This window comes from Equus caballus, chromosome 2, assembly GCF_041296265.1.
Source record: "Equus caballus isolate H_3958 breed thoroughbred chromosome 2, TB-T2T, whole genome shotgun sequence".
Lineage (NCBI taxonomy): Eukaryota > Metazoa > Chordata > Mammalia > Perissodactyla > Equidae > Equus > Equus caballus.
Window position 1 is genome coordinate 20,931,152 of NC_091685.1, and position 121,896 is coordinate 21,053,047.

General features: G+C 49.4%; 4 protein-coding genes and 1 long non-coding RNA gene across 20 annotated transcripts; 4 read left to right on the forward strand and 1 right to left on the reverse strand.

Moving 5' to 3' along the window:
* Positions 1 to 59,682: 59,682 nt before the first annotated feature.
* CSF3R (colony stimulating factor 3 receptor) lies at positions 59,683 to 73,699 on the forward strand. Of its 11 annotated transcripts, none has more exons than XM_023633322.2 (18): positions 60,047 to 60,177; positions 61,315 to 61,456; positions 62,139 to 62,287; positions 63,303 to 63,386; positions 65,415 to 65,711; positions 66,656 to 66,779; positions 66,937 to 67,124; positions 67,902 to 68,071; positions 68,195 to 68,348; positions 68,446 to 68,525; positions 68,962 to 69,175; positions 70,144 to 70,332; positions 70,725 to 70,826; positions 71,444 to 71,590; positions 71,701 to 71,841; positions 72,083 to 72,176; positions 72,423 to 72,504; positions 72,923 to 73,699. In XM_023633322.2, exons 4-18 carry the CDS (start codon positions 63,323 to 63,325, stop codon positions 73,400 to 73,402), a joined length of 2,526 nt encoding a protein of 841 aa, XP_023489090.2. In that variant the 5' UTR covers positions 60,047 to 60,177; positions 61,315 to 61,456; positions 62,139 to 62,287; positions 63,303 to 63,322; the 3' UTR covers positions 73,403 to 73,699. The 11 variants fall into 11 exon arrangements, with proteins under 11 accessions (XP_001499077.4, XP_014592865.1, XP_070105238.1 ...); XM_023633324.2 differs by having other exon boundaries at positions 60,120 to 60,177; positions 61,403 to 61,456; XM_001499027.5 differs by lacking the exon at positions 62,139 to 62,287 and having other exon boundaries at positions 59,683 to 60,177; positions 61,403 to 61,456.
* Positions 73,700 to 74,751: 1,052 nt separating this feature from the next.
* MRPS15 (mitochondrial ribosomal protein S15) lies at positions 74,752 to 81,636 on the forward strand. The gene is made up of 8 exons (XM_001503613.6): positions 74,752 to 75,575; positions 75,833 to 75,877; positions 77,013 to 77,088; positions 77,913 to 77,961; positions 78,448 to 78,532; positions 79,708 to 79,766; positions 81,047 to 81,238; positions 81,487 to 81,636. Exons 1-8 carry the CDS (start codon positions 75,440 to 75,442, stop codon positions 81,619 to 81,621), a joined length of 777 nt encoding a protein of 258 aa, XP_001503663.1. The 5' UTR covers positions 74,752 to 75,439; the 3' UTR covers positions 81,622 to 81,636.
* A 2,842-nt stretch (positions 81,637 to 84,478) lies between these two features.
* OSCP1 (organic solute carrier partner 1) lies at positions 84,479 to 109,926 on the forward strand. Of its 2 annotated transcripts, XM_023633387.2 has the most exons (11): positions 84,966 to 85,329; positions 90,406 to 90,435; positions 93,864 to 94,018; positions 97,069 to 97,236; positions 97,774 to 97,854; positions 105,342 to 105,445; positions 105,894 to 106,022; positions 106,552 to 106,621; positions 108,178 to 108,317; positions 109,276 to 109,339; positions 109,578 to 109,926. In XM_023633387.2, the coding sequence occupies exons 1-11, from the start codon at positions 85,218 to 85,220 to the stop codon at positions 109,692 to 109,694; spliced, it is 1,170 nt and encodes a 389-aa protein (XP_023489155.1). In that variant the 5' UTR covers positions 84,966 to 85,217; the 3' UTR covers positions 109,695 to 109,926. The 2 variants fall into 2 exon arrangements, with proteins under 2 accessions (XP_001503674.2, XP_023489155.1); XM_001503624.6 differs by lacking the exon at positions 90,406 to 90,435 and having other exon boundaries at positions 84,479 to 85,329.
* LOC102150623 (uncharacterized) lies at positions 89,493 to 113,315 on the reverse strand. 3 transcript variants are annotated; one of them, XR_011431793.1, is made up of 8 exons: positions 112,791 to 113,301; positions 112,356 to 112,488; positions 104,809 to 104,938; positions 94,783 to 94,874; positions 93,741 to 93,865; positions 92,749 to 93,004; positions 91,057 to 91,139; positions 89,493 to 90,521 (listed from the first exon to the last, which is right to left on the reverse strand). It is a non-coding gene; the product is annotated as an uncharacterized lncRNA (long non-coding RNA). The 3 variants fall into 3 exon arrangements; XR_011431794.1 differs by lacking the exons at positions 93,741 to 93,865; positions 94,783 to 94,874 and having other exon boundaries at positions 92,749 to 92,882; XR_011431792.1 differs by lacking the exons at positions 89,493 to 90,521; positions 91,057 to 91,139; positions 92,749 to 93,004; ... (1 more) ...; positions 94,783 to 94,874; positions 104,809 to 104,938 and adding an exon at positions 108,321 to 109,080 and having other exon boundaries at positions 112,791 to 113,315.
* Positions 113,316 to 119,064: 5,749 nt separating this feature from the next.
* On the forward strand, positions 119,065 to 121,640 carry LSM10 (LSM10, U7 small nuclear RNA associated). 3 transcript variants are annotated; one of them, XM_005607199.4, is made up of 3 exons: positions 119,079 to 119,370; positions 119,969 to 120,138; positions 120,826 to 121,640. In XM_005607199.4, exons 2-3 carry the CDS (start codon positions 119,970 to 119,972, stop codon positions 121,218 to 121,220), a joined length of 564 nt encoding a protein of 187 aa, XP_005607256.1. In that variant the 5' UTR covers positions 119,079 to 119,370; position 119,969; the 3' UTR covers positions 121,221 to 121,640. The 3 variants fall into 3 exon arrangements, with proteins under 3 accessions (XP_001499097.1, XP_005607256.1, XP_070105260.1); XM_001499047.7 differs by lacking the exon at positions 119,969 to 120,138 and having other exon boundaries at positions 119,065 to 119,370; XM_070249159.1 differs by lacking the exon at positions 119,969 to 120,138 and having other exon boundaries at positions 119,120 to 119,253.
* Positions 121,641 to 121,896: the final 256 nt, after the last annotated feature.

Here is a 121,896-nt window from a genome sequence, read left to right on the forward strand (position 1 = left end):
GGTGACATTTGAGCTGAGACCCAATGGGGAGGTAGAACAGGCAATATCTAGGGGAAGAGCATTCCAGGCAATGGAAAGAGGAAGCCTGCCCTGAAGCTGGGGCATCCTTGGCATGTTCCATTAACAGCAAGAAGGCCTGTGTGGCCAGAATGGAGTGAGCAAGGATGAGAAGGGAGAAGATGAAGCGACAGAGATGGTGGAGGCCATAACAGATAGGGTCCTGTGCACCATGATAAGGACCTTGGCCTTTGTTCTAAGCTGGGTTATGAAGTCACTGGAGGGTTTTGAACAATCCTGATGGGGCTAACATCTGTAAGGACTCAGTATTGCTGAACGAAAAATAGACTGTAAGAGGATAAGGAATGAAAGCAGTCAGTTTGGAGTTAGGAGACTACGGTAAGATTCCAGAGGAGTAATGATGCTGGCTTTAATCAGTAGTTGGGGGTAATGAGAAGGTCTCAGATTTGAGATACACTTTGGAGGTCAAGCCCAAAGAGGTTGCTGAGGTGCTGATATAGGATGTGAGGGAAAGAGGATGAGGCCAAAGTTTTTGCCTGAACATCTGAGTAAATATTTCCCGGGATGGGGAAGACAGGAAGAAGAGATTTGACAGGGGGAGAATCAAGAGTTCCATTTTGGACACGGTGAGTTTGAGGTGCTAGCCATGACTATTCCATATTAGATAAGGGAGTATGGAGTTCAGGAGTGAACGTGGGAGTTATCAGTACATAGATGGTGTTTAAACTGTCAAGAGACTTCTGCTTCCATCCAAGATGAAGGAACAGAGACCAAATTTACCATCCCATCTGAAACACAAAAATAAACCATACAAAATATATGAAACAATGGTTTTCAAGACACTGGACATCATACAACAAAGGACAGCATCCCTGAGAGACAGGAGACAAATCGTCTTAGCTTACTGCACTGAGACAGTTTCCAGGCTGCAGCAGAAAAAGTAGGAGTGGAGGTGGAGCCTGGAAAACACCCTGAGTTGAGGAGATGCAGTTGAGAGTCCACAGAAACCAAGACAACTAGAATTTTCAGGACAGAATACTTGAGAGGAGAGACCTAGAGAGAGAGAACCCTAGAGATCTGCAGAGAGTCCCCCTCAAGTATTTATCAGACTACTGATCAGCATGTGTGCATGAGGAAAATAAGCAAGGCCAAGCCAAGAACAATCCAAAGGGATTAGAGGGAACAGTGCCCAGCACTCATACAGGGTCTGGATTAATGTCTGTTCTCACCAAGACCAGCAAGCCTCATAATTCATGCAGCACTGAGTAAAGTATGCAGCAGAGTCTTGCCTCAGTAGTGAGTAATAATTATCCCTAGCATGAATGCTACTCTGGTCCCACCTAAAATATCTTAAAAGCAAACCCCAAAAGGATCAAAATCTTCCTGCAAATAAATTGCATTCCAGAACAGAGCTTGGAATATTTATAGAAATACAAAAATAACCAGAAACACAAAAACACCTAATGTGTGTGTGATTGGAGTACACAAAGAGATGCAAGATACCCAAAAGGTAAAAATCACAATTTCTGGCATCTAATCAAAGATTACTAGACATACCAAGAAGCAGGAAAATATCATCCTTAATGAAGAGAAAAATTGATCCATTGGGGTCCGGCCCCATGGCCAAGTGGTTAAGTTCACACACTCTGCTTTGGCAGCCCAGGATTTCATCAGTTTGGATCCTGGGCGCCAAATGGCGCCACTCATCAAGCCATGCTGAGGTGGCGTCCCATATAGCAGAACCAGAAGGATCTACAACTAGAATATACAACTGTGTACTGGGGCTTTAGGGAGAAGAAAAAAAAAAAGAAGAAGACTGGCAACAGCTGTTAGCTCAGGTGCCAATCTTTAAAAAAAAAGTTAAAATGGCAAATTTTAAAAAAAACATTGATCAGTCGAAACTGACCCAGAACTCACACAGATGTTAGAGTTATCAGACAAGGACATTAAAATCATTATTATAACTGTATTCCATATATTCAAATAGTTAAATGGAGGCATTTAAGATATAAAAAAGACCCAAATCAAACTTATAGAGATGAAAGCTACAATCTGAAGTGAAAAATACACTGGATGGAATTAATGGCAGATTAGACATTTAAGAAGAAAAGATTAGTGAGCTTGAAGACATAGCAATAGAAACTACTCAAAATGAAACACAAAGAGAAAAACAGAATTTTTTAAAAGGGGGCATCAATGATCCGTGGGCCAACTTTAAGCAGCCTAATATATGTGTAACTGGAGTGCCCAAAGGAAGTCAGGCAGGGGGGCAGCAGTTAATCTGTAATTCCAAACCCAGCAAAAATACCTTTCACAACAAAGACAAAATAAAGAGTACTTCAGACATAGAAAAGTTTAAAGAATTCATCAACAACAGACTTTCACTATAAGAAAAGCTAAAGGAAGTCCTTCAGTCAGAAGAAAAAGGATACCAGATAGAAATATGGATTCAAGGAAGGAAAAACACCAGAATTGGTACTAGACAAGTAAATATATGAATTTTGTTATTTAAACCACTTTTTAAAAAGTTAACTATGTAAATAAAAACAATAACAATGTATATTGTGGGGCTTATAACATATATATAAGTAAAATGTATGACAGCAATAGAATAATGGCTGAGAGATGGGAAATGGAAGTACACTATTGTAAGAGTCCTATACTATACATGAAGTGGTACAATAGCATTTGACAGCAGACTGTTATAAGTTAAAGATATATACTATAAACCCTGAAATAATGACTAAAATAAGAGAACTAAAAGTTGTAGCTAACAAACCAACAATACAGATAAATTGGAATCATAAAAAAATACTCGGTCCAAAAGAAGACAGAAATATACAAAAAAGAAAACAAATAACAGATGGATGGCACAAATATAAACAGTTATAATATAAACATTTAAAATATAATATAAAATATAACATAAACATTTAAAATATAAACAAATATAAACATTTGTGCCATCAAATATAAACACACCTCAAATATAAAACACAAATATAAACAAATATAAAACATTTAATAACCAGATGATAGGCTTAAGCCTAACCATATCAACAATCACATTAAATGTAAATGATACAAACACATCAATTAAAAGGCAGAGATTGTCAGACTGGATAAAAAAGCAGGAACCAACTATATGCTGTCTCAAAAAAGACACATTAAATATAAACAAATAGATTAAAAGTAAAAGAATACAAAAAAGTATGCCATGATAACACTAATGAAAAGAAAGCTGGAATAGTTATATTTATATAAGACAAAGTAGATATCAGGTCAAAAGGTATTACCAGGGATAAAGAGGTTTATTTCACAACTATAAAGGGGTTAATTAATACAGAAGACATAACAATCCAAAATGTCTGTGCAAAATACGTGATGCAAAAACAGATAGAACCACAAGGAGAAATAGACAAATCCACAATTATAGTTGGAGATTTCAGTACTCTTCTCTCAATATTTGATAGAATGAGTAAACAGAAAATCAATAAGGATATAGGAGACTTGAGCAACAGTATAGGGCAACTTAAGCTAATTGACACTTACAGAACACTCCACTCGCCGTCAGAAGATACATTATTTCCAAGTATGCATGGAATGTTTTAACAGATAAGGCCACGAAACAAGTCTGAACAAGTACAAAAGGATTTAAGTCTTACAAAGAATGTGCTCTGACCACAACGGAGTGAAATTAGAAATCAATAACAGAAAGGTATGAGGAAAATCACCAAATCCTTTGAAACTAAACAAGACACTTTTAATAACCCATGGGTCAAAGAAGAAATCAAAAGGAAAATTATAAAGTATGTTGAACTGAATGCAGATAAAAACACAACGCAAGATAAAAACACAAAATTAGTGGAATGCCACTATAAAAGTACTTAAGAGGAAATTTATAGCACTAAATGCCAATAGCAGAAAAGAAGACAGCTCTCAAATCATTGACTTCAGCTTCCACCTTAAGAAACTGCAGGGGGGGAGGGCAAGACTGGGTGAAGGAAGCCAAAAGGTACAAACTTTCAGCTATAAAATAAATAAGTCCTGGGGATGTAATATACAGCATGGTCACTGTAGTTAATAACACTGTATTGCATATTTGAAAGTTGCTAAGAGAGTAAATCTTAAAAGTTCTCATCACGAGAAAAAAATTATAACTATGTGTAATTAACTAGACTTATTATGGTGATCATTTTTCAAAATATAGAAATATCTAGTCATTATGTTGTACACCTGAAAATACTATAATGTCATATGTCAATTACACCTCAATTTAAAAAACATTTTAAGGGGGACCGGCCCCATGGTGGAGTGGTTGAGTTTGTGTGCTCCACTACGGTAACCCAGGGTTTCGCTGGTTTGGATCCTGGGCGTGGACATGGCATCTCTCATCAGGCCACGCTGAGGCGGCATCCCACATAGCTCAACCAGAGGCGCTCACAACTAGAATATACAACTGTGTACTGGGGGGCTTTGGGGAAAATAATTTAAAAAAAGATAAAGATTGGCAACAGTTGTTAGCTCAGGTGCCAATCTTTAAAAAAACAATTTTAAATAGTAGAAAAGCAAATTGAACCCAAAGTAAGTAGAAAAAAAGGAAATAAAAGAGCAGAAATCAATGAAATAGAAAACAGAAAAATAATCAGTAAAGCCAAAAAACGGTTCTTCAACGAGGTCAATAAAATTGATGAACCTCTAGCTGGACCCATTAGGAAAAAAGGGAGAAGGCACAAATTATCAATATCAGGAAAGAGAAATGATATCACTACAGATTCTACAGATATTAAAAGGAATAAGGGAATATCATGAGCAGCTTTCTGCAAATAAGTCTGACAGCTTAGATGAAATAGACAAATTCCTTGAAACACAAACTACCAAAGCTTACTCAAAAATAAATAGATAACCTGAATGGCCCTTTATCTATTAAATACATTGAATTTAGTTAAAAACCTTCCAACAAAAAAAACTATAGGACCAGATGATTTTAATGGAGAGTTCTAGCAAACAAGGAAGCCATAACAGCAATTCCACAAAAACTCTTCCAGAAAATTAAAGGGGAAAGAACACTTTCCAACTCATTCTATGACGCCAGCACTGCTCTGATAACACAGCCAAACAAAGCCATTTTGAGAACAGAAAATCGCAAATATCCCTCATGAACCTAGATGCAAAATTATAAACAAAATTTTAGCAAATTGAATCTGACAATATATAAAATGGATAATGTATCAGGACCAAGTGAGGTTTATCCCAGGAACACAAAGTTGGTTTAAGATTCAAAAATAAACCAACGTAATTCATCATATTAACAGAAAGTATTCATGTCCCATTGCCGCTATAACAAATTACAACAATCTTCGTGGCTTAAAACAACACAAACTTACTGACTCACCATTCTGGAGGTCAGAAGTCCACAGGGGTTCCACTAGGCTAAAATCCAGGTGACAGCAGGATTGCATTTATTCTGGAGGCTCCAGGGGAGAAAACTCTTCCTTGCCTTTTCTGGCTTCTGGAGGCTGCCTGCATTCCTGGGCTCATGGCCCCTTCCTTCATCTTCAAAGTCTGCAGCAGCACAACATCTCTCTCTCTCTCTCTCTCTCTCTCTCTCTCTCTCTCTCTCTCTCTCAGTCTCTCTCTCTCTCCCCCCCACCCCTCTCTCTCTCTCTCTCTCAGTCTCTCCCTTCTGTTTCTGTCATCGCATTTCCTTCTCTGATTCTATCATCTTTTAAAGACTCTTGTGATTACATTGGCCCATCTGGGTAATCTAGTATAATCTTAAATTATTCATGTCTGCAAAGTCTTTTTTGTCATGTAAGGTAACATATGCACAGGGTTCAAGGATTAGGACAAGGACATCTTTGGGGAGGCATTATTTCGCCTACCACACAGACTGAAAAACAAAAAACATCTAATCATATCAATAAATGCAGAAAAAGAATTTGATATAATCCAATATTCATTTATAATTTTTTTAAAACTGAGAAAATCAAGAACAGAAGGAAATTTCTTCAGCCACACAAAAGGCAATTACAAAAAATCTATACCTACAATTACAATTAATGGTTAAAGGCTGAATACTTTCTGCTTAAGATTGGGAACAAGGTAGGTGTGTCAACTCTCACCACTTCAAATGAGCATTGTACTAGAGATTCTAACCAGTGCAATAGAAGAAGAAAAAGAAAGAAAAGCATTCAGATGGGAAAGGAAGAGGTAAAATTGCCTTTTTTTTTTTTTTTTGAGGAAGATTAGCCCTGAGCTAACTACTGCCAATCCTCCTCCTTTTGCTGAGGAAGCCTGGCCCTGAGCTAACATCCATGCCCATCTTCCTCTACTTTATACGTGGGACGCCTGCCACAGCATGGCTTTTGTCAAGCGGTGCCACGTCCACACCCAGGATCCAAACTGGCAAACCTCGGGCCACTGAGAAGCGGAATGTGCGAACTTAACCGCTGCGCCACCAGGCCAACCCCAACATAAAATTGTCTTTATTCACAGATGACATGACCATCTATATAGAAAATCCAATGGAATCTGCAAAAAAGGCTACTAGAACTATTATGTGAGTTTAGCAAGGTTACAAGATAAAAGAAATATATACAAAAATCAATTATATTTTTACATACTAGCAACGAACTATTGGAAACTGAAATTCAAAAATCAATACCACTTACAATAGCATTTAAAAATTAGTAAATACTTAGGGATAAATCTGACAAAAGATGTATAATACCCATACCATGGAAATACAAATTATTGCTGACAGAAATCCAAGAGAGCCTAAATATATAGCTATACCTTGTTTACGGGTTTGAGGGCTCAATACCGTTAAGATGGCAATTCTCTTCAAAAGGATCTATAGATTCAACATAATTACACTCCCAGAAGTTTTTGTAGAACTTGAAAAACTATTCCAAAATTTATACGGAAAATGCAAAGAATCTAGAATAATAAAAAACAATTTTGAAAAAGAAGAACAAGTTGGAGGACTAACATTACCTAATTTCAAGACTGAGTGTAAAGCTACAGTAATTAAGACAGCATGGTAGTGGAGAAAAGATAAATATGTAGACCAACAGAACAGAACAGAGTCCATATATTCATATACAGAGACATGTCCCTCGCGAACATAAATGTAAATATATATATGTGATTTTCAACAAATGTTTAAAGTCAATTCAGTAGAGAAAGTCTAGTCTTTTCAGCAAAAAAGTCTAGTCTTTTCCATATCTACATGCAAAATAAAACGAACTTTGATCCACACCTCACACCATATACAAAAATTCATTCAAAATGTATCATAGTCTTAAACGTAAAACCTAAAACTATAAAACTTCTAGAGCATAAGATAGGAAAAAAAATCTTTGTGACCTTGAGTTAGGCAAAGATTTCTTGCTTACAACACCAAAACACAATCTAAGAAAGGAATAATTGCCGAATTGAAGTTCATAAATAATCAAAACTTTGTCCATTTGAGAGACACTTTTAAGAGAATTAAAAAAGAAACCACAGACTGGGAAAAAAAGCTTGCTAAGCATATATCTGACAGAAGACTCATATCCAGAACATATAAAGAACTCCCAAAACTCAATAATAAAAATCAAACAATCCAATTAGGAAATGGGCAAAATATTTGAACAGACACTTCACTAAAGAAGATATAGAGACAGCAAATAAGTGCATAAAAGATGTTCAATATCATCATTCATGCAAGAACTACAAACTAGAATCACCATGAGATAATACCATACACCTATTAGAACAGCTAAAATTTGAAAGAACAATTATATCGTGTGTTGTTAAGAATGTGGAGCAGCTAGAACTCATATACTGCTGGTTGGAAGGTAAAATGGTACAAACACATTTGAAAACAGTTTGACCGTCGTATATTAAAAAGTTTAACATATACCTATCATGTAGTCCAGCCATTCATCTCCTAGGTATTTACTCACGAGAAAAGAAAACATATGTCCGTACGAAGACCTGTACACAAATACTCATAGCAGATTTATTTAGAACAGCCAAAACTTGGAAATAGCCCAAATGTCCATCAATGGGTGAATGGATCAATAAACTGTGGTATGCCGTGCAATAGACTACGATCCAGAAATAAAAAGGAATGAACTAAGGATACAGGAAACAACACGGATGAATCTCAAAATAGTTATGAGAAAGAAGCCAGGCCAAAAAAAGAGTACATACCGAATGATACTATTTACATAAAATTCTAGGAAACTCAACTTACCTCTACGGACGGGAAGCAGACCAGCGGTTGCCTGGGGATGCGGTGGGCAGGTAGGTGTGGGAAGGAGGAATTACAAACGAGCAGGAGGAAACTTGGGAGGTGACGGATATGTTCCCTATCTTGATCGTGGCAATGGCTACAACGATGTAAATGTGTGCCAAAACTTATCTAACTGGACGTTTTATGTGTCATTTATTGTTTATCAATTATATCTCAATCAAAAAAAATTATTGCAAGAAAAATAGAGTTGTGGGGAGAGGAAGGACTCCTAGGGATTGAGGGCACCAGCTGTCCAGGTGTTTTTTTTTTTTTTTTTAAGATGGAATTCACCACTCCATGTTTCTTAATGAGTTTCTATAAGGATGAAGCATCACTTGGTCCAGCCTCCTGCACCAGAAAAGCGTGTACCCAAACCCCCAAAAGAGAAGAGTCTGATGTCTGTCTCCCTAACAGTCAGAGGGTTGGCAAGGGCAGGACTCACCAGAGACTGAGAAGGGGCGGCTAGTGAGGTGGCGGGAGACCCTGGGTGGGTGGAGCCTGGAAGCTGAGCACAGTCTTTCAAGGAGAAGAGGAGACAGTGATTGACTCTCAAATGCCCGCGAGGACTGAGAACTGACTGCTGAATTGGCAACGCAGAGGGCCCCGGTAACCTTGACAAAGCTGTCTCAGTGGACTGGTGGGGGCTGGGGGCTGGGGTGGGCTCAAGAGAGAGTGGGAGGAAGGAAGTTGGTGGTGGTGAGCATGGACGATGCTTTTCAGAGGTTCTGCTGTGAAGGGGAGAAAATGCTCATGGCGGTGTCTTTCACGGGATCTTTTATTTTACGGCAGAATTAATCACCCCTTGTCTGTTTAATGACGGAAATGAACGAGTCGTAATGCAGCTCTGAGGGTGAGCCCCCTGCCCCCAGGAAAACCCTGGTGGAAGGTCAGACCAGCAGGTCTCGGAAAATAGCACCAAGGCCCCACTTCTGGGGCTGGAGTGATCGCCTGGGGCTTGCGCCACACTCAGCGACAAACTATTGGGAGCCCTAGGAATGTTCAATATTTCCCTGCCTAGAAGAGCCCCAGGCCCCCAGCCACTGCTTAGGGGCCGCTGTGCCCCACCCCAGCCTCAGCCCGCTCTCTGCCCTCTGCTGAAACAACAGATCCTTCTTTAGGAACTTGCCTCCTAGGGGCAGCGGGATCCCAGGGGAGGCGGCTGATGCAGAGAAAAGAACTCCAGCTGCAGAGCCAATAGTCCTGGGCTCAAGTATTCGCTCCATTCTCCCTATAGGACCCTGGGCAAGTCCCATGAGCACCCCCCAGCCTCCGTTTCCTCTTCCGTAAAACGGGGGGGTAACCCCATCCTCCCAGCATGGTGGTGAGGATGACAGGAGATACATGCGCTGCTCCAGGCACAGAGGGCGGCCCAAGGGACGTGGCTTGTCCTTTCCCTCCAGCCTGCTTCCTGAGCTTCCTGGGGCAGAGGGCTCTCCACTCCTCCTAGCTTACTCCCATCTTGGGTCTCCATTTGGCCCCAGGGGTCTCCAGTTCCTCCCCTGCTTCTGCCCTGATGTGACAGTGTCCCATGGCTGCGGCCAGCAAACGCATGCTGCCAAGGTTGAGCCTGATGGAGGAAGTCTCCCAGCTACCCAGGGTCCCCAGGACCCTGTGAGGGCGGGTGGGAGGTGGAGGAGCCCCATCCCAGGGGATGTTTAGCAAAGTAGTTAAGACTGTAGTTCAGGACCCTAGTTGGAATCTCGACTGCCCACTTACTAGCTGTGAGACCCCCACTAAGTCACTTCACCTCCCTGAGCCTCAGTTCCTGTTCTGTAAAATAGCATCTGCTTTAGAGTTGGCAGGAGGATTAAATGAGAGAACGCATGAATGGGCTTCACCCAGCCCCTGGCCAGTGAGGAGAAGGGTACCTAGGGGCCATTGTAGCTGTTATTTGCTCCCACCAAGCTCACCGAGAGGCTGGTGTCCCCACCCACCTGCAGTCTGAGTTTCCTGTGAGCCTGGGTTCAGAGAGCAGGGAGGGGCAGGGTCTGATGACACTCCCTTGCCTAACACAGTCACACCCCACCCCTCAGCTCGGTCAGAGGCTTCACAATAATAGACATCCCCTACTCCTGCTAATCCCCTCTCTAGTGTCTGGGGTGTCTCCGAGATCTCCAGCCCAGTTTCTGCTTCTCTCCCAGCCAGGCCCCTCCCACCTTGGCCCTGCTGTTCCTGGCTTGGGAGCAGGGTGGGACCCAACAGAGGAGCAGACTCCACCTGTCTCCCTCATGTAGTGTAGTCTAGCAACTGAGCGGAAACTCAAGCCCAACTGCCTGGCTCTGCCTCCTCCAGGCTCTGTGACTTTAGGCAGGTTACTTGACCTCTCTGGGCCTCAGTTTCATAATCTATGAAACAGGGCTAAGAATGATATTCCCTCATAGGATTATTGTGTAGATTAAATTAGTTAACAAATATAAAGTGCTTACAGTGGTGCCTGGCCCCACTGAGCGCAATATAAGTAATTACTATAATTGTTATCATTGCACACAGTAGGTCTCAGGGCGTGCTTATTGAATGAATGGATAGATGGATGGATTAATAATGAACCAACCAAGCTTTAAGCTTCCTTAGTTCACTGACAACTGAGATTGATGGCTACGGGTTTTGAGCACCTAGCAGGTACCAGGTGCTTCGTAACCCGTAATCTACCTGAACCCTCACAACAACCCAATGAAGCGAGTATTTTTACGCCTGTTTCACAGAAAAGGAAATCACAACTCTTAGAGGTTAACATGTCCAGGATCACACAGTGATTCTTTTCCTTCCTCTTCAATTTTTAATTATACGTGAGACAAAATCACTGAAGAAAAAATTTTCAATAGAGAGAAGCAAAATAAAAGCAATAAAGATAAAGCCGCTTGAGATTCCACATCTAGGATGGTCCATTGCTAAGTGTTTGCAGACTCATGTAGATTTCCTCATGCAAACATATATATATATTTTTTTTTAACAAAGATGGGCTCGCATTATGCATACCCTGCGCTACAATAGAGTGTGGCTTTCTTTCTGTGTCAATAAATCCACGCCACTGGCAGCAGCTAGTATTCTATTGTAGAAGCGAATCACAATTTATTTACCCAATTTGCTGCTGTGGAATATTTAGGCTGATCCAATTTCTCACCATTTGATGTGATGAATATCCTCCTTATCCATACAACTTTCTGAACTTGTCCAATTATTTCCTTAGGATAAATTTCCAGAAGTGAAATTTCTGAGTCAAAACAATACACTTATTTAGGGCTTTTCATATATACATACTGCCAGGTTATCTCCCAGAAAGGTTATACCAATTTACACTCCCACTCGTGGGAAATGAGATATGGGCCACTGCTATTGAAGATATATGAAATAGATCAGAAGTGGTGCATTAGTCAGGAAAAGCTAAGTCAAGCTGCAGTAACAAATTAACTCAAATCTCAGTGGCATAATGCAACAAAGATTTCTCTCTGGCCCGCATTGCAGGCTCAAGCTGGGTCAGCAGAAGGAGCGTCGCTGCCTCACACAGTGAAATTCAGGGACCCAGGCTGATGGAGAGAGACCCCCGCCATCTTATAGCTGCACCACTTGGAACACTGGACCTCCAAGGTTGGCCCAGAATTGGAAGAGTGAGCACCCAGGTTCTTAAACACGTGGCTCAGAAGTGACACCCATCGCCTCCACTCATACCTCACTGGCCAGAACTGTCATGTGACCCCATCTATCTGCAGGGAGGCTGGAAAGTGGAGTCTTCCGTGTGTCCAGAAGGAGGGGCCGACCCGACTGCACCAACGCTAGTAATGTCTGCTACAGGAAGGAACGGGTAAACGTCGCAGAGGGTTCCCTTTGGCAAGAGAAATCAGAACTGAATCCTCTTGCGACTTGCACTGGGCCCCGTTTCACTCTCTGTGGTGTGGTTTTTCTTATAACTGTTTTGTCTCGGTGCAACGAAGACAAAGGGGAGGGCAGGCAGTGGGCTGGTGACAGCTCCCCTCTTCCCTGCAAAGCAGCCCCCTCCGGCTTGTCCTGGGCTCCTCACCAGAGCCACGTGGACCCCGGGGAGGCTGCACCAGGTCCTCTCTTCCTACAAAGGCTGTGAGAGGCGCAGGAGCGGCTGCTTCGCAGCCCCCTCGGCTGGCCCCTGACTTGTCGGTAATAGAGAACAGCTTGGGGGAGCCCACCCCAAGTCAGGAAGCAGGAAATTGGGGAACAAAAGTGGTAAAAATGAAGGTTCGGGAGTGAGACTGCCCGGGTTTGTGAGCCCGCTGAGCCACTTACTGTCTGTGACCTTGAAAAAGTTACTTTACATCTCTGGGCCTCTGTTTCTCTCTCTCAATGGGGATGATTAAGAGCAGCTACCTCCAAGGGCTGCCACGAAGCTTAAAGAAGTCAATATTCCTTCCTTCAACCGACAACCATACAGCAGACACCCCTATAGACGCTGGGGACACAGAGGCGACCCAAACAAAGCCCCTTCCCCCGAAGGAGTTTATCTTCTCTTAAGGAGACGGGCAACAAATAAACGAACAACAGAGAGCACACAGATTTTCAGGGGGTAATAAGTGAAAAAAAAGAAATTAAGCAGGGGAAAGGAGAGAGAGAGTCATGGGAAGTGCTACTTTATCCAGAGTAGATACCTCTAGAAAGTGACATTTGAGCAGAGATCTAAATGAAGCAAAGAGAGAGCCATGTGGATATCAGGGCAGAAATGTTCAGACAGCAGGGGAGATAAGCACAAAGACCCTGAGGCAGGAGCAGGCCGGCAAAGAGGCCAGCATGGCTGGAGCAAGTGAGCAAGAAGCATGCCGGGAGATTCAAACAGAGGTGCCTATGGCCATGATAAGGACTTTGGATTTCACAGTGGGTGAGATGGGAAGCCACGCAAGGGTTTCGTGTGGTGTTTAAAACACCATACAGCCAGGGCCAGCTCTGGTGGCCTAGTGGTTAGGTTCGGCATGCTCCGCTTCAACGGTCCAGATTCAGTTCCCAGGCATGGACCTGCACCACTTGTCTGTCAGTGGCCATGTTGTGGAGGTGGCTCACATACAAAAAGAAGAAGATTGGCAGTGGATGTTAGCGAAGGGGAAATCTTCCTCAGCAAGAAAAAAAAATCCAACACCATACATCCAGATGACACCAAATGCCTGGTACACGAGTGCTCAGCAGATGTGTGCCATGATGCCAATGACCATGGTGATGACCATGATGATGATAATGATGGTGACCAAGGAAATGTGGAATTCAGGTCAGGTGCTGAGTCTGTACATACCATAGAGATGGAGACAGGAATCTAGGAAGACACAAACAGATGAGTGTTTCCATGAAATCAACCAATCGCTCTCCTTCCCATCCTACCCCCACCCCCATACTGTCCTCCCGCCTAATCTCACTCCCCTGAAGGAAACCTCAGGATGGAAGGGAAATAGTTCTCTCCCAGGCATTAAAAGCTATATGCAACAGGGAATCGAATAGGGTGGAGAGCAGAGGCAGGCTCGGTCAACCCAGACATCGGGCAAGATGGAAACTGCTGGCAAGGCCGGATGCCAGTCTCCCTTTGCCTCAGGTAGAGGATTAGAGGTGGGGGCGACGGAAGAGGAGGAAGAAGAGGAACAGGAGGCTGTAGGGACAGAGAGGGAGGGTAGGGGTGAGCCTGGGCTGGGAGAGGGAGTCCAAGGGCCCAGGAGGCTGGCATTCTCCAGCCACTTAGAGAGCACCCAGGCCAGATGGGGGCCAAGGCTGTGTGACCTTGCCCAAGGTCATCCAAGTGATCTGAGCAGTCTCCTCCCCACCCCCACCCCAGCTGTAGGCATGGATTAGGCAAGGCAGGGGGCGGGGCATTTCCTAATGTCTGCTCCCCCACAACACCCAGGAGGAGATCTGACTTGGTGTGTTCCCTTCAGGGCTGGGGAGGGTCTGTTCCCTAATTAGGGTTCCTGCCCCTCCCCTCCTCTTGGCTCTCTGTGATCTGGACGTGCGCACGCACACACACACACACCCCAGAAGCCCACACAAGCCTTACACAAGAGAGACAAGAGAGTCTGCTAGTGAAAAGCGAAGCCTCTGAAGCCAGACCACCTAGGTTCAAACCCCAACCCTGCCACTTACTGCTGTGTGATCTTGAGCTAGTGGCTTCTCCTCTCTGAGCCTCAGCTTCCTCATCATGGGTTGTTGTGAGGATTAAATGAGTTAATCTGAATAGCAGTACCTGGAACAGTACCCAGCACATACCAGTAAGCGTGAGTGGCTATTCTTGTAGATATCCACACGGGCTCTCGCAGAGGAGCAAAAATCTAACCGTCACCCGCCCGTGTGCACTCTCACAGGTCCACAGACTTGCACAAACACACGGACACAAGCGCCAGCAAAACCCAGTGCACCTGCACATCCCCAATGCAAGAAGGCAAAGGGGAGGCGTTCTTCCTGGGCCTGGCAGCAACTGCCCCCTGTCAGCCTGAGGAGACCCAGCCCACAGGGCAAACTCTCCTACTGGCCAGTCCCCAAGCACCATTGCCCGAGTCCCCACCCTCACTCCGGGGTCTGACCACCCAGCTTCCCTTCTGGGACAGAGTGGCTCCAACCCAGCCCCCACCCACAGGTGAAGGGGCAAGGGTGGGGTCTCTCTCAGGCAACCCCTGGGGCCTCTATTCCAGCATTGGGGACCTGGATCAAACTCTCTTCCAGTCCTCCATCCTTCCCACAGCATGAGATTTGTCTTCTCAGATCTCCTCTGTAACCCTGTCACTATCTGCTCAGAAACCTCCACGGGCTACCCAAAGAGTGGGGCACAAGGCAAAATCTTTAACCTGGTGTTCAAGGCCCTTCAGATCTGATCCCGAACTGCCTGGCCAGCGCCCGTGTCTTCACGGCCAGTGTAGCCTCAACACCCTCCACAGTTCCCCACTTCGGTTCTCTCTGCCTGGAGTCACTCGTCACATCCCCTCCCACCCCGACCTGATCAACCCCTTAAGGTCGGGCTCAAAGTCTTCTCCCTCCATGGAGCCTTCTGTAAACAATGCAGTCAGAAGTCACCTTCAGATTCTTAACCTCTGCACCCCGCAGCCCGGCCTCTGGGCTCCGCCTGCCCGGGCGCATCACTGACTCCTCTGCGGTCCACTGCCTGTCATGAGTCTGTGAGTCTATGAGGACAGGGACCTGGTTCTCTTCGCCCCAGGAAGCCCAGCTGGCATCAGGGACAAGGTATAGAATCATCCTAGTAAATAGCTCCGAGAGAAAGAAAAGAAGGGAAGAGGGAGAAAAACCGCTCTAGACACAGTCAGACCTGTGTCTTAGGCTCCGGGAATAACAACGGACATTTATTGGGAACTTACCAGCCAGGAGCTGTTCCAGCTATCAGTCCTACGAAGAAGGTGCTGTTATTCTCCCAGTTACACAGAGAAGGAAACTGAGGCACAGAGAGGTTGACTTGTCTGAAATCACACAGCTGGGCAGAGACAGAGACAGAGCTCAAACTCAGGAAATTTGATGAGAGCCTGTGCCTTCCTCCTCGCTCTCAACTGCCTCTTGAAAGGCAGATTTCTTTTAAAAAATTAAAGAACGGAGAACTCTCCGCCCCTTGGGCAGCGGATCAGTTCACTGGGAAGCCACTCCAGGCTAGGCTGGTCTCCCAGAGGGATGCACCACCAGGGACTGGTGAGTGAGGGGCCAGGACACGGAGGTGGAGATGATAAAGGGGCTGTGGCACCACACCAGGGCCGGGAAGGCAGCTGTGCTCCGGACTGGTGTGTCCATTCTCCCCAAAAGGGTAAAAGCCGCTCCACCTCTGTCCAGCTCACAGCCGCTCTATCAGCCAATTGACAATTGGGCAGACAGGGCAGAACAAACGCAGCCAGGAGCAAGGAGAGGTGGGAGCACAGACAGGAGGTGAGTGCGGCTGGAAAACAGCTGCTGTCCCCAGGCCAGATGAATCGCGTCCCAGGGTGCATGTGGGCTCGAGTGTACTGTCAGCAATGGGAGGACTCGAGCCTCGAACAGGCAGTGGCGTCCACGTGTGGGACAGCAGGTGCAATTCCAGCTCTCTCAGAGGGACATGGATTCCAGAAACTTCAGGCCGGGGGCTCACAGTGCTCAGCTCCATCAGCATCATCAAGGCCCCTGCACATCTGCCGCCTCATGTGGACGCAGACCTTGCATAGGCCCGGAGCGTGCTGGGGTTGTAGGCGAGGAGAGATCACGGGGCGTGACAGGGACCCAGAGGCCGTGCTGATGGCCCTGGAGGCCATCAACCAGGACAAAGCAAATCCAAACAAGGACACGGCCAAGGCTCTGGCCCATACCCAGGGCTCAGCTTCAGAAGCTTTCGAGATAGAGAGCTGGTCCGGTGAAATAGCCTCCTCCACCATCTGGCTGGGAGTAGGGGAGGGTCCCTCCCAACGTCGCGGTACCAGAACTCAGCTCAGAATTCCTGAATGAAGCGAGCCAGCTGCCACCCCATCCTCCGAGCTCAGGGCTAGAGGTGGGACTTCTGAGTTGATAAGAGAAGAGTAGAGAATAAATAAGCAGTATTACTTGTGTTCCCACGGAGCCCTGTGGGAGCCTGGAAGAGAGCGAAGTTAATCCTGCAAAGCGCTCTCCTACTCCAGGGTGGATTATCAAAGCACTAGGCTGTGAGGACTCAGAGCAGGTGTGATCACATCTCGCCCGGCGACCCCCATTTGCTATCTCGGAGCGACCCAGCCGTCAGGGAAGGCTACAGACTCCGGGTGTATAGACTGCAGATGGCCGTTTACACAAAACCCCACGCTCTCCTGTGGGAACCACACACACGATGCAGAGGTGGTGGGGAAAGGAGACCTTGGATGACCGTCTGACTAGTGAAGTGGCCTCTGCGTGGGACAGGCTGTGTGGGTCAGCACATGGCCATGGCTTGGATATAGACCGAGAAGATTCCATCTCCAGGGGAGGGGGAAAAGCTGCCAAGAACAGCCACGCAGGTGGGCAGCGGTCTGAGAATCACTGTTGGCTGCAATGGCCACGTCCCAGGTGGGATCACCAGCAGGGGCCTCACAGAAGGCCTAGTGGGCCACGTTATCTAGCGTAAGGGGTTGAATTGTGGCCCCCAAAAGATATATCCACCCAGATCCCCAGAATGTGGCCTTATTTGAAATAAGGGTCTTTGCAGGTGTAATTAAGGTAAGGATCTCAAAATGAGACCATCCTGGGCTAGGTGGCCCTAAATCCAACGGCAAGCATCCTCAGAAGAGACAGAAAGGAGAAAGCAGAGGACGCAGAGAGAAGAAGCCCACATAGAGACGGAGGCAGGGGTGGGAGCCAGCAGGCCCGAACCAAGGAACACCAGGCGTGCTGGCGCCCACGGGGGGCAAATAAGAGCCACAGACGGACGCCCCTCAGAGGCTCCAGAGGGAGCCAACCTTGTGAGACCCGGATTTTGGAGCTCTGGCCTCCAGGACTGTGGGAGAATAAGTTTCTGTCATTGGAAGCCACCAAGTTTATGGTCATTTGTAGCAACAGACCTAAGAAACATTTGGTGACCATCTCAGTTATCTAGGGCTGCATAACAAACTCCCCCAAACTCAGCGGTTTAAAACAACAACAGTGTATTATTTCTGGGACTCTGTGGGCCAGGAATTCAGGCAGGAATGAGCTGATGGTTTTTCTGCTCTGAATGGGTCCAGCCGACAAGTAGATCAGGCTGGAACGGCCACGATCTCACTCACACGTCTGGGGCCTCTGTGCAGCTCCATGGGGCCCCTCTCTGTCTCCATGCGGCTAGCTGGGGCTTCCTCCCAAGAAGGTGGTCTCGGGTAGTCAGACTTCTTACCCAGCAGCCAGCTTCCGAAAGGGAATGTGATAAGTAACAGAAGTGGAAGTTGGAGATCTCCTGGACATTCAGCCTTGGAAGTTACACAGGGTCGCGTCTGCTGTTGGTAAAGTCTATCTGAAACTCAAGAGGGAAGAAAATATGCTCCAACCCTCAGTGGGAGGAGTGGCAAAGAATGGGTGGTATGGCCGTCTTTAACCTGCCATAGAGATCAAACACTTGATGAGACCACATTCTGAGCCTGGGGTGGTGGTTCCAAACCTCAGTCGGGGCAGGAAACACATGGCTCATTCAAAGGGCTCCAAGAGACAGTTCAAGAGAGACTGGACTCTTTGCAGGGGTGCGTGCAGGGTTAACGGTTAAACGGGCTGCCACCCAACAGAGGCCTCCCATTATCCGGACCCAGCTAGAAGCCAGAGGAGGCGGGCAGATGATGCCCTCCATCCATAGTGGTTCTGTGTCCCAGGGCACAGAGGAGGGGGGAGGGTGGGAGGCAGGGTGGGGAATGGGCAAACACCAGCAGGAAGGAGAGAATTCGTGTTTGCAGAGCACTCCTGTGCTCGCCCTACTGTGCTCCCAGCGCTCTCTGTTTGTTGTCACTGCCTCCTGAGCTTTCCTGGGCTGGAGACGGAGGCAGGGCAGGGGCGGGGAGGCCTGGGCTGGACCAGGCTGGGGCTGAGGGGTGAAGGAGCATAGGGCTTCTGTCCAGGCTAAGAGGGCTGGCCAGGACTGAGGGTGGGGACACTCCTGACCCTGACGCCCAGAGGAGGCTGGGACCCCTGCAGCTGGGTGCCCTCACCCCCACCCCTCTGATGGGCCACCTGGTCCTAGGACTCAGGATGGGACACTCCCCCCACACACTCCATCCCAGGCTCCCTCCCTCCCCTGGCCAGGCCCCACCCTCACCACCCTAAGGAAGTTCCCCGCTGACACCTCCTAATTCCCCGATGATTAACTTCCAGCAGATTAGAACCAGGACAGCTATTTAATTAACACGCATGTCTGCGATTACTCAGGACTCATTAAGACTCCATGATTGACTTGTTAACGTGCAGGAATTCAATTATTTGCCTGGCACTGAATTCCTGGCCAAGGCATGGGGAGGGGGTGGGCAGTGCCCGAGAGCCCCAGTCTGAGGGAGGAGACACGGTTTGATCCCAGGGAAGCTGCGATCTGAGCAGAAAGTCATCCTTGTCCCCCAACGCCCCAGGCCGAGGGTGAAGACACAGCCTCTACTTTGAGCATCTCCAAGTGTGAGAGGCAAGATGCATTTCTTACCCCAAGGAGCTTCCTGAGGGGGAAGACCCAACTCATGTCCCCGGGAGCCCCCACCTGGGGAGGCATAGCCTCTCTCTTTGGTACCCCCATTCTGAGAGGGACAAGACAGCCGTCAGAGGGGGCAGCCTCGCCCCTGTTCTGGGGGCCTCAGTGGAGGGGAAAGAAACACCCCCATCATTAGAGGCCCCCGTCTGAAGGGGGAGATATAGCCCAGGCCATGGGGAGTCTGTCTGAGGGAGGACACGTGGTCCCTTCCCAGGAGAGCCCCTGACCCATGAGGAAGACGGGCACAAGGCCAGCGTCTCCACAGGAGGGACCTGGAAACCCAGAAACCTGGAAACCCACAGCATCACAGGGCCAGGGAGGGGCATGCCGGGAATCACCCTCCCCCAGGAGGGGCCAGGAACCAGCATTTCCTTAGAGACTGATGGGGAAGGGGGAGGGGACAGAGAGCCAGTCCCTCGTTCCCTTGCTCCAGGCCTGGTGGCCCCATCCACACACTGAGAGCCTCAATGCTGGGACCAAGATGGTTGACCTCTACAGCCCCAGCACCGCCCTGCGCAGCCTAGGACCTGAACTGTAGCTTTGGAGAAGGACTAATTGAGGAAACTGAGGAGAGAGAGGAGGGCCCAGGTAAGGAAGTCCGACAAATAAGGTTGGATGCCCACAACAGTGATGATAGCAAACTGCCTGAGTGCCTCCTTGACACTGAGCGTTTTTCATCTGTCATCTCAGTTAGTCTCCCCACTTTACAGATGTGGAGACTGAAGTCCAGAGAGGTTATGTAACTTGTCCAAGGTTACACAGCAGTAACCAGGGGAAGCTGGCTGAAATTCGAGTGGTCTTAATCATTGCCCTTTACTACACTGCACCCAAGCCTCTTCAGGCCTGGTGGCCCTGCAGGATGGCCAGCTCACACGTACTCCTGCAGCTCCTGTGGATGAAAGCTCTCTCCACAGAATTGCATTAAGGAAATTCACAAGGGCAGGGTGTGGGTCACCCAAGGAAGGCAGCCCCCTCTGGAGCCCAGTGAAGGGGAGAGTGCGTGAAGGAGCCTGGACCACCCTGCCAAGGAGGCCCATAGGAGGGTGGCACTGCAGGGGGGGAAACTCAGGGCCAATCCCTGGAAAATCTCCACAGTGCATTATTCTGCTGGCATGATAACACTGGGAACAGAGGGGGAAACCGAGTGGGTGGACTCTGGAGACCCACAGACCTGGGCTCTGGGCATGGCTCTGCCTCCCATAAGCTGTGTGGCCTCAGGCAAGTTATTTCACCTCTCTGAGACTGTTTCTTTACCTTTAAATCGCAGGTGGTAATAGTACCTTCTTTATAAGGTTCTTTGGGGGAGTAAACAACATAACGTATGTCAAGAGTCCATAACCACGCCTGGCAGGTGGAGAGTGACCGGGCGGTCATGGTCACTTGTTAACATTTCAGGAAAAGTGAAGTCACCAGGAGCTAACAATGGTTCACTCTAAAAAGTTACGTCCTGCTAACTAAGCTCCACGTGGAACAGCATTTCTGAGAGGAAGAGTGGAAGAGCACTAAAGATACTTCAGGAGCACATCTGACGCTCTCCTAGAGAGCCTCAGTGATGCTGTGAGAGACGGGCCGGGTAAAACACTGTCGCATATCAACCAAAGCCGTGCTGAGTGCTGATTAAATGGATGGGGGCCATGTCACTGGAGAACGTCGTGGCAAACACATCTGAAGATGACAAGACATCATAAAGCAGGAAGGGCCAACAGCAGGACGTCAAATGACTCGAGGTCCAGAACAGCACATCCAGGCCAAGACGACGGGTGCCCTTTGAAAACTGGTGGTTCCACCAGTATGACAGGGTGCTGTTTAGCAAACAAAGCAGTAAACAGAAATAAGAGACGGGGAGAAAAAATGTGTGTGTGTGTGTGTGTGTGTGCATGTGTGTGTGTGTTTTGTGTATTCTTATATATCTTAAAATACCCTTTAATGAGCCAGCCCGGATGGCGTAGCGGTTAAAGTTCAGCGCTTCCGTTTTGGCAGCCCGGGTTTGCTTGCCAGTCACAGAACCACACCACCCGTCTGTCAGTTGCCATGCTGCAGTGGTGGCTTACACAGAAGAACTAGAAGGACCTAGAACTAGAATACACAACTACATACTGGGGTTTTGGGGAGGGAAAAAAAAATTAAAAAGGAAGAAGATTGGCAACAGATGTTAGCTCAGGGCAAATCTTTCCCTGCAAAAAAGAAAAATAAAACACCCTTTAAAATCCTTTAAAATAGCCTTGCAATATCTCAAAGGATCTTAAAATGGGGCCAGCCCTGTGGTGCAGCAGTTAAGTCCAGGGCACTCCACTTTGGCAGCTCAGGTTCACGGGTTCAGATCCTGGGTGCAGACCTACACCACTCGTCAGTCATATTGAGGCGGCAACCCACAGACAAAATAGAGGAAGATTGGCACAGATGTTAGCTCAGGGTGAATCTTCCTCACCAAAAAAAAAAAAAATCTTAAAATAGCCTGATCTATCTTCAAATATCTCTGGAGACATACGTCAGAAATTAATAACTTTTCTTTAGCCTGTGGGGAGGAAGGCAAATGCCAGAGGACAGGGGTGTGGGAGGGTCATTTTTCTCTGAATAATACCCTTTTCTAATTTTTAATTTTGAAGCCTGTGAATATATTGCCTGTTCAAAAATTAAATTAAAGAATGTTAACACTGGTTATCTCTGCTTGCTGGGGTGATGGGTGGTTTTACTTTCTTCTTCATATCTTCCTGTATTGTCTGAGTTTTTTTAATGACCGTGTATTACATTTTTAAATCAAGAAAAATAATAGAGCTATTAATATTTTCTTTAAAAGTCTGCTTCCCTGGCAGAGGCTGAGGATCTGGCTGGGCCACAATTCATGTGACAAAAGAAATATTGGAGGCTTGCCATCCAAGGGAAACCATTTAGAAGTGGGAGCGGGCTTGCTGTGTGGCCACAGAAGGCAGAAGGAGGAAGCTGGGGCAGAATGACATACTGCTGCTGAGGGCAGCAGCCAGAAAGAACTTTCTAGCAAGGTTACCGTGGGAGGAAATGAGCTCCCCATGACTGGAGGTATGCAAAAAAAGAAAACCTGAAGTGCTCATCAAGAGGTTACAGAGAGAATTCCTGCTCAGCAGCGGAGGTGGAGAGTCTAGGAGCTATGGGGTTCAAGCTCAGATGTCAAGGGTACCATGGTCTAAGCCCATTGGTGCTGAGCAGGAAGCCCACCTCAGAGGTCGGGGCCTTGCCCACAGGCCCTGCCTGGACCTGCCATTCATTACAGACACAGCCTCATCTGTAATGCAGCAAATGGAAAACTCTTAATAATAGTTAGCGATAAATGATCATAAGAACAGCTCATTTTATTGAGCACTTACTATGTGCCAGGCACTACCCTAAGCACTTGTGTAGAATAACTGATTTCATTTTCAGCACAACCCTGGGAGGTGGCTACAGTTATTATCCCTGTTTACAGAGGAGGAAATGGAAGCAGGGCTGGGCCAAGATGTTGTCTGCAGAGAACACTATGCTGGAGAATTTCTCTCTCCCGGTGTTATGGGATGAATTGTGTCCCCCCCAAATTTATGTCTTTTTAAACCCCCATGCCTCAGGGGCTGGCCCCGTGGCCGAGTGGTTAAGTTCGCGCGCTCTGCTGCAGGCGGCCCAGTGTTTCGTTAGTTCGAATCCTGGGCGCGGACATGGCACTGCTCATCAGACCACGCTGAGGCAGCGTCCCACATGCCACAACTAGAAGAACCCACAACGAAGAATACACAACTATGTACCGGGGGGCTTTGGGGAGAAAAAGGAAAAAATAAAATCTTAAAAAAAAAAAAAAAAAAAAACCCATGCCTCAGAATTGTGACCATATATGAAGATAGTGTCTTTAGAGTGGCAGTTAAGGTAAAACGAGGTCAGGGCCAGCCCTGGTGGCCTAGTGGTTAAGTTCAGTGAGCTCTACTTTGGCAGCCCGGATTCAGCTCCCAGGTGCGGATCTACACCACTCGTCTGTCAGTGGCCATGCTGTGGTGACGGCTCACACACAAAAAGAGGAAGAGTAGTTCAGGGGTTATCTTCCTCAGCAAAAAAAAAAAAGTAAAATGAGGTCATATAGGTGGGCCCTAAGCCAACGTGACTGGTGTCCTTATAAGAAGAGGAGATTAGGGGACAGACACACACACAGGGAAGACCATGTAAAGACACAAGAAGATGGCCATGTAGAAATCAACCCTGCCGACACCTTGATCTCAGACTTCCAGCCTCTAAAACTGTGAGAAAACAAATTTCTGTTGTTGAAGCCCCCAGTCTGTAGTCCCTTGTTATGGCAGCAGCCCCAGCAAATGAATACACCAGTTAGTTATAAGCAGACATCCAGGGAATAGCACGTTGTTTAGTCTCTGTCAGTTGTAGGGCTGTGTGTGCCTGTGCTGGTGAGCAGGTGTGAGCGAGTGTGCAGATGCAACAGGGCCAGCGCCAGAATGCGTGTGTGTGCATACACCGTTGTGGGGTCTGCAGGTGAACAGGCACTGATTTGGGGAGACGTGCACAAGTGCACGTGTGAAACCACAGATACGGCTCTGTGGGCGGGCATGCAGGTACACCCGGGGGTGGAATTGTCTGCACACAGGTGTGTGTTCATTCAGCCCAGCCTGGAACAGACTCAGTGCACACACACTCACGTATGTACACCCACGACGACCTCCCCTCCTCATGCCCGGAATGTCTTGATTGGTAAAACATTTCTGTACCGCCCCTCAAGCCAACCCAGTGGGGCAGCCAGGACCGGGTAGAAATGGAAACCGAACTCACAGAACGCAATCCCCAGCCAGGGTTTTTGTCTACATTCTGCTCTTTCACACACAGACCTGGACATGCACAGGCACCATCACACACAGACACACACATGGGTGTCATCACATACCCACACACAGGTGTCCATCACAACACACACTCAGTGTCCACCACATACACACACACACACACACAGTGGTGTCCATCCATACACACATACAATGTCCATCACACACACACGGGTGTCCATCACATACACACACATACGTGGGTATCCATCACACGTGCGTATGCATGCAGATCCCCAAATATAATATAATAATAGTTAATATTTTGCTCAACAATAGACTCAGCACCTTATATGCGTAATCTCACTTCATACTCACAAAAAGCTTGTAAAGTAAATGCCATTCTTACCTTACAGACAAGAAAACTGAGGCATGGAGTGGCTGAGTTATCTGAAGTCACCGCTGGGAAGCAGAAGGGCCAAACCCTGTGTTTTCAACCCCTCTGCTCCACGCCTCCCTGCGTGCACCTTGTTCCATCTTTCCTTCACTCTGTGGAGGTACATAATTATTCATCATACAATGGTCTAATATTAAAATGAAATTAGCAGCGACCTAGGCGTGGGCAGACACTTTCAAACTGTGGCTCCCTCCCTCATTCTCTTCCCGGGAAAGCCAGAGTGGTTTGAAATGATCATACATCTGCATAATGTCTGCCCTTTGTTCTTTTTCTTCCCAAGAAAATTGGCCAAAATACACACTTCTGTTACACCTGGAAGCCTCCAAACCGGGGTCTAACTATGGCCACCGGCAAACAAGGGTACCCGTGGGAAAGGTAGAAATGTCAGTTCTACTGTGGGATGCACAGTCTAGAATTCGGGAATTTTCAAGTTTGGCTGAAGGCACCAAGGGGTCAATTGATGGCCTATTTGGAAGACTGAACTTTAGTCTAAGAGCCTCCTGGATGAAGAGCAAAAGTCAGAGACGCAAATTGTCTCTCCTGCCGAGGCCAGGACGCCGGATGGAGATGGAGATGAAATTGGCAGAAGGCAGCGTGGAAGTTATTGTCCCTTCCGGGCTTAGAAAGCCTGTGCCAAAACCTTTCTCTCTGAATCAGGCTGGACGCAAGACTTTGCTAACCCTCACCCTATGGAATATGCTACCTGTTGATAAAACCTCTAGAACATTCTGCCAGCCGGGCAATCTCAGTCTTAATTTTTGTCCCACCACACACAACGCTGGAAGCCACAGCTATGGGAGGATGGATCCTGGTATCAAAACACACTCACGAAGTGAGTATTTACTGAGCAGCTATCATGTGCTAGGAGCTGAGGATGTTGCTGTGAAGAAGCCACGGTCCAGGGCCTGCTTCGGAGCAGAGATGGGCTCTGCCCCACGCAGCAGTCTCCCCCAGCTAGTGGAGAGAGTAGGACACAAGGCAAGAGCTTCCTCCTGTGTGAGGGGTCTTGACACACAGCCTGGAATGCCCTGGGCACAGAGAGAGAGAGACGCAGGAACATTCCTAGAAAGGGCAGTGGAAACCCCCATGAAGTCCCCGACAGAGGACTGAGAGGACTCAGCCTGAGGGAAAAGGAAATCTCCCTGTCTTCTTTTGTGGCCCTTCTCCTCTCTCTCTCTCTCTCTCCCTCTCTCTCTCTCTCTCTCTCTCTCTCTCACACACACACACACACACACACACACACACACACACACAACCCACCTCTGGCTCTAAGGACAGAAAACCACACCAAAAAGATAAAGAGGAGAAACAAAGGAACAAAGGTCCCCACGCAGCTTTCAGACCCAGAGACGACCCTGACCCTCACTGCCGGCCAACAGACGGCTCCCCCACGGGCGCTCACCACAGGCCAGACACTGAGCGAGGGCTTCGCGGGGCCTGTCTCATCGGGCCTCACCATGTCCCCGATGCATGGCCACTGCAGCCTGCGCTGGTGTTTGGGGGTGAATCTTAACAAGGCCCCGCCTTGGGCTAGTGGATTAGAACCAGGTGCTGCTGGGGAGAGCCCACGGCTTAGAGCACAGAAGGCATCTTTGTGGTATAAAAACGGCATCCTGTCCAGGCTTTGTGGAAGCTGTTACTCCCTCCACCCCACCCCCGAGGGATGAGGAGGAAGTGGGGCCTGAGGTCATAGCTGGTCAGTTAGCAGATGTGGGATTTGAACCCAGGTCTTCAAAGCCAAGGCTTGCACCAACTTTGGTCTTCAGCTTCCAAATGTGCAAGGGTGCCTGTCACACACAACGAGATATGCACGCACAACCTGCAAGCTGGAGGGCATCTGGGACACTTGACACTCTCTTGGGGGATCTCCGAATCTCAGGGGAAACGTCCCCACCCCATGGGAGCCCCTGTCAGAGAGGGAAGCAGAGCTGTGCCATCTGGAGCTCCAGCCTGAGGGGACAGATCTGGCGGACTGGACACAGGCCTGTCCTGGGGTTCTCCATCCTGCAGAGTGATGGGACAAACATGGAACGGGGAAGCGCTGCCAGACCAGCTCTGCCCTTCACCCCGCCAATAGGCCACGGCAGTGGGGTCCCGAGGCTCGATGCTCGCAGGCTGGGGGTCGGGAGGGGCGCCGTCAGCAGCCCGGGACTCTCGGAGGGAGAGCCAGGCGGAGGCAGGAGCCGGGAACAGGCTGTCACTCAGCCGTCGCAGCTCCCCTGGGAACGTTTTACAACTTCACCTATTCTGCGTCGCCTGCTTGACGGAGCATCCAAAGCAATTCCAGGACTATATTTCATTGTCACATTTATTTGCAAGGGGTGTCAGTCAGGCCCCGGAAGTCGGCTGCCCTGCTGCTCCCAGCTCTTTGTTATACACACACAGGCACACACTCGCTGAAACCCACATTCAGGTACACCTCCAGACACACAGAGGACAGCCAGAAACGCACAATCACCCACACGTCATGGACACACAAACTTGGGGTCCATGAATCAGCACCACCATGTTGCACAAAACCAGGGGCACCATTTGTAACATTGTTACTCTGATATATGGTCATCTATGTGCACACAGCAAAGCACGTAGATTCAGTGTCCTTTGTGCACACAGGTGCACAAATATGGACACACACACACTCAGACACCCGGAGAGCCAGAGTCCTCAGGCCAACGGCACTACAGGCGGGCCCTTCCCAGGCAGGCTGGCAGGAGACCCCCCCACGCTCCGAGCCTTCTGGGGCCCCCAAGATCAAATGACACGGAGGGGAGAGGAGCGACGAGCTCTCCGAAGTCCCATCTACCTACGCCATGAGTTTCTGGAGCTGAGAAGGCCCTGCGACAGCCCCCCACCCCACCCTCCACAGACACACAGACACACATATGCAGCAAGAACCCCTTCAGCTGCCGAGTTGAAGCTCAACCATTTGCACTAATTGTCACACTTCTTGGGAAAGGGGTTTAATTAACTCTCCGCAGGCGCTCGGAGGGGAGCCAGGGCCCCGGGCAGGCTTGTTGAGGCGGGGCCTCCCTCTCCTCCCTCATGTGGCTGTTCAGGTGCTGGGGAAGGGTCTCCAGTGAGGGAGTCGAGGGCGTCACATGTCTGGACCCCGGATATATACTGACACCTATCATACGCATTCTGATATATGCATGCCTGTGCACAGACATACTGGGAATCATGCCCACATACACGTGACCCCACGCTTCAAAACGATCGATAGGTAGATAGGTAGATAGATAGATAATAAATGGATGGATGGAAGGATAGAGTATGGATGAAAAGATAGACAACAGGTGGATGGATAGATGGATGGACGGATGGATGGATGGATGGATAAATAGACAGATGAATAGACAGATAATAGATGCATGGATGGGTAAATAGTGACAAATAAATAGATAATGGTTGGTGGCTGGATGGGTGGGCAGGGGCAGGGGAAAGAGAGAGAGAGCGATGTGAGTGGGTAGGTGGGTGGCAAATAGATGGATGAATGAACAAATATAGTTACATACAATCAAGGACACAGGAACACACACAGCCAGGTACTACACACAGTCCTACACAGGGACACACATTCTAACCTCTCACATACTCATTCACTTTCACGTTCTCACTTCCTCTCTTCTTCCCAGCGAAGGAGGCGTTATAGCTTAGTGGTTGAGAAGGGAACTCTGGAGTTCAACTACTTGGAGTTGAATGGTTCTGCCATTTTCTAGCTGCGTGAACTTGGAGACGTTCTTCAAGCTCTCCATGCCTCCACTTCCTCATCTATGAGATGGAGACAATGGCACCTAGCACACACGGTTGGTGTGAGGAGTAAAGATGATGAAAAGTCCTTAGAAAACACGGCAAGTGCTTGGAAGAGTACCTGGTACATAGTAACGGCTCAATATGCTCTAGCTGCTATCGCCGAGGCAGGTATTTCTCCTACAGGGAACAATCTGGAGGTTCCAGAACTATCCAGAACAGGCCCTTGTCCCCAGAGAAGGAAGTTGAGGGCCTGTGGCTCCACCTGTCCTCCCCTCCCCAGCCTCCCAGCCACACACACCGAGGAGACCAGGTCCTGGACCGGAGCCCCGAGGGCAGGCAGGGGATTCCCTGGGGATCTTGTGAGCAGAGAAGCCATGTGTGCAAAGACGGGCTGAGCCCAGCACCGAGCGATCAGCCAGGGAGAACCCACTTCCAGGGCCCCCGAGCCCCTAGCCCCAAACAATGATATACATTTTAAATTTTCTCAAAGATTACATTTTTTTTCCTCCAGACGTTCATCTTGTGCTTTTTGACCAGGATAAACTGAAAAATAATAGAATCCAGATGGGAAGGTGATAGTCATTCGTCCTGCACAGATTGTGCTTCCAGCACCAGCCCCTACCCCTACCCCTGGGGAACGGCTGGGGAGCGAGTGGTCAGGCCCGAGCAGGATGGGGGATCAGGCAGAGGCACCTTGCAGCCCCCTGGGACACCGCAGACCCCGCTAGCCTCCTCACAGTCTGGTGGCACGGAAAGAGCCAGGGTGGGGAGCTGGGAGGACGCTGTGTGACCTTAACTCACTCCCCTCTTAGAGACTCATTTTACTCATCTGCAAAATGGGGTCATAATTCCTCAGCTGTCTACCCAAAGACAGGATGGAGATTTCAATGAGCTCGCATGGGAGGGCTTCGAGAGATGTGGCCCCCACCACACAGGCAGCATCTGTACCCTGAGTGGCCCTGGCTTCCCCACCCACAGGCCCTGGCTCTGGGCCTCAGGGCTGGGTCTAACACATGGGCCTCCTCATCCCCTCTGCAATGCCTCCCTGACTGTACTACCTCCCATCCCCGGACCCTCAGGCCCATCGGATGGCTTGCCACAGCTCCAGCACCCTGTCTAGCTTAGAAAGACTGCCTCTTGTTCCGAAAGACCCTCAAAGAAGGCAAAAACCACAGACTCCCATTCACCATGTTAGTGCCCACTCCTTGGGGAAGTCCTTCCAGTGTCTAACTCAAATCCACTTTGCTGCAACATACTTGCTTACTCTAACTATGGTCCTAATAGGATCAAAGCCTGGTTGACCAAGGTCTACCATTTCCTGCCAAACAAAATCTTTCTTTTCCAATGTTCCTTTCACGGAGAGAAGGCTGACTGAGGAATAAAAAGGACACTGGCACTTGGAGTTCAAGTACCAGCTCTGCCACTTACTGGCTGTGTGACCTTGGACGACTTACCTAACTTCTCTGAGCCCCTTTCTGCCTAGGGCTCAGAATCGTGCCGTGCCTGCCTCCAAGGCTGCTGTGAGAAGATGAGGAAGCCCTGGGTAAACTGAGATAACCCCTGCAGACTTGAAGGATGCCCAGTCCCACAGCCCCGTCCCCTCCTCCCCGACACCCCAGCTCCAGCCTCCCTGCCAAGGGTGAGACTTTATCTCCCCAGAGCAGGAGGGAGGTGATTTGAAGGAGAGGAGAGGAGTGGCTCACTCTCCGCCCAGAGTCATCGGTGGTAATCCGCAGCCGGGCCTATCGCCTCACTCCCAGCTGTGGGGAAGCTGCGGCCTCATCATCCGTCATTAACCGGCTCTTCTGGCGGCTCAATTGTAGAACATGATTTTAATAACCCTGGCAGGAGGGGATCATTTTTCTTTTGTCACTTAACTCCGATTCTGTTGGAGAGAGACAGAGACACAAAAAGAGAGAAAGACTAGCCGACAGAGCTGCAGAGACAGGCAGAGTAAAGGGAGAATCAGGGACAGAGAGTTGGGGAAGGAGAGGCATCCAGAAGCTGAGAAGGGGCAATGGGAGAGGCAGAGCGAGGGAGAAGCAGGGGTAGGAAGCAGCAGCATGAGAGCCCGGCGAGGGTCGACAGCCTTTGCGCCCCGCGGTTCCCTCTGTTGCTCCCTCGTCCTGACCCCCAACCCCCACACCAACCGACAGCAGTTGTGCAGCTGTCAGGGTTAGACACCCCTGACCAGGCAGCCCGCTTTCTGGGGCTGTTCCTTCCCGGCCAGCTTAGGGCCTCGCCGGTGGTCCAAATGCGCCAGGGTTGGGGTGGAGGAGGATGAAAGGAGGTCCTGGGTCTGGGGCCTTTGTCTAAGAGCAGTAATTCTTCTGGACGTGAATACTCCAGTCCAGCGCAGGGGTTAAGAACACAGGTCTGAGTCAGACAGACGCCAGGCTGCGGGCCCGGCTCTGCCACATGCCAGCGGAATGGCCGTGCCGTCCTCCCATGACCTTGCTGTTCTCATCTGTACAACGGGGATCCCCTTCACACAGTTGTGTGATGAGTACAGGAGACGATATGTGTGCCACACTCGGCACAGTGCACAGCACGTGGGAACAGGTGGGAAACGAACACTTAGGCCGCGGAGAACACGGCCGAGCAGTGGAGAGGCCTCTCGGGGTGGCAAGGAGCCAGGGCAAGGGGCGTGCCGTGAACGCGCGTTCAGACTTCTCAAGGCCCGGCTCTGCCAGCCCCGGCAGACATCCCACCCCACCAGAAACCACCGGCAGAGGCAGGAGGGGAGCCACAAAGGGGCCCTGGCGGGATGGCAGGCTCCACGCGAGCCTCCAGCGCTGCAGCCCAGCCCCCAGCACCCGCAGAGCAGAACTGCCGCGCCAGGACCTGCGGTGGGCAAAGCTGGGGACACAACGCCACCTGCTGGCCATCGAGGAATGATACAACGGACCTGCTGGAGAGGACAGGCTGGGGCTTCTCAGCTCCCAGGAGCACCAACCTTGGGGGCCTGACCAGAAAGAGATTGGGTCTCTGGGTCCTTCTCCCCGCCACAGGGCCCACCCACATCTCCCGGGCAAGCCCAGAAGAAGGTGGTGACTTGGTCACAGCTCTCCAAGTCGGGATTTACAGCAAGGGCAGCTCCATCATCTGAATGGCACTTTCCCTCCAGGCCCCAGGATCTGGACACTGGGAAAGGACACCTTCAGTCCAGCTCTGCAAGACTGCTGTGGACTGGGGGCCTCGGAGAAGAGGGCATCCAGTCCCCAACCTGGGCGAGCCACAGTCCCATCGGGGTGGAGGTGCCGAAGGCAGACCCTCAGTGGGGTGGGGGGTTGTGAGGCTGAGAACACACAGCAGCCTGGGCTGTGGGGGGGCACGGGGTGCAGCGTGAGTTCTGGAAGTCAGAGGAACCCCTTCATCACTGTCCTTAACTCAGTGAGACTCAGTTCCTCCAAGGGCCAGGCCCGTGGATGGGGTTACTCCCAGCTCCATCCAGTGACCACAAGTGCCGTCCCCTCTCTGGGCGTCTGTGTTTCCCCACCTGTGAAATGGGACGAAGAGGGGGAACCCAGGTCTGTGTCCTGAGCCCAGGACTCGCAGCCTAACGGTGCCACCTCTGATTTCTGCTTTCTTCTGTCCAGGAGGAAGCCGTGCTATTCTGAGACCTGCTGGAAATTCCTCTTTCCCAGGAATGGCAGGCGAGCCCAGCAGCGAGCTCAGAACCTGGGCAGGAAGACGGGGCACTGGTGTCCATCGGGCCAGGGCTTGAGCAGGGGCGAGAGGAGCTGACCAGCATATCCTCAGGCCGGGAAGCAAAGGCTCTCAGCCTACAGACCAGCGGGACTGCTCTCTGTGACCGAGGAGCCCAGGTCAGGGTGTCCCAGGACCCTGGAGAGACTTGAGTGGGAGGCCTCACCCTTGTCAGACTTGGGCCCCAGAGCTCCAAGGACTCCTCACCTGGTACTTCACCTGGTATGGGGCTCCTCTGGGCACTGCCAGCCCCCCAGCTCCAGGGTTCTGGAAGCCTGGAAGAGGGCAGGAGGGAGTCTGCACGGCCCCACTGACCTCCCACGAGCCTGCTCATCCCCTGCCTCTCCCGGAAGCCTTCTCTGAGCCAGGGTGTGGTTTGTAACGTGAGGACTTGCCTTCAATAAGCCCCCATGAGGTGCTGGCGCCCGCATCACACTTGGCAGCCAGGATCATTGTTAATTTCTCCTCCCATTGGAGAGAAAATGTGTCCCATGTCATGTTTCCCTGGTCATATCCAGTGAACGTTCAAGTCCTCTTGATTCTCCCTCCTTGAAATCCTTCAAGTCCCTGCTTTTCTGGTCCCCCCATGGCCTGGGCCACCTACAACAGCCCCTGTGTGGTGTCCCCCGCCTCCGTCCACACCACTACAATGAGCGGTACCTTCCAACCAATGTGCCCCTCTCCATCCACCAAGAACAGCTCCGGGAGCTCCTCTGCCACCTCTCCCAGGCCAACCTGGAGGACCCCAGGGCAGCAGAATGATTGTCCCCTTGCCTGGGAGCAGAGCACCCCAACACGGCACCTAACACAGTCCTGGGGTTGGTTCTGGGGTCCCAGGCATTGGCAGGATGCCACAGCAGCCCAAGAGCAGTGCCCTTCGACCAAACCACTGTCGGGAGGCAGGCAGGCTTCCAGCATTAGGATCCAGCCCCCAGACCCAAATCTCTCCACCAGCTCCTCCTTCAGTGTCCCCCTGTGTCAGTCTCAATCTGTTGTCCCTCAGTCTGGGGGCCTTCCTTGCTCTCCCCTACTCTGCGCACCAAGGGGCTGACCCCTGTAGGCTGCATGTCCCAGGCCCCTAGGACAATAAGAGGCTTTAGCTGGAGCTGAGGGTGGCGGGAAGGGAGAAGCCAGGGTATTTCTCAGCCACTCTCCCGCCTCAGGTGGCGTTCCTGACAACTGCAGCATCTCCTTCCATGGCTCCAGCCCGAGCCTGGCAGGCCCACCATGGGGCCGACCCAGCCCCTGATTCCAGGAACATTCCAGGAACTCTGCTCCCCTTGTCTCTCCTTCCTAAGAGTCGTAACAGCTTCCAGCTGTTCATAGTCTCTGGGTTTGCCTCCCTGTCCCCTGATTGGCTTCTCAGCCCCTCCTATTAGCCATGTAGCCAATTCCCTGCATTAAATTCCCTCTATTTAAATACTCTTAACCTCTCTTGTTCATCTGTAAAATAGGGATGCTGCTGGTAGCTGCCTCACTGATTCTTATAAGGACTAAATGAGTTAATACATGTAAAATGCTTAGTTAGACTAGTGATGGGCATGTAGCAAGCCGTGTATGAACACTACATGAATTAAAAACACTGCCAATTGGTTCCACTGTCTTTGTTCAAGTTGAGATGTCCTCCACGTATGCATCCAGATTCCATTAACCCCCCAGTTGACATGTGTCCCCTCCCCGCAACTAAAACCCACATGGCCCAGACTCCCTTGCAGCTAGGTCTGGCATGTCCTTATTCCCTGGCTCTAAAGTGCTGTGTGGCAGCTTCTGGGACCTTAACTTAAAAGAAAGCTGGAGTTTAGATCCCATCCTCCAACCTGTTTCCTAAAACAGGAGCTGCCGTCTTGGACCATGAGGACAAGAGCCACACTCTGGGGATGGGAAGCACTAGGCTAGCCCGTCCCGAGCCTCGGACTTCTACATGACAGAGAAAAAAGCCTCTCTCTTGTTTCAGTCCCCAAACAAACAAATACGCTTTCCCAGTTGCCATGTAGATGGAGATAGTGGCCTTGGACTTTGGCATTCCAGCTGGAGAAGCATTTCTCAAGTCAAAAATCTTTAAAAATCTCCCAGGTCAAGTCCATTCTGGTAGGGAACACACACGCTGACAGATGCCTCGCTCACATCACTGAGGCCACTGAGGGTGCCTTCTGATCCCCACCCGGGAGTTCAAGCCCAGACAATGCAGACAATAGGTCAATCCCAACCAGGGGATTTTGACTCTCAGACAAGAAATGTAAGTACATTGTCTTCTGAGGCTCAGTGCCTGGAGGGATCTCCAGGTAGGTTCCTCGTGTGGGCTTCTTCCATTAGAAGTCAGGTTTCCTATTCGTTCTTGACATCCTCTGCCATCTTGGGCCAGAAAAACTGAGCCCCACTAGCTAGAGTTCTGTCCCTCTTCAGGAGGTCAAAGCCATCCTGCAGGGCTTGTAAGGTCAAAGGGCAGAATTTGGGGGCAGCCAGGTCTTTCCCGATTGTTCCCACTGCCCTTGGCAGCTTCTCCCTGATGAGTTTTTCTACCCCAGTCTCCACGATAACATGGAGGAGCCTTTGGGGAGCGTGCTGATCCTTCCAGCCAGGCCCTGTTCCTCCCTTCCATTCCCACTGTCAGCTGGGGGCTTGATCAGCCCCCTCCTCCTTCCTCTCCTCAGAAGGAAGGTGGAGAAGGGGCTCTGGCACCATGAAGTGAGCAACTGCTGTCCCTCACTGCCTCCTAAACTCTCACTCTTTCAAGAGTCCCATTCACCATGGGGATCACTTCAGCGGCCGTGGACACATCCAGCAGACAAAATGTTCTCATTGCCGAACATGTTTTGACATATTTGAGAGCCCAGAACTTGCTGGACTTAGAACTGACCTTGGTCCCAGGCTGCCCATCCTTTGAGTGGGCCCGTCACCTCTCTGTGTGAGACCTTGCCCACCCCTCATTCCAGCCTTCACCTGAGCAGAACCCACACTCACTGCATTTGTCACATCTCTGCTCCTTAAGCTCTTTGGCCTCCCTAGAGGACACCCCTGCAGTCCTCCCTGGGCTCTCATAACCCTAAGGGTATCAGCACCCACTTGGCAGGGTGGTTGTGGGGGAGGTTCCCCTGGACCCATCACTGGCCCCAGACTTAGCGCACCTGAGCCAGGTGAGAGGCTGGATGCCTCGATGACAGGCTGGACCCATCCAAACTACCAAGAACACGCCGATCTTGCTGCAACCGCTTCTCCTGCCCATCAGCATCCCCAGCAGAGACTCAGCCACGGCTCTCCATCCTCCTCCCCTCCTGCAAGCTAGAAGACTGGGGCAGAGAATGCGGATGGCACTGTGCACGCTGTGCTGGTGGTGGAGAATCGACTGGTTAGGATCAGGGCTGGGAGAGGGTAGAGACGGTTCAAAACCCCAACTAGCACCAGGAGAGCTGGTGCAGTTTGTGGCAGGGTGTACCAGAAGTTAGTGACTCAGGTGGCTTTATGGGAGGTGTGTCAGGCTATTGGCCCAGCCAGGACTCTGCTTAATAGGAAGCCCTGGGAAGCGAACTACAAGCCCTTCCCGTCAATGCAGTCCTGTTAGAAAAGGGGTCTCATTTCCGGCAGGGAGAGAAAGTTTGGTTGGGTTAATTCCGCGTTGGCCCAATGGGTAGACGGCAGTACCAAGATGAACACTCAGAGAAATCATTCTACTTTCCCTCCTAATACTGAGACACTTCGGGGGGAGAGTTGAGGCTATTTTCTCTTTCCCCTTAAGTTTCAGTCTGTTGCTTGTCTTTGAATTTTGCTTATGGTGTCATTTGTCTTATAGGAGATTTTTATTGTTATGAGGTCAAACCTGACAATGTTTTCTCTTATAGCTTCTTTTTTTTTTTTCAAGATTTTATTATTCCTTTTTCTCCCCAAAGCCCCCCAGTACATAGTTGTACATTCTAGTTGCAGGTCCTTCTGGTTGTGCTGTGTGGGACACCACCTCAGCCTGGCCTGATGAGTGGTGCCATGTCCAAGCCCAGGATCCGAACCTGCGAAACCCTGGGCCGCGGAAGGGGAGCACACAAACTTAACCACTCAGCCATGGGGCCAGCCCCTCCTTTATAGCTTCTGAGTGGTGTGTTTTGCTTAGTCTTGTGTGCCTTCTCTGTCCAAAGGGGGAATTTCTCAAGAATCGTCACTCCAGGACCAGAAGAGTCACTTGAGCCCTGTCTGGGCCAGACAGGTTACCAAGGTACTACGGGGAGAGCTACCCTGGAACATTCTGGAAGCTGATGGAAGGCCTGAGTGGCCCAGCAACGGTGCTTTAGTGATAATAGCAAAATAATCATGCATGTCTTTTCAAAAAGCTTTTTATTTGGAAAATTCCAAACAGAAGGGTAGCAGAGGGCTCTGAGCTCTTATGTAACCCCGCTGCCACATTTCCCTGGGCAGGTCCTGGGACTGAAGCCCTCTCTTATTACGTACCCTTGCCCACATCCACCTTCATACCCTTTCCACAGTGTAGTGGTGTTACCGCACAGAATTGGGGCTCTCTGCCCAGTGCACACAAACAAGCCAATTAATTATGGCATCAGCCTCTGGGGGAGAAATCAGCTTTTTTTCTGCAAGATCGGTCTGCAGGAAGGCAGGGGGCGTGTGCCCTCAGACCTATCTCCCCAATTCAGGATTTCGGGCGAAATTTAAGAGGTTGGGGAGAACCGGCTGGCACACGGAAACGCTGGTGGGACAGGTTCTGATCGGTGGGCTTCAAGCATTTAGGGTAAGGTTTTAAACATTTATGACAGGATGGGGAAGGAATTTAAACACTGGATCTTCCTGAAGGAGGGACCCCTCGCTTCTGATAAGAGTCCAACTTTCAAGTTCCAGTTGTGTCTGGTCCTTGGGTTCCGTGGGAGGGAGGATCTTTGGTCCCGAGGTCGTTTCAGGTCACGATTTCTCCTCTTGCGCATGCCCTGGCTACATGACTTTGCAGATCTTCTGAAAGGCAATCCTTAATCACGCTGTTGATGAGAAATGGGGTCAGTCGAAGTGGTCCTGGAGGGCCTGCGGTTACAGCGGCTCACGCCGGCCTTTCTGCTCAGATCCACTCTGACCCTCAGCTCTTTTTCTTCTCCTCTTGTATCCAGCCCTGGAGCTCCCAATCTCTGCCCCCCAGCAAGGACCTCTCTGATTGTTTTGTTCCCCACATGTCATCTGTTGGAAAAATTCTGCCTCCTAAGCACCAGGGTTGGCCCCACAGGGACTCCTGACCCTATGCTGGATTTCTCAAAGTCCCCATGCTGCCAATCACAGCAGTGGCTGGTGCTGGTTTCCTGAGCCCCATCCAGCCATCAGACCATGAAGAGCTTTGCAGCAATGGAGAGCCATTGAAGGTTTGGGGCGTGGTAGTGAACACCTGCTGTCCCAGTGCTGCTGGGACATTGGCTTAGGGTAGGGCTGGGTGCTGTTGAAGCAGAAGCAAAAGGATGTGGGCCCTACCGTCTCTATCAGCCCTCAACTCTACCTCCCCAACACCGGTTGTGATATTGTGATTTATGAGAAATATATATTTAGTCATTCAGATGACCAGAATGTACTTCTCACATACATTTGGCCTTCCTCCACGGTTCTTAGCTCACAGCTCCCATTGGAATTTCCTGAGCGATACAAGCAATGGGAACCTCTTTTGTTATATTTAGTCTCTTGTCTCAGTTCCTGGAATGGCCTCAGAGCTGTAGAGGTGAAACGGGTGACCTTTCACCTTATTTATAACAAGCCCCTTTCCACCACAACCTGGTTTATGCTAGTGAGGTGACTTTTGGAAAGCACTTAAAGATGGGGGTGGTTGCCAGGAGAACCAACCATGTGATTAGAGGGCTGGAGTCTTCAGCCAGACTCCTGACCTCTGGGGATGGGAGAAGGGCTGGAGATCGAGTTCCATCGCCAATGGCCAAGGATTTAATCAACCATGCATATGTCACGAAATCTCTACAAAAACCGAGAAGGATGAAGTTGGGAGAGCCTCCAGGCTGGTGAACACGTGGAGATTTGGGGAGAGTGGTGCTAAAAGAGAGCAAGGAAGCTTCACCCCCTTTCCCCATATCTTGCCCTACGCATCTCTTCCAACTGGCTGTTATATCCTTTTATAAGGAATTATAAAAGGATATACAGGAAGCACAATGCTTCTGTGAGCAGCTCTGGCAAATTAACCGAACCTGAGGAGGGGTCATTGGGACCTGCAATCTATAGCTCGTGGGTCAGAAGAGCAATTGACAACCTGGGCTTGCAATTGGCATCTGAAGTTTGGGGACGGGCAGTCTTGTGGGATGGAGCCCTTAACTTGTGGGATCTGATGCTGTCTCCGGGTACAGGGTGTCAGAATGGAGGTGCTCGTTGGTGTGCGAACCCTCCCTGACATCTTCCCCCGTTGGAATGGGGTCCCAGAACCTTCCTACCAGTATCCTTCGAACTGACAGCTCCTGGGCTTCACCATCCTCCATCTCTGTGCTCAGCCAGGTCTGCAGGGCACCTGCTCTGTGCTGCACACACAGGGGAGAGGGGAAAACAAGCCAGCAGGCCCCATCACCAAAGCCTCGCTGTTCCCTCTGAGCCTGGCATGGACCACTCCCCTCAGCTCTACGCCCCCATGTCCTCTCCCACCTCCGCAGTCACCTCCCCCGGAAGGCTTCCTCGAGAGAGCCAGCTCTGCTCAGCTGCCTTCTCTCCCACAAATCTCCAGGACTCTTAAGGACTTGCCTATGGCACCTGGTGTTTGTTCCTCCTGTGACTGAGTGTCTGGGTCACCCAGTGAGATCACCCACTGGTTGCTCTCAAGGGCGACAACTATCTTCTACCTTCTTACATACCTGCTCCCCCAAGTCCAGCCCCTCCACCCTCACCTCCACGTATCTCGGCCACACTGCCGAAGAAGCCATGGGTGCAGCCACAGGAGCGCCCAAGACCAGACCCAGGACAAGGGGGAAGCCGTGACTCTGGGTGGGTCTTCCAGCAGTAGGAGCCCCCGAAAGAGAGAGGCCCAGCGGGAGTCCCGGGAGGGCTAAAGGGCACAGCCAGCAGGTACAGCTCACTCTAAGCGCCCACCCTCCCCTCCGCCCCGTCTAGCAGGAGCGCCGGACCTCTCTCCTCCCTCTCCTCTGCCCCTCCTCCCCTACCCAGAGGTCAGCACTGTAGCCTCTGATTCCTCTCTCTTACAGGCCTGGAAACAGCCCTTGCCCAGGTCCCCTACTCCTCATCAAAGCTTTTTCTCAGCCCTTATCCGCCCAGGCTTCTCTTCAGAATTCTATGCACCTCTTTCACAGAGGTAACACTGAGCCCAGCGAGGGCCCCAACTCACCGCAGGGCCCCTGGTTCGTTAGCTGAGGAGCTGGGCTCCACTGGAGACTTGCACACCCCCAGCCAAGCACTTTATCCATCAATGGGACGATGTGACCACCCCCTTTTCCTCCAGATTCTCTCCTCCCTCGCCTTCGGGAGGTCAGACCTCCATCGGTTCCTCCTCTTCCCCGGCTGCTCCTACGCTGTCTTTCTCATGGACTTCGCCTTCTCCCATTTTTTAACCAAGGAGCTTGCCAAGGGAGCATGTATCCATTCTCCGCTCTTCTCTCTCTCGAAGATTTCATCCTCTGCCTCCCCTGCAGCTCTTACCTCTGGACAGAGGGTCCCCAAAGCCCGTCTCCAGCCCTTTACTCTCCCTGACCCTGGGTCCTTCCCAAGGTCATCTCTTCCTGACCTTGGGGTTGTTAGTACTGACCAACCCCAGCTTGTGTCTGAGCTCAGTCCTCCCCTGGGGCTCAGACATGTCTGAGGAGACCCAAGGCGGGAGGGCAGGCGGGCAGCCGCCCCTGGAGACTTGCAAGGAGCAGAAGGAGCCTGTGCTGGGGTTGGGGGGCATCTCAGGAGGGTCACGCTGAGTCTGCCACTCCCTGGGTCCATCCCCAGCACTCAAGTTGGAGCTGAGAGGGGCTGCAAGAGTTAATGGAGCAACTTGCACTGGGATTTCTGTGATACGCAGGGCAGAAGCAGCCTAGCTTCAGTACCCATGCAACAAAGTGTGACCCAGACTGGGGACAAGGGCCATGCTCCCGACTTCTCCAAGGAACTCAGTATAACTTTAATAGCTTGAAGTCTGCAGGAACCTGATGCCGCTGCAGCTTTGGGTAGTGTCCAGAGGAAGCACCGACAGTGCGGTGGGCATAGGTGCCCCCATGCAGGGCCCTGGCAGCTGTGACATGGTGAGGCAGCCTCAGGCAACCTCCCAGACAGTGGATATCAAGGGGGCAGGAAGCAGGAGCAGGAGCCGAAGAACACAGTGGGTACCATAAGGTCACCCAAGCTGGATGGCTCTTTCGTGAACACCAGGCCCCCTGGAGCCTCCCCGAAATAACTGGACAAGACCTTCAGGTTCTGGAAATCCTGGTGTAACAGATGGGGAAAGAAGCAGGCCAAGGGCAGGTCGTGACTGTCAATGCGATCCCACTGGTACCTTTCCCAGGCTGGTGAAGCTTTGGGGAAACTCTACACAAAGTGCCAACATCACGACGCCCTTATCACTGAATCCTTCTCTCTGGTTCTTGTCTCATCATCCAGCCACCCAGACTCAAATGCTCAGTGCTACCTTCAAAAAGCTCACATGTGTTGAACATTTACTCCATGGCAGATCCCATACTTAGTAGTTTACAGGAATTATGTCCATTAATCCTCATGGTGACCTTTTAAAGTAGAGATGATGAAGACCCCAATTTACAGCTAAGGAAATTCAGAAAAGTTGTGTGATACACAGAGAGCCCTGAGTGAGTGACAGGCATTTGCATAGAGGCAGTGTGGCTCCAGAGCCCCAGCTCATCACAGCATCCTTCATGGTTTTATGGATGGCCAATTCTTCCCTCGCTCCCCCACATCCTCTTGTTGTTGTTATTGCTGCTGCTACTGCTGCTGTCATAGTTTTGAAAGTAATGTGTGCTTCATCTTTTTCCCAAAAGGATATATGATGGCTTTACAACAAAAAAAGATTAATTCATTCAACAGATTCATATTGCTCAAGAAAAAAAATAGCAGTCTTAATGGTTGCCATAGTTGCTGTGACTGATCCTGAAATTTGACTTTGAGCTTCCTGGTAGCCAAGGCAAAAAGTGAAACACTACATTCTGACAGTCTTATTATCAGAAAGGAGGAAGCAGATCAGTTCCTTCACAGGGGCAAATATTTCCAGGAACCAATTCTGAAAGAGGCTTCTTATGTGGGGCCTCATGTCAGGAACATGGTGTGACAAAATAAAAAAAGAAGTCTTCTAAACAATTTGATGGCAGGGGCAAATGGAAGGCTTTCAGTATAAGCACAGGGGACATCATGCAATTGTGGAAACAACAGACTCAGGAACTCCAGTGTGTGGATTGCCTATAGGCTTAGAGCTCAGAAAAGCTAGAGTTCTGCCCATGCGTCTCAGTTCTTGCTGGGCTTTGTCTTCTGAGCACAGAAAGCTGTAGTTGGTTTTCTGACAAGTCCCAGTGGACTGTGGGGTGGGGGTGCGGCACAGCCCCAAGCTATGGAAACCAGAGATGATCCAGGAAGGGTAGTCCTCTTCTGAAAGTTGAGACCATGCACACATTCACTTATCAGATATTTCTTGTGTCCCTTTTGTGCTAGGTTTTGCAGTAGGTGGAATAGGAACCAGTGAAATAAATACACATGTTTCCTAAGCTCGAGGAATTCAAGCATTAACAGGAAAACCTCCTTTTTTTTGAGCACCTACTATGTGTCAAGCACTGAGCTGAGTACTCTACATATAGGATCTTATTTAATATCTCTAGCAAACCTATACAATAAGTTTACTATTGCCAACCACAGCACAGGACCAGACAGAAACTGAACCCCACATTTTGGGCCCCACAATGGGACACGCCCAACAAGGAGGCCAGAGACCCATCAGCCTCTCTGTGTCCAATAGCCCTCGTCTGGTTGAAGGAGCTTTCTTATCTAGAGTCCTGGTGGGAAACTCCACGTCAACAACATCAGATGATGTCCTCATGTATAAATATGTTCCTGATCAACAAATCATTTCAGGCAAGAGAAATTTCAGGGCGGGAAAAAGGGCCTCTGTTCAATTCAACAAATGTGTATGGAGTCACTTCTCCAGGCCAGGACTAGTGCCAGGGTGGAGCCCCCAACAGTGAGAAACCACCCCTGACCTCAAGGAGCCCCCCAGTCTAGTGGAGAAGCAAATGTATAAAAGGTAACTTTCAACATGATTTGATGACTGCTAAGAGTGAGATAAGCCCAGGGAAGGCTTCCTCGAGGAGACGAGTCTTATAGGATGAATAAGACTTATCCAGGCAGAAAAAAATAGGGGTGGGGGAGACAGTTGAAAAAGAATTTCAGGCCGTAGGAAGAGCTCGGGCAAAGGCAAGGAAATAGACAAATAACACGGAATGGGACTCAGAGGGAGCAAGTAGGAGCCACAAAGAAGTTAGGAATTGAGGCTCCTAGTTTGAGGCTAGGAGCCATGGGGATGAGACTGGAAAGACCAGCAGGGGCCAGGCGTTGAGGAGCCTGGACTTTATTTTGAGGGCACTGGGATTGCTGGCAGGTTGGAACCAGGAATGTGACGTGATTGCATTTGTGCTTTGGGAACTTCTCTCAAGCATCAGTATGGAGGATGGTTTAATATCCTGGAGACAGGAAGAAGACACAGTCACAAGAGACTAGGGAGTTGCACACAGTGGAGGACTCGGTCAGGCAACGTTGTGGACACCAGGCCCTCTCACTACAAATCAACCAGATCCTTGAAAGAAAGAGCCTTTTAAAGCATTGCTGGGCGTGCAGGAATAAGGGACTACGCCAAGCCCACTATCACAATCAGCAGAGAGATTGAAAAAACTGAGAGTTGACATCTGGATGGGATGGGAGCTGTAAGAAAACAAAGGAGTGAGGGTAAATTCTACCGTCAGGAGACAAGAGTGGGCTAGAAGCAAGATGGGGGCCATCACCTTAACATTAACCCAGGACCCTCAACAGAGGCTAAAGCGATCCCAGGTCAGTGGTGTCCCTTGACCCCTGACAAGAGCAAATGAATCTTCTCTGGAGGAGACAGCATCCCCAACTTAGGCACTCAGGATTCCCAAAGAATATACATAGGAACCCACAATTTTTTTAAAAAATCAAACACACAAGGAGGTGACAGGGAGCAGAAACAACAAACAATAGATTTAGATCCCTAAGGATGTCAAAAATTGTAATTGTTATAATTAAAATATATGAAATAACTATGATTGAAATTTTCTTGAAAAGATGAAATCGTAAGAGTGATCAAGTAACAAGACAATAAAAAGTGAGCAGTCAGATCTGGGAAAGAACAAAATAGAACTTCGAGAAATGAAAGCAATAACCGAAACTGAAAACTCAACAAATGGGTTAAACAGCATTTGGACACAACTGAAGAAACACAGAGTGAGCTAAAAGATAGATCAGAAGAAAATACACAGATTGCAGCACAGAGACAAGTAGATGGAAAATACGAAAGAGAAGTGAAAAGCCATGGTGGACAGAAAGAGAACAGAGGGAGAAAGAGGGAGAGGAAATATCTGAAGAGATAATGGCTGAGAATTTTCCAGAACTGATGACAGGCATGACTCCACAGATACTGACAGCATAACATATATCTAACAAGATAAATAAAAAGAAATCCACATCTGGTCATAGTGTGGTGAAACTATGTAACATCTTAAAAGCAGCAACAGAGAAAAGACATACCACACACAAAGAAAAGATGTTTAGATGACAATACACCCTCAAAAGCAACCATGGAAGACAGAAGACAGAGGATATCTTCAAAGCAGTGGGAGAAGATAACTGTCAACCTAGAACTGTGAACTTAGCAAAACTATCTTTCAAGACTGAGGGTGAAATGGAGATATTTTTTTCAGATAAACAAAAAGAGTTTGCCATTGTGAGATAATAGAAAATATACATAGATTGGTCTCTGCCATAAATTCCTAACTGATAAGGGCACTAGGAGCATTTTTGTTCTAATATTTGGTCTTTGACCCTGGTTCCTGACACAAAGCACTAAATTCCTTATAATTTCCTGGGTGATAGTCTTTTGATCTAGTGAGGTGACTCTGGGTGGGCTTCTGGATGGTTTCTGGATGGGGCTGGTCACCAGAAATACCAAGCCATGATTAGAAGCTTGGAATTTTCAGCCCTGCTCCCGATTCTCTTGAGAAGGGAGAAGGGCTGAAAATGGAGCTAATGGTTGATCAAGCTTACATGATGAAGCCTCCATAAACTCCCAGAAGTGTGGGATTTGGAGAGCTTCCCAGTTGGAAAACACATTCACATACCGGGAGGGTGACACCCCCCACCTCCACGGGGACAGAAGCTCCTGTGCTCAGGACTCTCCCAGAACTCACCCTGTATATCTCTTCATCTGGTTGTTCACATGTGTCCTTTATTATATCCTTTAATAAACTGGTAAATGTAAGTTTAGTGTTTCCCTGAGTTCTGTCAGCCACTCTAGAAACTTAACTGAACCCAACGAGGGGGTCACGGGAACCTCCAATTTGTAGCCAAGTCACACAGAAGTTGTGGGTAACCTGGGGACCCACTACTTGCGATTGGCACCTGAAGTGGGGTGGGAGCAGAGCCCTAACCTGTGGGATCTGACACTGTCTCCAGGTAGATAGTGTTTGAATTGAGTTAAATTCTAGAACTCCAAGCTGGTGACGTGGAGAATTGCCTGGTGTGGGGAAAACCTCCACACATTTGGTGACAGATGTGTCAAAAGTGAAGAGTTTTCTGTGAGTAGGAAAGAAAGACACAGGAAGAGCTAAAAACTGGACTTTTCCATATATAGGAGGAAAAGCTTGATAGTTTTTCTTACTGTCTTCAATAACTCTTTACTAAAGGAACCTCGGAAGGGTGTGCTATAAGGAAAAGGGAAATTATCCCAGAAGTAAGGTCAGGTATGCAAGAAAGAATGATGAGCAAATAAATTGATAAACACTTAGATAATTCTACACAAACATATAAAATTATAACAACACGTGGGAACAGAAAGAACTAAAATACTGCACAAAAATGGTATGTAAATCTGCAGTAGATCAAAGTTAAGGGGTTCAAAGTTCATTGCTTTATTTGGGAAGGGGTTTTAAGATACTAATAACCTTAGGCTTCATTAGGTATGCAGAATAGAATTTCTAAAACAACCACTAGAAATACAGAAGTAGAGTATCACAATCAATGAAAGAGATAAGAAAACGTAGAATAAGAAAATAAACTCAATAAATCCAAAGTGGGGAGAAGCAAGAAAGAAAGGGGAGAAAGTATAAAGGAAAAAATGGGATGTTAGAAAATAAAAGTAAGTCAAAAGATATCAGTAATCACAATAAACTTAAAAGGACTAAATTTAAAAGACACAGTGTTAGATTGGCTTTTTTTAATGCAGCTCTTTGCTGTTTACAGTGGCACATCTAAAATATAAGGAATTAGGTTGAAAGACTATACAAATACTAATTAAAAGGAAGCTGGGACAGTTACACTAAAACCAGAAGAAAAAAACAGACTTTAAGATGAAAAGCATTACTAGGGATAGGAAAGGTCGGTCCATAAAGATTAAAAGTTCACTTTTCCTGGAGGCACAGCAATTCTAAGTCTGCATGGACCTCATAGCTGCAAAAATTGATAGCACTGCAGGGGAAAATAGAAAAACCCCACTATCTTGGGGGTAGATTTGAATACTCATCTCTCCATTATTGGTAGGACCAGCAGACCGAAAATTAGTCAAGAGGATTCGTACAATATAACAAGCTAAGTTTAATGGAAGTGTATGGAACTTCGCATCCAAGGATTAGAGACAAGACTTCTCAAGCACACATTTTTTTAAATTACGGCCGTGTGTTGCTTAATGATGAGGGTACGTTCTGAGAAATGTATCATTAGGCAATTTCATTGTTGTGTGAACATCATAGAGTATACTTACACAAACCTAGATGGTACAGGCTCCTACAGACCTAGGCTATATGATACTAATCTTATGGCACCTCTGCCATATATGTGGTCCATCATTGACTGAAATTATGCGGTGCGTGACTGTTTTAGTGGGCCACATACTAGGTATAAAGCACGTCTCAATTCCAAAGAACCATCGTCACACAGATCGTGTTCTCTGACTACAGTGCTTTAAAATTAGAACTCGGTAAGAAATAGATCCATTTTAAATTCCCATACTTTGGGAAATTTTAAAGTTTTCTTCTGAGTAATCTGTAAGTCAAAGAAGAAATCATAATGGAAATTTGACAACACAGAACAGAATGATAATGAAAATAGTGCCTGTCAAACTGTGAGATAGAGCCAAAGTAGTATTTCTAGTAAAATGGAGAGCCTTGAAAGTTTCTGTTAGAAAAGATGAAAAGCCAAAAAATTAATGAGCTAAGCACCCAATATAAGAAGCTATAAAAAGAACCATAAAATAAACCCAAAGAAAACAAAAGAAAGCAATAATAAATCTGAGAAATTAATTAAATCAAAGGAAAGAGGCAATAAAAAGATCAACAAAGTCAAAAATTGGTTTCTTGAAAAGACTAATAAAAAGACAAATCTCTGGTGAGATTGATCAAAGTACAAAAGAGAGAAGTCACCAAATTTTGTATTAAAAATTGTTTTAAGTGGGGGCCAGCCTGGTGCATAGTGGCTAAGTTCATGAGCTCTGCTTCAGCAGCCCAGGGTTCACAGGTTTGGATCCCAGGTGCAGACCTACACACTGCTCATCAAGCCATGCTGTGGGAGCATCCCACATGTAAAATAGAGGGAGATTGGCACAGATGTTAGCTCAGCAACAATCCTCTTCAAGCAAAAAAAGGAGGACTGGACAGATGTTAGCTCAGAGCCAATCTTCCTAACCAAAAGAAAAAAAATTGTTTTAAGGAAAATATATACAGAAGAGATTAGAAAGACAGAAAGTGAACACTATGAACAATTCTATGTCAAGGAACAGAGCATTCCAACTTATATCAACTCTTACAGAGAATGGAAAAAGAGCACTTCCCAGCCCATTCCATGAGGACAGTATAACCTTGATTCCAAAATCTAACAATGAGAGTATGAGAAAAGAAAATTATAGGACAATTTCGCTCAAGGATATTGACACAAAAAATCCTAAACGATGTAATAACAACCTGAATCCAGCAGTGTATAAAAATGATAATATATTATAGCCAAGTTGGGTTTATCCCAGAATGGCAAAGATGTTTTAATATTATAAATATATATATATATATATATATATATATATATATATGTTATTTATCACATTAACCAATTAATCGAGAAAAAACATTATCCTTTCAATAGACGCAGAAGCATTTGATACCCTTATTCATGATTTTTTTAAAACTCTTAACAAACTAGAACTAGAAGGGGAATTTCTTAAACAAGAAAAGTTATTTACCCAAAACCTTTAGGAAACTTTATTCTTAATGGGAAACATTAGCATTTCCTTTAAAACAATGAACCAGACAAAGGGCTCACTACCACTGCTTCTCTTCAAAGCCACACTGGTAGTCCCAGCCAGTGCAATAAGACAAGAAAATAAAATAAAAACATACAAAGATCAGAAGAGAAGAAATGAGCATCATTCACAGATTAAACGTTTATTTACATAGAAAACCCAAAAATCTACAAATAAAGTCTTAGAATAAGAGACAACAAAGTTGCTAGATTTTTAAAACGATGTACGAGGGAAGAAGAAAGATGTCTTTTCCTATAGGGGAAAAAAATCAATTGTATTTAGGAGATGTAATTTTAAAATATATATCACTTACAATTGCAACAAAAACATAACCAGGAATATATCTAACAAAAGATGTGTAAGACCTGGATGGAAAGAATCATAAATCTTAAAGACAGTAAATAAAATCTCTTCAAAATCCTCCATGTATAGGGAAAATCAGTAGTTAAAGATGTCAATTTCTTCTAAATTGATCAATAAAATCAATGTAACTCCAATCCAAATTACAACAGAATTTTTGTGGATCTAGACAAACTAATTCTAAAATAACTTAGAAGAGCAAAGCTCAAGAATAGACACTACTGGCAAAGAAAAATAAGGTGAGGGGACTTGCTCTGCCCAATATCAAGACTTATAAAGGTAAAGTAATTGACATAGTATGGTATTGGCACAGGGATGGTCAAATAGACCAACGGAACAGAATGGAGAGCCTTCAAACAAACCATGAATATACAGAAATTTGACGTATGACCTAGAAGAAATATTGCAGATCACTAGGGAAAGGAAGAGCTATTCACTAAGTGAATACCTGGATATCCACACAGAAAAAAATGAAATTGGATCCTTTCCCCAAACTATAAATGATAGCAATCCCAGGTGGATTAAAGCCTTTAATATGAAAGGCAAAACTTTTAAATTCATAGAAGGAAATACAGGAGAATATCTTTCTGACCTGAGAACAGGACAGGCTTTCTTCAACAAGATAAAAAGCACCTAGCTTAAAAGAAAATATTCATAAATTCGATTACATTAAAATTAAAAATTTTTATCCATCAAGACATCACAAAGACAATGAAAAGACAAGCCACCAACTGGGAGAAGTTATTTTCAACATACACAACTGACAGCCCAGTGAAAATATGAGCAAAAGACATGAACAGACCAATCAACATATGAAAAGAAGATCAATCTCATTAATCACCAGTCAATGCAAAGTAAGACATCACGAGCTCCAATTTTACACCACACTGGCAAAAATAGAGAAGTCTAACACTACCAATGGTTGGAAAGGATCTGAATCAACAGGAACTGTTACCCTCAGCTGGAGGGAATGTAAATTAGTGCAAGCATTTTGGAAAAGAAGATGTGTCATTTGTAAGTTTCACCATTTCCATATCCTACTTGCCCCCAAATTCGTCTTCTAAAGAAAGTCATGAACTTATGCATCAGGAAAGATGTATAAGAATGATCCTAGTAGCAAAAAAAAAAAAAGGGGAACTATTGCAACATCTATTAGTAAGAAACGGATAAAACTAATTTTGGGCATAGCTACACAATGAACTATACAGAGATAAAAATGAATAAGCTTCTATCACTAATAGCAATGTGACAGAAATATAATGTTGAATGAAGAGAGTCAAGTCGCAGAAGATTGCATTCAGTATGATAGCATTTTTATAAAGTACAAAAACAAGCAAACCGAGTAATACATTGCTTACAGACACACACATAAGTGATAACTAGATTTTTAAATAGAAAGGGAATAAAAAACACAAAACTCGAGATAGTTGTTCCCTCTGGGGGCTGAGGAGACGGGGAGGTACAATAGGAAGGAGTTTACTGATGGAGGAAAAGATATGGGTGATGTTCTAGATGTTTTCCAGTAGGGTAACCATTAGCCCCATGCGGCTATCTTGATTTATATTTCAATTAATTAAAATTAAATAAAATTTTACAATTCTGTTTCTCAGTCATGCTAGCCCACTTTCAAGTTCTCAATAGCCACATGAGGCCAGGGGCTGTGCTGTTGGACAGCACAGATTTATAGACCATTTCCATTATCACAGAAAGTTCTATTGGACAGCTCTGTTCTAGAACAGAGGTTGGCAACCTTCTTGGTAGAGGGCCAGAGGGTAAACTTTTTGGCTGTGTGGAACCTAAGGTCTCTGTCACAGCTGCTCAACTCTGCTGCTGTAGCTCGAAAGCAGCCACAGACAGTATGTAAACGAAGGGCTATGACCGTCTTCCAACAAATCCTTACTTACCGAAACAGGCAGTGGGCCGGCTTTGACCTACAAGCCATAGTTGGTTGACCCCTGTTCTAGATCCTAAGTTGGGTGATTGGTTGAGAGATGATCATTTTATTATTGTGCTTCATAATTTTCAAGCACTTTTATATATTAAATGCTACATAGTACATTTTAAAATATATATCTAGGGACAATTGATGAAATCTGAATAAGATTTGTAGATTAGATGGTATTATGGTAGCAATGTTAATTTCCTGATTTTTATCATTGTTCTGTGGTCATGCAAGAAAATGTCCTTGTTTTTAGGAAATATGCAATGGAAGTACTTATGGGTAATGGAAGATCATATGTGCAACTTACTCTCAAACGGTTCAGAAAAAAAAGTATATGTATATGTATGTATATGCATATGCATACACACACACACACACACACACACACACACACAGACTGTATTAGTTTTCTAGTGCTGCCATAAGAAAATACTACAGATTTGGTGGCTTAAACAACAGAAGCTTATTTTCTCATAGTTCTGGAGGCGAGAAGTCTAAGATCAACGTGTTGGCACGTGTCCTGAGGCCTCTGCCCTTGGCTGACAGATGGCCGCCTTCTCCCTGTGTCCTTACATGCCCTTTTCACTAGATGTGCACATCCCTGGGGTCCCTTCCTCTTATTATAAGGACACCAGTCACATTGGATTAGGGCCCTATATTAATGGCCTCGTATTAACTTAATCACCTCTTTAAAGACCTTACCTCCAAATACAGTCACATTCTGCTGGGGATTAGGACTTATCTGAATTATGAGAGGACACAATTCAGTCCATAACATATAGATAGATGGATGATAGATAGATAGACAGATAATATAGATAGATGATGAAGGAAAGAATGGAAGGAAGGAAGAGACTGAGAGAGAGAGAAAGAGAGAGAGAAAAGGAAAGAAAGAAAGGAGGAAGGAAGGGAGGGAGGGAGAGAGAGAAAGAAAGAGAGAAAAAAGAAAGAAAAAGAAAGAAGAAACAAAGCAAGAGAAAGAAAGAAAAGAAAGAGAAAGGAAGAAAGAAAATCTGATAAAATGTTGAAGATTTGGGTGAAAGGAACACAGAAGTTTTCTGCACTATTCTTGCAACTTTTCTACAAATTTTTAATGATCTCAAAATTAAGAGCTTAAAAACACTACATACACAATTATATATACATAATAAGGCTAAAAATTGCAATTACAATTTTACAATGGCCTATATATGTTATTCTTCAATAAAAAGTTTATTTTAGGGGCTGGCCCCGTGGCCGAGTGGTTAAGTTCGCGCGCTCCGCTGCAGGCGGCCCAGTGTTTCGTTGGTTCGAATCCTGGGCGCAGACATGGCACTGCTCATCAAACCACGCTGAGGCAGCGTCCCACATGCCACAACTAGAAAGATCCACAAGGAAGAATATACAACTATGTACCAGGGGGCTTTGGGGAGAAAAAGGAAAAAAATTTTAAAATCTTAAAAAAAAAAAGTTTATTTTAAAAAATCCATTAAGTTAAAAGGAAGAGGAGGTGGACACTGGCAAATTCAGCAGCCCGGCTGAGTAAGGAGCCGACAGGGAAGAACCTATGAAAAATCTGGAGAGAGATGCTCCTACCGAGAGACGTAGTGGAAGCCAGAGCAGACTGGGCAGTGAAGAAGCGGAAATAGCACAATGCTGACAACTCTTTACGGTAATTGGGCTGTGAATGGGAAGATAAAGACAGGGCAGTACCGAAAAGGAAATTACGTTGAAGGAATGGATGGAATTGGACCATGATGAAATACTGCTGGCAGAGCCCTGGAGCTGGAAAAGCCCAGAAGCAGGATGGTACAAACATAGCGGTTATGCACACAGAATCTGGAGTCACGCTGCTGGGTTCAGAACCAGATCTTGTCTCTGCCACTTGCCAGCTCTCTCAGTTTTCCCGTCTTTGGCATGGGGTAATGTGACAATAGACCCTCCCTTACAAAGCAGCCAGAAGCATTAAGTAAACGAATGCCAAGAGCTTAAAACAGTGCACGGCCTCAGGAAGCACTCAGTAGAGAAGGTTATGATAGGTATTATCAGTACAAAAGCAGAGGGAGAAATTATGGTGAAGGTCGCTGCAAAGTGGAGGAACTTGGAAGAGCGGTGGAGGGAAAAGTTGGCCTTGGACAGTGGGAGGGACGCCTCATCCTTGGACAAGGCCAGGATAAGCATGTTTGCGGAGCAGAAAGTCAGGAGTAGTCTCTCTTACTGGCCTGATTTGGTAACGGGAACTCTTAAGAAGGGTCCTCAAGTGTCTCAAAGGCACTGAAGGGAGAGCTTGGGGACAAAGGACAAGAACCGAGTTTGAGGGATGGTTTGAGGGCCCAGGAGAAATTGAAGACAAGACCAGGTTCCCATCTCATCTTCCATGAGGGTCTACACAGGCCCCACGCAAGGCCAGGGTGGGGTTGGAGGGGGAGACAGCTGATGACAGGCCATGAAGATCCATGAGGCTCTTCTGGTCAGGGAGTGGGGAGGACAGGACTGAAAAAGTACCAAGGGCATAGGTAATCATCAATGAGTCAATGTTGGGAGGAGAAGGAAGGGAAGGGAGGCGAGGAAGAGGCTGACAGATGAGGAATGCAGGAACTGGGGCCTGGAGGCCTCTCTGAGCCCAGAGAGCAGGAGCAGTGGGGGTGAGGGGGTGAGAGCTAGATGGATAGAGCCTGTAGTCAAAGAAGGAGGTGCTGGAGTGTAAGGCCTTAGAGGCTGAGCAGTTCCAGATGATGGTAAGTTCTACGGTGTGACCATAGTATTGGTGGCTAAAGTGGAAAAGCCCCTAGAGATGACTGGTCAAGGAACCAAACAACCAGGGTGCAGGTGCATCATCCATGTGGCTGATACGGACCCTACAGATGGTGAGAGGATGGGAGTAGAGAGGAAGACTACGAGGCAGGCACCCAAGTCAAGAGAAGGAGGCCGAGTAACTGGAGGCCAGTAGGAAAGGAGTGATGGGGAGGCAGAGGGTGACACAGCTGCATGGGCAAGGGCTTCAAATAAGGACCCAGGAGACACATCTGGATGCAGCACTGGGATCAAGAGGAAATCCAACCTGGTTTCCGGCTCCTGTCCCACTGGAGCTTGGGAGAAGGAGCTGCTTCCATTCATAAGGGCTGCCGGGGGGTGGGGGGGCGCCCTTAGGGATTGGAGGCAATCAGAGGTTTGTGAAGAGCTTGAGAGTATGGGAAGTTTGCTTGACAAAGACAATACAACCCGGTTCTTTACTCACACACTATCCTCGAGCCCAAGTGCAGGGCCTGGTTGGTAGTAAGTGCTCAGAAATATTTGCTGGATTGATGAGTAGGTGGGTGGATGGGTGAGGGCATGGATGGCAGGTGGATGAATGAATGGGGAGGTGTGATGCATAGACAGGTGGATGGATGGATGAGTGGGCGGATAGATGACTGAGTGGGTCGATAGATGGATGGGTGAGTGAGAGGATGAATGCAAAGAAGAGTGAGAGGGTGCGGCATGGGGGTGGGTGAATAGATAAATGAACAATTGAATCAACTGCACATTCCAGGAAACACAGGAGATGGGCCTGGGAGGTCCAAGAGGTGATAGAGATAATGTGTCAGGCCTTGGCCCAGCAGTCTACACCACTCGTAAGAACAGCCATAACCACAAGGAGGTTGCAAAAGCCACCATCCCTCTGCTCCGTGGGCACGCCAGCCTGAAGACTTATCTGTAGGCAGAAGCCCCCGTCTGTGGCCCCTGGGTAGGACCAAGGAAGCACACTAGCTACCTCCGGGGACCCCTCTTCTCTCTCAGGATCCAGGCTGGGAACCCCAGGAAGCAGGGGAGAATGCAGACCCCCGTTCTCTTCACAGACGTTACAGATCTGTGTTCACCTCTCTCTCGCCTTAAACAGGTTATTTGACTTCTCCTGGCCAATCTTCCTGGCAAGGTTTTTAGGAGAAATGCCCCTGTCTTCTCCCTTCCGCTGTGCACCCCTGTGCAGTGGGGACGCGAAGCGGCTGCCTGGATCCAGCTCTCTCACCCAAGGAAGCCCACGGTTAAGATGGAAGTTGGGGGGCCGTCCTTGTGGCCGAGTGGTTAAGTTCGCACACTCCACTGCAGCGGCCCAGGGTTTTGCTGGTTCGAATCCTGGGTGCGGACGTGGCACCGCTCATGAGGCCATGCTGAGGAGGCATCCCACATGCCACAACTAGAAGGACCCACAACTAAAAATACACAACTATGTACCAGAGATGTATGGGGAGAAAAAGGAAAAATAAAATCTTTAAAAAAAAAAAAAAAGATGGAAGTTGGCCTGGCCTGGGGACTCTCTCCTTTATCTAGCTGCCCACTACCCTGTCTGCCAGCCACAGGGTTGCAGAAAGGATAGGTTTCCTCCAAGCCAAGATAAGCATCTGAGCTTTGCCTCCCCTCAGCCCCTGATTCCCACCCCCAGGACTGTATCCCTCCCCCGCCACACCATGGAGAGCAGAGATAAGGCCCTCCTGGCCAGCAGACCACAAGCAGAGGATGGGGGATCTTCCCTTTTGCCCACCCAAAGCTAGAATTCTGCTTCCTTCCCTAAAGGCGGGCCCCACGGGAGCATCTGGGCAGCTGTCCCAGCCTCTTTGCCGCTTGGGGCCCTGCGTTTTCCCCTCCAGCATTCAGCGTTGATTGCATCTGAATTGATTCATTTCTCATTTGGGGACACCAATCCCAGGCAGAAGATCCTGCCAATCTGAGCACCAGGGAAGCAGGAGAGTACAGGGGTGGCTGCCACTGGGTGAGAGAGACTTCTCCAGGCCCCTTGGCAGGTAACCTGATGGCCACTCAGGACCTCTTGGGCCTGAAGACCCAGATCCAACATCCAAATTGTTCAGCATCCTTTCACCGACACCTCCTCCACGCCAGGCCCCATGCTGGGTACTGTGGTCACAGATCCAATCCGTGCCTTCACAGAGCACCTGGGAGCCCAGGTGAGCAACACCTAACCCAGCCCAGGAAATCTGGGGAGGCTTCAAAGAGGAGGTGACATTTCAGCTGGGTTTTAAAGGATGAAAGGGATTGATTTCTTCAGACACAGAAATAAAGAGAGGAGCAATCCAAGCAGAGGGAACCGTGTGGGAAAGGCCTGGAGGCATGAAAAAGCAGCGTAAAATCGGACAGTGATGGTAAATGGAATGGCTGGGGTGTCAGGCCCATGAAGGCGAAGAGGAGGTTGGGAAAAGGAGTGTGGGGAGAGAGGCTCCAGTGTCTGGGAAGATTAGGTGCAGGTTTTAAAGGGCCTCAAAGGCCACGAGGAAGACTTGGAACTTTATCCCATGAGCAGCGAGGAACCAGTGGCTGGCTCCCCATTGGACAGCGACATGCTAGGACCTGTGCTTTGGAAGATGCCCTCCAGCCAAGGATCACAAGAGTGGCAGCTCAGAAACGAAGGCAGGGAGGCCAGGAGGAGGCCACTGCGCTCATCCCGAAGAACAACGATGGGGGCCTGACGCCTGCAACGGCCAGGAGGTGGGAGATGTGGGGCGTAAGGGGTAGGGGGGTGGTTCAGGCCGAATCCAGGTGTCTGGACGCCAGTCACCAGGACAGAGAACTGGGTTTTCAGGAGAAAACATGGGGGAGCTCAGTTAGGGGCGTGTTTAGTTTGGGTCTCTGTGGAGTGTCAAGATCCACAGATCTTGGGATCTGAGAAGGGAGAAGGGGATCTGAGAGGCAGGACTGTGAGGAGCCGGCCAAGGTCGTGCAGCGTCAATGTCATCTCTGGGCCCGGAATGCAGGCCTGCCCCCACCCCCACCATCCCCAGGCCTGTGCTCCCTCCTCCCACCCCTCCTGTGGCCTCCATGCACGCTTTTCCCATTCCAGCCTCCCTGCCTTTGCTCTTGCTGTTCTCCTGCACAGAATACTCTCCCCTCCTCTGTACAAACCCCCTCTATCCTGCAAGTTCCAGCTGGAGCCCCAGCTCAACCCAGGGGCTGGAGCAAAGATCCAGGGTCCGAGGTGGGCGGGGTCCGAAAGAGAGGTGGCAAGTGTGGCAGAAAGCAGAGACTTGACTTAGGGCCCAGCTCTGCTGAGAGCTGGCTGGGTGACATGGGGAAGGTCACTTTCCCTCTCTGGGCCTCGGTTTCCTGTCCTTTCAGAGGTGAATAAGGAAAGGTCCTTGCTCTCAGGGGGCTCCCAGCCTAGGAAGGGCCATAAGGTATGTGAGAGGCATATCAAATGCCTCGACTACGGAAATGAGGAAAAAGTGGATGGAGAAAGACTTAGCGGCATTTTCTCTGAGCCTTGAGGATGGGTAAAATTTCAAAAGTAGAGATGGAGGTGGGAGGGGGCTCCCCAGACAGACAGCACGGCCAGAGCAAAGGCCTGGCGGCAGAAAGCTCGGGGTGTGTCCGAGGAAGGATGAGTGTCCAGATTCTGGTTTCTCTCTGAGTCAACAGCTCAGGGGCTTTTTGTAAGCGGGCGGCTCAAAGCATCCAGTAAACACCTGTTTGCACAATCGAGGTCACACACAGGGACGTGTTTGCACAATGACCTGTTTGCACAATCTCAGCCGACTGCTGGATTCCAGCGAAACCAGCCCCCAGGGGACAGCACAACCTCCACTTCCGGACACTCCCCCTGCCCGGGGCCCCCCCGGAACAGCTGGCTCCTTGACCCGCCCAGCAGCCCCACACATCACGCATCACACGCGGTAACAGAAACCAAAACGATCCGACCCCCAGGAGGGCTGCCGAGAAGGGGCTCCCTCCCTGGGGCTCCCTGACTGGGGTTTCCAGCCCCTGTCTGATGGAGGAGGGGGCGAGGGGCAGGCAAGCTGGAGGAGGAAGTTTCCACAAAGCTGACACTGCGTGTCAGTGAAGGTGATGACTCCACATCTGCCTCGTGTTTTTAGCTCACCAGAGTAAACACTTATTGAGCACTTACTGTATGCCTGACTCTGGGCATTATTTCATCAAATTCTCTCAAGAATCCCATGGAACAGATATAATTATCCCCATTTTAAAGATGATGAAACTGAGGCTCAGAGAGGTTAAACAACTTGCCCAGGGTCACACAGCTAGTAAGTGGCAAACCCAAGCAGTCTGACTCCTGAGCCCCTGCTCTTTACCTCTCTACCCTCTAATGCCTCTCCCCAAAGGAAAGACAGTTCTTCCTTAAATCTAACTTTCATTTCAGCTGCTGCAGCTCCATTTCCTCGTGCAGGTCCTCGGTGGAGAACGGAGCACAGATGAGATCAGTAAAATCTTGCTCTGAAATAATGAACTATGCAGAAAGGAAAAAAAAAGAAAGGAATTTTGTTGAACACCTACTGTACACTGGTTACATGCTAGGCTCTGTAACTCCTGTAGCTCATTTAATCCTCACAAAATCCCTGGGAGGAGTTATTACCCCTGTGGCAGATAAGGGAATGGAAACTTGGGAGGGTAAACAGCTTCTCCAAGATTCCGCAGTCCAGGAGACACACCCCAAGAACCCCCTGTGTGCCCAGTGCTGAGGCTGGAGGCAGAGATGCGTACGTGGTTTCTGCCATCAAGGAGTTCAAGTCTAATGGAGAAGGCAGACAGCCAACAGCCCCTGCAGTATTGCAGGAGAAGGGAGGGCACCCGACCGGGCCCGGAAAGATGCTCAGCACAGGCTGGATTTCTGAGCTGAGTCAGAAGCAGGACTCGGCCAGCTGGAGGTGACAGGGCAACAGCAAGAGCAAACGCACAGAGGTGTTCCAGAGCCTGGGGTGGGCAGGTGGCATGAGCAAATTCAGCACCTCTAAAGCATGAAGTGGAGCGTCCGAGGAAACGGAGGCAGAAAAGGCAGGAGAGGGAGGCGGGGCCAGATCATGGGGTATCTTGATTGTCCCGTTAAGGAGTTAGGATGTAAGGAAGGGACTCTGAAGACAGGGGCCCCGAAAGGTCAGTGCAGATAGGAAAGCTCACTCTGCTAGTGCTGGCAGAGGTGGCGAGAGCCCGGAGCAGGGAGCCCAGTGGGGAGGCTGTGAGCGTCCTCCGGTAAGGGCTGGGGGGACCCGACCGAGGCAGGGAGGGGAGATGAATTTCAAAGTTGTTGACAAGACTGAGAGCTCCACAAAGGCAGGACGCAGGCTGCTTCTGCTCACCATGGTGCCCCAAACCTGCTCCAGGAACATATTTTCTGAATGATGAACAAAAGGCCCACTCTGCCTTCATTCTGAGCTGACTGGCTGAGGGAGTGTGGAGAAGGGGATGTGAGGAACAACTCCTGGGTCCCTGGGTTGGGTGACTGGGAGAGGGGGGATAGGGGTATAATTTACCAAGATGAGGCATGAGGGGATTGAGGATAGGTCTGGTGAAGTGGGGGGAAGTTTTAGCCATTCAATCATTCATTCAACAAATTTGTATTAACAGTGGGAGGTAGGGGGCAGGGACAACCAATGTCAGGTTAATGGGGGAAAAGAGAGATAGATATGGGGGGGGTTGCAATTTTTAAAAAGGGTGATCAGAGAAGGCCTCAATGAGAAGGTGACATTTGGGCGAAGACCTGAAGACTGGGAGGGAGTGACTCGTGTAGTTATTTGAGTGGAAAGAATCCAGGCAGAAGAAACAGCAAGTGCAAAGGCCCTGAGGCAGGAGGGAGCATAATAAGTTCAAGGAAAACAGAGTGACTGGAGCAAAGCAGCAAGAGGGAGAATATCAGAGAGGGATGAGGGAGGGAACAGGGGCCCCAGGTTGAGGAGGGCTTTGGTAGATGAGTGAAAGGCTTTGACTCTGACTCTGAATGAGATGAGAGCCACTGGGAGCTGGGGGCAGAGGATGACGTGAACTGACTGCTGTTTCATCAGTGTCACACTGGCTGCTGCAGGAACAACTAACTGGTGGGGACAAGGATGAATGGAGGTAGGAGACTGGGGAGGGGCTATCGCAATGATCCAGTAAGAGATAAGGGTGGCTTAGACCTGGCTGGTACTGCTTTAAGTTATATTTCCATTTTCTAACTTTTTATCATGAAAATATTCAAACTTAGAGCCAAGTTGAACTTTCCAATGATTATCTGTCAACCCAGGATTCTGGTTACATTTTGAAAGAAGAATCAATGGGATTTGCCGAGCATGTGGGGCCTATGGGACATCCGGGGAGCCTGCCACAGACCGTTGGGTATTTCAGTCCGGAACCAGAACAGCAGCCCAGGCCCGCCCCATCACACCAGACTCAGGAGCCCACTTTTCCTAAAAAGGATCATATGTTATGGACACTCTGCTAGTCGGTTGGTACCCAGCCTTTATTGGGTCATAAATCCAATGAACTGTCTGAACCTTTTTCAGAAAAATGCACAAAAAATTATAAACAATTGCAGGGGAATCATGGATCCAGGCAACGAAAGACATAAAATGTAGTCTATTTCACTCAATTAAAAAATACTCAGGGCCGGCCCTGTGGCCCAGTGGTTAAGTTCACACGCTCCGCTTTGGCAGCCCAGGGTTTCGCTGGTTCAGATCCCAGGTGCAGACATGGTACCGCTCGTCAGGCCACGCTGAGGTGGTGTCCCACATGCCACAACCAGAGGCACTCACAACTACAACATATAACTATGTACCGGGTTGGGGGTGCTTTGGGGAGAAGAAGGGAAAAAATGAATAAAAGAAGATTGGCAACAGATGTTAGCTCAGGTGCCAACCTTTAAAAAAAAAAAAATTCAGTTCAGCAGAATCATTATGAGTAAATGTGACTAATTTCTAGTGAACATATGATGACATTGAGCCTCACAGGTCATCCCCTGTCTTGTTCCCAGAATCCCCATTTCTCCATCTGCCCGGCCTACAGGCAATGGTGGAGAATATGCAGCCAAGTAGGGGGCAGGGAGGAAGGTGCTGTGTTACAAACTTCCCTGTCACCTGAGGGTGCCCGGCTGAGTATTGCGAGGATCAGAGCCTCAAGACTAGTGCTGAAAAGAGGCTCAGGGCGGAGAGAAACTTCGAGCCGGGGTCTGTCTCCCAGGGATGCTCCGCACAGGGGGAGCACGGGAATGGCACTCAGCCTGGTTGGAGCCGGGGCCCTGGACAGCCTCAAAGCATTGAGGTCAGGAAATCCGGAGGCAGAGGAGGGGGACATCGTTGCCACATCCCCCAGCCCCTCTCAGACCCCTCAGGCAGGAAGGCTGCCCGGGCCTCCACAGCTTCCCTCCCGGGCTCCTTCCTGGGAGGAAGGGGCTGCCCATGCGCGGGGACCGTGCAAGGGAGGGAAGGAGGCTGGGCAGGTGTTGCAATCCACCGCCCCTGAGCCTGTCAGAGCTGAGCCATTAACGACAGGGCTGGGGACAGAGGCCCCGGTGGCTGTTTTCAGGAACTGCCTTGAAGAGGAGAGCAGAGAGCGGGGAGGCCAGGCGGCTGCGGGCTGCAGGCTCCTACGTGAGTAGGGGAACCCCAGGGAGGGCTGAACCTTGGGCTTGACGGGGCCCTGGAGTCCCAGGTCCACTCCCCCCAGCTCTGCCGGTGCCCATTCACAGGGGACCTAGGCCTGCGACCAGGGCTCCTGCCTTACGATTTGTCCCTTGGGACCAGGAGCCCCGGACACTGAGTCTCTTTTCCCAGAGATGCCCCCACTTTTTGGGGGGTTGCATCAGGGAAGTCACAAACAGCCGGATATCTCTTTGGGGACACCGAGCGGGGCTCAGAGAAGGACATAATCGTCATCCTTCTCTGGGCCTCTGTCTCAGAACCTGTGTGTCTCCACCCCTCCCTGTCTCGATTTCTACTTTACTCTGTTCCTCCCTCGCTTGTCTTGGCTCTGAGTTTCTCTCAGTCTGTCTCGGAGTCTCTGTGCCTCTCTGTCTCTCACCTTTTCCTGTCTCTTGAATCTTAAACTCTCTTGGCTTAAACCATACCTGGCTTCTCAGCCTCCGAGCGCCTCAGTCTCTCGGTGTCAGCATCCTTGTCTCTTGGGCTCTTTTCACTCTCTGTCTGTTTCTCGACGTCTCTCCTGCCTCCACATTTATCTCCGTGAGTCTCTCCCCACGATCTCAGTTTGTGTGTGTATCTCGCTTTCTTACTCTTTCTGCCCCTGTCTCTCCTGCTCTGAACCACATCTGGGAAGGGCTCTCCCTCGGTTGATTCCCAGCCCCCATCTCCCTCCAAACTTCTTCCCGTAGAAAGAATCTCCACTTGACCAAGAGTAAAAAGAACGAGGGGGAGAGAGGTGTGAACCAGAGAAAGGGAGAGGAGGGGAAAGAAAAGAGGGGAAAGCAGAAAGAGGGGTGGTGGCAGTGACTCCAGGGGGCAGCGTGGTGTGCTGGGACTCAGAAGAGTGGGGAGAGCCCCGCGGACATGGCTGGAGGGAAGGGAGGGTGGGGGGCCAAGGAGCTGGAGGCAAGGGACCCAGAAATGGGGCTTTGAAACTGTGCAGCATGACACAGACCAAAGCAAGGAGGCCGTGCCCACGCAGCCTGTCAGGGGGTGGGGGCACCAACCACGCCGGATTCCAGGAGGCGGTGTCCTGTTCCCCCGCACATGAAAGTAACGTGGTTATGGAGTGCTTCCTCCTCGCAGGCTCCGTGCTAAGCGCTTTGACCACGGATCATCTCTTTTCATCCTCACCACAACCCTGAGAGGTGGGTGCCATACTCCTCTTTCACAGATGGGGAAACTGAGGCTCAGAAAGGGGACGTAATTTGCCCACGGTCACAAGCTGGTAAGTGGCGGAGCCAGGTTCAGACCAGGTGGTCTCAGAGCAGGGCTCCCAACCTCTCCACATACTGGTCCCCAGACAGTGAGACCCTGCTCCAACAGGCCCAGATCCCACTCAGCTGGGGGAGGGGGTCCCCTGGGCTGCCCTGGGGGGCCAGAGACCAAGGTCAAACATTCCAACAAGCAGCAACCCATGGGGAGGATGCCTGGGCCTCCTGGGGTTTGGGGTTTGGCTGCCCACTCTGGATAGGAGCCAGCGGAGAGGGATGAAGTGGTACCTTGCTGAGCATAGGCTGGGCCTGAAGGTGACCCTTGCTAGGGGAGCAGGCCTGGGGTATGATCAAAAACACATGGAGACAGAAACCAGTGTCCCCAAATCTGGGCCTAGGAGGCTAAATCTTCCCCCACAAGTGTGCATGGGGGATAATCAACTTAGCATGCTGAAGTTTGCCAACCACCGAGTGGCAGCCTGGGGTGCTCTGAACAGTTGTGCAGGTTTCTCACTGCACAAAGCTGCCCAGCAGAGGGGCAAGCCGAGGCTGAAATCCTGCCTGTTCTCCAATTGCCGGGTCCTAGTGTGGGGCTGTATCTGTCCAGAGGAAGGGGTACTTTTTTCTGATTTGCAAAAAGTAGATGTATGGGCTAGCAGTTACCTGGTATCCTGACACTGTGATATATATGGATAGACCAGGGGTTTGGGGAAGACCCCTGGAAGCAGGAACAGCCTTGGGTATCTGGGCAGTTCTTAGTCACATCTCTGTCCGGGAAGAAAAGAAAAGAGAGAGGAGCATTCTCCCTTCTGAGCACAGAGGATCTGCCGGGACACCACGTACAGGTATGTGTTCACGTTGTACATGCAGGCTGGTCAGCGAGTGCCACCGACCTGCCACCAAGAGTGCCAATCAGCGCTGGAAGATCAGGTTTCTGGCCCCAAGACCCTAGTGAGAACAGAGTGGAGGGTTAGGCTAGAAGCCCATCCAGGCAGCAGAAACCTTTGCATGCTTCCTGAGACTGGAACAAATGACCCCTCCATCCAGGCAATGTCGCCCTGGCCCCAGAAGGCCTCCAGAGGTCTGTGCCCAGAATTGGGGGTGTAGTGAACCCCCTGTGTCCCCCACCTGATATCTCTCAGCCCACTCTTCCCTCCAGCCATGGCTGCAGCAGCCAGCTTCCCACAGATGTAGCCGGATAGCCCCTTCCCTCGGCAACCTGGACGTGCCAGGGAGTGAATACCCAAAGGGACATTCCTTGACCAATGGGGGACAGGAATCGGTGGATAAACGTTTCCTTCCAGCCGAGGATAGACAGTCTCTGGACACTTCTGAGGCGTGTTCTACACGGTTCCTTGGAAGGTTCCAGCAGGAGCAAGCCCCAGCTGTCCACAGAGGGGACCAGCTCGAAGATGCACCCTTGCGTTGGCTTTCCCTCCCTAGTTATTTCATTCTCCCCACTCCCTCACTCTGTTCCTGGGATCTTCCCAAAATATACCCCCTGCACGTAACTCTCATCCCGGGCTCCGCATTCTGGGGGGGTACCCAGCTAAGATGGAAGGGCGTGGGGAGAGTGCTGTTCCCGGCTCTCTCCCGGAAGGCATGCACAATGACAGTGCTGGCACTCAGAGTCACTTCCTAGGTGCCAGGCACTGTCCGAAGCCCTTGACTTGCATCATTTCAGGTCTTCCTCCCAAAGTCCTATAGGGTATAGGCTGTTGTGACCTCCATCTTACAGATAAAGAAACTGAGGCTCAGAAAAATCAGAGAACCTGGCCAAAGCCGCACTGTGGCAGAGTGAAGATGAAGCTCAGCTCTTCTGCAAAGCCCATGGCCTTAACCATCCCCCTCTGCCTCCAGGTGAGCCCCAAGCTGGCACGATGGCGGGGCTGGGAACCCGGAACCTGATCAGAGCTGCCCTGGTCATCCTACTACTCCCCGGAAGTGAGTGTGGCCGGGGGCGGGGGTGCCATGGGGGGAGGGAGTTACAGGGAGAGATCCCGGGGTGGAGGAGGGAATCAGTTCCCTGCACTGCCACACTGCTCCTGCCGTCCCCAGAGAATCAAGACTGGGCTGCAGCTGTGGGGTAGGCGGCCTCCCACCCCAGAGCTCTGTAGGCAAACCATCCCCTATGGGGCATGGTGAGAGGACTCAGGACGATCAGGCTGGAAAAGGCCAGGAGGACCTCGGTCTTCTCTGCAAAGCTCTGTGGGGCTGTCAGAAGGAACCTCTGAGTCCTACGCAGCCTTCACGGGCAGCAAAGGATCAGGTGGAAGCCACAGGAGGCAGGTCTCATCCTGAAATAAGGAAGCCCAGGCAGAGCTTTCCAACGTGGAAACTCTATCTTGAGAGGTAGAGAGCCTCCCATCTCTGGGGGTATGCAAGCTGAGGCCAGGATCAGCAGAGATGCTACACAGCAGGGGTCGGCAAACTTTGATCACTATCTTCAGGCTTTGCAGGCTATGTACAGTCTCTGTTGCATGTTCTTTTTTGTTTTGTTTGATTTTAACTCTTTAAGAACATAAAAACCATTTTTAGCTGGCAGGCCGTAAAAAGGCAGTCAAGCGTAGCCCTGCTGTAGAGGACGCAGCATCGGGCGGAGTTTGGAAGTAAAGAGTCTTGCTAGGTTCCTTCCAGTCTGCAGTTCTGAGTCTGTGAAGTGGTGGGAGCCCCATGCTGAGAGGCATGACCTGCTCTGTGACCTGAGCAAACGGCTTCTCCTCTTGGAGCCTCAGCATCCCCATCAGCAAAACGGGCCTAAGAACGCCTGAGACAGGAGAGAAGGCCTTGTGGGAAGAGGGCAGTGTTCGCTCATTTATTCAGTAAAAATTCACCGGGGCTGACTCTGTGCCAGGCTCTGGGAATACAGGAATGAGCAGAACAGCCAAGGTCTCTGGGCCCTCGGAACCTACGGTCCAGCTGGGGAGACAGACAAGCAAATGATCACATGACTCCACAATTATGAAGGATAACGAGAGCTTTGGGAAAGTTCAGGGGGCTCGGCCTGGTCTGATTGGTCAGTTAACCAGGTGAAGGCACAGGAGAGGGAAGAACACCTCCAAAAGGAAGAGCAGGTACAAAGAACCGGAGATCAGAGAGAGCATCGCGCTTTCGAGGAAGAACACGAGGGCCAGAGTGACCAGAGCTGAAAGAGGATGATCTGAGCCAGAACTGGGAGGGTTAAGCAGGGGCCAGGCCACAAGGGCGGTAAGAAGGATCTGGGTCCTTATCCTAACCACGGCAGCAAAGACTTACATGCCAGGCACTGCTGTCAGTGCCTTGCACATGTTATCACCTCCAATACTTCCAGCAACACTAAGGTAGAGCTATTGTCATCCCCATTTTACAGATGAGAAAATTGAGACACAGACAGTCTCAGGAACACACCAGAGTCACATAATGAGTAAGCAAGAGAACCAGGCTCTAGTTCCAACATCCACACTGCCTTTCAGAGCAATAATGTGCCACTGAAGTGCTGTGATCGAGACAGGGTAACACGATCAGATTTGAATTCTGAAAAGATTGCTGTGGCTGTGGTTTCTTATCACTCTAACCGTCGCTTTCACCATCCTTGGGGACAGGACTGGTCTCTATCCGGTGCTGTGCTGGAGTGGCTTACAAGAGCTGATCGTCCTCGTTTCTTCCCAAGTGCACATGCAGTGATGTCACACTGCCAGCTTGAAATCAGCCGTGGTGGGAATCCTTACACGAGGGAAAGCAGCCCATATTTCAAATCAGGATCTATTTTTCTCTGTAGAGCCGGTTGATACACACTTACCCACACATCACTCTCTCTAGCCTGCCCCTGAGAGCCTCTCACAGTCCCCATACACACCTCCCCTTTCCAGCCCCCAGGTCTTGGGGGATGGAGCAAGAAGGTGAGAGCCCTGCGTCTGGAGCATGAAGCCCTAGCTTAAAGTCTGGCTCCACCAGGCAGCGGAGTCACTCACAGCCCATTCTCTTCCACCCCAGGCCTGGAGGAGTGCGGCCGCATCAAGGTCTCAGCCCCCATCGTCCGCCTGGGGGATCCCATCACGGCCTCCTGCATCATCAACCAGAGCTGCAGCCACCTGGGCCCAGAGGCACAGATTCTGTGGAAACTGGGAGCAGAGCTTCAACCTGGGGGCAGGCAGCAGCGTCTGGCGGATGGGACCCAGGAATCTACCATCACCTTGCCCCACCTCAACCACTCTCAGGCCCTTCTCTCCTGCTGCCTGCGCTGGGGCAACAGCCTGCAGATCCTGGACCAGGCGGAGCTGCAGGCGGGCTGTAAGTCCCTGCGGCCGCCCACCCACTCTGCCTGCCATGCCCTCCTGCCAATACTAAGAAGAGCTATTATTTGCAAACTCTTGCTCAATAAGCACTTTACAGGCATGAGATCAGGTAATCTTCCCTACCAGTGCATAGCGCTATTTAGCCCCACTTTGCAGATGAGGAAACTGAGGCTCAAGGAGGGTAAGTGATTTGCTGAAGCCCACAAACTAATAAGGGTGGAGCCAAGCTTTATATCAGGCAGTGTGGCTCCAAAGCCAGTGTAGCAACCACCACTCTATAGGCTGCCAAGGAAGCCCAATGCTCCGACCACAGGAGCATGTGCCCATGCGGGACATTCCCCACCAGGTGGGCTCGCTCCCAGTTTCTCCTCCACCCCAGTCTCAGCCTTCTGCTCAAACTGAGAAGGATGGAGTTTGTGCTAAGCCAATGCAAAAGGAAAAACGAAGAAAGGTTCTGTTTAAGAATCAGTTACGGCAGACACAGCACTTACACATCACTTACTATGCACCAGGCACTGCTCTGAGCACTGTGTATACAGGAAGTCACTCAGCTCTCACAACTACACTAGGGGGTAGCTATATTACCACTACCCCCATTTTACAGATGAGGAAACTGAGGCACAGAGCAGTCAAGTGACTTGAAGATCACACAGCTAATGAATGGCAGAACCAGGATGAAAACTCAGACCCTACGCTGTCACTGTCAAAGGGGGCAGAGTTGAGGGGCTTCGAGGCTCTGGGATGCTTATCCCTGTACATGCCTGTAATTTGACTCCCCCAGGGCTGCCCCTCCAGGGTCACCCTGCATGGAGACAGGAGAATAGACAGGGTGACCCCAGAGGGAAAGACCCAGAGCAAGGAAACAAAGCCAAGTGGTCCGAGTGGGTGCTTTCTGAGTGGTCCTACCCAAAGCCCTCACTCTCCCCACCCGATGCACAGACCCTCCCGCCACGCCCCACAACCTGTCTTGTGCCATGAACCTCACAACCAGCAGCCTCATCTGCCAGTGGGAGCCAGGACCCGACACCCACCTGCCCACCAACTTCACTCTTAAGAGTTTCAAGTGAGTAGGGGTCTCTACTCCAGCCCCATTCCTTTGGGTGGACCTGGGGCAGGACCTGGGTGGGCCGCGGGGATGGGGAGGCAGAGGCAAAGATGGGAGGGAGAAGGGAGCCTCACTTTCTTCCTCTGCTAGACACCCAAGTCTGGCCTATTGGCAGGAGCCGGCGTGGATGCCAGACCCAAGAGGACCCCATCACCAACTGCGTGCCTGAGAACGGGCAGAGCCGCTGCTCCATCCCACGCAAACACCTGCAGCTGTACCAGAACATGAGCATCTGGGTGCAGGTGGAGAATGCGCTGGGGACAAGCGTGTCCCCACAGCTGTGCCTGGTTCCCATGGATGTTGGTGGGTGACACTGGGAGCAGGGGAGGGGAGAGGCCCCCAGAATGGGCAGACCCAGAGAGGCACAGAGAGGGAAACACAGACCCAGCAACAGGCAAGGAGACACTGGAAGACCCAGAGATAGAGAAAGAGAAGAGAAACAGGCAAAGTGGGACGCAGTTGGAGACACAGAGTCGTGGAAGAAACACAGAGGCAAAGAGACGCATTCATTAATTCTTTCAGCAAATTTCTTGAAGTGCACGCTATGTACTAGGCACTGTTCTAGGTACTGAGGCTACAGCAGTGAACAAAATATCAAAAATCCTGCCCTTGGAATATTACATTCTAATGGGCAAAATAGATTAAAAAAGAATGTTAGATGATGATGAATGTGATGGGGAAATTAAAGCAAGGAAGGGGATAGGGAGAGCTCGGGGTAGGAAGCAGCTACTATTTCAGTAGGTTGGTCAGGGAAGGCCTCCGTGAGAAGGTGACATTTGAGCCGCTGGATATCTGGAAGGAAAGGGCTCCAGGCAGAGGGAACAATCAGTGCAAAGGCCCTGGGGCAAGACTATGAAACAGAGACCCAGAGAGAAACAGACACATATACAGGGAAGACCTGTGGAAACACGATGGCATAGAGAAGAAGAGACACAGAGAGAGAGGGAAAGAAAGACACAGAGACCCCATGGATGGAGAGCCAGGGAGGAAAATGGAACCACAGATGGGGAGACACGCGGGAGCTAAGGCAGAGCTAGACGATGGGACAGGGAAAGGTTCTGACAATCCCTCTCCTTGCAGTGAAACTGGAGCCCCCCACACTGTGGGCCCTGGACCCCAAGACTGAGGTGGTTCCACTCCAGCCAGGCTGCCTGCGGTTGCGCTGGGAGCCATGGAAGCCAGGCCTGTACATAGAACAGAAGTGTGAGCTGCGCCATCAGCCACAGCTTGGAGAAACCAGCTGGGCCCTGGTGAGGCGGAGGGCAACCTCAAGAGCCTGGGGTGGGGGTAGCAGAGGGAAGGGTAAGTGGAGCTGGCCTGAAGGGCACAGGGATCCAGGCTCAGAGCCACGGCTCCACCCCCCGCCACCCCAGGTAGGCCCCCTGCCCTCCAGGACCCTCCAGCATGAGCTCTGCGGGCTCCTCCCATCCACAGCCTACGCCCTGCAGATGCGCTGCACCCGCTGGCCCCTGCCTGGCCTCTGGAGCAACTGGAGCCCCAGCCTGGAGCTGACCACCGCACAACGGGGTATGTAGGTGGTAAGGGGCCTGGAGAACCATCAGGACCCAGTCTGGCCTGCAGGGCCCTCCCTGACCAGCAACTTCTCCTCTCGCTCCATCCACAGCCCCCATCGTCAGAATGGACACATGGTGGCGGCAGAGGCAGCTGGACCCCAGGACGGTGGATGTGCAGCTGTTCTGGAAGGTGACCCCCTCTGAAGGCCATCCCTCCACCCCTGAGACCTCCTCCAACCCAGACAGACCCCTGCGAGCTGGGGCTCAGGACTCTGACAGGTCTGGGAGGCTTGGGTGCATCTGTATGTGATTTGCACACGCTTTGCACGTGCCAAGGAAGCTGGGTAGTGCCCTTCTGGAAAGACTACAACCAGAACTCACCTATGGCAGAGGGTCCGTTCAGGGAACAGTTAAGAGCCTCCTGCACACACCAACTCGCTTCTTCCTTCCCTTTCTCCTAGGACCCGGCACGGGGGAATGGGGGAAGAAAGGAGGGGGTAGAAAGGCTGGCTCCCAGCCCGGGGGGTGCTCAGTTCCTGGGATCTAGCCATCCCACCCAGAAGGGCTCCTCCACTCAAGATGAGCTGTGCATCCTCCTTGTCTTTTTCCTCCTATGCCCACCACAGCCAACACCCCTGGAGGAGGACAGCGGGCAGATCCAGGGGTACCTGGTCTCCTGGAGACCCTCAGGCCAGGCTGAGGCAGTCCCACCCCTCTGCAACACCACGGAGCTAAACTGCACCTTCCACTTGCCTTCAGAAGCCCGGGAGGTGGTCCTTAAGGCCTATAACACAGCTGGGACCTCTCGTCCCACCCCAGTGGTCTTCTTGGAAAGCAGAGGTAAAGGCAGCTGGCAGCTAGTAGTGATGGTTAAGCGTGTAAATTTGGAGCCTAGACTGCCTGGGTTCAAATCCTGTCCTGTCACTTGCTAATAGAGTGACTTGGGTAAGTTGCTTAACCTCCCCGGCCTCTGTTTACTCATCTAGCAAATGGGGGTGCTACAGTGCCTACCCCAAAGGGTTGCTGTGAAGATTACAGGAGTTAAGACAAGGGCTGGAATAGAGTAACTGCTCTGTATGTGTTAGCTATTATTATAATTAGGCAGAACCAGGCTAAGCTGGTGGTGGTGTCTACACACACATACACACACACATGGAGTCCATCCTGCCAAGGAAGATGCGAGAGAAAGCCCCACGTTTTTCCAGCTGGAATACGGTCCCTGACTTAATTGCTTATTCTCAGGGGATCAGCCACCACCACCCCCAGGTTCCCCTGCAAATAGGTCCTCACAAGGTTGTTAACAATTGTTAACCTTGTTAACCTAACAAGGTTGTTAAATTTTTAACAATAACAATAGCTAATATTCCCACTTGCTAGCCGTGTGACCCTAGACAAGTTACTTAACTTCTCTGTGTCTGTTTTCTCACTGATAAAATGGGGACGGTAGTAGTGTCCCCCTCAGGGGACTATTAGGGGACTCAATGAATTAACACATCCCAAGGACTATACCTGGCACACACCCAGAACTACAGTGTTAGTTTTTATCCTTATCAAGCACTACTCCACACCAGGCACGGACGCTAGGCTTGTTTCACGCATCATCTCATTTAATCTGCACCAAGACCCTCTGATGTAGGAACTTTTATCATTGTTTTTGCCTTACAGATGAGGAAACTGAGGCCCAGGTGTTGACTTACCCAAGGTTACCTGGCTTGTAAGTAGCAAAGCCAGGATTTGAACCCAGGCTTCTGGCTCCGGGGCCTGCATCCTTTTCCCCTTCATTCCATCGTCTCCTATTCTGTCCCTAGGCCCACCTCTGGGCAGACTCCATACCATGGCCCGAGACCCTCACAGCCTCTGGGTGGGCTGGGAGCCCCCCAACCCTCAGCCTCGGGGCTATGTGATCGAGTGGGGGCTGGGTCCCCCCAGCCCCAGCGGCAGCCATCAGACCTGGAGGATGGAACATAACGGAAGCATCGCAGGGACCCTGCTGCAGGGTGAGGCAGGCCTGGGGGCCAGGCAGGGCCAGGGAGAGGTGGGGAGGCCGTGCCTGTCTGACAGTAGGCAAGGGGCAACCTCAACCACCCTGGAGAAGCACATTCCCCAGTCTTTCTTGAGCCTTCACTACTCTCATCTCATATCCTCAGAATCAGGAAGTTCTTCCCACAATCTAACTGAATCCTTTCTTTCTACAGCCTGACCCTCCCACCTTTCTAGCTCTCTCTTTCACTTTTTCCCCCTTCTGCCTACCAAATGATTTGAAGAAGAGATTGCAGAGGCTAGCCCTGCACTATGAGGGCCAGCTATCCCTGACTAGAGGTCTGAGGTTAGCTCCTGATCAGCAGAGGTTAGCCCCTAGCCAGAGAGCCTTCCCTGTTTCTCTCTACAGAGAACATCAGGCCCTTTCAGCTCTATGCGATCACTGTGACCCCCCTGTACCAGGACACCAAGGGACCCTCCCAGCTCATCTATGCCTACTCCCAGGAGACAGGTTCGTCAGCTACTGGGCCCCTTCTCAGCATCCTCTCCTCTCTCTCAAGGCCTGCCTGGGCCCCATCAGGAATATGCGGGAACATTCCCTTCCTCCCCTACCTCTGGCCTGGAAGAGGGTCCTCCCAATCCTGAAATTACCCCTGCCTTACACTGGACCCCTGCAGCGGGACAGAAGTCAGGCGGTGGGCTGATAGACATTGGGCAGGGAGCTTGCAGAATTGGGGGAGCAAGTCTGGCAAAAATCAATCAATTGCCCTGAGAGAAATCAGGTGCAGGCTGATAGAAATTAGACAGAAGGCCTGGCATAAATTGAGAGAGTGAGTGGCAGAAATTAAATAGTGAGTCGGACAAAATCAGGCCTGGCAGAGATGAGGGAGCGAGGCTTGGGAGTCAAAGAGAACCAGGTTCACATCCTGGCTCAGCCACGTAGTAGTAGTTGATGGAATTTGGTGGAAGTTCCTGGGAAAATGAGGCTTGGACGCGAGTCCCCATCTCTTATATCACGCCCCCTGCAGTAAGTCCCAGTTCTTGGGTCTGGGGAGCCACAAGAAGTCCAACTGGGCTCTCCACCCTGCCCCACACCTGGTCAGCCCCTGCACCTCTCTCTCCTGGCAGCCCCCTCCCGTGCCCCAGAGCTGCATCTAAAGCACATTGGCAAGACGTGGGCCAAGTTGGAGTGGGTGCCCGAGGCCCCTGAGCTGGGGAAGAGCCCCCTTACCCACTACACCATCTTCTGGACCAATGCTCAGGACCAGTCCTTCTGTGAGTCTAACCTCAGCGCCCCACAGCCCCAGAAGGCCCAGGACAGGGTGCTCAGCAGCCTTGGAGCCTCACCATACACACCCAGGGTGACCATTCTCCTTTGCTCCCAGCCACTGTTCTGAATGCCTCCTCCCATGATTTTGTCCTCCATGGCCTGGAACCTGCCAGCCTGTACCACGTCCACCTCATGGCTGCCAGCCGGGCAGGGGCCACTAACAGCACAAGCCTCACCCTGATGACCTTGGCCTTAGGTAAGGGGAGAAGAGGGTTAGCCAAACAACACTTTTAGGAGGGTGTCTTACCCAGAGGATCCCTGTTTTGAGGGTAAACAGGCCTTGCCTGCGTACCCTGGTCTAAGAGGAAACCCAGCCCTGCTCATGGAGCCCAGTCTGAGGGAGGAGGCCCAGACCTGCCCTTCGCTCCCAGTCTGAGGGAGGAGGCCAGCCTTACTTGCCTGCACTCTAACCTCTTCTTGCTTTCCCCTCACCCCAGAGGAGTCTGAGCTGCACACCCTCCTGGGTCTGTTTGGGCTCCTGCTCTTGTTCATCTGCCTCTGTGGGGCTGTCCGGCTCTGCTGCAGACCCAGGTGAGTCCTTTTGAGAGAGCTGACATCTGGCTACCCCTGCCTACAGGGAACTGCAGGCCCAGGTGGGCCAGTGTGAGTCCCTCCCAGCCTTCCCAGGCCGCATGGCCCACGTCTGGGATTCAGGCCCTCCACCTTTTCCTCTCCGCACTAAGGGGCCATCCCCTCAGCTGCTGGGAGTGGGTGAGAGAAAGGATGGAAAGGTGGGAGGGCATGCCTGCCCCAGGCTTCACCTGCCCCCTTCTCCAGCAGGAAGAATGCCCTCTGGCCAAGTGTCCCAGACCCAGCCCACAGCAGCCTGGGCTCCTGGGTGCCTACCATCATGGCGGAGGTGAGAACGCTGGAGGCAGAGGGAAACGGGGCTGGGGGCATTGGTCCAGGCTCCAAGTGAAGGGATCCCCTCTGAAGACAAGTACTCAGGCCTTCCCATCACCTCCTAGCAAGAGCCCCTCCCTTTGGAGTAAAGCAGACCCGAGTTTGAATCCCAGCTCTACCCATTTCAAAGCCTCAGTCACCTCCCTGTGAAATGGGGCTGATCCCACACAGAATCGTGGGGAGATTCGCCGAGCTAAGTGTGAACAGGACAGAGCACGTGTCAGGAACATATGAGGTGCTTTGCAAGTAGAACCCTTTGAGTCCAGCACAGAGCAGCAGGAATGAGCCCACAACTATCCCAGCTCAGGAAGGGACAGGGGCTGGGGCAGACATCTGAAATGAATCATGCCCTCACCCCACGTGCTTGTGTCCAGGAGACCTTCCAGCTGCCCAGCCTTTGTGATGCCAGCATGCCACCCATCACCAAGATCACAGTGCTGGAGGAGGAAGAGAAGAAGCCAGGGCCCTGGGAGTCCAGTGACAGCTCAGGGACCTGTGGCCTCCCCACCCTGGTCCAGGCCTACGTGCTCCAGGGGGACCCAAAAGCCGCTTCCACCCCGCCCGAGCCCCAGTCTGGCACCAGTAACCAAGTCCTCTACGGGCAGGTGCTGGGCAGCCCCACAAGCCCGGGGCCAGGGCACTACCTCCGCTGCGACTCCACCCAGCCCCTCTTGGGGGGCCTCACCCCCAGCCCCAAGTGCTATGAGAACCTCTGGTTCCAGACCAGCCCCCTAGGTACCTCAGAACCCCTAGTCCCAAACCAGGAGGACGACTGTGTCTTTGGGCCACTGCTTGACTTCCCCCTCTTGCAGGGTCTCCGGATCAACGGGGTGGAGGGGCTGGGGGGCTTCTAGGGTTTCCTGGGACTCCCCACCTGGGCCTGCCTCTTGAAAGGCCTGGGCCATCCAGAGAAGAGAAGGTCAGTAAGCCCATCACTAAAAACCACTCGGCCCCAGGAACGGCAGAAAGGCTCCCCGTCTCCCCCATCCCTGGCCCCCAGCAACCTTCCCCACCAACCCCTCATCTCCATGGGCTGGGCCTCCCACTTCAAAGGCCAGAGAATGCTTCATCCAGCCCTGCCCACTAGCCTTTTGTGCTTATCTCCTGTAATATCAGTCCCTTAAAGTGATGTATGGTTTGGTTTTGAGAAACTCTTGAGTGTGCCTGAGTCTCTGCTCTTCTTGCTTTCGGGGCCCTAGCAATTGGGGGATACTTCTCAGAACTGTTCCTTCGTTTATTCTTTCCTTCATTCACTCATCCAACCAGCCCTCACATCGCATCCAGGCCCTGGGCTGGCAGCAGGGATGCAAAAATGACTCCGCTCAGTCCATCCTCAAAGGGCTCCCATTCTCGTGGTGGAGACTTGAAAACTGACCACAGGGTCAGAGGCCAGGGTTACCTGGAGGGAGTTACACAGTACTGCGGAACATGGGGAATAAACCTTGGAAAAGAGGGAAGTATAATTAAAACCAAAATCTTCCGCCAACCTAGAAAACCTCTCCACAAGGGTAGAGGAGGAAGAAAACAGTTTTATTATTGAATGATTAAACCAGGATGTGATGCGCATCACAGGCAAGAGCTTACAAACACAGAAAGAAACGTTCTCCTTTTATACAGCCAAGTGGATACAACTTATTGCATACCTTTTCTCAAGATAAACAATAAGGAGTCCTCAAGCAAGAGGACTTGGCAGCACCGTTTGTTACACCAGGTTCATTCTAAATTCACCTGGGAAACGGGGTGGCCACCTATGTTTGCTAACTGTCTTTATCCAAAGGAGAGAGAAATTTCTCATATCTTTATGAGAGGACGTAGGTTTACGACTTGGAGCCAGGCACCAGCTGGTTAGGCTCCCACCCTCCCGCAGAAACTGGGAGACAGGGGGACTATCCTCCTTAAGGATTACATTTCAAAGAGATGGTTCCCGGGTCCTTGAGAAAAACAATCCTGAGTTGTAAAACTGGCAAGAGGCTTATTTGGCTTTCAAAAAGATTTACATACATCTCAAAAGGGCCGAGAAAGAATTCACAATTACAAATATTCTAAAGTAAATACTCTTAAGAAAAGTGTGAGGGAGGAGAGTTTTTTCCCTTTTTTGCACCAGGGAGAATTAAAAATCATTTTACCTTCTTTTAAGCTGTATTCATCCTTAGACCTTTCGTTTCACAATTATCACAGCTAACACTTATTGAATGCTTATTATATAACAAGGCTTTGCACACAACCGCCTCAGTTAGTCCTCTAACAACCGAAAAGACAGATACTGTTATTACCATCCCCATTTGATGGATGAATACACTGGGGCCCAGAAAGGTTGAGTGACTCGCCCACAGAATCACACAGTGAGTAAATGGCTGAGCTTAAAGTCCAACCCAGTGGTGTCCGATTGCAAAATCAGCGACCTTAATCGCCAGGCGACAGGGCTGCTAGAGAGGAGGCTGAAACCCAGTAGTTCTTACAGGGCCCCATGCCGGACTCTTGGGGGAGAGGGGGTGGCAATACTAGGTTGGGGGAAAAAGGCTACGGCAGGCCCCCTGGGAAACCCCAAAATAACCGGGGCCTGAAGACTGGTAGGCAGAGTAGGACTGCATTCCCAAGGAAAAATGCCACCTTAGAATTTATACAGTATTGTACACCACTAACGAGGCCACGCAACCACCAAGCCCTTACTCTGGAGCAGACCGCTCACCAGACCCCGCCAATAGACCCGGATCCGCCTCATCACTGAGGCCCGCCTTTCCGATCCACCCTCTCGGTCCTCGTCTGCTCCGGTCTCGCAACTGCGCTCGATTGGTCGAGCCTGAGCCAGCATGGCGGCGCCCGTGTAGCCAGTCCGCTCCGCGAAGGGGACGGTGGCCGCGGCGCGGGCCCCGCGGGGGTCAGAAGTCAGCATGCTGAGGGCGGCGTGGAGGGCGCTGAGTTCGGTCCGGACCCGGGCAGTGACCCACGCCCCAGTCCTTGGGCTGCCGGGCAGAGGGGGCGCCAGGCTTCCCTGCGACCCGTGGGGCCTTCTGTCACCTCCTCGAGGTGAGGAGCTGAGAAACCGGACAGCGGGAGTAGGGAAACGGGGGGCGAGGGTGGGGAGAAGCGGAGCGGCAGGATAAGGGAGAGGGGGAGAAGTCAGAGGAGATGAAGAAACGTGACGCAGCGGGGCGGGGAAGAAATGGGGCGGCTGCTAGGCGCACAGGCGCGCAGACCGTGGAGGAAGGTAATGCGAGAGCTGAGGGGGGATCGAGGCTGGGCTGTTTAAGGAGATGGGCCTCGGTCTTCTCTCTTCTATGCAGGTCTCATCCTCCAGGCCGCCCGCGGATATGCCGTCCGGAAACCAGGTGGGGGCTCTTGGGGTGGGACTTGGAGCCGAAGGAGACTGCCTGGAAGGCTTGGGGTGGCCAATGGGACAGAGGTGGCTAGTCAGAGCCACTAGATGGGGTGGGCAAAGGGGTGGGCCAGAGATCCCAAGCAGAAGACCCCACGTCCGTCTGTCACAGAGCTGTAGGCCTGAAGCCTGCATGGAGGGCGAGGGGAGGGGCGGTGAAGGGCGGGAGCCTTCGGACCGGGTATGAGTGAAATGAGCTAGGCAGAGGGAATGCGTGGCCGGCTCTAGCCAGGCTTGCCTAGAACGTAGCACTTCGTGTCTGCCCTTCTGACTTGGAGGGCGTGGTTTCTCATTCCAAGGCAGTCTGCATAGTGGTTAAGCTCTCTCTTACTAAGTTAATGCCGTTGGATAAGTTACGTCCTCTGAGTCTCATTCTAAAATGAGTGTAAAAGTGTGTATTTGAGAGGATTGTTATTAGGATTCAATAACGCATGAAAAGCATCCTTAGCACTGTGCTCCATAAACAGTAGTATTTATTAGTCTTAATATTATTGCTCTTAAAGTATTATAATATTAATATTAAATTATTGCCGCTATTGCATAGCGGCTAAGAAGGGTCTAACTGGAGAAGACAAACTGATCTCTGCCATGCCTCTCCCTCACCTCCAAGGGACGACAGCACAGAGGAGGCTGAGGGTTTCCTGTGGCCTCTAGTTGGTGCTTACTTTTCCATTGTGCTAAAGCTAGGAGTCCCTCCTCAACGCCCTTATTTCATTCATGCAGTCAGCCGGCAAGTGTTTGTTGAGTGCCTGTTCTATGCTGGGCCATGGACCAGACTGTGGGGAATTCAAAGGGAGTTAAACTCAGTCCTTCCACAGGAGGACCCATCCCAGTGGGGGAATCTGATAACTGTAGATCCAGACAGGTGTATGAGAGGTCAAGGCACAGTATGGAGTCTTAGGAAAGGCCAACATGAAATATCAAGGCAGGAGCCCACAGGGTTTGCAGAGGAGAAACCGAGCCCAGAGATGTCCAGTGCCTTTCTTGAGACCCTGGATGTCTCTGACAGAGTTGGTGAGAAGAGCCAAGTCTGGGAGGATGGGCAGCGAGAGTTGACTCTTGGTGTTTTCCATCCCTACACTTGACAGTCCGGCCCAGCCAAGAAGATGACCCGCCCCCTTCCACGCTGCTCAAAGACTACCAGAACATCCCTGGAATTGAGAAGTAAGCAGGAAGAAATCTCTTTGATGAGGCAGGGGTCCTGGGAGGATTGGCAAGGAGAGGGAGAAAACAGTGGCTTCAAGGCCTGGCCCGCTGCGTCTGAAGTTTGATTATAGAATGGGGAGAAGTATAGAAAGCCAGGCATGGTGAGGGTGAGTGGGCAGCAGGACAGATGGAGCTCAGTGGCTTGCCTTTTTTGTACTCTAGGTAAGACCTTATCCCATGAGCTGCCAAGGAGGCAGTATGCCTCACGGGTCTTTGTAGAAATCGCTCGTCTCCTACTCCTCCAAAAGCCCCGCGAGGGAAGAAATAGTGTCCCCAAGTTATAGATTACCAAGCTGCCCAATGTCGTACAGCTCCTAAGGGGCAGAGCTAGGGTTTGAATCCAGGGCTAAGAGACACCAAAGCCAGGAGCCTCTGTCCTGCACCGTGGGAGCTGGGCAGTCCCCCAGTCCCTTCCATTGTGCCATGAGACATGAGAAAGAACAACGATTATGGAAGTAAAGTGTCTCAAGACAGACTGAACCATATTCTAGCTAAAATGGAAATCCTCTCTTTGCTCTCCCTGTGACAAGTCTAGAACACTCGAGCTGACAGCCCCAATTTTCTGTAGTTATCACATCGTTCTATGTTCTCAGCCCACGTTGAGGTCAGATCCATGCTGACTTTTAATCCCTGAGAAATGGCTCCCGACTTCCAGAGAGACTCATTTGTTGTAAAAGAAGTTTTCACTCATCGTTGCTTTTCAAACTAAAATGGAAACGGCATTGCTTCCCCTTTTCCCCCTCTCCCTACACCTGTCTCTCATTGCTCTGGTTTTTCCACAGGGTTGATGATGTTGTGAAAAGACTCTTATCTTTGGAAATGGCCAGCCGGGTAAGTGGCCTGGGCCAAACCCCAGCCTCTCTCAGTCCTCTCCTCTGGGACTCCATCCTACCCTGGTAACACCTCCCATCCCATGCTTCTCAGGTCATAGCACTTATCCCACTGTCATTCTGTGTCCACTTGTCAATACCCCCAGACTGAGCATCTCAAGGGCAGGGACAGTCTTGTTTCCCCATTGTACCCCTAGCATCTGACAAACAATAGGTGCTCAATAAAGATCTAATGACTGAATGAAGGAGCAAGGTTTGAGGAAATTCATCCAACAAGCCATTTCTCCTGTCAGTGGCATCGGCCTTAGGCTCACCTAGATGTGAATAGCCTTGTGGTTGCCCAGAGGCCATGCCCTGGTGAGCAGAGTGAAATCAGGCCCTGAGCCTTCAGCCCAGTTGCTGTGACTCAGCCATGGCCTCGGAGGTGCGAGGGCTAGTCCTTAGTGGGTGGCAGACCTCACAGGTTCTCTGTCTCTATCTTCAACAGAAGGAGAAGCTGAAAGTCAAGCAAGAGCAGTTGATGAACAAGGTCGTGGCAAACCCTGAGGACACCAGCTCCCTGGAGGCTCGAAGTTGGTCAGGGTGCCCTTGGGGAGTGGGGATGCAGGGGAGTCTGCTACCTGGTACTTGATCCAGGGCTCTTGTCTGCGAGCGCACTAGGGATTAGATGTGGCTTGACAGAGGGAAAGACAGGAAGACCAAGGGCACTGAAAACTGGACTCTATCCTAAGCTCTGTGATGCTGGAGTCAGTGCCAGGTCCTGCCTCGTACCTCTGTGTGAGCTCAGGCAGGGTCCCTCAAGAACCAAAGCTGTCTCCACTCTACAGTTAAGTAGTGTGAAGGGCCTTGTGGTCAGGGCCAAGGTTCCCACTGCACTCTCTGCCGTGCTCCCAGAACTCAGCGTGTGTATGGGAAGGGCCTGCTGTAATGACAGTCTCTCCTCCGGGTCACCTTCTGCTTTTGCCTTCACCCCCATCTTTGCAATACGGGCGGGAATCAAACAAGAGGATACCTGAAGGAAGGATTTTCTGGGCCTTTAGGAGATGAGTGGGAGCTGATAATTTTGAAAACTCATCAGTGAAAACACAGAGATAAGGGTGGCAGCTGGAAGGGGAGAGGCAAGGAGTAGACCCTTGACAGTTTTAGAATTGCATTGGCTAGGACCTCCGGTGCAGTGTTGAATCATTAACCATGAAGCATACATCCTAGACAAATTCCTGTATTTAATAGGAATGCTCTAAAGTTTTGCCATTAAGAATGCTATTTGCGGGGCCGGCCCCATGGCCGAGTGGTTAAGTTTGCGCTCTCCACTTTGGCGGCCCAGGGTTTCGCTGGTTCGGATCCTGGGCGCAGACATGGCACCGCTCATCAGGCCATACTGAGGCGGCATCCCACCTGCCACAACTAGAAGGACCCACAACTAAAGATATGCAACTATGTACCAGGGGGCTTTGGGGAGAAAAGAGGAAAAATTTTTAAAAATCTTTAAAAAACAAAATGCTATTTGCTATGGTCTGGAGATGGTATCTTTGTGCGATTAAGGACCTTCCCTTTCTTAGGCTTTGCTTTCTAAAGGAAAAATAATCCAGTCTTTTGAGAGCTTGAAATTCAGAGTGTTTGGGGAAATATAGAGAGCTATACAAGAGCATTGGTGATTGTTATTCCTTGAGGTCTTGAAACGTAACCCAGGCCTGGGCCCTTCCTTCCTCTGTGCCCGACTCTCATCCTCTGTGGTTTGTGGTTTCAGTTGTTGCCTTGACTGTCAAGATCCGCAATTATGAAGAACACATGCGGAAACATCGAAAGGTAAACCTTGGGCATTGTTCACAGCTAAGCCCCAGCAGCCCGGAGAGAGGAGCCTGGGAGGTGGAGGGCTCTGGGAGAAGCAGCTTGAGAGGCCAGGTGGCCACAACCCGAGTGCCCACCCCTCAGATGCAGTGGGGAAGACATTTCCCTCCCGCCTCCGGGGGAGAAATGGGAGCCTTCCCGGGCTGTGCTGAGTGTCACCAAGGTCAAGAACACAGACTTTAGAGCATGGTCATGGTGTCTGGCACGTAGTGGGTGCTCAGTAAGCATTCACCAAATGCATGAATGGGGTCAGATTTCCCTGCGTTCAAATCCCAGCTCTGCCACTTCCACTTAACTAGCTGTGTGACTTTGGGGAAGTTACTTTACGTATCTGAGCCTCAGTTCTCCTTTCTCTAAAATGGGGATCTTAACAGTGCTTGCTGACAGGATTGCGAGGACCATGGGAAATAATAATGGCAGCCAACATGATGCCTATGAGGTATTGAAGCTTCACGCTAAATTCTTTACACGCATCAGCTCATTTAACCCTTAGAGCCGTCTTTCTATCCCATTTTACAGAAGAATAATCTAGGCATGGATTAATTAAGTTATTCCTTAAGGCACACCACTAGGAAATGATGTGCTAGGACTTGAAACTAGGTGATCTTGCTCCAGGGCCCATATTTTTAACCATTATGCCGTATCTCAGCGGTGTTGGGCACAGAGCTGCTGTGACTAGGGAATTGCTGGTATTTTTAATAAACCCGTGGTTGTGAATACAGACTGACCCACTGCTTGCCTGCACCTCAGTGTTTCCTGGAGCTGGTCGAGCCTGCTCCTCGGAGGTCAGTTTTGTTCATTTGGAGCGTGGACCACCAGCCCCACTGCAGAGGTCCCTCACAGAGCAGCACCTGGCTGCGGGTAGGGGTCTCCTGGAGGAGCACAGGCCTCCCCTCCTCCCCACCCCAGCTGACCATTTGCTGAGCTGTGAAGAGGCTGAGTGGTGGTGTAGGTGAAAGAGTGAGACCAGTAGACCCGAGTCAAGACCTGACCTCACACGAGGTCCCTGCCCAGCACAGTTCTAGGACCTCACATGAATCAGATAACATCTTTGAGCCTTTGTTTCCTGTCTGTAAAATGAGGCTAACGATGACAATATCTACTGCTAATATTTGCACTAATATTTGCTTAAGGTTGTTGGGAGGTTTCGATGAGAAGATGAAATGACCATCCTTTGCTACCATGAAGTGGCACACTAGTTATTCATAGAATACTAAAAGTAGTACCGACTCTTACAGGACAAAGCCCACAAGCGCTATCTGCTGATGAGCATCGACCAGAGGAACAAGATGCTCAAAAACCTCCGTAAGACCAACTATGTTGTCTTTGAGAAGGCGTGCAAGGAGCTGGGAATTGAGTACACCATTCCCCCTTTTTACAAGCGAAAAGCCCACCGCCGCTGGGTGACTAAGAAGGCTCTGTGCATTCGGGTACGAGTCAGAATTGCTACTTTGGTTGGCCCCACTCTGGGACTGTGCTGGAGAGGGCAGAAGGGAGGGGTCTTCTGTTTTTGATCAAGGCCTGGCACTGGCCCCAAGGCCTTGAGGTGGCTCACAGGCCACCAGCCCCATGGAGAAAGGCTGGAGTGCCCTCTGGGGGAGTCAGTTCCCAGCCTGCCTGTTCCAGGTCTGAGGTCTGCACAGGATCACAGTCTTTTCCTGCTCCCTTGCATCCCCAGGTTTTCCAGGAGGCTCAAAAGCTGAGGAAGCAACGGAGGGCCTTAAAAGCTGCTGCAGCAGCCCGGAAACAAAGCCAGAGGAAGCCAGAGAGCCCTTCCAAAGCCGGACCAGAGGCACTCAAAGAAAACCAATAAATCCTGTTAAAGTTATGTCTTTCTGCCTTGAAGACTAATAAGAGAGAAGGTGGGGCTCTTTGTGGCCTGAGGAGGAAGAGGAATTCATCCGTTCATTCAGCTCTGGGATCCCAGGGCTGTCTGAGACAGAGGGCACATGCTCATCACACACACTCGCATGCACCACTCCCTGTCGTCCAGGTGGCACTGCAGTGGAGGCGAGACTGAGCCCACAGCAGCACAGAGGAAGTGTGGCTGGCTGGCTGCTAGGTGAGAGGGCCAGCTGTAGCAACTGCCTGCTAGACTGGGCCCTAAGGGAGGAGTGGAAGTTCACAGGGCAGAAATGGGAGGGAAGGGAACCTGGGCAGAAGGAATTGGATGCACAAAGGCGGAGAAGCCTACAGGTGCGTGCTGTATTCAGAGAGCAGTGAGGACTGGAAAGAAAGCTTATAGGGAAGCCGAAGCTGGGCCGTGAGAGGCTCTGTGTGCTAGGCTGAGGAGGGTGTGCTCAGGGAGTGGGGAGACAGTTAAGGGTTTAAAACCGAAGGCATGATGACAGCAACAAGTCTGTTTAGATAGTTAAGCAGCAGCAGTGCAGAGGGTGGATGGGAGGGGGAGAGATCAAAGCAATGTATTGTGTGGGGGAAAGGGATATTGGGGTTCAGACTGAGAATCTGATAAAAGCTACAAGTGTTGTCCCCAGGAAACTGCACATATATAAAACTGCTTATAAATTCTGGGGAGTTACAGCTATCCCCTTCCCAACAGAGCCCACCTGTTTACACCAAGTTAAGTGCCAAGGCCTTAAAGCCTGGCTGTGTCTTCACATGCATGGGGAGAAGGGGATCTCTCTTCCTCTTCTTATAAGGGCACTAATCCCATCACGAGGGCCCCAGCCTCACGACCTCTTCTAACCCTCATCACCTCCCAAGGCCCCACCTCCAAATACCATCCCATGGAAGTTTGCACTTCAACATATGAGTGTGGGGAGGACACAGACTCGGTCCATAGCACTGGGGAAAAACTGGGCTTCATTGTGAGTGTGAAGGGAAGCCAAAAAGGAAGACGATGTGTTAAGTGATGTCCAAAGGGCAGTAGGAAATTTAGATCCGGGGCTCTAGACAGGTCTGGGCTAAAGACAGGTTTGGGAGTTAGGTTTCGGTGGTGCTTGAAGCCCTGGGCGTGAGTGAAAGTGCCCAGGGAGAATGTAAAAGAAGAAAAAGGGCCGTGTCAGGATGAGAAGGATGATCTCTGAGGGCTTAGCCTGAGTCAGGAGGAGCAGCTGAGGTCGAGGGGAAGGTGAAGTGAGGGTGGCACAGAGAGCCTGGGGTCCTGCAGAATCAGAAGTGAGATCAGAGGCTCAGAACTGCAGGTGAACTGTTCGGATATCACTCCGAGAACAGGAGGGAAGGCTTTTGATGGGGCGGGACTCTGAGTGGACACAGCTACTTAGAGATCTTGTCCTGGAGGGCCAGGTGCCAACATTTATGGGGGTTAGTGGAGAGGAAGGAGAGAAAAGGAACAGACGTTAGTGGAGCAGGCCCCACAGGAAAGGCCTTGTTTTAAGGGCTGCCTTTTTAAGCACATTAGCTAATCTTCAAAGGCACTTCTCCCTCCCCCCCCCCCATATTGGCATAATTATCCTCATTTTACCATGAGAGAATTGAGGTTCAGAGAGGTTAGGTAACTTGTCCAAATTTACACAGCTAGTTAGAGGCAGACCTAGGATTCAAACCCACATCTGTCTGGACTCCAAAGCCCACGTTCTGTTCGCTATACTACACTGCCTTGGGGCAAACAATGGTCTGAGAAGCTATGGGAGGAAGCTACACTATGGCAAACGCAAATGCCTTTAGCAACCAGGCAAGTAACACAAATACAGGAAGGCCAGGTGTGAGAGTGATGCTAAGCTGCAGGTTACATTCCTATCCTAGTTATGTTCCCCTTTAAGATGGTGCACAGACCAGGCAAAATCAAATCAAAGCCTTGGGCTGCCAGCCTTCAACTACTGCATAGTGTCTGATGCTGAGATGTCAGTTCAGGACCAGAAAGGCTTTACTGTGAAGAGTTTCAGGGGGTGGAGAGAGCTGAAGCCCAGCTGCAGTGAAGTGGGGAGTCAGGATGTTAAGGAAACCCAGGTTATGAGTGTAGACTACTCTTTCAAAAACGTAGCTGTGAAAGGAGGGAAAATGGACCATAGGAGGTGTGGGAAGGACTTGAGTTTGGTATATGTCAAGACTTTCCAGTGGTGGGTGTGGTTATGAGGAAGAGAAGGTGATGCTCCACAGAGGGAGTGACTACCGGTGAGAAGAGTTCAGCTGGATTAAGGGAAGAGGGGATGTCTCCCGAAACGTAGTTGGAGAGCCTTGAATGCCAAGCCGGGCATCTAGACTGTGATCTGTCAAACAGTAGGGAGCCACTGAAGGGATGTGTCATATTGAAACTGGGTCTTCTGAAATTCAGTCCGGTGCAGGTGGAGGAAAGAAAAGAGCAGTAGTATGGAGGAACATAGTAATGCAGACAGAAAAAGAAGTGAGATAAATATAAGAAAGATTTTGGAGGAAAAAGGAGAATTTGGTGAATGATAATTAATGGGACCCAGGGAGACGGAGTTGGAAGCCAAGGCTCAGGTTTCAAGTGTGAGCGGCTGAACGGAGAGATGATTAGTAGGTTTTAGAAGTATTGAAATTTACAGAAACGGTTGCTCATCAAGTAAAAATGCACAGCCGATGGCAGGAAGGTGATCCTGAAGCTCAAGATGGAGGTGAAGCATCGGGTCACCGTTCTCAAAGCAGAGAAGCGGACGGGCGGCCTGCTGAACGGTGTGCCGTAACGCCCTTAGGAGGGCCGCCGGCACGCACCTGCCGGGGCGGGACACACGTCAACGGTGCTGGCTTGCTACGCGGAGTATGAAAACAGGTGGGGCTTCACTCCGAGTAGCTTTTAGGGAGAAATACAAATAATTCAAGGGCTTCTGGTCCTTCCCTCATCTAAAAGAAGTCAGTTCCCATTTTACTGAGTGCTTTCGTGGCACTCTGCACGGTCTCGTTGTTTCCTCCTTGCATCCCTATGAGGTGGGGGTCACCTTCACTTTACGCCTCAGGAAGCCCAGGCTCAAAGCACCTGCCCAGAGTCACACAGCTAGGCAACAGGCGAGCCGAGACTGGAACCAGCTCCGTCTGTCCGGAGTCCGCTCTAAAGTTTTGCTCGGATTTGCCTCCTGCACGGGCACGCAGCCTGCGGCCGGGCGGGCCCGAGGGTGGTCGTGTGGACAGGGCCGGGCCGGCGCGGAGCCGCCCCTTCCTCCGCACCACAGCCCGCCGGCCGGCCGCCGTACCCCGGCCCCCAGACCCTGCCCGGCCCGCGCCCTTCCGCCGGGGCTCAGGGAACTGCAGCCAGCTTTCCGCGCGCCCCTCCTGCCTCCGACTCGGACCAATCCCCCAGCCCAATAAGCGGCCGCCCCCGGGCGCCTCCCAACAAACAGCCTGCTGATTGGCTCCCTTTGCCGCCCGCCGCGTTGCCCTGGCAACCAGGCCAAAGGGACGCGGCGGCCCCGGCCTCCAAGCCTCCGGCTACAAGCCCCGGGCTCTTCGCCGGCCCTGCTCGCTTCCGGCACCATGTCGGTGCGGACGCTACCGCTGCTCTTCTTGAACTTGGGCGGGGAGATGCTTTACATCCTGGACCAGCGGCTGCGGGCCCAGAACGTCCCGGGAGACAAGGCCCGCAAAGGTGAGAGGCGCCCGGCCCGCACGGCCAGCCCCCGTTACAGGCTGACGTACACCCCTGCACCCTTCGCTCTGACAGGCAGGGACCTTTCTCACAACGCCACAGCCCCATCCAGTCAGAGCCCCGTAAGATTCAAATTCCGCAGAAGATCTTTTCACAGCAGAGGGATTTAATACCCCCATTGGATATTATTAGGGTACCTGACAGCACCCCCCAAATTCCTCATCCCTTCAGATTGAAGAGTTAATTTCCTAATCTCTGTTGACAACTGGTCCCTCCCAAATGTAGGAGTCCCAGCTGCCCACTGCCTGGCAACAGTCTCTGCTAGTCCAGGCATCCTCTTGCCTCAGGAAACAGGTTCTGATTCTCCATGTCTCTGTGTAGTATCCTCCTTCATTAACTGGAGGCCAGTCTTGCTCATTTCAGAAACTATTCCTAGACAGGTAGGGTTATGAAATAACACAGATAAATAAGAAAACATAAGAAAGTCACAGTAGTTGGAAGAGAATGCAGTTGTGGAAATAATTATGTGAGTTTCTAAAATGCAAAATCTGTCTCCCATAAACACCACAGCTAATCGCCAGAATAATGACCACCTAGAACTCTCTGCCACCCTTTTCCTCTGTCTTTTCCTCTTTTCTCAACCGACAGCTGCTTTCACCAAGTTTCCTGGGATTAAGTATAAAAGAAATGTTATATTTCAAAGGAGAGGAAGAAAAGTTGGTGTAAAGGTAACTGACATGGCCACTGATTAAAACATTTATATTCTCTCCAACAGTCTCTGTATGCTCAGCTGATGTTAAACATACATATTCAGATGTTAAGCATACATATTCAGATATTCACTATTGTGTCTGTGCGATTGCTTCCAAGTCCATGCGTGAAGAGAGAAAAAGAACTCCCCATAGCATACCTGCCAGTGAGCTTTCTGAAATGCAAATCTGTCCATCGTCCCCCCTACTTAAAACCGTTTGTCAGCTTTCCACTGCTGCCTGGGTGGAGGCCAAGTCCTTGGCAGGACATTCCAGGGCCCTTCCTGATCAGATCTCTGTCCACCTCTGCAGTCGCACCTCCCACCACTGCCTGCCTTCTACTTTGTATCTTAGTAATACCAGACTGCATGTAGGTCTCCACTTAAAGCATGTTCATTCATGTTTCCATGCTGGTAATCCCCATACTACCCCAAATCCCCCATTTACATGCTAGTCATTTTCCTTCCATCTTGCATTATTCAGCTTAAGAATCATCTTCAGGAAGCCTCTCAACCTGGGGAAAGGGCCTGCGTATACTCCCATGGCACCCCACGCATGCCTCTCTCTACCTTGTCACTGGCCATATTATAGAGAAATGGTCTGTGGACATGGCTGTCTCCCTCATCTTTGTACTCCAGCACCTAGCATAATGCCTAGGGATAAACTGGTGCTCAGTAAATGTTTGTTGAACTGATGATCTAAGTCAGCTGTTTTATGTGATGTTGCCATTTCTTCCTCAAGCAGGTTCTGTTTTCCTTGGTGCCTGGGTTATGTGATTTCATTCCGGCTAATGAGCTGACAGGTAGTTCTTGGGCTGGTAGCCTGTATCTTGGAAGGTGGTGTAAATTAGCAATTAAGAGCATGCTCTCTGGAGTCATACAGATATCGGTCCCAATTCCAGCTTTGCCATTTAACTAGCTTTTTGACTTTGGAGTGTAACCTCTATAAGCCTGTTTCTTTTTCCATAAAATGGAAATAATAATACATACCTTCCAGTGAAGTTGTAAGGATTGAATGAGATCATGTATTTAATGTGTTTAGCACAATGAGCAGCAGGTGCTGTCTTTCAAGAGGCAGTCTGGGCAAGACCTTGTGAATATTAGGGGGCTGACTTCCTTTGTCTTCAGGAGCTGTAGTCCTTCTGGGTTTGCTAGATTCAGTCTTAGGGAATTTCAGCCATCTTTAGTAATTCACACCCACACACTCATTCCATCCACAATTTGGGTGAGTGTCAGGTATCATGTGAGATGCTGGGTGGAGCCTGGTCCAGACTTTCTGTGAATTCACTGGAGGGAGAGCTTTTGATCAGTCTGGTCTAGTAACTGATTCTAAAACTGGGAGATATATCTTCCTAATGACGACAACAAGAAAGATTTAGTAAGCACTTACTGTGTACCAAGGACTTCTCTAAACAACTAACCCCCACGACTATCCTATCATGGAGGTGATTCTACTATCCCCATTTTATAGATGGGGAAACTAAGGCCAACGTGCCCAGGGTTACATAGCGGGTAAGAGGACGAGTAAAGTATTCAAATCCAGGTCGTCAGCCTCCTGCGTTCATACTCTTAACCAATATGTCTGCACTGTACTTCCATACCTGGGGAGACTATCTCAGAATCTTTGAGGGGGTTGAAAGGTCAGGAGAAGATGGAGAGATTTGCAAAGAATATCCAGTATGCACACTGATTTTATAAAAGAAATGACAGAAAGTAGTTGACTGATGGGAGTTTGTCAAAGATAGAGTGAAAAGGCAGAGTAGACAGCGTGGGATTCGAGAAGTTGAGAAACACTCATCTGTTCCAACGTTTGGAGCTGGTGTAACCGCAGGAGCAAGAGCCGCTGTGACAAATCCCCGTGCACAGAGGCCTAGAAAACAGCAGACGTGCTAAACTAGTCTTCATGGAAGCTTTGAATGGAAATCGTATTTCTTCTAGATGTTTTCATTATCTTGCACAACTAATTGGTCTCCTGGAGGCCATCCCGCTCCCGCAGGCCGAAGGTACATATTGCAGTATTTCCCCACGAGGCCTCCTCTGGTTTAGCATTCAACAGAAAGGAAGTGCTCTCTCTGTGGGGCAACTTTTAAGTGTTGCATATTGAATGTTGTCCCACATTTTAAGCATAGCAAGAATAATAAAAGCTGCCTTTGCCTCACTCCCATCCTCTTGAAAATACTCATAAATAAGACCCTCTCACATTTTGTTTACATTCCTCATTTTACAGAAGGGGAAACTGAGGCTTGGAGCCTTTAAGTGATTTTTCTAAGATGGGCGGATCACAGTGGAATACTGAGCAACCAAATGGTGGTGAGGTTCTGTTTTTGTGTTTCTAGTTCCAGTCTAACAGGCAGCTCTGGATAGCCTTGGGCCTGCCTCCCACTCAAATATAACCGAAGTGGAATTGTCACAAATAAGGCATCTGGACTAATAATAGAAAAATAGGGCATCGTTTACCTTCCCCTGGATCCCGAGGAGGAAAGGGGCTGGGAGCGCACAGCACTACAGAGACCTCTGCTGGAGCGGAGCATCATTACCCGCGGGCATGCCTCTGCCAGCTCCACTTTGTCAGCAGCAGGTAGTCACTGTGGCTTAGGGTAGGTGAGGCCCTTTGCAGCTCCACTGTTCCCAAACACACCTTCAAGAGGATGGTAACTCCATCTCTCTGAATTCCCACAAGCCTATCAGGCAAGACCACCTAGCAAATAAATGCTACAGAGGGGCCAGCCCGATGGCACAGCGGTTAAGTTCACACATTCCACTTGGGTGGCCTGGGGGTCGCCGGTTCAGATCCCAGGTGTGGACCTAGAACTGCTTGTCAAGCCGCACTTTGGGAGGTGTCCCCACATATAAAGTAGAGGAAGATGGGCACGCAGGTTAGCTCCGGGCCAGTCTTCCTCAGCAAAAAGAGGAGGATTGGCAGCAGATGTTAGCTTAGAGGTAATCTTCCTCAAAAAAAATTTTTTTAATGATGGATAAATAAATAAATAAATAAATGCTACAGGAAGATAGAAGATATGGACGTTATGCCAAAGAAGCCAGTGTCTGCTTTCTTGGTGCTCTTCCCCAATGTTTTCTCTCCAAAAGCTTGCGACTCTTGTGGGAGAAAGATCGCAAATTTCCCCAGAAGAGTGTGACCTTGCAATGGGAACCCTTTGCAGCCCGTTAGAGCGTGGCGCTGACTGTGCCCTCAGACTGGTCTCATGGGAGCTGTCAGTAATGTGTACTGAAGGCACATACGCGCTTTGATTATAACTTCAGAAATCACCTCTGAAACAATCTAGTGCAAGCTTTCCAAAAGAGACCATTCAGTACAAAACGTTTTTAAAATGTGGACATGTGTAGAACTCTGTGTATCTGGGGGTGGTTTTTCTAGATTGAAATCTCCCGCAAAAAATGAAGAAACGAAAAAAAGTCATCTTTCATCTTTTATGGGTATTCTCCAAAGTTCTGCGGTAGAGAAAGCAGAGCTGGAAGAGAAGGCAGCCAAGTGCTTGATGGGTGTTGCCCATCTCATCCCTACAGCAACCCTAGGAGGGAGGTGCGATTATGATCCCCATTGTACAGATGAAGAAACTGAGGCTAACCAAGTTGCTTGGAGTTACATAGCTAGTAAGTGATAGAGCCAGGTCTCAACCATAAAGGGTCTTGCTTCTCACAAGATTTCTCTAGCCAAGTACATTTTTCCTTATTTGGTCTCCTCTTGGCATCTCCCTGACTGCCTCTGTCCTCAGGAGCTTTCTTGACAGTGGTCCCATCATTACTTCCCTCTTTTTACATGGAAGTCATGCATCTATATATAAAACTAAATCAGAAACAAATAGACAATTTTTTTCCTTTTAGTTTACATTTCAAGTTTTCTAATTTGACAGTTCCATCTGTACTCTAGAAAGGGAAATCTTACATTAATAAAACATCAGGTTTTACAAAAAGAAAATCCTTTCTCGACCTGTTCTTGGAATTATTCTTTCTCAGGGAAGTTAGTGTTTTTAAAGGCCTTCTTTTGAATGAGGTGTATTCTCATAGCATGGGAGAGGATGACTTCTCGAGCCTGTCAAGATAAACCCCGGGGTGGCTGGTCCTCCTGAGCTCCTCTCTTCCTGGGCCACTCTCTATAAGATATTGCCTCCCTAGGGCTTTTTTGGAACTTGTTATTTATCCATCATCCTTTAAAAGTTTCAAATGGAAGGCGGGGGTTCGCATTAGACATCACTGCAAACATGAAAAATAAGGTTTCATAGACCAGATAATTGGCATTTTAAAAGCCTCCTTGGAAATAATGCTCTTCCTTCATGAACTGGTGTTTTCTTTTTCTCTGCTTCGTGTAGATGAGTGGACAGAGGCGGACAGAGGACGAGGTATGCTGTCTCTGGGCTGCATGTGTGCAGGCTGCATCCACAGGTTCACTCAGTCCTTCATCACTGGGGCTTCAAGTGGGACCACTCTGCATATTTCAAAGTAAAAAATAGGCATGAGTTTCTCTTTAGGCGAGACGTTGGTTACACATTTGAATCTTTTACTTCAATAAATACCACGTGTAAGATGAAAACCAGACAAACTTTGGTAAAAGGACCATATTGCACCCGAGGTATTTGTCTCTTTTCATCAGTTCCAAGTGTTGCAGGGACAACTGGGGCAGTAGCTGCACTTCTGGGTAGGTTGTCCTATTTGGTAGCCCTTAAAACAATTCTTTGATAGTATCATGTCACCAAAGAATTGTGTTTCAACATGAGTGACCCTCCCTGAGCCATTCTTCTTAGCACACTGAGATAGCTGTTGAGCAACCGAGAAAAATGGAAGCATGTGACTGCATGGCTGCCAGGGCTGCGGGCAGAAGGCATGATTTCATGCATGCGGTATGACTGTGTCATGCCAAATCTTCCATTCCCCGTCACCTACAACTAGCAGCAAACCTGAGAAAGTTGCCGATCCCTCAGAATAACACCTTAGCCTTTCTCGCCTTTAAATGTCACGAGTACCTGCCATCATTTGACATTGGGGTGCAGTTTGTGCATGTCTTCGGTCGTCGTCCTCCATATATGCTCTCATCACACTGAGTATGCTAAGGGGATAACATACATGATACGTAAGAGCACAGGCTTTAGAATCAAACAGCCCCTTCTAACTTCAACTCCACCACCAGCTGAGTGACCTTGGTCTTGAACCTCTCTACGACTCAGTGTTCCTCCTCGATAGAATAAGGATAGTTCAGAGCTGCCTTGGGATTTAAATGAGATAGTTCATGGAAAGTTCTAAGCTCAGAGCCTAGAACATAGTAAGGCTTTGAGAGGTGGTAACCATCCAAAAGCAGTAGCTTCTCTCTTTTACCCTTGGTTCCAAATTGCGTGTTCCCATAAACAATTAGATTTATAGCAAAGATCGTTGGTAAAAACTCAGTTGCTTTCATCAAGCGAATTATTTCATCAGGCCAGGCTCAAAGAAAAGCCCAATCGAGGTACATGCTATACTTTTATTATATTTCACAACCATCTTTTGCCACTTCTCTTGAGCAATTTTTGGCCCACCTCTTGACTCACGACAGAATTTCAGGCAAGACGTGTGGATTTTGAAGGCTTTTTGTATACGTAGTTGAATCACTGGAATTTATTTTAACTTAAGCATTCAGAAATGAGCAGAAACTGACTTCCTAATCTGAACCCAGGACTAGAAGCCTGATATATTAAGAATTCAGTTACTAAACCTTCTGACGCACCTGAGAGAAATCGCTTCCTGACGAAATCTGGCTCCCAGTGCATTCCTGCCTCGTGAAATTATGCAAAGCTCATGTGGGTCCCAAAAACTAACACCAAGACAGGCTAACAGAGCCGGTTAAAACCATTTCTCAGGGGCCGGCTCCGTGGCCAAGTGGTTAAGTTCGCGCGCTCCGCTGTGGCGGCCCAGGGTTCGGATCCTGGGCGCGGACGTGGCACCGCTCGTCAGGCCACATTGAGGCGGCGTCCCACATCCCACAACTAGAAGAACCTGCAACTAAGATATACAACTATGTACAGGGGGGTTTGGGGGAGATAAAGCAGAAAAAAAAAAAAAAGATTGCCAACAGTTGTTAGCCCAGGTGCCAATCTTAAAAAAAAGCCATTTCTCGGGTTTAGAAATGGGCTGCTTCTCTAGGGCAAGGACGTCTCCTCTCTCTCTTTGTCCCGGTGTTTCTCTCAGTGTCTGGTACCTAGCAGGCCCGTCTCGAGCAGGTGCTAGGTGAAGCACACTGTGAGATGTAAGCCTGTTCATTTGTGCCCCCATTTTCTTTCCAAAGAGTTAAATGAGAGGTGGGAGCCCTGGGTGCCGGGGCCCAACTGTAACACTGCCGTTTCCTCTTCGGGGGCATTTGTGTTCACAGCTCTGCCCACAGGGACACGGCCTGCCACCCTCTCTTTCCAACAGGTGAACTTTCTGGACCTTCTCTTGCAGGGAGCCATGGTGATATGTAGCTTTTTCACTTCCCAGGGGAAAGGCTTCGTTTTGCTTTTTAGTTTGCCAGAGCACCTAACAATCACCTTGGGATTTTCTTTCTTTTAGAACTGATTTATTTGGGCCTAAGCTATTTTCCTTGATCCTGCCAAGGGCTCAAAGACGCTAGAGAAACGCCCCAGCCCCTAGAGGACTGGGAGTTATTTGTGAGCGTTAGCATAATCAGAGCTGATGGGATTCTTTACCTTGGATTCTTCCTCTTTGGCACTCCTTCCTGGCCTATAAGTCTGTGGAAAATTCTTCAGATTCTCTCTTTTGAGGCCTCTGGGTGGCTTTTCAGTTGCACCTGTTTCCTTGCAAATTGTGCATTTTATAAGGGCTGCGGTGAGAAAAACGTTGGAAACCCCGGTCTATTGCAGATCCTTGCTTATTTGGGTCCAAGGCAAAAGGCCATGCATGCGGCAAACCTGGAAGAGCCCCTCCGTCTCCAAGCTGTCCACGCTGGGGAAATGTTAGCGCACATTAAGGGCAAGCTGCAGTGGGTTTTCCTAGCGCTCAGCTAATGTATTTGAGTAGCACAAAATATCTAGGTATTAAATAATTAAGTATTATTTATTATTAAATAATAATCTATCCGAATGAGTGAATGAAGAACTAGAACTATAAATTCTTTGGTTGGCACCTGCCTTAGGACCTTTTCTTCTCTCCAGATGGAAATTTTCCATTTGAGCAACAGTGCGAGACACGTCACTACAGTGACACTGCTACAGTGTCATAGCAATATTAGAGATGAAATGTAGGAATTAAGCCATTCTAAAGTGGGACTCACCTGAAGTGCATGTCTTATAGAAACATTAGAAATGTTTTAATCTCTAACCATTTCATAAAATGTTTTGAAAAAAAGAGAATCAATTACCATTATTGGTCCCATTTTTATAAAATTTAATTTTAAAGTAAAAATGTTATAGATTTGCTAAACAAACAAACAAAAAAGAGTGATGCTGTTTCTCGTCTTAAGGAAGATTCTGATCTACAATGCTTATAGGAATCTTTTTTAAAGAAATGTTTCCCCTGTAAAGTGAGATAATATATGTAAAAGTGGTTCGTGACCTCTGAGGCACAGCACATTTGTACACTGTCACGTTTCTGTTTGCTCTGCGATGGTCTCATAAAGCACTCGGGACCCCGCTTTCTATTGGGACACCTGTGTGGTTTCTCCCCAGGGAGCAGGTCTCACCCAGCACGTCAGCATCCCCATTCTGCGTAGGCCCAACTCCTCCGTTCCATTCGCACGGAGAGCGTTTCCTGAAGAAGGCTTCCTCCAGTACCGTGCTCGGCTGTATTCTCTCTGTTTCTGCAGTTCTGAATGACATCGTCTCAACCATGTTCAATCGGAAGTTTATGGAGGAATTGTTCAAACCCCAGGAGCTCTACTCCAAGAAGGCCCTGAGGACTGTCTACGACCGCCTGGCTCATGCCTCCATCATAAGACTGAACCAGGCCAGCATGGACAAGGTGAGCGGACGGCTGCCTCTGTGGCTGGTCATAGACTGGAGTCAAATGAGATGATGTATGCAATGGTGCCTTGCCAAAAAATGGCACTCATAAATATTAGTTGTTACTGAGTTTCAGAGTGGGGAAGGACCTCAGAAGTCATCCACACCAGCCCCTCTGTTGTTCCACCTGCCCGAAGAGGACTGGTGTTTATGCCCATATTTTTGAACACCTTAGCCCAATACAAGAGCTCAACCCTGAAAACTTTAATTCCCCTTCATTCCTGACAAATGTCAGCTCTGCACTGAGGAAACCAGGCATTTGTTAAAGCAAATTCAAAACTGCTCGGTCTTTACTTGTAACATGAACATATCTGTTTCTTTGGGAAACAAATTATTAGGGCATTCTTATTTTAAAAATAATTTCAAATAAATAAATGGCAGAGGATAGACAAATTTCCTATTCAGAAGAATTCAAATAATTTATGTAGATGCTCTGCCGTCAAGAAAGGAGAGCATAACTCCCTACTCCTTGCGTGGGGGCCGCACTTAGTGACTTCCTTCAAAGAGGACAGTTTGGAAAGGGGGAAAAGCAGTTAATGGTACAGTGGAGAAAGTGACAGATACGACCTCAGCCATGTGCTGAAGGTCAGCATTGGCAGAGAGAAGTCATGTTGGAGGTATGTGTCCTGATATGATGTGATGAGGATGGCACTTTACCCCTCTTATCGTCCTCCCCAAACCCACCACCCCCGTCTAACCATGAGGAAAAAATCAGACAGATACCATCCGGAGGTCATGTTACAAAATTCCCGAGCAGTACTCAGAGGCCACCAAAAACAAGGAAAGGCAGAGAAACTGTCACGGACGCGAGGAGCCTAGGGAGACATGACAACTAAATGTAATTGGTCATTACAGAGATCCTCAAACAGAAATAGGGCATTAGGGGAGAATTCATGAAATCTCAATAAAATACGAACTTCAGTTAATTTAAAAATCATCATCATAATAATTCCTTTTCCATTTTTTCCATTATATGGATTTTTAAAAAATCATGAGGCCTGACAGTGGATGCTGGGTGTGCAAAATCAATGCTCACTTATTGCTGGCCCCTGGGAACCTCAGGGAAACAGACCGCCTTTAACTGTGCCCCCTACCTCCTGCCACTTACCTCTGGAAAGTTGCTTTATCTCCCTGAGCCTCCACTTCCTCATCTATAAAATGGGGGTCATCATAGCTACTTCATCAGTGCTGGGAGGATTAAGCGGGAAACATACACGTATGATGACATGCCTAGGCCTGGCACAGAGTAGGTGTTCGATAAGTGCGAATTATCTTCTCTGCTCTGCTTGCTCTTCTCCCTCCGCCTTTAAGAAGGTTTAACTTTCCATAGACAAATGACACAGAAGATTAAATGGGATCAAATGAGGTAACATATATAAATGTGCTTGGTACATGATGGTAGTACACGGTACAACAGATGGCAGTGGTTATATTTTCAACCCTGACTCAGACGAGTCCATAACTTCTCTCCTAAACTGGTTTCTCCTGTCCCCCGTGCCCCAGTCTTCCCTGCCTCCGTCAGCAGCAGCATCCTTCTCCCAGGCGCTAAGTTGAACGTGCTGTAGTCATTTGGCCAGCCCTCATCTTCATCCCCCACATCTAGTCACATCGTCACCATATACTCACAGCCTCTCCTTCTAAGTACCACATGCTCTTCTTTTCCCTGCCTTTTCCGTTCCCACCATCTTTATTCCAGGCCTTAAGTCTGGATTACTCCAACAAAGTGTTTTTCATTCATGTAATCAATGGATATTATTGCAAACCTACTAGGAGCCAGGTACCAGCTAGTCTCCCTGACTGCAGTCTCTCCCTTCTCTCACATCTCATTATTGCCAGACTGACTCATCTTGGTTAATCACCACTTTTATCATGTCGGCTCAGAAAACTTCAATAGCCCCCTAATTTCTTTATTTCCCACCATCCCCGACATTATCTGTCCTCTCCGGCCAGGCTGTTCTCCTCATTCTCCCAGGAAAATAGCATACTCAATGCTGCCTCCAGGCCCTCACGCATGCTGTTCCCCTCAACCAGAATGCCTTTCCTCTCCCTCAGCCCATTTGAACCATATCACTGCCTTCTTCTTCCAGAAAGCCTGTCTTTACTACTTTGGTCCTCACCAATTTCTCGCCTCTTGTCATTCATGGACGGTCATACCATCCATGGCGCCTGTTGATATCTTCTTAAGTATTGTTCATCATTTAAGATTGTTCTTACACAGTTGTCGAACTTTACGCTTGCCACTTTCGCACATATCCTCTCATTTCCTACTCTCAGCAGCTCTGCAATGACAGGAAATTAGGGAGTATTTTTATAGATGAGAAAATTGAGGCTCAGAGAGGTGAAGAGGCTTGGCCAGCGCCATCCAGCAAGTCAGCAGCAATGGAGGGCTTGAAGTCGGGATTTTGCTCTCCAAGTTCAGCACCAGTTCAGGGCCCCACAGCTGCTGATACTGTTTCAAACGTGTTCCATCAGCAATACAGAGAAGCTGACCAGAAGTCCTGGTTTGCCCAGGAATGCCCTGGTTTACTCCTGTTATCCTGGCTTAATTACTAATATCACCCCCTTTTACTCTCAAAAGTGTCTTGGTTTTGAGCCAGCCCAGTGGCCAAGTGGATAGGTTCGTGCAGTCTGCTTCAGCGGCCCAGAATTTGCCAGTTCAGATCCTGGGCATGGACCTACACACCACTCATCAAGCCATGCTGTGGCAGCATCCCACATAGAAGAACGAGAATGACTTACAACTAGGATATACAGCTATGCACTGGGGGGCTCTGGGGAGAAAAAAAAAAGAGGAAGGTTGGCCACAGATGTTAGCTCAGGGCCACTCTTCCTCACAAAGAAAAAACAAAAAAGTGGCTTGGTTTGGGTGATAGCTGACATGGTTGTCCGAGCTGTATGATATGCCCAGAACTGGTTTTCATTCAGTGAGTGCTTGACTGAATCATTGTTTGGAGGTTCTGACATCTGCTCTTACGATCCTATTTATTTTGTTCGTGTATGGGTTGGCAGCTCTATGACCTGATGACTGTGGCTTTCAAATATCAAGTCTTGATGTGTCCCCGTCCCAAGGATGTGTTGCTGGTCACGTTCAATCATTTAGATGCCATCAAGGGGCTCATCCGAGACTCCCCAGCCATCCTGAATCAGGTCGATGAGACTTTCCAGCAGCTGACTGAGGTAAGCGCATTGTCAGCTTCTCACCTTTCAGGCCTGGTACTTGCTCTCATTCCTCAGTTAAGAGCGGGCAGATCCTATGACAGAGAGAACAAGATGAGGAATGGCAAAGCCTGCCGCACTCCCAGAAAATTCTGAAGATCTATAAGTGTCCATTTTGGTACTGCAATTGGCGTTACCATCTTATGCCCTCTTACTGTTGCTTTCAGAATTGGAAGGCAATGATACTGAGCATGGTCATTTTCTCCTAACTCTTCTGAAAGAGAGTTGCTGGTTGATGTTATGCTAAGTCCTGAGGAACAGCCTCTCCAGGTCTGTGGGGACCGGGAGAGGTGAGGTGTACCCCACTCAGGTGTGGCATAAGGGGGTTTTTCATTAGTGAGGGAGCGGGGCTGGCTCTCCTGCTGTCCTTCTCACCCCATCAGCTGAGTCCTCTCCTTGCTATCAGCTCCCATCCCTGAGCGCCCACCACCCCTGCCTGTCTGCACTCTCATCTCGCCTCTGAAAGTGAAGTGCTTCTTTCTGCCTTGGCTCCGGCAGGTATATGGGGGTCTCTCTGCGGGGGAGTTCCAGCTGATCCGGCAGACACTCCTCATCTTCTTCCAGGATCTGCACATCCGGGTGAGTGCACGGGCAGCCCTGGGAGCGCCATGCCACTGCAGTCCTCGGGAAACGGGGTGCCGACTGGTCAGGCAGACAAGGGCTGAAATTCTGCGCAGTTGGTGATGTCCTCGGTGTTTGGCTCCATGATGATAAGCTTTCTGATAACAAATCTCAGCAATTTTGAAGTGGACCAAGGAACACAATGGTGCTGCCATTCCTTCCCAGTTACCTTCCGTGTTTCTTTAAAATACGGTTTCTCCCCTTGCTTCTCCAGAGGAAATGTACTCTCAAGGCCTCCAGCCTAAGATCAATTCCAAAGCCTTTTCCTAGCCGTTAGCATCCTGGACCTCTCCAGGGTCTGACACCATCAGGGGGCTGCCCTCCTCCTCCACGAGACTCTCACCTTTCCTGGACTTCATGGTGCCAGACCATCCTGGCCTTCCCTCACCTCTCCCGCCTCTATGCCTGCCACTCCTTCCTCTCCCTCCTCCTGTCTCCAAACCTTCCTCCTCCTGCCTCCACCCCTCCCCTCTGTTTAGGAATTCTCTTTCCTACCCCTTTCCAACTCCGTCAGCCAGGACTCCTGAGTCTAGCGTCTGCTCTGGCCTCACCCAGCCCTGCCGTCCCGACCCACATCTCCCCACCTGCCTGCTGAGTGCCTACACTTAGTGCCTACAGCTGAATGTCTGTGGCCAAACTAACCTCTGAAATTCAAGTCCTGCCTCAACTTCCTGATTTCCTCTGAGGGCACCACCGTTCCTTCACTCACCCGCCTCAGAACCAGAGCGTCACCGTTGATTCCCCTTCTCTGACCTTCTCATTGCTTCTAGACCCGTAGAGTCTACCTTTTCCATCTCCACACCCTCCTTTCCACTCCTACTGCCACCAGCCTAGCCCAGGCCCTTGTATTCTGGTTGGCTATTGCCTCCCAATTGACCCTGCCTCCCCCCGTCATGCCTACTCCAGACAATTCTGCACCCTAACTTTTTTTTTAAGATTGGCACCTAAGCTAACAACTGTTGCCAATCTTCTTCTTTTTTTTTCTGCTTTTTCTCCCCAAATGCCCCCAGTACATAGGTGTATATTTTAGTTGCGGATCCTTCTAGTTGTGGCATGTGGGACGCCTCAGCGTGGCCTGAATGGTGCCATGTCGGCTCCCAGGATCCAAACTGGTGAAACCCTGGGCTGCTGAAGCAGAGCACATGAACTTAACCACTCGGCCCCAGGTCCAGCCCCTACACCCGAACTTTTAAAACACATTTCTGAGCTTCTGAATTTGGGGCCTGTCTCTCTTGGACAGAACTTTGCTTCTTCCCACAATTTAACGCACAGATGTGGGAATGACGGTCTGAAACGGCCAAAGCAGCAGAGGCCCCAGAGTCAAGCACACTTGCGTTCGAGCCCCAGCTCCAGCCAGCTCCACGAACAGGCAAATTGCTGCTCTTGAGCCTTAGCTGCTGCTTCTGAAAAACGGAATTGAAAATACCTAATGTAGCGTTTGCTGGGAGGGTTAACTGAAGCAGCGTGTGTGTTTGCTTGTACGTGTGTGGCACAGAGTGCTCTGGAAAGACAAGAGGCTGGTCGCAGCGGTTGCCTGCTGGGAGTGGGGACCTGCGTGAAGGACAGGGAGGGGAGAGAGACTTGTGTTCCATCGTATACCCTTTGAATTTTGTGCATGTGCATGTGTAACACAGTCACAAAATAAAATTCAAACAAAAGGAGAAATAGAATGTGGTTAGTGCCTGGTTGTTATTTCCCTTTCCTGGACCATGAAAGACAAGTAGATTTCAACTCTGAGGCCAGTTTTATTGTTAACTCTCGTGAACAATTTTACTTGCTATGGATGGAGCAATAATAACATCAATATAAATTAAAATCTCTAATAGTCATCAATTAAAATAAAAAATATGAAAGTACAAATAAGATTGAGTTTTGCGTTGCTTTAAAATAGTGAAAACTCTGCATCATATTGTCATCAAGACTGAGCATATTTGGATATTATGGATTGTAGTAATATAAGCAGTCATATTGATTTCTCAATTCTGATAAGATAAAATTCATTATAATGAAAAGACTTTCCTAATAATAAGTCTATAACAAAATCACTAAAACATATTAAACCACAAAATATATTAAGCTTTAATTGCTAGATGGACAGGCAATGAAATGTCACAATGTTCATTGAAACATCAAACAAAATCGAACATCAAAAGAAATAGGGGTCACACAGCCTGATGACGTCCAGCCGCTGATTGTAACATCGGCCTGGTTTTCCAAGTCTGATCTTTAATGCTGTTTCTGCTGAGCTGCAGTTTGTGATTGCCTATACAGATTTTCTGTTTTCAAAGCAGTCTTGACAGTTTTTCGGTTTGTTATCAAAACCAACTAAATCAAGAAAACGCAGCTCTGATCTAACACTCTCTTGCTCGTTGTTTAACCAAAGCGAATACAAAACTCCTCATCTGGATATCCAAGGCTTTCTGGGGAATCACGAAACAACCTATGGTGGCCTTAATGTGGTCAAGGCCCTGACCTGTGCATGGGGCCTGGCCAGAAACTGCATGAAGACCATTTGGCGTCCTGAGCAGTTGTTTACAGCCATCTGAATTCCCACCGCCTCTCAGCCCTCCCGAACTCCTCCAGAGTTGCCTCCTAAAGGGTGGGCTCCTCAGGTCACCCACCCCCTCCCACACTCTCATTCACATTTGTGTGTCCTTCCTTCATGGACTCTCCTTGTGTTTTTCCATCTTCGCCTCTTCATAAATGTTCTTTCAGTCCCACTCCATTATGCACTCCACTTGGAAATATGTCATCCCTGGAAAACTAGTCAGCCTAACAAATATTTATTGAGTGCCCACTCCATGCCAGGCACTGCTTTCAGCATTGAGATATGTAAGTACAGAGAACAAGACAGGGGTCCTGCCTTGAGGAGGTTCTTGGCTAGTAGGAAGAGACAGGGAGGACGAGCAAGTCACGTTCTGGTTCTGATAACTTTTAGGAAGATGGCAAGATAAGGTAGTTATAGAGGGTTGCTGGGTGGGATGTTGCACTCGACCAGCACTGTCCAATAGAACTGCCTGTCGTGATGGAAATGTTCTCTGTCCGTGCTGTCCGATATGCTAGCCACTAGCCACATGTGGCTGTTGAGCACTTGAAATATGGCTGGTGTGACTGAGAAACTGACTTTTTAATTTAATTTTAATTTTCATAGCCACACTTGACTAGTCGCTGCTGTACTGGACGGCACATCCTTAGATGATAGAGTCAAGGACAGCCCTTCTGAGGACAGCCCTTTTAGCTGAGAGTATAACTCACAAAGATCCCAGGAAGAGCATCTAAACTGAAGGGAGAGCAAGTTCAAAGGCCGTTAGTGGGGAGAAGCATGATGTGTTCCTTGGATGAACAGAAAGCCAATGTGAATGGAGCATCTCTAGGCAGGAGTGATGCTCAGAATATAGTTAACAGGGGCTGGCCCCGTGGCCGAGTGGTTAAGTTCGCGCGCTCCGCTGCAGGCGGCCCAGTGTTTCGTCGGTTCGAATCCTGGGCGCGGACATGGCACCGCTCATCAAACCATGCTGAGGCAGCATCCCACATGCCACAACTACAAGGACCCACAACGCGGAATATACAACTATGTACTGGGGGGCTTTGGGGAGAAAAAGGAAAAAAGTAAAATCTTTAAAAAAAAAAAAAAGAATAAAGTTAACAACCTATGCAGCGTGGGCCCAGACTAATGGGAACAGAGGCTGGTCATAAACTGCTACTTACTGGTTGACTTAGCTCTCGGCCCTAGTACCCAGCTTCTTCTAAGACTAGAGGAAAGATTGCAAGCACTTTAAGGTGAGAGGTAACGTGATCTGATGTGGGTTCTGGAAGATGAACTGTGTGGGACAAGGGTAGAGGTGGGACAGCAGGTGGGAAACTCCTGTAGAAATCAGGTAAAAGTGAATGTGTCTACATGAGGTCTACCAGTGGAGACAATGAGAAGCGTTTAGGTTTGGCATCTGCCGCATTTAGGATCTCGGGGCAAGATCATCCAGACTTACTAAGAGCTTGGATGTGGAGAATGAGGGAAAGAAGAATGATGAGCAACTACTGCTAAGGTTGTGGCCTGAGCAACTGAGGTGCCGTTTACTCAGAGAGGGACGGGCTGAAGGAACGTATATTTGTGTAGAAAAACTTAGTTCTACGCAAGTTTGATTTGCCTGTTAGACACCCAAGCAGCAATGTCGAATAGGCAGTTGAATATCCAAATCTAGAGCTCTGGGGAGAGCCAGGCTGGAGGCATGAATGTGGGAATCCTCAGCATACAGCACAGAGGTGGCGTTGGAAGTCCTCTGGCCACTTGGGGAGGCTGGGCACTCTTTCTCACCTGAGGCAGGATGGGAGAAGCAGGGTCGGTGTTCTGCCAGCTTCCCTCTCACTTTCAGATCGTTATTCTCCCGCTCTCACACTCAGCCCTCCTCTTGTAAGGCCATCAACCATAATACCGTCCAGAGCCCTGTACTCATCACTCACTGCTGAAACTGTAAGCCACCACCATATTCCCTGAGCCTTTAAATCCCTGGCTCACTCCTCCCGACCACCGGAGTCCCGCCATCGTCCCGGGGAGCGTGAATGCTCATGGAGATGTCTCACACAGCACTCCAGCCCCGCAGCGCAGTCACCTTCATTTCCTTTTTCCATAGGAAACATGGTTCCTGCCCTCAGGAACTTATTAGAGAAGGGGAAAAATACACTAAGTGCCTTAGAGATGTTTGGTTCTGAAATAGAAGAGTGCAAAGAGAGAGGACACAAAGGAGGGGGTGTCGCTTCCACCCAGAAGAATCAGGAAGTCTTCATAGAGGATCTGCTGTCTTCTCATAGAAACTGGCTTCCACAGGCCCCTGGGGACAAGGGCAGGGGTCGAGACGGACACCTAGGCAGAGGACAGCGCCTCACTAAGGGCAGGAGGCATGTAACTGCCTGATGTATTTGGCGGTGGAGCGGGGCGGAAGGCTGTAAGCGATTGAGTGTGGCTGGAACATAAGTTCAAGGAGAACATGGCCACAGAGAGGAACAAGGACCACCTGGACATTCTCTGGCAGGCAGCAGAGAGCCACTGAAGCAGAAGAGGGACACGGTCAGACATGAGTTTAGAAGAGTCTCTTAGCAGCAGAATGGAGGCTGGATCAAAAACAGGTGAGGGGGCCTGGCCCTGTGATGCAGTGGTTCAGTTCAGTGCACTCTGCTTCGGCAGCCCAGGTTTGCGGGTTCGGATCCTGAGCACGGACCTATACCACTCGTCAGCCATGCTGTGGCAGCAACCCACGTACAAAATAGAGGAAGATTGGCACAGATGTTAGCTCAGGGCGCATCTTCCTTGGCCAAAAAAAAAAAAACAAACAGGAGGCAGGGAGACCAGTCAGGAGGCTCCTGCAGTGGCCAAGCAAGAGATGATGAAGGCCTGCACTAAGGAGCAGGGCAGAGAGGAGGGGCCGGATACAGGAGTGATCATTGGGTTGGCAGGACTGGGTGACTGAAGAGACATGGGAAGATGGTGGACGGGACAGCTTAGATTGCTGACTTGGCACCTGGCAGTGTCATTCAGGGAGATTAGCAACACCAGGGGAGGGTCAGGTTTGGGAAGACAAATGATGGGCCCTGTTCTGAGCAGGGTGAATTTGAGGTGCAGCCCATGGAATCTATAGGTGGACACATCTGATAGGCAATGGGATAGATGGATCAGGTGCCCAGGGAAGAAGGCTAAGTGGGAGCTCGAGATCTGGGGGCCATCAGCACAGAGGTGAACATTGGCTTATGGGAATAGATGAGATTACCTGGGGAAAAAAGAGGTGGAGTGAGAGGAAAAGGGCGGGGAGAGTCACACCCATAGCTGAGGGCCAGCAGAGGAGCTGGGCAAGCAGACAGACCCAACAGTCCTGTCGAGCCACAGGCAGGTTCTCAGGTCAAACACCACCACACACTTGACTTAAATTTGTACATTTCAGATCTACTAGGACATAGTCGACACTATTAGAATTAGGCTAACAGAGGCTCCAGCACATATGTATATTCCCACTTCTCTCTCCAAATTTTCTTTCTCCATGCCTGTAGTATTCACATCCCTTGGTCACAGAATCTCAAGTTTAAAAATTCCTTACAGGTCACCTAGCCAAACCCTCTGACCAAACTAGTTTATACATTCCCACCAAAACATGACTTGTGCCTGCCCATCTCTGCTTCTGAAGTGTCTTCACACCCACCTTCTTCCTCCAGGCCCCACACCAAACCCACAGTCGCCCCTACCCACCTCCCGTGCTGAGGTCAGCGAGCAAATATGCATGTGCTATTCAGCGCATCCTGCTTTATGGTATCATTTTTTTCCCCATTTTATGTTTGTGTCCTGTGTCCAATTAGACTGCAATACTGAGAGTATTTGCTACTATTTATTGAGCAGTTACTATGTGTCAGGCTCTGGGAGAGTGCTTTTTGTTCATTATCTGACTTGGTCGTCACACTAACCCATTGAATAGATCCTGTTATTACCCCCAATTTACCGAAGAGAACATTGATGCGCAGACAGGTTGTGTGACATACCAAAAACCCAGAGCCGAGGGGCGGCCCAGCTGAGAGGTACCCTAGCCAGTAACAGCAGCGCGCCACACTACAGCTTACAAACCCTTACCGCTGTGCATTCTCACTGCCTCGCACACAGCAGAGGCTTATTTTTGGTTATATTCCTAATATAATCTTGTAGAATTTTAGAGTTTGAAAGAACCTTCAAGTTTATCTCATTTGACAGGTGAGGAAGCTAAGGGCCTAAAAAATTGATTAACTGCTACAGTCTTCATGGGATTTTATCTGACCAAGACGTCAGTATAGAGTGCACAAACCAGGTAGTGGAAGTAAGCATAATGTGGTGTTTTTGATCACATAGAAGAGCTTCAAACTCTAATGCCAACCCGATCCACCTCTCCAGCCCCTTCTCACCAGTCCAGCTCACGGCTAAGACCTCGGGCTCCAGAGTCAGAAACTCAAGGGTTTGAAGCCTCGGCTCTCCCCGCTGTGAGCAGGCCGGCCCTGGGGAAGCGTCTTCACCTCTGAGCTGCCGATTCCTCGTCTGTAAAATGGAGATAATGAGGTCCTTGCAGCTCAAGCCTTGCGGCTGGATGGAAAGTTAGCAGGGAACTAAGGAGTTTAGAGTCAGTGTTGGTTTGGATGCCCGGGCCTGTCTGTTACTGTTCTCTTTGGGCAAGTCGCTTCACTCTGAACCTCAGCTTCCTCATCTTTCAAACGCGGGTAATACAGCTTTCCTGGAAGATTTGCTGTGCGGTTCGCAAGAAGTTCTGTTTGTGCAAACACTGCAACTCTGCAGGTGTGAGTTCTGGTGAGTTTTTCTCGCTTCTTACTGTTATAAACTCACTAGGTAACATTTCCAAACCCTTATACGCTTTCCAGCCTCAGAATGCTTATGTCTGTGAAAATGTGCTAAGAAAAACGACAGTAAGTGTATTGTTTTCCAGGTGTCCATATTTCTAAAGGACAGAGTTCAGAATTCTAATGGTCGCTTTGTGTTGCCCGTGTCCGGGCCTGTTCCCTGGGGAACTGAAGTTCCAGGACTCATCAGGTGAGTTCTCAACAGTAACTGTCAGATCAGTGCTTGGGGTGCCGGTAAATCCATGTGTGGCCACCACAGAGAATGCGGCATGCTGGGCCCCTCCCTTTCTTCAGCAGAGCACAGCAGCCAGGAGGTCATGTTCTGATGCCAGCTCTGCCGCTTAGCAGACACTTGAGGCAAACCGCCCCGTTCTCCAGGACTCATTCCCTCGTCTATTAAATGCTTACTGTGAGGATGACTAAGATAATAAGGCTCTAAATGCTTACACAGTGCCTGGCGCATAACGTGTGCTCGATAAATATTATTATTATTGTATGATTGTTATTACCCTCAACCAGCATCTTCATCTTGAAGGAGTGCATGAATTCCTTTTTGTCCCATAGTACAAAGAATAAAGGAGCCTCCAGGACTACCCCAGCTTGGAGAACATTCCATCATATCACCCTTTGTATTGTAGAATGTTCAACAGCAAAGGTGAGGAAGTGAAGACCGTAGAATTCAAGCACGGCGGAAACTATGTCGCTGCACCAAAAGAAGGTTCTTTCGAACTTTATGGAGACCGAGTCCTGAAACTGGGAACTAACATGTAAGCACATTCTCCCTCCCTGAATGAATTCAAGTCCCAGGGGGTCCCTTCATTTAAAACTCCAGCTTGACTTCTGCCGTGAAAATCCCTGCTGACAACTGGAGTAACTTCTCCCGACATACAAGGTGCAGAGCCCTGGCGTTTTCACAGGACACCTAAGATGGCCGAACATAACGCACCTCCACAGGTTTAAAAGACAATGTTAAATAGTCATGGAGCACAACTAGCCAAACCCTTCCCGCAGTGGAGACCCAGGAAGGCTCGGCCTTCACGTAACTGTTCATGTTTCTCCAGTGATACCCATTACTTTGCAAGAGGAAGCATTTGCACACAGCTTCCCAGGTATTTTGGGGGGAGGAGAAGTGAAATTTGAGTGGTTGAACCTACTTAGTTGTATTCTGTGCTCCCAGCACCTTTCTGGATGCTTTTTAATGTCTCACAATAAAAGCTGTGCACTATCTTGATGAGTAAGAAGGAATTCGGTGTAAAAGGGCTGGACAGTGTGTTCATGGTTTTCTGTTGACACCAGGTACAGTGTGAACCGGCCTGTGGAAACCCATATGTCTGGAGCATCAAAGAACTTAGCTTCACAGACACAGGTGAGCTTCTGCCCCCCCTCCCCCGTATTTATTTTCAGGCTTATTTCTAGGTACAAAAATCTTGATGGGGAGAAGGGTGGGAACTCTAGATTTCAAAGCCAGCCGCATTTCCCTCATTGTTTGCAGCCTTCTTGAGTCAGCGTTACGAGTACACAGGTTTTTAATTGTAGTTTCTCATGGAGACTTCCAGTGATCTGACTAATTAGGTAATTTTAGGCTTGGCTCAACCCCATAATTAGGCAGGAACCACACACCAGGATATGTGAAATATCATTGTACCAGTGCTATTAGGTCCGTGGGTGCTGAGTCCAGCACCTGTGTGTATTCTCATCATTACAACATCCCTTTTCAGTGCTTCCCTATAGATGATGTGGTAGCTAGGTTCAAAATGGGGTTTTAGGTTCTCTGAATTCCACCTTTACAAATTTTCACTGAACTAGGTACCAGCCAGCTATAGGACAAATCACGGAATAGTCAGTTATTCAGCAAACATTCGCTGAACTAATTCTGTGGGCTGGGTACCCAGGGACACAAAACTGGCTTAGTTGTGGTCTCATCCTGAAGGCCTAAAGAACTCTGGGCAAAACAGCGATCGAAACAAATAACCGTAACACAGTGGTATTCTGAACAAAATGCTGTGCCAGAGCACGTGTTCTGACCAGTAGGGTGGGGTGGGGGGCAGGGGGCAGGGGTCAAGAAGGATTTTCAGAGGAGGTGACATTCAAGTGGGTCTCTAGAGTGGGTAAGATACTGCGTAGCTGAGAAGGAGAAATGGGCCTGCAGACCAAGGCGACAGTGTGGGCAAAGGCACCGGGGGCTAAAGAGCAGAGTGCTGGCGGAAGTGGGGAGGCAGCGTCTCTCCCACATGCTGCCTCAGAACGTAACTGAGGCAAGCAGCCTGAGATTCAACTGGATGGGGACACTGGGGCCTTAAAAAATTTGGACTTTGTCCTTTAGGCAGGAGACAGAGGGGTTTGTCTCCAGCAAGGGAGAAGTGAAGTGAGAACTATTTTAGACAACTCTGGCAGCAGAGGGGACAGCTGGATTAGAGAGTGCCAGGTCAGGAGGAGGCCAAGGCTCAAGTAGGGCCAGACGGTGAGAGAGGAGGGAATGGATGGGGGAGTGCGTTCATGACAGTCACCACCTGAGGGCAGTGCGGTAGCTCCTCAGGAATGAGGGCCCTTGGACCCGGAGCCTTTACTGAGGCTCCTTGTAAATGCTGAAGGAGCCAGACTGACTGAAGAGGAAGCAGTGTCCTCCTTAAAGGAGGAAGGCAGTCTGGGGAGAGCGGGGGTCCCTGGGGCCTTCCACTCATCTTGAAATTGTGAAAAATTTCGGCTTTGCTGCCTTGCTCGAATCCCCCTGCTTCTGACGCAGATTATTTCTCCTTTTGGTTAAGCCTGTTTTCTGTGCTTTATTTGGACCTGGTTCTCCCCAGAAACAATTTAAACAGTTATTGTTTTGCCTTGTTTTGTAATACCACCCTGGGTCTCTGGGTCTCCACAGGAAACGTGATCACCTTCATGTGGCTAAAAATCGTGAAACTGTTTCTGCAGGAAAGCATTGCTCCAAACCCACTTGCTAAAGAAGAGCTGAATTTCTTGGCCAGGCTGCTGGGAGGGATGGAGACTAAGAAACCCAGTGACCCTGAGGCGAGATTCCGGCTGAATCTCTTCGCCACTGAGGAAGAGGAGGAGTATGTTTTAAACCCTTTTTTTTAAGACATGTAAAAAATTTACATGACGTTTTAAGACATGTATAAAAATCCCGAAGGTGATAAGAGCCAAAAAATGACCATGATAAACCAGTGACACCTGTAAATACAGATGAGAAGATCATAAAGAAAATAGCAAATTCAATAACCTAGTTAAAGCAGAATCCACCAGTATTAAATAGCCTGAAGCTTCTGGATTCATTCAACAGTAGTTCTGATGTTTCACTTAGCAAGGCACAGCTGGACAAGAAGTGTTGGTGGTCGAGATAATCATATCAAGCAGAGTCTGTTAAGAAACCCGAGGGAGGTTAGAGGGTGATGTCTTTGGGATTAGACAGTCTCCCCCAAAACCAAGAGCAGCAGTCATTCACCGAGATTTATACAGTGGTGTACAGAGCTTTTCTGTCCTTCGTTATCTCTTGATCCTCCTCACAACCAAATATTTGGGGGTGGGGGGTTGCCTTCTGTTTCCCTGTCCACTGAATTCGCTTCTTCTGTGCACTTCTGTGTGGCAGGTGCTATGGTAAGTGCTGGGGACACAAAGTTGGAGCCTGTCCTCAGAGCTCCCAGCATAGCAGGAGGATGAACGCTTCATGACTTATTTCATCACCGTGTCATAAATGCTCTGATGGATGACACGGTGACTGACTTTGCACCGGCCGACGGAAGGAGTTGGCATCTGAGCTGGGTCTTGGGGTTTGCCAAGCAGAGGAAGGGGAGGAATATTCTTGGCAGAGTTTGGTATCTACAAAGGCACAGAGACATAGAGGACTTGACTTTCTGGAGTGCAGAGTGCATGGGTTGGGGACAGTGGAAAGGTGAAGGGAAGTAGCAGAAGATGAGGCAGAAAAAATAGGTTGCCAGATTATCAAGTGTCAGATGACCATGTAGCAGGGAGAAGACCCTAACCTTTGACCCATTTCTCTACCATCTCACGCAGGCAAGCAGCGCTCACCAGGCCAGAAGAGTTATCCTATGAAGTTATCAACATACAAGCTACCCAGGTGTGTGCAGGGGATTACACAAGCCAAATTCCCCTCCCCACCTGTAATAACCTTGAACTTCGAAGGCCCCCCCTTCTCCTCTCTAATCAGCATGTAACTATAGTCCCTGTTCTGACAAACAGGTGAGGAACTGAAATGCATCCCAGTGGGGGGACGAAAATTAAACACCAGTTGCACAAAGAGGCTGTGGCGCCAGCACGTCCTCTCCGTTCCCTCTCACCTCTCGTTTCTCTACCAGGACCAGCAGAGGAGTGAAGAGCTGGCTCGGATCATGGGGGAGTTTGAGATCACGGACGCGCCGAGGCAGAGCGCCAGCAAGGGGGACGATTTGCTTGCCATGATGGATGAGTTATAGCTGTGCCGACCAGGCATACCCCTCCCCTATAGGGAGAGGCTGCCTGATGAGGACCCTAGGGGATGCCCCAGGGAGCGAAACGATGCTGCTAGTTTCCTACTGGGTGAAGCCCTTCCGCCTTGTTCCTGTTTATGTTGTAACGGACTACGTGAGTCTCCCTCCAGGAGCGCAGTCTCTGGAAGGAGCACGGGCACATATTTTCAGCAGAATATATTCCGGCTTTTAAATCGGATCTTCCCCATTTTCTTTCTGGTTTTATGGCAACCATCCAAGGCATCCTGGGCCATAGGTTCAAGCCCCAGAGAGGGAAGGGGGCATTCCTGTCGCCACTTTCAATTACAGCTTTCCTGTGGGGACCTACAGCTCACAGGTGCCTGGGAATCGTCATGAAACTTCAGAGCTTTCTGGGATGTATTCTGCCTTGTACGAGAGTTTGGACTAAGTGGAAAAGACAGTTGCCTCAAACAGTTAGGGCCCAGTTTAGACAGCCCTTCTCTCCCTGGTACACTGGGAACTGTAACCTCAGAGGCAGAGTAAGCAAGGCTGTGGCAGGGACACCCAGCTGGGCCCCACGCAGTGCATGTGGGGTTTGAGTTCTCTGCACATCTCTCTGTCCGTATGAGGTGTGGGCTTATACCACGTGGAGATGTGTACCAAGGAAATATTTTGCTTTTCAGCATGATATGTACTCCTTACCCCCAGAATCTTCCTCTGCCACAGTGTTCTTTCCTCCTCGGGTCACCTAGCATGATATGCCATGACACCTGTCTCCTCTGCTTCACCGTCAGTGGCCAAGCAGAGCCTTAAGTGGGAGACATGGGTGGCACATGTGGTGTGCCACTGGCCCTTCCGCAGGGTGCCAAGTCTAATTGGGATGCATGTAAAATATCTCAGGCCACGGCTGCCCTGATTGCCTCAGGAAGGAGCGTCTGCCCTGCACCACATGCTCATCCCAGGACTAACTGGTGGGCTTGGGGCCAGCCAACATCCAGAGGTCAGTGTCCTCTCAGTCCTCTGGAAGGAATATCCAGAATGGCAGAGGGTAGGAGAGAAAGGGCAGGAGGAGGGTAGCTGAGCTGGTCATTGCCTGAGACAGACCAACCACAGGGACCACTCAGGCTCCTCGCACCTGGGCAAGAGTGGAGGCAAACACAGTTCTGGAATGTGAGGGCCAGGGAAGCTGTCCTTTAGCTTGCCCAAGGCATGGGGTTTGGATACAGAAAGGTAAACCACCAAATAAATTTAAGTTGCTTCCTACCCATGAAGTTACACTTCCTCACCTACAAAGACCCCCCACCAAGGGGTCAGCCTGGTGGCAAAGCAGTTAAGTTCACATGCTCCGCTTCGGTGGCCCTGGGTTCACCAGTTTGGATCCTGGGTGCAGACCTACGCATCGCTCATCAAGCCATGCTGTGTGGCAGCATCCCACATATAAAGTAGAGGAGGATTGGTGGCGGATGTTAGCTCAGGGCCACTCGTCCTCAGAAAAGATAAATAAATAAAATGCCTTAAAAAAAAAAAAAAAGACCCCCACCAAAAGTTCCTTTGGGGAGGAGAAGCATATCGTGCTGTAAACCACTTGTTACAGGCTTACAAAGTGCCTTCTGTTTTAAGCAATCTGGCCACCAGTGGGGGTGACCTAACTGGGTGACAGCTGAAGGGGAAGGTTCTCTCCTGTTCTGAGTCTGGCTCCCACCACCCTGCCACAAACGCGAACTTCGCTGTGGGCTCTGAGCATGTCCTGGGGCCTTGGAGGTGGGCCGCGAGCTGCCGAGAAGCAGCCGCCTCCCTCCGCCTACCCCAGAGCCATGCCAATGGTTTCAAACGTATCTGTCCTCCTGGTAAATAAACAAGATACAGATCTCTGGTAAGGCAGCCTCATGATGAGGCAATCTTGGAGTTTCATGTCTCTAGACTTGCACAAATATTGAGAAAAACAAGTTTATTTGCACGGTGGTTTAGAGCTTCCAGAGAAAGCACGAGAGTCGGGAGGAGGCAAAGAAAAAAGAAGACAGGGATTACTCTGGCAAGAATGCAAACCAAGTACTAACAAGGCATCAGTGTTCACTTCAACCAGGCCACAGGCACGAGGGTGTCACACAGCAGTGCCCAGTGTGCTTCAGGGGAAGGCACGCCACGGTCAGAGCCAAGATGCTGGGCCTTGCTCCCATCGCCCCCTAATGCACCCTGGCGTCTGGGGCAGTTACCCTCCCCGAGCCTCAGCCCCTCATCTGTAGGAGAGAGAAAGAACTAGTTCAGTGGCTCAAAGCCGACTTGCCCAGATAGGTTGTTGAGTTTACAGATTCCTAGGCCCTGTCCCAGGTGGGACCTAAGGATGGGAATTTTTACCCCTCCTGCCCCCTACTCCATGCTTGGGGGTATAGAGCTGCTCTCTTTCAGCTTGTCTGTGACTGACCTCTTCTCAACTAAGTTTCAAACTATTCCTCTCTTGTCCTTAACAGAGTGTGAGAATGCCCTACAGATTATGCACGGTAAAGCGCCAGAAAATCCTTCTGAACGAAAGTACTTCAGTGCCTCCCAAGAGATGTGATAAAAATTGAGGGGGGAGAGGAAAAAAATGTACTTAGTCCTCAGTTCTAAGAGGAAAGTCATCCCATGTAGTCCACATAAGTATCTAACCTTTTTTAAAGGTAAACTCACTTTTCGCCTTAGATCCACATCCTATAGGTGAGAAACTTCAGCACAGTAAGCGGATCCCAGAGATCCCGAAGTCTAACGAGGATCAGACTCATTCACCCACGTGCGTCTGGTTCACATCCAGTATAGAGACCGACTCAGCCACAGGAAACCGTAGAAAGAGAGATGCAAATTTTAGAAGAAATATATATTTGCCATACAATACCTAATTCTAAAAACTCAAATTCAAGCCTGAAAACTAATACAACCTTTACCCACCCCTCACTCTCTTGAAATTATGCCCTGGATAACTCCTTTTCAGCTGCTAAGTTCCTGGACAGCTGACAGCAGAGAGAGTTAAAGGGGATGTTTTTAGGCCAGGGAACCGCCTTCACAGCTGAAGGTCCCCTGCCGAGCTTCGTGACTTGCTGTGAAGGAAATTCTCAGATCATAACTTACCCCCTTTCCAATAAGAATGTCGAGATGCTTTCCAAGGGTCAATGGAAATTATCGTGGATTATTTGATGACCTTAACATTTCCCCCCTACATACACGCTGCATTTCTTGTTTGTTTCTGGCCAGTGGGTGCCTCTGCTGACAAAAATAGCACTAGCTTCTCTGTTACTTCCCAGAACTGCATGAAACCCCGGCTGCGTTAGCCCGGTGAGGCCACACCACTAGCACAGCCCAGAAGGGCTGGAGGCAGACCCCGCACTCCTAAATCCTAGATGTGCGCATTTGCCTCAGATCCCTCTGCCCTCCTTTCTCCCTATAAAACTCCCTGACTTCCTTCTGAAACGTCGCGGCCAGCATTTTTTCAGGTTCTCAAGGGGAAGTCGTGGTGTCAGCCAAGGACATTTGACCCGGGTTTTCTGGATAACCTGAAGACCTCCCAGCTTCGGTTGCCAATGAGAAGATAGTCCTGGGTTTGTGACTCTCACTCCTGTCTCCTCTGTACCTCAGCCTGTCTGTCAGCCACGCCCTTCCTTCCCTTGGCCACACCCAGCTCTCTCTGCACCTCAGATGTTTATCTGAATGGCTGCCGAGGATCTGCTCCTCTCCAGACCGCTCCACACACACCTTCGCCCTGCTTCTCCAGGGCCTCGTTCTCTCCGTCTTAATTCATCCAGCTGCTCCTGCGTCCCTCTCCATGCCCTCGCCAGCCCTCCAGCTTCCTTGCTGCCTCACCTTCCCCCGCCTCCACCACCATCTCCCTACACAGGCGCCTCCTCCGTCCCCAGGCCCCCACTGTGCTAGATCCAATAGCCGTCCCTCCTCCCCATTCTCCTTGGCTGTCTGAAGGCTCTTGGCCCTACTAAACGCCCCTTCCTTCCTAAAACTCCCTCACCCTTTGGTGGCTCAAATCATGCTACTTTCTGACCATACTTCCGCTCTCTCCCTCAGTGGCTTCTGACTGAGGATTGCCCTGTGTGATATAGATGTTGATGTAGCCATTTTTAAGTCTGTCAGGACTGCCAGGTCAGTTGCCAGAGGATCCTTACTTCATCCCTGGCTTGTTTTTTCCCATTGCTTGCTCTCATCTCATCCCTCAGTCTCCCTCCGGTGCCCGCCCTCCCCCCATCCCTTACTCTCACCCCAGTGCTGACCAAATGTTTTATGTGCCCTTCAGTGCTTAGTTTGCATTCTTCTGCAAATTGTTTTGCATCCCTTTTTTTTAGAGAGGCCATTACTTTCAACCATTACTGTTGACTCGCAAATCCCTGTATCCACCCTCACCTGAGCGGCAGGCCCACTCCCTGAGAGACTCCACATCACCTCACATTTAGTGTCTAACACTGACATCATGTTTATTTACTTAATACATTTACTTCACTTTCAAAAGGCATGAGGGAACTTCTAAAATTAAATATAATACAAAATAGGACAGTTTTCCATAGAAAAGAACTAGAAGCAATGAGTAAAAGTTACATGCATCTGGTTCACATCCAGTATAGAGACCAACACAGCCACAGGAAACCATAGAAAGAGAGATGCAAATTTTAGAAAAAATATATATTTACCACTACATCTGTGGTTAGTCGTTAGTGCCATCAACATTCCTAACAAAGGAGCAGAACACCTGGCAAAGACATGAGTTGCTGGTCACTGGAGTCTGTCGAGGGCATTTGGACACTGAGTGGTAGCTTGGAGCGGGTGACCTGGGAATGGCCCTCAGGACTCTGTGATCCTCTGACAGTTGGAAACAGAACCGCGACAGAGCTCATCTAAAAGGAAAAATTCAAGGCTCCTGAAATGAATTAAATTCAGGTGGGCCGTGTACTAGTTTGGGTTTTTGGCAGCAAAAAAATTGAAACCAATTCTGGCTACTTAAGTAGAAAAGGAATGTACTGAAAGGGCTTCAGGCAACTGACAGTTGTCAAGAAGACTGAAGAACCATGAGAAAATGGCCAGGAAGAGGGAAGGGTAGGCAGCCTAGGGAAGGACTCCAGCACCAGCAGCACCCGGGAATAAGGCGCTGGATGACGCAGACACCAGGATGGAGCCTAAGCAGTCCCAGCTAGCTTGTGTCACTTGCTCCAGATTTAAACGCCTGAGTTTAGGTCACAAGCCCATGCTGTAGCTGACAAAGATCAGAGACAATATCTGGCCTTTAAATTATCAGTAGTGGGATGCAGAACCCCAGCTCCCACCAAAATTCATAGAATGTCAGATTTCCCCAAATGTGGGGAAAGGAGTTCAGTGGCTGAATAACCAAAAAATGAGATATCCTCCACAGGCATGAGCCGCGTCCCCACTCCCAACCCTGTTATTCCTATCAGTGGGCCACCAGCTCTCTGGGTATGTTGTTAGTGCCCTCAAGTTGATTCTGACTCCCACTGACCCCGTGTACAGGAAGAGCGGAACCCTGCCCTGTCTTTTTGCATCGTCCTCTCATCTTCCGATGTTATATCAGACAATGCTCCACTGCTATTCGTAGGGTTTTCTTGGCCAATTTTTTCAGAAGTGGGCGGCCAGGTCCTTCTTCTTCGTCTGTCTTAGTCAGGAAGCTCTGCTGAAACCTGTCCACCGTGGGTCACCCTGCTGGCATTTGAAATACCAATGGTGTAGCTTTCAGCACTACAGCAACACGTAGCCGCCACAGGATGACAACTGACAGATGAGTGGTGTAGTTCACTGACCGGAAACAAATCTGGGCCACAGCAGGCAAATTTTAACCACTAGACCACCAGGGCTGGCTATATCTCTCTAGATACGCAGGGTTAAAATTTAAATCCTTGATTCCTCCTCCTCCCACCCGCACTCTGGATTTAATCAGCCTCCAAGGATTCTGATTAGCTCTTTTCAGGATCTTTAACATTCATCTCTTCTTCCCAGTCCCACTGCCACATCTTCATTCAGATCCCTGTCACCTTCTCACCACATCCATAAAACCCAGTGTTCCTCAAGCAACTGTGGTTTGTAGTGTGAAGCGTTTGGGCCTCCTAAGGCCTTCTCCCTGTCTCAACGCTCAGGAGACTAGTAGGAGAGGTGAGATTTACGTAGATCAACACAGCGAATCTGCAGGCAACAAGCAAACCTATAGTGAGCGATATGCCATAGGGGTCAGAGGAGAGCCGTCACTCCCAATTGGGGGAATCAGTGAAGACTTCAGAAAGGTACAGCGATTGAGCTAGGCTTTGAGGGAGGGACTGGACTTAACATCCACAGATAAGAGAGGATCTGAGGCAGACGGAGCAGAATAGCAAAGGCAGAGGCGAGTACAGGGCGTGTCTGGGGGTTGCTGAGTGGCTGAGTCTGACTAGAGAGGACAGTGGGTCTCAAATTTTAGTGTGCATTGTTAGATGTGCCAATTCTCAGACTCCACTTCTGATTCTGTAGGTCTGGGGTTGGGTTAAACAAGCATTCCAGATAACAATAAGGCAGCTGGCTCCCTTACCACATTTTAAAAAACACTGGTTGGAGAATTTGGGTAGAGTACCTGGGGGAGATCCAGCTGGAAGGTAGGTTGGAATCAAATCAGTGTTAGCACTGGAACCTTTATTCTGCTAGTGAATTGAACGTTTTCTTGGCACGTAAATAATAAGATCATAATTGTACTTTGTTGGCAAAGGATCATGAGACACAAAGACCGGTAAGATGGTTTTTCTGATGAATCAAGTGAGAGAAAGAAGGTCTCAACTAGGGTGGTGGCAGTCAGAGTAAACAAAAGGCAAGTGAAGGATGGGAGACACACTTCAAAGAATTTGCAGGGCTCAGTGCCTGTGACAGGTGTCGGGGAATCAAGAAGTGATAGAAGTTGTCAAGTTTATTCATGGTGCCCAACTTGGGTAGTTGAAAAATGGTGGTAGCAACCACAGCAATAGAAAAATGCAGAGCAGCAAGTGATTTTGAAAGGACTTGATGAATTTGTCTCATAGACGTGCTGAGTGTCAAGTACAGTAAGACATGTGGGAATCAGCAACAGACAGTTGGAAAATGGAGATCTGTAGAGCAGTCTGGGCTGGAGACCCAGACAAGAGACTCAGCGCATGCGGTAGATGGCGTGGAGACAGACACGACCAAGTAGAGAGCTGGACTGGGAAGAGAGCCCCAGAGAAAGCACACGCGTTTGGGGAGCAGGAGAAGAGAGTGGGGTTAAAAAAAAGGAGAGATGGAGAAGAAGCAATCAGAGAAACAGGAGAAATGAAATGATGCAATGCCCCAGGAAAAAAAAATACCAAAGAGGAGGATGGTCAATATCATCAAGCACTGAGAAGAATCCAGGGAAACGGACTAAGAAAGAAGATAAAGGTTCTCCTTATGAGTAAGGAGATTATTAGCAACCTTTGCCAGAGAAGTTAGTAGAGTCTTGGGGGTAGAAGCCAGATGACAGTGAGTTGAGTGAGTAGGTGAAAGCCCTTGGGAGAGAACAGCAGTTCTCAAACTTTTGGGTCTCAGAACCCCTTTATACTCTTAAAAAGTATTGAAAACCCCCAAAAGCGTTTGCTTATCTGGGATAGATATACAATATATCACCTATATATAAAACTGAAAATTTTAATGTTCATTCATGTAAAAATAACGATAATAGACCCATTAACATATTTTTATTAAAAATAATTACATTTTCCAAAAGACAAAGTTTGGGGAGAAGAGTGACATTATTTTACATTGTTGCAAGTCTCTTTAATGTCTGTCATAACAGAAGTCAGCTGGATTCTCGAATCTGCTTCTGCAGTTAGTCCGGTGTGATGTGTTCTTTTGGTTGAAGGACACGAAGAAAATCCAGTGTCACACAGATACGAGGCTGGAAAAGGGACTACGCTTGGAGAAACACCGGTATAGAGGCCTCTCTTGAGAAGTCTGACTGTGGAAGGGGAAGCTTGCATGGAGGAGAAAGTTTCTGTTTTCAGGATAAGAAGAGGCCACCTGTGATCGCGGGTGAAAAGGGCAGGCTCCTGGGGAGATGGAAACCAATGAGCGAGAGAGTGAAGGAACAGAACCAGCCTAACTCTCGGTGAGCATCTCCTAGGTGCCAGGTGCTTTCACACACTAATGAAGGTCCCTCAAACCTTATGACAGTTCTCTGACATAGACTATCTTTTTTTCTCCTGAGGAAATTGAGGCTGAGATGAGCGACTTTTCCAAGGCTATACGGAAAGACCTTTTAAAAATGTAGATCAGGGGCCAGCCCAGTGGCATAGTGGTTAAGTCTGGCACTCTCTGCTTTGGCAGCCCTGGTTCACGGGTTCAGATATCAGACACAGACCTACACCACTTGTCAGCCATGCTGTAGCGGCAACCCACATATAAAGTGGAGGAAGATTGGCACAGATATTAGCTCAGGACTAATTTTCCTCAAGCAAAAAAAGAGGAAGCTTGGCAACAGATGTTAGTGCAGCATTAATCTTCCTCAGCAAAAAAAAAAAAAGTAAATCAGATCCTGTCACTTCCCTTTGATAGCCTATTATTGCACTTCTAGTAATAGACAAGGAATCTGAGGCACAGAGAGGATAGTTAAGTTGTCTAAAGTCATAGTTAGCAAGGAACAGATTTGAACCCAGGCACTGCCTCCAGATCCAGCACTCCTAACCAAGAAATCCAAACTCCTTACCTTGGCTTACAAAACCCTAAATGCTCTGGCTCTTGCCTTCCTCTACAACCTCTTGTCACACCACTCTCCTCAGTCTTACTGGCCTGGTGAAACCAAATGATGCAATGCCCCAGAAAAAAAAAAAAAAAAGACGAAGAGGATAGTCAGTATGGTCAAACACTGAGAAGGACATAACGGATGTTCCAGCCTGTCACGGAAAGGTCATCCAGCCGAACCTGTTTTTCTAATCTGTCAAGCTCATCCCCACCAGGTCCTTTGCGCCAGCTTTTCCCTCTAATTACAATGTTTCTCTCCTAGTTTTCACAAGGTCGTCTTCATGCCATTCGTTTCAGTTCAAATGTCACCTTCGCAGGACATCCCTAAGCATCCACACAGCCACTATCATATCACCCTATTTTAATCCTCTGAAGAACTTTTATCATAATTTTCTTGTTTGTTTTCTTATAGACGACTCCCCACACACACCCCCAGTAAATCAAAGGGTCATCAGATCAGGGAGCTTGTGTCCTTAGTCACCGCTCTACGTCCAGAGCCTGCGAAGGAGCCTGACACATTGGCGAAAGCTTGATGAATATTTACTGAATGAATGAATGACTCCAATGAAAGAGAGAATCCAATGACGTAGGCCGAGGACTGCAAGAGCGCGAGCCACGGCGCCCGCGAGGCATTCTGGGGATTGTAGTTCTGAGCTCGCCCCACCGTGGCGCAGGCCCGGCGCGCTGACGTGCTCTCTATGCTCCGGGAGGGCAGAGTGGCTCCGCCGTTGCCATGGCTTCTGAGGCCCGCTGCTGGAGGGAGCCAGCTCGCTTAGGCGTCTGCTAGCTTCCGAGGCGCCGCGGACCCGGAAATCGGAAGGGATCCGGCGCGGTGGGTTTGGGGAGCCTGGTACCCCGGAACTCCAGAGAGCGGCGGGGAGCAGGGGCAGCGTTTTCTTCCCGAATTGCTGAGTATAGCGCATCTCCGCAAGCCCACTCCCACTGCTCTGTGAGTAAAGGGTCGTCCCCATCCCCATTTTACCGATGGGCTAACGGCCTTGCAGAAGCTAAGTGGCTGGCTCGAGGTGTCCCTCCTAGGAAGTGACAGAGCCCGTCCGAGAGCCCGGGCCTGCCTCTTTGCAACCCCAACCCCTTGCTTCGGCGTACTCCTGGGGAAGCCTGGGCGGGGTCTTTAGACTCTTCCGGCCCAGCTCCCAGCCTCGCTCATCAGTGGTGTGGGCTGGCTTGCCCCACCTGATGCCACCCTGCACAGCCCTGTCGGGATTCTGAGTGAGGTCTTAAGGAAAGAAAATTCCACCAGCATCCACTCAGCCTCTGAAAATAGGGGATAGATAAGACAAAGTTACGTTAATACAATATTGGGGCGCGTTGAAAGCAGAAGAAAGTACCTTCAATGTAGCGAGATTCTGTAAGCCTCATGTAGCCTATGGTTTAATAGATGTGAAAACAGGTTCAGAGACATTGAGTAACTGTCCTAGGTTTACAGAGTTTGTGGGTGGAGTGGGGATTCCAACGTAGCTTTCTCTACCTTCAAAACCTATGTGGTACTATTCTTTTCAATTAGTTACCTAAATTTCTACTTATAGGATGGCTGCATGGTGTAGACCAGTCGTTCTCAGAGTGTGGCCCCCCAGACCAGCAACATCACCATCAACGGAGAACATGTTAGAAAGGCACATCCTTGGACCCCACCTCAAACGGGCTGAGTTAGAAACTGGGAGTGAGGCCCAGCAATCTGTTTTAACAAGTCCTGCAGGTGATTTCTGAGGCACACTAACGCTTGAGAACTGGTGATTCATCTAGGGGCCCTGTTAAAACGCAGATTCTTCAGGAGGTCTGGGGAGAGACTAGAGAGTCTGCCTTTCTAACAGGTGCCTGGGTGATGCTGAGACTGCTGGCCCCCAGACCATACTTTGAGTCGCAAGGGTGTAAATTACACTCTAGATGATCAGTGGTTCTCAAACTTGGATGCACATTAGAATTACCTGGGAGCTTTTAAAAAATAGGATACTTGGGCCGCGCCCCTGACTAAATGAATCAGAATCTCTTGGGTGTGGCAGCCAGGTAGAAACTCACTGGGTGATTCTAATATGCAGTGAGGGTTCAGAATTGCTGATGTGGGGTTTGGAGTCGGGCTGCCATGGATTTGAATCCCAGCACCACCACTTATCAACTTATGATGTTAGGCAAATTACTTAACTTCTCCTGGCTGTATTTTCCTCATTTATAAAATAAGTATAATCGTTGCAAGGTGGTATGAGGATTCTGAGGTGTGCACATGAGTACCTGGCTCCTAAGGGTGCTCTATTGACACAAAAATTGGGGAAGTACACAGGCTGGGGGGAGTCCATGCTGAGAATTCTGTGCTAGAACCTGGTGGAGGTGAGTTGGCAGCTGCACCCCCTCGCCTGCTGCAGCTCCCATCTGTGTGCTCCTCCCACAGGGAGCAGCCAGCAGTGTGGAAGAATGGCCGTCAGCCACTCAGTGAAGGAGCGGACCATCTCAGAGAACAGCCTGATCATCCTGCTGCAGGGCCTCCAGGGCCAGGTAACCACTGTGGACCTGCGGGATGAGAGCGTGGCCCGGGGACGCATAGACAATGTTGATGCTTTCATGAACATCCGCCTGGCCAACGTCACCTACACAGACCGCTGGGGGCATCAGGTCGAGCTGGATGACCTCTTTGTGACGGGCCGTAACGTCCGTTACGTCCACATCCCAGATGATGTGAACATCACCGCTACCATTGAGCAGCAGCTGCAGGTCATCCATCGGGTGCGCAACTTTGGCGGCAAGGGCCAAGGCCGGCGGGAATTTCCCTCCAAAAAGTATAAATGAGCCTGTCCCATGAGCAAGCTCCAGTCCCCACTCAGGTTCCTCCAGCGTTCTACTGAGCCAACTGTCTGCCGTCCTTCGCTGCCCAGAACCTGGGAAGGGATGGGGCCCAGCCCAGAACTGATGTCTCTGACAGACACCACCTGTCACAGCTGCCTTTCATAGGGTTCTACTTCCCAGACTCACCCTGGGACTCAGAATCCTATTTTTCTGACTGCGGCCTTGGGGTAGGTGAAAATCCTCCCTTTTGATCATTTGTATCTGAATCTTTTGATATACTGGTTTAGAGAATCTCTCAAAGAGTCTTCAACCCTCTCCCAGTGAGTGTTATTAAATGTGCTCAGCCTGAGCCACCCCTAAGTGTCCCGGTTTCTCTTGTAATTGTGTTTGTTTTCTCATAAAACTAAATTTGGATACAAACAAGCCAGTGCCTCGTGCTTCTGCTTGATGTGTGCCAGGCTCTCTGTTGGTTCTGTACAGTGGGGCGCTGACTCTCCAGCTTGGCTGCCCAGCCGAATCACGTGTCCCACCATCAGCTATTCAGATGTAACTGGTACGGGGCTTGGCCTGGGCATTGGGGAGTTTTTTTGTTTCCCAGGTGAGACTAATATGAGCAAAGTTGAGGACTACAGTCTGGAGACTGTAGGAGAGTCCTTCAGTCTGGTCAGGTGGAAAGTGG

Bases quoted from the DNA above. Each gene is read 5' to 3' on its own strand.
- LSM10 (XM_005607199.4), top strand. From the start codon at position 119,970: ATGGCTGCATGGTGTAGACCAGTCGTTCTCAGAGTGTGGCCCCCCAGA. The intron at 120,139-120,825 runs GTGATTTCTGAG...CTCCTCCCACAG, and splicing joins TGTTTTAACAAGTCCTGCAG to GGAGCAGCCAGCAGTGTGGA.
- MRPS15 (XM_001503613.6), top strand. From the start codon at position 75,440: ATGCTGAGGGCGGCGTGGAGGGCGCTGAGTTCGGTCCGGACCCGGGCA. The intron at 75,878-77,012 runs GTGGGGGCTCTT...TACACTTGACAG, and splicing joins ATATGCCGTCCGGAAACCAG to TCCGGCCCAGCCAAGAAGAT. The intron at 77,089-77,912 runs GTAAGCAGGAAG...GTTTTTCCACAG, and splicing joins AACATCCCTGGAATTGAGAA to GGTTGATGATGTTGTGAAAA.
- OSCP1 (XM_023633387.2), top strand. From the start codon at position 85,218: ATGTCGGTGCGGACGCTACCGCTGCTCTTCTTGAACTTGGGCGGGGAG. The intron at 97,237-97,773 runs GTAAGCGCATTG...TGGCTCCGGCAG, and splicing joins CTTTCCAGCAGCTGACTGAG to GTATATGGGGGTCTCTCTGC. The intron at 106,023-106,551 runs GTAAGCACATTC...TGTTGACACCAG, and splicing joins CTGAAACTGGGAACTAACAT to GTACAGTGTGAACCGGCCTG.
- CSF3R (XM_001499027.5), top strand. From the start codon at position 59,796: ATGGCACTCAGCCTGGTTGGAGCCGGGGCCCTGGACAGCCTCAAAGCA. The intron at 61,457-63,302 runs GTAAGTGGCGGA...CTCTGCCTCCAG, and splicing joins TTGCCCACGGTCACAAGCTG to GTGAGCCCCAAGCTGGCACG. The intron at 69,176-70,143 runs GTAAAGGCAGCT...TTCTGTCCCTAG, and splicing joins GGTCTTCTTGGAAAGCAGAG to GCCCACCTCTGGGCAGACTC.